The following is a 131,939-nucleotide window of genomic DNA, read 5'->3' on the forward strand; positions in this document are numbered from 1 at the left end:
AACCCCCGGAAGCTGTCACTGCTGAGCGAGTGTCAGAGTCAGAGAGCCCGGCTGTGCTCACCACAGACCACGCCCCTGCCGGCCACGCCCCTGCCGGCCACACCCCTGCCGGCCACGCCCCTGCCGGCCACACCCCTGCCAGCCACGCTGCCCTGCACCCTCAGACCGCAGCCCATGGGTACCTCTGCCCCACTGCCAGGGGCACGGAGCCCTCCCCTGGAGGGGGCAGCTAAGGAGGACATCACAGGGCAGCACCCCTCCCAGTGCCTGCACCCCCTCCCCTAGTGATCTCGCCCCGAGCTCCACAAGCCCCAGAGGAGCCAGCACCAGGATGTTCCCGGGCACCAGGACATCGGCTTCCCCCCCCCCGTGCCCCCCCAGGAACACGCGGATCCCCCACCCTGTGCCCCCCAGGGACGGGCGGATCCCCCACCCCAGTGCCCCCCAGGGACACACAGATCCCCCACCCCAGTGCCCCCCAGGGACACACAGATCCCCCACCCCAGTGCCCCCCAGGGACACACAGATCCCCCACCCCAGTGCCCCCCAGGGACACACAGATCCCCCACCCCAGTGCCCCCCAGGGACACACAGATCCCCCAACCCCAGTGCCCCCCAGGGACACACAGATCCCCCACCCCAGTGCCCCCCAGGGACACACAGATCCCCCACCCCAGTGCCCCCCAGGGACACACAGATCCCCCACCCCAGTGCCCCCCAGGGACACACAGATCCCCCACCCCAGTGCCCCCCAGGGACACACAGATCCCCCCACCCAGTGCCCCCCAGGGACACACAGCTCCCCCCACCGTCCCCACCCCAGGCCTCAGGGCAGCTGCCTGCAGGGCTCAGCTCCTCACACCCCAGCCGCCTGTAGCCGCCAGCACCACCCTTCCTGCGCCTGGACAGTGGTCAGCTCCGCTCACTGAGCTCACTGAGCACCCCCCCCACCGGGCTCTGCACAGTGGGCTGGAGGCGGGAGGACCCCAGGGCAGCTGACTGCAGGAAGCTGCTGCAGGAGCAGCCTGTGGGGTGGGGGCCAGCGGGAAGAGGGGCCCCGAGCGGCCAGGGCAGGGCTCAGAGGGGTGGATGCAGAGCCCCGTGCAGGGGCCCAGGGGCTCCCCGAAGCCCCTCCCTCACCTCTGAGGCTGGGAGGCTCCAGGCAGGTGAGCCCTGGCTGTGGGTAGCGCCATCCTGGCACCCAGCGGCCCCCACAGCCCCTGAGCCCCCCACGAACTCAGGGTTCTCTGCCTGGGGGCTGTGGCTGTGTGGCCAGGGCAGCAGCCTGGCCGTGTCTGCCAACAGGGGGCGCCGTGGAGCCGCCAGGCAGGTGTTGACGGTCTCCCGGGAGACTGGGGTCTGCCATGGGGACAGCACGGGCGGCCGTGATGGGTGGGGCGTATCAGCAGGAGCCCAGCAAGCCCGGGGGCCAGGGCAGGGGCAGCTGGGCCGGACGCCTCCCCTCAGTCCCAGGCTCTCGGGGCACAGCCAGCTCAGCCTCCCAGCTGCAGGCGAGTGTGTGTGTGTGTGTGTGTGTGCGCACGCATGTGTGTGTGTCCATGTGTGCCTTGTGCTTGGGTGTGCTTGCCGGCGGCAGCCCACAGGGCAGCTCGCACAGAAAGGGCCGTGAGTGCTTTTCAGGACAGAAGGTGGGGTGGGGGCAGGGAGGGGCAGGGCTGGCCCCCAGCCCCCTTTCAGCACTGAGTCTGCCCTGGCCAGCCCCCCCAACCGTGCGGGAGCCTGCGTGGTTCCTGCCTGTGTGGGCAGTGGCAGGGGTGCAGCCAGGTGACCTGGCCCCGGGGTCCTCCTGACCCTCAGGTCCCCAACTGCTCCCCGGGGCACTCAGGGCTCAGGTGTTCTCAGGGCACCAGAGCGGAGGCGCAGCGGGAGACCCCAGGGCCGGCCATGGAGCGGGCACTGCTAACGGCCCCCCACTGCCCCCCAGCGGAGCCTGCACTGGCCCTGGGGTCCCGGTGGGAGGGGTGGGAGGCAGCTCTGAGCACCGCCCAGCGAACTAACCTCACTGCTCCCCGCCAGGTGCCGCAAGGACCGGACATGAGCCCACCGGGGGCTGCGGCTGCGATGGCCCAGGAGCTCGGGGCTGGCCTCTGCCAGGAGGGGGACCGACACCTGGCCCTGGGGGAGCCCCCGCTGGCCACGGCTTTCTACCTGGCGGCCTTCAGCTGCCACGCCCCCTCGGCTGTGCGCAGTGTGAGGAGCGCCCTGGCCGACGCCCGGGGGGCGCCTGTGCTGGACACCCTGGAGGCCTGGTGCCGCGGGGACAGCCGGATCCCCACCGTGCACTGGGACGGCATGGCCGTGGTCTCCCTGACGGCCACCCTGGCCTCCGCCTTCCTCGGCGCCCTCTGCCCCGACCACCCGGCCGCGGTGCTGCACGGGCTGGCCGGGCTGCTGGCCCGCGGACACCACGAGGAGGTGGCTCGGCGCTGTAGCGAGCTGCTGGACTCCCGCTCCCAGCCCGCGCTGGAGCTGCGGCTGAGCCGCGCCCTGGCCTGGGTGCTGTCGGGGGCGCGGGCCGCGGACGGCGTGGCCGACTACCTGCGCGCCTTTGCCGCCAGTGCCGACCGCACCCTGGCCTTCGTCCACGCCCACCAGCGGCCCTACCTCCCCGCGCTGCTCCACGCCCTGCAGAGCCGCATCTCGGAGCCGCCAGGGACTGGGGACAGGGACTGCTGGCGGCTCCTGGCGGCCCTGGAGCCCGAGGACACCCCGCGCACCACCCTGTCACCCGAGGCGCTGCTGCGAGGCGGCAGGTACGCGGACTGCCTGGCGATGTGCAGCCAAGCCCTTCAGTCGGCCCCCGCGGGCGGCAGCCAAGGTAGGCGAGCCAGTCAGTCCCTCGGGCGGGGCTGGGACACCACCGGGACGCGGCAGACCCGTCTCTGCCCTCGCGGAGCACCCAGGAAAGAGGTTACCAAAACCGGGGCTTTGAGAACCAGCAGCGCTGCAGCTCCGGTCAGGGCGGGTTCTCGGAGCGGCTGCAGGAGCAGGACCTGCGGGGGCAGCCGAGGGGGCAGCAGCAGGGGCGGGCGGCCTCAGGGTGGGGGGTCGGGGACCCGGATCCTACACGCCACGCGGGGGGCAGCCGTCGGGGGTCTTAGCCTGTGGAGGGGGCTCTCCCTGGCCTCTGGCTGCTGTGCGGAGAACGTTCCAGGAGAGCGGAACGCAGAGACCCGGGGCCCCGTGAGAGCGTGGGGGCAGGGCAGGAGGGAGTGGACAGGAGGGCCCGAGGCTCCCCTGGGCCGGCAGCACTGCTGCATTCAGCCCTGAGGAGGGGCGTGAGTCGGCCCTGGACGCTGCGCTGGGTGGGGCGGTGGCAGGGTTCCCGGCCCCCCCAGGCTGGGACACGCTGCCCCCGGGCCTTGGCGGCTCCCGTTCCGGGGCAGGCACCGTGTGCAGGGGACGCAGCCTGTCCTACGGCTCCACGCGCCCCTGAAGCTGTGCGGCCACTCCATGCTGGCTCCCAGGTGTGCATGGGACAGCGGCTGCACCTGTCACCAATGGTTCTGTGCAGAGTCAGCAAAAATGCATCCCAGAGCCTTAGAGCCGTGTCACCGCGAAGTGCCGGAGACACTCTGAGCGGATCGAGGGACATGCGCTTAGGCGGCTGCCGTGGGAGCCTGGTCCACAGGCGGCTGAGTCCGCAGGCCGGGCAGCAGAGACAGAGACAGGTGGAGGGAGATGCAGGGCCAGAGGCCTGGAGGGGCCAGCGGCCAGCTACCTCTCACTGAGGGCTTAGCCCCAACTTAGGGGTCCCGGGGGCGTCCTCCCTGCCCCAGCCACCGCAGGAGTACAGGGCCACCAAGGGCACCCAGAGCAGTCATGGTGGGCTGGGGTGTGTCCCTTGCGGTGCCCATAACCAAACCCCCATGGTGCTGCCCAAAGGAGGAGCCAGCGAGAGACGGGGAGGGAGGAGGAGGAGAAGCTGGAGGGGAGCAGCTGGGGGGAGGAGCAGCTGGGGAGGAGCAGCTGGGGGGAGGAGCAGCTGGGGGAGGAGCAGCTGGGGGAGGAGTACCTGGGGGGAGTACCTGGGGGAGGAGGAGCAGCTGGGGGGGCAGGGACCTGCAGGGTGGGCTGCAGACAACGGGGAGCCGAGTGTGCCGGGACTGCCGGGCTGGGCCACGCCCGCCTTGGCTCTGACGTGGGCAGGACCTGGGTCCCTCGGGGGCGAGCAGCCGCCTGCAGGAGCCGCTCACCCTGAGAGGCAGCAAGCGTGGCTGCCACGGCACTTGCTCCAGGCTCCAGGTCCTGTCAGAAGCGCTGGGAACACTGAGCAAACCTGACCGGGCCAGACCAGACCAGACCGGAACCCATGCAAGGGTCTGAAGTCCCCTGGCGCGCGGTTCTGCAGTCTGGGAGGTCATAGCAGGCACCATGGGCGGCACCGGGGCGGCACCAGGGGCGATACCAGGGGCGGCACCACGGGCGGCACCGGGGCGGCACCAGGGGCGGCACCACGGGCGGCACCAGGGCGGCACCGGGGCGGCACCACGGGCGGCACCGGGGCGGCACTGGGGCGGCACCAGGGGCGATACCAGGGGCGGCACCAGGGGCGGCACCACGGGCGGCACCACGGGCGGCACCAGGGGCGGCACCAGGGGCGGCACCACGGGCGGCACTGGGGCGGCACCAGGGGCGGCACCACGGGCGGCACCACGGGCGGCACCAGGGGCGATACCAGGGGCGGCACCACGGGCGGCACCACGGGCGGCACCACGGGCGGCACCGGGGCGGCACCACGGGCGGCACCGGGGCGGCACTGGGGCGGCACCAGGGGCGATACCAGGGGCGGCACCAGGGGCGGCACCACGGGCGGCACCACGGGCGGCACCGGGGCGGCACCACGGGCGATACCAGGGGCGGCACCACGGGCGGCACCGGGGGCGGCACCACGGGCGATACCGGGGGCGGCACCACGGGCGGCACCACGGGCGACACCACGGGCGACACCAGGGGCGGCACCACGGGCGACACCACGGGCGGCACCACGGGCGGCACCACGGGCGACACCAGGGGCGGCACCAGGGGCGGCACCAGGGGCGGCACCACGGGCGGCACCAGGGGCGGCACCACGGGCGACACCAGGGGCGACACCACGGGCGATACCACGGGCGGCACCACGGGCGGCACCACGGGCGACACCACGGGCGGCACCACGGGCGGCACCGGGGCGGCACCAGGGGCGGCACCACGGGCGGCACCAGGGGCGGCACCGGGGCGGCACCGGGGGCCTGGCAGCCGTGGCCCTGGGAGGGGCTCTGAAACTTCCGTCTCACAAAGGGACAAAAGCTGGCTGGACGCACCCCCGATGGCACGGACCCCACCAGACAGGGCAGGGCCTGGGGCCTCCACGTGCCACTGCCGCGAGTGGGGTGGACGCTGGCACGCATTGTGCAGGCCACAGCAAAGGCCGCTCCCCTGCCCCTGGTGGCCTGCGGCCACGCTGGGCACGGGCCAAGGGCAGCTCTGACGCCAGTCTCCCGGTGAGCGTGCGGGCACCGCGGCTCCCGGCTCCGGCACCTGCCCGCCTTCCACTCAGGGACGTGCGGCAGGAAGTGCAGGGAAGGGGGAGCTGGGCCCCTGAAGCTGCCTGGTCCTGTGACCATGTTAGGCGCCCCACCAGTCCAGCGCAGCCGTCGTGACGTAGTGTGGCGCTGAAGCCCCTCCTAGGAGCCAGAGCAACTCCCTGTTTGAAAGGCAGAATTCCAGAGAGAGAGAGCGAGAGAGAGCGAGAGAGCGAGCTTCCACCCACTGGTCACTCCCCAGATGGTTGCAATGACGCAGGCTGGGCCAGGCCGGAGCCAGGAGCTCCATCTGGGTCTCCCACATGGGTGCGGGGGCCCACGCACTTGGGCCATTGTCCACTGCTTTACCCAGGCCACAGCAGGGAGCTGGATCGGAAGTGGAACAACGGGGACCCGAGCCAGTGCTCGTATTGGACAGCGGCATTACAGGCAGCGGCTTCACCCCCACCCCGGCACCAGGACGCCGGCCCTGAAGGGGGCCACCTTGGACTGTGGCTCAGCCCAGCCACCCGCGGGACCCAGGCTCAGCCCCAGTGGCCACAGGAGCACAGGGAACATCGGTGGTGCCTGTTGGAAGCCACCGGGCGCCCTGGTGCCTGGGGGGAGGGGGCCAGGACTGAGCTGACCCCAACTGTAACCGCGGCCAAGCCTCAGGGTCTGGCGCAAGCTTCAGTGGAAACAGCTAAAGTGATGTCAGCTGGTGATGTCATCGTTCCCTAAGAATGCAACTCGCGGGGCCCGTGCTGTGGCGCAGCAGGTTAAAGCCCCGGCCTGAAGCGCCAGCATCCCACGTGGGCACCAGTTCTAGTCCCGGTGGCTCCACTTCCAGTCCAGCTCTCTGCTAATGTGCCTGGGAAAGCAGTGGAGGACGGCCCAAGTCCTGGGGCCCTGCACCCGCGTGGGAGACCCGGAAGAAGCTCCTGGCTCCTGGCTTTGGATCAGCTCAGCTCCAGCCATTGCGGCCAACTGGGGAGTGAACCAGCGGATGGAAGATCTCTCTCTCTCTCTCTCTCTCTCCCTCCCTCTGTAACTCTTTCAAATAAATAAAATAAATCTTAAAGAAAAAGAACTTAACTTGCTACATTGTTAACAGTGAGGAAGACTCTGGCTGCCAGGGATTCAGAAAAGGCGTTTGCAACGCTTCACGCGAGGAACCCTGATCAGCCGGGAGAGCGGGCTGCGAGGACGCCCGGCTGCCGTCCTGGACAACGTAGTCGCGAAGCCGGCCAGGTCCACTTAAGAACGAGGCACCGCCCACTCGCTCATTCACCGGGCACAGAGGAGGGTGAAGAGAGAGAGGAGACGCCAGGCAGGACCACAAGGGAGGCCACGGTGACCGCCTCCCCCCCACCACACCCCCGGCACTGGGAGTGACTGGGCGAGGACCGAGAAAGCACGGGGGAGCTGCACACCGGCCAGCAGCACGCCGGAAGCCACCAACGCCCACCGACACAGCCCACAAAGACTGTGGTTTTCAAGTGTCCACCTGCCCTGGGCCACAGGGTCACACGACTTCACGAAGAGAAGCATGGGCTTTTATTAAGGGGCGATGGGGAGGGGCGGCACCGTGCACAGCGGGGGAAGCCACCAACCTGCATCCCGCATGAGCGCCGGTTCCAGTCCCGGCTGCCCCACGTCCAATCCAGCTCCCTGCTGTGGCCTGGGAGAGCAGCGGAGGGCGGCCCGGATCGTTGGGGCCCTGCACCCGTGTGGGAGACCCGGAGGAAGCTCCTGGCTCCTGGCCTCAGCCTGGCCCAGCCCTGGCTCTTGCAGCCATCTGAGGAGTGAACCGGGGGATGGAAGACCTCTTGCTCTCGCTCTAGCTCTTTTTCTCTCTCTAATTTTGCCTTTCAAATAAATAAATATTTTTTTAAAAAAAAGATACTTGGCCGGCGCCATGGCTCACTAGGCTAATGCTAATCCTCCGCCTTGCGGCGCCGGCACACCGGGTTCTAGTCCCGGTCGGGGCGCCGGATTCTGTCCCGGTTGCCCCTCTTCCAGGCCAGCTCTCTGCTGTGGCCAGGGAGTGCAGTGGAGGATGGCCCAAGTGCTTGGGCCCTGCACCCGCATGGGAGACCAGGAGAAGCACCTGGCTCCTGGCTTCAGATCAGCACGGCGGCCATTGGAGGGTGAACCAACGGCAAAAGGAAGACTTTTCTCTCTGTCTCTCTCTCTCACTGTCCACTCTGCCTGTCAAAAAAAAAAAAAAAGATACTTAAGACTGCCTAAAGGACAGCGCCCAACGCCATCTTTAGACAGATCTGCGTTAGAAAACGGGGAAGGGACAGTGAGGACGGAAGTGGGGGGTGGGGAGCCCTCAGCCAGTCGCTAACGGACGCGGGCTACGACCTGGGGCTTGGACAGAGAAGCAGGAACGCAGGCCGGAGATGCAGAAACAGGCCCACAGTGCCACGCTGACGTGGGCCTGCCGACCCCCCGCTGTGCTCCAGCCCCCGACATTCCCGGAGGAGTCTAGAACAGCTGCATGGCACCGCATTTATTCCGAAGGCGGAGATGAGACCGACGGGGAGGGATCTTCTACCTGCTGGTTCCCTGCCAACACACGGTGCCCGGGCTGGGCCAGGCAGGAGCCGGGAGCTCCCTCGGGGTCTCCCACGTGGGCGCCAGGAACCCAGCCGTCACCTGCTGCCCCCCAGGGGCCCTGTGCAGGAAGCTGGGAGGGAAGTGGAGTGGTGGGATTCAAGCCAGGCCCTCCCGCGCGCCGGGCGGCCCCAGCACCAGCTTCACCTCTGTGCCGAACGCCCGCCCTACCTCGCAGCTCCTGAAAGAAAGTTCCAGAACCCACCGAGACCTCTGGGTCAGCAGAGCTTTTCAAAGGCAAACCGGATGCATTTCATGCATTAAAAGTCTTAAACTTCTTTTTTCTACAAGTATAAACACAAAGGGGCAATCGATCTAAAAACACAGAAAAGTATTTGCAAAACACACACCGGCAAGAAGGAGCCCGGCGGGCGTCGGCAGAGCCCTGCACCTCGGCCAGGAGGCGCCCAGGGCGAGCGCTGGCGAGAGCACGTCCCGAGGGAGCGCACAGACGGTGAGCAGCCGCGGCGGCAAGGCAGCCAGCTCCGGGGACCAGGCGCACGCACACGGAGGGAATGAGAGCAGGCGCACGCACACTGACGGAATGAGAGCAGGCGCACGCACACGGAGGGAATGAGAGCAGGCGCACACACACTGAGGGAATGAGAGTCCATTCTCTCCCTCCTCGCCAGATTGGGAAAGAAATCATTTTAATAAACGAGACCCACTGGTAATCAGGAAAATGAAAATTAAAACAACAACGGGCAGCTTTTACAGCCCCTCGGATTCTCAACGTTTTTAATCTAACAAGGGAAGGACTATGTCCATGAACGGGGGGACCGCTCGGCCCGGCCACGAGACCCACAGATGACGCATGCGGGGCCTGGACAGACAGATGGCAGCGCCCTGGACGGCAGTGACCATGAGCACTGGATGGTGGGCACAGGCGCTGGACAGTGGGCATGGGCACTGGACAGTGGGCACGAGTGCTGGACGGTGGGCACGGGCACTGGACAGTGGGCACAGGCACTGCACGGTGGGCACGGGCACTGGACGGTGGGCACAGGTGCTGGACGGTGGGCACAGGCGCTGGACGGTGGGTACGGGCGCTGGACGGTGGGCACAGGCACTGGATGGTGAGCACAGTCGCTGGATGGTGGGCATGAGTGCTGGACAGTGAGCATGGGTGCTGGACGGTGGGCACGGGCACTGGACGGTGGGCACAGGCGCTGGACGGTGGGTACGGGCGCTGGACGGTGGGCACGGGCACTGGATGGTGGGCATGAGTGCTGGACGGTGAGCATGGGTGCTGGACGGTGGGTACGGGCGCTGGACGGTGGGTACGGGCGCTGGACGGTGGGCACAGGCACTGGACAGTGAGCACGGGCGCTGGACGGTGGGCACAGGCACTGGACGGTGGGCACGGGCGCTGGACGGTGGGCACAGTTGCTGGACAGTGGGCACAGGCGCTGGACAGTGGGCACGGGCGCTGGCCGGTGGCCGCGTGCAGGCAGGAGCAAAGCTGCCCTTGGCAGCCGGGGCCGTGGGAGGTGAAGCTGGTGTCCCAGCAGTGTTCTGCCCCGGGACCTGCTGACCTGTGGGCGTGGTGTGATGGAAGGCTGTCCCTTCAGTGGCTCGAGACATCACAGGACAGAGGTCAGGGCCGCGAAGTACGCTGAAGAGGAGGCGTCCCAGAACTCGAGGGCCAGGATCTGGGCGTCACGGCTGACCACGCCACGGCACGCACGGGGCGGCTCGGGGCCCGGAGACGCAGCGCCGAGACGGGCAGCTCGGAGCAGGGAGGAAGGGGCGCGTGCGGGGCGCGGGCCCAACTCAGCTCCTCGCTGGACCCCCAGCGGCCGCTCGCAGGGACACAGCTGAACACGGAGTCTACGAAGCAGGAACAGCAAACAGAAGTCCTGGGCGCGCACGGGAACGGGTGCTGAACGCTGAGCCCCAGCCAGGAGGACACGAGACGGCGGAGGCTGAGGTCATCCAGACCGGAGCTCCGCGAGCAAACGCCTCGGGGAGCGCTCTAGCACATTCCAGCACATTCCAGCACATTCCGGACCTCGGTCACCATGACGAGCTGATGCGCCCTCCGCAGACACTGCACAGAGAGCCACGGAAATTCTAGATCTGCAACCATCGGAGGCGGCAGAAGTCAGTGGACGTGAGGACGGAATGGGAATCGAGGTGCAGCCCCCGGGCCACACCAGGACGCCCCAGGTGTGTGACCTGTGACCCCGGGCCACACCAGGACGCCCCAGGTGTGTGACCTGTGACCCCGGGCCACACCAGGACGCCCCAGGTGTGTGACCTGTGACCTGTGACCCCGGGCCACACCAGGACGCCCCAGGTGTGTGACCTGTGACCTGTGACCCCTGGGGCCCCAGGAGTGTGACCTGTGACCTGTGACCCCAGGCCACACCAGGACACCCCAGGTGTGTGACCAGACTCTCAGCAGGACAGGGGTAAGGAACTCCCCACACCCCAGACCCCCGAGGCTCCCTGGGGTCCGTGTACACGTGCGGCTCGGGGCGGCCTGACCCACAAGAGGGGCTCGCGGCTGCCGCACGAGGCCGGGGCCTCTCGGCCGTGGTGGTGTCTCAGGGTGGATCTCACCTGGACTCTGGCTGCAGTGGCGCGGGGACAGCGGTAGCTGGTGCACGCGTGTGCGTGTGCCGGCCTCCTGCCCGCCACGGGGTCTGGGCGCAGAGGATTGCTGCTGCCGCTGCTGGCTTTGAAGGAAGCAGGACCGGGGAGGAACGCGGGGCCCAGCGTTGGACAGCCGCGCGGGGCCGGGAGCTCGCGTGGGCGCTGAGGGCCCCCGTGGAGCGCGGCCGGGGAGACAGAACCCTGGGCTCCTCCTGGCCCTGGGCCTGCTGCGCTGCCTTCGCCCTCACACAGCCCGTACACGCATGCGTGGCGGGGATGTTCGCGGCGCACAGGCCCGACCTGACCCACTGGGTCCTCACAGGCCCGGGTGTGCCGGCCACTGGCCCGTCTGGGCCTCTGCGGAAGAGGGCGCAGGCGAGGGGACCCAGGAAAGGCCCAGGGCCCGGCCCGGCACTGCTGCCTCCTCCTCGCCCTGGCCTGACAGGGAGATCCAGTCCAGAGAGGCACGGACGCCTGGGGTCTCCAGGGAGCCCCCCGCAGGCAGGAAACCCGAGGCCCCTCCCGGCGCAGTCAGAGCCAGGGCCGATCCCCCACCCCACAAGGAGAGACCCCAGTGTGCCAATTCCCTCAGTGGCCGCCAGGGGGCGAGGAAGTCCGGCCCCAGCTCCACTTGGGCTCTGGGGTGAGGCGGACACAGCGGTGCGGGGGCAGCGCCGCCCACCCCGAGCTGGTTATGGGGTCTGCTTCCCACCCTGCTCTGTCCCTGAGGGGCTTCAAGACCCCCGTGTCCTCGCGGCCCCAAGTCCTGGACTGCGGGGCGCCAGAGTGAAAGTAACCGCAAGGGGTCCAAAGCCCCCAGGCAGGGCGGGAGGCCTCGGGCGCCACCTCCCGCGGGGTCCCCAACGCCGGTCTATCCCCTAGGTGAGCGCCTGGCCACCCTGCTGGTCACGCGCGCCGCCGCCGCCTTCTTCCTGGACGGCCGCGCCGAGGACATGCTGCGGGATCTGCACGACGCCTTCCGCGAGAGCCCCTCCGCCGCGCGCCGGCAGTTGCAGGCCGTGCTGTCCGTCCAGGACCAGGAGCGCGTCCGGGCCCAGGCCCAGGAGGCCGCGGACCTGGGCTTCGCCCGCTTCCAGGAGGCCGTGCGGAGCCGCCCCGAGCTCCGCGAAGACGCGGATCGCGAGCTGCTGGCACCGGTGACCTGCGCGCTCCGATTCCTGCTCCGCGTGGCACCGGCCGGGGCCCAGCCTGCGCTGGGCACCCGCCTGGCCGAGTGCCTGCTGCTGGCCGGGGACGTGGCGGGCGCCCGGGCTCTGTGCGAGCGCCTGCTGAGGCCCGCTAGCCCCGCGGACACCGCCGAGGACCGCGCCGGGGAGCGCGCCCCGCTGCTGGCGCTGCGCGGCTTTTGCGCGCTGCACGCCGGGGACGCGCAGGGCGCCCGGGAGGACTTCCAGGCGGTGGTGGAGCAGGGGGCACCGCACCTTGGCGGCTGCGTGCGTGCGCTGTGCGGCCGCGGGCTGCTGCGGGTGCTGGCCGGCAGCGCCTTCCTGGGCACACTGGACTACGTCACCGCGTGCGGGCTTCTGCCGGAGGAAGCGCTGTTGGCCGCCAAAGCCTTCGTGCCCTGGAACCAGCGCGGGCTGCTGCTGATCGTGCTGCGGGAGGAGGGCCGCCGGATGCTGCAGCGCCCGCCCCCACCGGGCTGCCGAAGCCAGGCTGCAGGGCCCGACAGCGGCGCGGCCCCCCAAGGGTGAGTACCGCGCACGCGCGCCGGGGCTGCCGTTCTGGTCCTGCAAGGAGGCGGCGATGTTTCTTACTGTTCTGGGCGAGCTCCCGGGCCACAGGGGGCACCTTGGGCTCTGGGCTGGACACACCCCTCCGCCAGACACCGAGAGACAACAGCACCCGCTACCCCCGGTTCCATTTCCTTCTGGTCCTTTCTCTGCGCACCTGCCACACCGGTCACAGCCTGAGCTGGGCTGCGCCAGGTGTATCAGGCCTGCACCTGCTCCCACCCGACAGCCCCAGGTGTTTTGCTCTTAGTTCCAAGGCCTCTAGGTGGCGTCCCCCCCTCCCCTCACTATGGAGACGGCCCTGGGGGTCCTAGGTGGGGGAGCAGCTCCTGCAGGGCCCTGCCTTCGGAAGCCCCTCCCCCCATTTGATAGACTTCCGGACCCAAGGGTGAACCTCCCGCTGCTGCCATTCATTCTCCTCAGTTGGGGGGAGGTGCTTTAGCGGGTAGGGGGCAGCGGTGACATCAGCACACACACTGGTCCTGCCGTCCCCTGCTGGCTCCCCTGGGGAGGAGAAACCCTTGGGACCAGGGACTCTCCGGTCTCTCTGGGAAGTGTCACCGTCATCCGTCTGCCCCCGCCCACGCCCCTGAGCCCCCAGGGCCAAATGGCTCGCGCCGCGTCTGCAGAATGGAGAACTGAGGCAGAGTCTGCTCGGGGTCCCCCTCCTGCTGACCCTCTGCCCGCCCCCAGGCCTGCTGTCTGAAGAATGCCCACCCACGGGGTGGCGGGAGGCTGGAGCCGGAGGCTGGGTTGGCCACCAGGAAGGGCAGCCAGGGTCCTGGGGTCGGCGCGGCCCGTGAGGGTCCCTCTGGGAGCCCAGCGTCTTCGAGGCCCGACCGGAAGGGCTGCCCGGGCCAGGTGCACAGGGACGCCTGCCCCCCCACCTGCGTGGGTGAGAGGTGCGGCAGGCCCAGCCTGAGCTGCCTTCCCGCAGGGATGCCCGCGGGGTGTACCAGCTGGCCTCGCTGCTGATGGAGCTGGACGCGGAGGACGAGGCCGCGCGCCTGCTGGCCGCCGATGCCCTGTACCGCCTGGGCCGCCTGGATGACGCTCACGGGGCGCTGCGGGCGGCGCTGGCGCAGGGACCGCAGGCGGCCGCGGTGCTGGTGCGGCTGGCGCTGCTGCAGCTGCGCAGGGGCTTCGCCTTCGACGCCCACCAGGTGAGAGCCCGGGCGGGGGCTCCGCCCCCTGACCCCGCCTCACAGGCTGTCCGGAATGCAGCGGGGGCAGGTTCCCCCTGGCAGTCAAGGGAGGCTCCCGGCCCTCAGGGCCCTGCCTGCCTGGCCCTGAGACCCCTCTGCTCCCCGGTGAGACCCACCCACACCTGCGTGCGCACTCCGGGGGCCTCGCTCTTGGAACGGGGGCAGCAGGTTACGTGCGGGGTGGGGGGGGGGACTTCAGGCTGGGGAGGCCCAGGCAAGGGTCCTGTCCGCCCCTCTGTCACCCCTGCCCTCTCCGGCATCCCCCTAGCCCTGGGGGCAACCGCGTCCTGGAACAGGAGCTGCCGGCCAAGGCACTGGAGCGCGCATGCGCGGCCAGCGGGGGCGGGGCAGCAGGGGGTCTCCTTGGGGACCGCCTCGGGGGTGGGGTTCTGTCCTCCCGAGCCTTCCTGCTCCGCTCCCGGCTCTGAACTTGAGGATCCGGGAGCCTTCCCTACACTCCGTGTGTGGCAGCCTGGCAACCCTGAGACCCCCACCCCAGCCTCGCGGGGGCGTAGCGGGGCCACCCCCACCCCCTGCACTTTCTGGGCTCCAATCCAGGGGTGAGTTGGGAGCACCCCCAGAGTCTCGGGAGCACGGGGAGGACCGGGCAGCCATGCCTGAGGGGCGCCAGTGACCGGCTCCCCCTGCAGCTGGTGAAGAGGCTCGTCCAGGCCAGGGACACCGCCTGCCTCCAGCCCACCTTGGACATCTTCTGCCCCGAGGACCTGCAGCTGCTCCAGGGCCACTGCCACACTCGGGCCCTGGCCATCCTGCGGGCGCGGCCAGGCGCAGCCGACAACGGGGCCCGCACCAGGGAGGCCATCGCCTATCTCTCTCTGGCCATCTTCGCTGCAGGTAGGGGCCAGCCCCTGCCCAGGAGGCCCGTCCCGCGGCAGGTGCATGAGGGGATGGGGGAGGGGCGTCTGCCCAGCTGCAGGTCAGGGGTGTGAGGTCCAAGGACAGGGCTGGCCTCGGTGTGTGCGCCCTGGCAGCATCTTGGGTGGGGGCACCCTGCACACAAGCCCTGGCCACGCAGGTGAAACTGCAAAGCCCGAGACGCGTCTGCAGCACCGGGCACCAGCCAGGCGTCCATCCCAGGCCCTCGGCCCCACGGGCAGTCAGGCCCCTTTCCCAACTCGATCCCCACCCCCAACCAAGTCCACCTAGGGACAGTACTGAGTGGTGGGCACCGGCCTACCCCCCGGCTGAGCTCCGGGCGCAGGAGCACAGCCCTGGGGGGTGGGACCTGTCCCAGGAACCGGGGAGTGGGAAGTGTGGGCCAGGGGCCCTCCTGCCAGCGGTCCCTGGTGGGCCTTGCTGGCACCCCCTGGCCTGACAGAGACCCCTGCAGGGGTGGGAGGGGAGACAGCGAGTCCTTCCCGGCGGCACTGGTGAGGAAGGGACATGGCCGGTCGGCCCCCCCGAGCCGGGCACTTTGCTGGCCATGTCCACCACTGCACACGTGCCAGAGGGCTCCTCCCTGGCTGCCTCCCCCCGCCCCACCCCTTCCTATTGGCTGCCTTTCCCTTCCCCCGTAAGCAGCTGCAGCGCCCCCTCCTCAGAGCCCCCCAGGCTGTCCATCACTCCTCTGGGGGCCGTCCTGTGGCCAGCACCCGGCCGGCCCTGACTGTCCCTGTGTTTTGGTGCCTGGAGTCAGCGCCCTCTGCCCTGCCGGGTCGGGCGCCAGGAGGAACCACAGCCGCGTCCTGACTGCCCCCTCCCGCAGGGAGCCAAGCCAGTGAGTCCCTGCTCGCCCGAGCCCGCTGCTACGGGCTCCTGGGCCGGAAGAAGACCGCCATGTTCGACTTCAACTCCGTGCTGCGGGCCGAGCCGGGGAACGTGCAGGCTCTGTGTGGACGGGCGCTCGTGCACCTGGCCCTGGGCCAGCAGCAGGTACCGGACCCCCGTCCCCACCTGGGGCTGGGCGAGCAGGGAGGGAGGAGACCCAGAGCCACGCCTCGCTCTCCCGCTGGGATGGGGAGAGGGCCCAGCCATGCCCAGCAGTGGGGTACCCACGAGAACCCCAATATCAGTCCCACCTGCACCACCAGGCACCCAGGTCAGGGCCACTGCCCTTCCGTGCCTGCGGCCTCAGCCTGCGCTGGCACCTGTGCAAGCCCTCAGGGCACTTGGGTCCTCCCCAGCCGAGAGGAATCCCCCAGGGAGCCGCCCCCACCCCGTCCCACCACGGGGCGTGGGCCGGGGGCTCCTTTCAGCTGTCTGGGGGAGGCTGCCAGGACAGTGTGTTGAGAGGGGCTCAGGGACGTGAGCCACGGGAATAAGTGCTGGCATCGATTAGTCATGTCTGCTGGGGCACAGCCAGGTCAGGATGTGATTTGCCTGCTTTTGCCGTGAGTTTCTATGCCCCTGCAGAAACAGCGGCCGTTCAACATAAGGGGCTTGGTTCAGCCGTCAGGTGAGACGCCCTCACACCGGCTAGGCCTGTGTGCTGGAAGGGCTTTCGGGTTCGTTGGTTTCTTTATGAGCTTTCTGTGTCTGCCACTGTGCCGCACATGACACGCCCTGACCCAGGCCCACTCCCCGGACACCCACCCCGGTGCACAAGTGGGAGGGAACGCGCCGGGGTCCAACGAGGGGACTCGGCCGAGTCGCTTGTCCTCTCCACGCCGGTTTCCCCTCTATGAAAGGAGATGGGTGCTGGGCGGCCACGGAGCAGAGAGGAGGCCCTGGGGACACGGGGAAGACACGGCAGCCGGGGGCAGCACCCAGGGAACCACGGCTGTGGACCCTGATCTTCGGGAGCCCAGAAGACACGGTCACAGTGACAGCCGGAAAGAAGGCCAGCGCTGAGAGAGGGAGGGGTGGGCGCCAGGACTGACCTGCGGGAGGAGGGAATCCCACCCCGGCGGCCTGGGAGAATGGATGCAGGAGCCCCCTCCCCGGAACGCGAGACCTGCGGGAGGAAGCCACGGAGAGACCCGAGCCGACCGCCGATGGACCAGGGCCCCCGCCCAGGAAAGGCTCTGTGCCTGGCGGATCTCCCGCGAAGCACCAACGTCTAGAGAGACCCGCAGAGGAGGGAGAGACCCTGACCCCAGAGCCGGGCAGGCGCCCCCTTCAGAAAGCCAGTGGGAAACGGCGCAAAGACCAAAAAAAGCAAAGCTCACGTAGACTCCGCATAACACGCGTTTTCACGGACTGCTGAAGCCCTTGTGCAAGACCCCTTGTAAACGATGCACGCTTAGTCCTCGTGCAAGACCCCTTGTAAACGTGGATGCACGCACGCTCAGCCAAACACCCACAGACCAGATCCAGCCGGGCTGGAAGGATCACCCCGAGAGCAGGAGGCAGGGTCGGCTCCACAAGGAGAACCACTCCTCGGTGGCCCAGGCACCCTCACCCCCACCGCCCCCCGGGCTGTGCGGGGCAGGATCCTGACTCCTCGGACACAGTCCCCAGTGGCCCAGGCACAAGGACGAGCCCCAGGCCGGCAGGCTGCCCTTGCTGGGAGGGGCGGGCACGGGTGGTGGGAGGGTGTGCTCTGGGGGCCACGTCCAGCCTTGTTCAGGGGCTCTGGGCAGCTCACTCAGGGCAGAGGCCAGCGAGAGGTCCCCTCCGGTGCCCAGCAGAAACGGGGTGGGGGTTAATGGGGGTTCTTGGTCGTGGCCAGGGAGGGGCTGGCAGGGCAGCCCCTCCAGATGGAGCCCCACCCCCGCCCGCCTGCCTTCCAGGAAGCCGTGGTCGACATCGTCTCTGCCCTGAAGCTGGACACGGCCGCAGTGGTCCCTGAGCTCCGCTCTCTGAGGCGCGACGCCCAGGGCCTCCTCGCGCGGGGCCTGCACGCTCACTGCCGGGCCCTGCTGAGCCGGCCCCTCCGGGAGGACGACGCCCAGGGCCTTCTGGCCGCCGGGGAGGCCCTGGTCCAGATGGACGGCGCGCAGCCCAGTGGGCACCTGCTGCTGGCCGATGCCCTCATGGCGCTGGGTACGCCCGGCCTGCCCCGCCCTCTGACCTGATCCGCAGTGACCCTGGACGGCAGTGACTTCTGAGGCCCCAGCCATGACCGCTGACCCCCTCTGTGCCCCCCGGATGCCCGGCTCCACATCGCGCTGGTGCTGTGCCAGCAGCTTCCAGAGAGCCGGGTCCCCACTTCCGGTTCTGCTGGGGCTGGTGGGGGGACGACCCCTTGTGGTGACCATGGGGGAGAGGCAGGGGCTGGGTCAGCAGGCGAATCCGCGTGCCTCTGCCCGCAGCCCCTCGCCCCCGCCCACCCGCCGTCTCCCACCCCCACAGGCAGCTTCGAGGCAGCCGGCGCCCGTCTGCAGGGGGCCCTGCGCCCCGCTCGGGCGTCCGCGGCGGCCCGGGCCCGGCGGGGCCTGCTCCGGCTGAAGCAGGGAGACGTGCGGGCCGCGGCCCGGGACCTGCAGGGCCTGGCCGAGCCGGACGCCGCGGACCTGGGCTTCCTGCTGCGGCTGCTGGAGGCCCCCGAGCGGCAGAGCCTCGCCCAGGTGCGCCCGCGGGGTGCGCGTCGCGTGTGCGGTGGGCGCGAGCAGCATCACCGGCCGGCCTGGGTCTCCGGCCGCCGGCCGCGACGGCCACGGGCCTCTGGGCTCGCTCGCAGGGGGCGTAAGCCTCCCGGGGGCGGGGAGACCCCTCGGAGCCCGCCCTGCACCAAGCCCGCCTCAGCTTCTCCCAGGCCTACGCGTGCCGGGGCCTCCCGCGGCTCAACAGACAGCGCCCGATGGTGGGCTGGGTACCGGAGCCCGGACCCGGGGGCACGCGCGGGGTCTGGGCTCCGAGGTGGGACCGGGCGGGGCCTCTGGGGCTGGAGATGGGGTTGGGCGGAGCCTCTGAGCTCACGGAGGGGGGCTAGGCGGGGCCTCTCGACTTGGGGGATGTGCTGGGGGGCCTCTGGGCTTGGAGGCGGGGTCTCAGAATTCTGATAAGCACCTTGGCGGGGATCCCTTGGCTCTAGGAGAAACTGGGCGGGGCCTCTGGGCTCGGAGGCGGGGCGGGGTCTCTGGGCTCGGAGGCGGGGCTGGGCGGGGCCTCTGGGCCTGCGGGGGGTCTGGGCGGGGCCTCTGGGCTTGAGGCGGGGCTGGGCGGGGCCTCTGGGCCTGCGGGGGGTCTGGGCGGGGCCTCTGGGCTTGAGGCGGGGCTGGGCGGGGCCTCTGTGCTCGGAGGCGGGGGTCTGGGCGGGGCCTCTGGGCTTGAGGCGGGGCTGGGCGGGGCCTCTGGGCTCGGAGGTGGGGCTGGGCGGGGCCTCTGGGCTCGGAGGCGGGGGTCTGGGCGGGGCCTCTGGGCTTGAGGCGGGGCTGGGCGGGGCCTCTGGGCCTGCGGGGGGTCTGGGCGGGGCCTCTGGGCTTGAGGCGGGGCTGGGCGGGGCCTCTGGGCTCGGAGGCGGGGCTGAGACTGCATCTCTGAGAAGAGGCGAGCTTGCCTCTCGAGTCCCTGAGGAGGCTGAGCGACGCGAGCAGAACCGGAAGTAGCCGTCCCCCACTTCCGGGGGCTGCCGGCCGATCCCCCCAACTCGGTCCGCGCGCTCCTCCCGCTGCCCACCCAGCCCAGCTGTGTGGGGCCTGAGCGCGCCCTCCCGGCCGGGCCGCAGTCAGGGGCGGGGTCTCCGTGCAGCCCCTCCCGGGATTCAGAGCCCAGGAGGGCGACCGAGGGGGCTTCAGCTCCGGGAAAGGCAGGCGCCGGCGGCATGGCCGGAGCTGGGCACTCCCCTCAGGGTGCGGTGGGCCCGGGGCTGGCGGGCGCGCCGAGGCCTGGTCAGCAGCCTGCTTGTCCCTCGGTGGCTTCGCTGCCTTCCCGGCTTTGGGGCGCGGAGTCCTCGGGGCGGGGACAGCCCGTGGAGGGCCAGCGGGAGGGGCTGCAGGGAGCGCGGGGAGGGGGTCCCAGAGGTGGGCGGGCTGGGCTGACCCAGGTTCTCTCCCTCCCTCCCTCCCTCCTCTGTGCAGGCCGCTGCCCGGGAAGCCAGTGCCCTCCTGGACACGGGGCGGCCGCGGCAGGCGCTGGGCTTCTGCTCCCTGGCCGTGCTGGCCGGCGGTGGCGGCGCCTGCCACCTGCGCCTGCGTGCCACCTGCCTGGCCCAGCTGCGGGAATGCCACCGAGCCCTCAGGGACCTGGACCAACTGCTCCAGGAGGGTGCAGGGGACGGGGACCTCCCGCGGCGGGCGGAGGACCTCTGCTCCCGGGGCCGCCTGCTGCTGAGCCTGGGGGACGAGGAGGGGGCCGCGGCGGCCTTCGGCCAGGCCCTCGCGCTGGCGCCCGCCCCTGCCCAGAGCAGCCTGTGGGGGCAGCCGGGCCGGACCCCCACCGCCCGCCTGTTCCTGCACCACGGGCAGCGCTGCCTGGAGCAGCAGCGCCACGCGGAGGCCTGGACAGCAGCCCAGAGCGGCCTCCTGGTGGACCCCGGCCACCGCGGCCTGAAGCGGCTGAAGGCCAGAGCGCAGAGAGGGGTGGACGCGGGCTGCCGGCTGCACTGACCCAGCCTCGGGGTATGGCCCGCGCGGCGCCAGGGCTGACCAGCCTCCGTCTCTTTGGCCCCAGGAGTAAAGGGACGGCTTCCTGGGAGGGTCGTCCCACGGCTGGGGACCCTGGCGCACACTGGAGCTGGGAGGCTGCAGCAGCCCAGGTCTCCCCCTGTGCAGAGGACCAGGCCACGCCCTCCCGCTGTGCCTGGAAGCCCCTCTGTGGGCCCTGGCCTGAGTCGCAGGGCTGTTGCTGGGTGCTTTTCTGGAAGTCACTCACGGGGCTGCTCCCCGTCTCGGGCTGTGGGGGGCCAGGTGGGCCTGCAAATCCTGAGGGGCCCCTGCTTGGACTCCTGGAGCCGGAGAGAGCGGGGGACTAACCGTCCAGGCAGGCTCTTGCTTCCTGACGAGGAGCACGGAGACCCCTCCCAGGCGGGCCGGAGGGCCCCGCTGTGCCCTGTCTCTGCCCACGCTGCAGCGTGAATGAGAGGTGCTGGGAGACCGGACCCCACGCCCCCTCCCAGGCTGCCTGCCCCGTCTCTGCCTGCTCCTCCCTTGGGCGTGAGCCACAGCGCCCCCACCCCTCACCTCCTGGTAGGCACCTGTCCCACCCCCGCTCCCTGTGGGCCCTCCCGGCACCTGCTGGCTCTGACCACAAGGACAGGGGCTACAGGGTCAGTGCCTCCTCCGTGAGGATGAGGGACCAGGAGTCCATGGGGTGGGGGGAACTCCACTGCCTCCCCCCTCTCTGCCTCCCCCCTCAGAAGCTCCCAGGAGGCCTTGGCGAAGTCTCCTGGGACACTGTTGTCACCACGTTTTTCCTCCAGTGTCCACCGTGTGCTCATGGGCTCCACAAAGACGGCCTGACTATGCGAGGAGCCAGGGATGGGGCCGGGCTCCGGTCAGTGCCCAGGCAGTGAGGTGGGGGCAGGTGCCGAGGGGCCGGGCAGCAGTGCCTCTGCCCCTGCCGTCCTCCCCACCCTGGTGCCCTGCCCTGTCCATCCCTGGGAGGCCATCAGAGCTCGGCCGCTGGGGTGCAGACACCCGACCTGCCCGGCCCCTCCCACCCCAGGGGGCACAGTACCCTTGGCTCATCTCGCAGGGGAGGCACCGGGCTACCACGGAGTGTCAGGTTGAAGCCCTCACCCCCCAGGGGGTGGGACTCAGGGGGCAGAGGACACGGCTGTGCCCTCCCCGGAGTCCGCTGGAGCCTTGGCCTTGAACCCCAGCCTCCAGACTGAAGTAAACTCCTGTTGCTCTCAGCCGCCTGTTTATGGTATTTTGTTACATGGGCTTCAGCAGGTGGGGGTGCACCTGCTCCCCCTACCCATCACCTCCACTCTGCTACGGCCGCCGGCTGAGGACGAAGGGCAAACCTTAGCTTCCCGGGCTTCCTCTCCCTGCTGGGGAGCGGCCCCTGGTCGTCAGCCGGCGGGCACTTGCCCAGGAGTGCCACCTGGGCACGGGCGGGGCTGCTCCGGGCAGTGCTGGACAAGTTCCGGGCAGCCCCTGACCTTCCTCCCAGGTCGCCGGCCGCCCACGGCTCTGAGAACTCAAGTCGCCAGGCCCCCACGGAGGGGGCTCTCCTCACACACCCCCTCCCCCTCAGCTTCACTCGCCGCGAGACCACACCCCGCCCCGTGCAGGGCCAACCTCAGGGGCCACCCAAAGGTGCTGGGACGTTTCCAGTAGCACCCGGCAGCCAGGTGCCCCCCGGTCAGACCCCAACAGTGCATGCACTGGCTTTGGCCCGTCCCCGTCTGGGCCCAGGTGCCCTGACCCAGCCCCTTCCATGGGGCTCTGAACCCGAGTCAGGCCTGGAGCGGGAGGCCTGCTCCGCCCAGACCCCTGTGCCCCACAGTGGGCAGGTCTGGGGTCCCTGGAGGAAGGGGCCAAGCCCAGAGGTCCTCTTGGTGCCCAGCCGGGGCCCCTGCCCCTGAGGGTTAGGGTCTCAACCTCACAGGTCCCAGGGGCTGAGAGAAGCAGCCGTGCCCCACGCTGGGGCTCAGAGTGGGGTCCTCCCAGGCAGCCCTGCCCTGCCGCCATCATGACATGTGGGGACCACCCCCTACAGGTAGCTTCAGAGCCCGCACCCACCCAGGAGGGGGCCTCCAAAGCCCTCCCAGGCGGTGGGGAAAGAATCGCTGCCAACATCTCCCGGGTGGGCCCCTGTGGACTGAGGGTGTGAGCAACGCAAGCGAGAGGGGCCAGAGGCCATGCTCTGCCCCTCCCCCACTCCGTCCCCTGTGGAACTCCCGGACTGGACAGGAGTGACCAGCCCCTTGGAAGCCAACCTGCATCACAAAGGGTTCCAGAAGCCAGGAAGCCACCCGGCCCCACCTGACGCTGCCACCTGCTCCTCCTCCCTGGGAGCCAACCCTGGCCGGCTGGCGCGGTCCACGGCACCCCTGGCCGGCTGGCGCAGTCCGCGGCCGCCCTGCCACAGCCTCCCCAGAGCCGTGATCAGAGGCTGCGGTTTGCTTCGAGGAGCCTGTACCCCACTTGCCTGGGGGCGTCTTGAACCCCCCCAAGCACCCAGGTCGTCTGAGGGGGCCTGCGGGGCCTCTGGGTCGGGCGGCCCCTCTGCACAGCTGCACTGGGCACGCAGCCTCCTGGGCTCCCTCTCCAGCAGTGCAGCCCCGTGGCCTCACTGTGCCCTGGTCATCAAGTGCCTGGAAACAGCAGGAAGTGAACTCCCAGAATGCACCGGTGAGTTAGCTGAGCCACGCGGAGTTAGGAGCAGGGGTGAGGGTGTTAACTGAGCCCTGGTGGAGTTAGAGCAGGGGTGAGGTGAGGGTGATGGCTGGCCCAGGTGGAGTTAGGAGCAGGGGTGAGGGTGTTGGCTGCCCCAGGTGGAGTTAGGAGCAGGGTTGAGGGTGTTGGCTGGCCCAGGTGGAGGTAGAGCAGGGGTGAGGTGAGGGTGTTGGCTGACCCACACAGAGTTAGGAGCAGGGTTGAGGGTGTTGACTGACCCACACAGAGTTAGGAGCACGGGTGAGGGTGTTGACCAACCCACGCAGAGTTAGGAGCAGGGGTGAGGGTGTTAACTAAGCCCTGGTGGAGTTAAAGCAGGGGTGAGGGTGAGTTAGCTGAGCCCAAGTAGAGCTAAGAGCAAGAGTGAGGGTGTTGGCTGGCCCAGGTGGAGGTAGGAGCAGGGGTGAGGGTGTTGGCTGGCCCACACAGAGTTAGGAGCAGGGGTGAGGGTGTTGGCTGACCCACGCAGAGTAAGGAGCAGGGGTGAGGGTGTTGGCTGACCCACGCAGAGTAAGGAGCAGGGGTGAGGGTGATGGCTGGCCCAGGTGGAGTTAGGAGCCGGTGGACCTGCCCAGCGTTTCTATTTGTGCACGGCTCCCTCCCCGTTCATTTTCAGCAGATGTTGACGGATGCCTGGGCCGGGCGGGGGGGGGGGTTCCGGGGGGTGACCTCTGACGGAGCCCTCCTCCCCTGCTGGCTGGCGGTCCACGGGGATGCAGGAGTGGAGATGGAAATACATGACGGGGGCGGGACACACGGCCGGCAGGGGAGGGGCTGCGGCTTGCTGGGCTGACCCGGAGCCCAGGTCAGGGAAGGCCCCACCAGGAAGGGGCTCCAGACCAAGGGGCTCCGAGGAGGGGCCTGTGTGAGGATGGGGAAGGTGAGGCTGGAGGAGGCCCAGGGTGAAGTGGGTGGGGGCACAGAGGGTCCTGAGACCAGCCAGAGGGGCACAGGCACCACCCAGAGCAGGGGAGGGCCATCCTCTCTCTTCCAGGTCAGGGGGCCGACCCCCCCCAGGAGCGATGGGGGACAGAGCCCTTCGGAGGTGCTGGGGCAGCCCAGGGGAGCGGAGGGGCTGGAGCAGGTGTGAGAGGCAGAGAGGTCAGATCCCAGATGTACTCAGAGGCCAAGGCCCGGATGGGGCCAGGGAGTCGAGCAAGGGGTCAGGAGGGCTCCAAAGCTCAGCCTTGGCCGCCGGGCAGATGGAGTTGTCCGGGGAGATGACAGAGACCCTGGGGACTTCCGAGGGTGTGCGGAGCCCCTCTGCCCAGGTTCCCAGCAAGCCCCAGGGCGGGCGGAGCTGGGTGGGAGGCTCTGGCTCAGGGCCAGGTGGGGAGCAGGGAATGTGCCAGGCCCCGCTCAGCACGGAGCGCTCAGGGAAACGCAGGCATCCCCCCGACCGCCAGGCCGGGACCCCGCTGGCAAGTCCTTCCCACTCAAGGTGGCCGTGTGGTCGGCGACCCCCGTGAGCTGGGTCCAGAACCAGGCAGAGCCACGGGGGCATACGGTGAGACCATCCAACCTGGCCGGTGGCCCGTCAGCGGCCGGCACCACCGAGAGGGAGAGCAGGACTGGGCTTGTCTTCCTCTGGTCTCTCCCCAGTCCTCCGGCTGCTGGGTGCCGGCCAGGTGTGGGCCTGCTTCCCCAGGTGCTGGGCTGTGAGTGCGAGCAGCGGTCATCCAGGCACACACGCATGCACACGGCCCAACACAGGTGCACACTCACACACGCATGCACACGGCCCCCCACAGGTGCACACTCGCACACGCATGCACACAGGTGCACACTCGCACACGCATGCACACCGGTGCACACTTGCACACGCGTGCACACGGCGCCTGGTGCCTTCTGAGCCTGCTCTCCCGCCCCCCCAGCCCTCACTGCCACCTGTCGACCCTGCCCATAGCTGCAGTCTCTCCCTACCCTGTGGGTCCTTCAGCCCGTGGCTGGCTCACCCGTAGGGGTGAGGCAGGGGAGGAAGCCTCGAGGCTGCCCGGCCCTACCCACCCCGACTGGTCAGCGTGTGCATGGGGCACATCCACCCCTCACCAGCGCCCGGGCCGCAGGCCCAGGACCCCCGAGCAAGAGCAAGCCGGCAGCTCCCCCACTGCACAGCAGGGAGCCCGGAGTCCCTGTGCCCACCCAGCGGGGAGCGGAACACTGCTCGGCCACCCTCTGCCCGGAGGAGCATGGGGAAGCCCCACCACCACGCCACAGGACGCCCACACTCAGAGACCGCGTCCAGGGCCGACATGAGCGCCCTGACCCCAGGCGCCCAGGGCCGGGCTGTGGGCCTGGAGCCGGAGCCGGGGACAGAGCGTCCCAAAGCACAGGACGCCTGCTCCCAGCCAGGTCAGCCCCTCCAGCCCCGGCCGGCGGCTCGCTCACTGCGCTTTCCCGTGCAGAGCCTTGCTGATGGAGAAGTCGGAGAGCCCCGGGGGGACGGTGGAGAGAGCCGGCCGGCCCGCCCCCGGGCGCTGGGGCTTCCTGGAGTGGGGGCTGCTGCTGCTGCTGCTGCTGCTGGCTGGAGCCCTGGCCGCGCTGGGCGTCCTCTACGGCAGAGGTGAGTGACAGCCGGCCCTGCCGGCACCTGCGCCCGGGACGCCCAGCGTCTGCCTGGCCGCGCCACCAGCTGCGGCTGCGGAGAGGCACACGGACTGCAGGGCGCCGGCAGCCCTTCCAGAAAGCTCTGCCCCTCCTCGGGCCGGCGCCGCGGCTGCCGCGGGCTCTGCACCGCCCGCCTCTGCCTCTGCCTCTGCGGGGCTCCGGGGGTGCCGCAAACCAGCCTCCCCCGCCCCACGGCCGGCGCCCCCTCCCCGCCGCGGCGCGCCCCCAGGCAGGCGCGGCTGCAGTTCCGGGGCGGCCCGGCAGCAGGAGCCCGCGCTCCCGCACTGGGGACGGGCGGCTCACCTGGCCGCCCCCCGCGCCGCCCGCCGCCCGCCGCCTCCCGCGCCGCCCGCCGCCCGCCGCCCGCCGCCCGCCGCCCGCCGCCCGCCGCCTCCCGCGCCGCCCCGCCGCCCGCCGCCCGCCGCCCGCCGCCCGCCCCAGGAAAGGGTCCGCGGGCTCCTCCCCGCCACCTGCTGCCCCTGCTGACCTCGCCGCGGTCGCGGGGCGGGCAGTGGAGGAGGAGACCTCGAGCGGCGCCCTCTCCGGCTCCCCCAGTCCCGCGCCCCCCTGTGCTGACATCGGTCCGGGGGAGCCGAGACCGCGCCCCTCTCGGGACAAGGGCACCTGGGCGCCAGGCAGACCTGGACACCCCCAAGCTGTGCCCCGCCCCTGCCCGGGCAGCCCTGCCCCCTCTGAGCCCTGTGCTCTCAGGCGGGGGTCGCACTCCTGCAGTGGGGGGGGCCCAGGACCCGGCGGAAGCTCCAGTGGCCCCCGGGCTCTGTCTAGAACGTTCCCCACTGCGGGGAGCTGGGGGGACCGTCCTCCGCCGGCACCCACGTGGTCTCTGGCCTGGGGCCTCCTGCAAGGGCACTGTGGGCAGGGGGCGCCCACTCGCCCTGGGGAGCCCAGACCTGCGGTCTGTCCAGAGCCCACTGGGCTGGTGAGGCCTGCGGGGAGCTGGGGGGTGCGGGGGGTGGGGGCCCTCATCTGTTCTGAGCCTGGCGGGGAGCAGGAGCCCACCCTGCAGGACAGACCTCCCCAGCCTCCACCTGCCGCCATCCCTTGGGCTGTGAGGGCCAGGTCTGCCCCCAGCCCTCCTGACCCCCTGCAGGGCCAGTGCTGCCCCCCCAGCGATGACCCCCAAGCCGACCTTGGCCTCAGGGTCCGTTTCTCAGTGTTTTCTCCTCCCGTCACGATTTTTTCCTCGGCTTGTGAATTATTTATTTCTTTTTCTCAAATTTCCAGACGCAGGGCCAGAGACCACCGCAGCCCCCGGGCAGCAGTGGGCCCCCCGGGGTGGTTTTAGTCACCCGATCCCGACCTGGTGGTGCTGTCGTCAGAGAGGCGGGCTTGTGGCGGAATTCACTGTGATCTGAGTGATTTTGGACGTCCGTGGGGCTTGCTTTAGGGCTAAGGCTTGGTCAGGTTCACAAGTACCCGGGTGCCCGTGTGCTGGGCGCGCTCCTTGGAGCCTGCCCGGCTGAGTCTGCCCACGAGATGCGACGGAAGCCCCCGCGAGGTCAGCCACGGCCCCCCCCGCAAGGTCAGACACAGCGCTCCCCCCCACATCGAGGTCAGCCACGGCCCCCCCGCGAGGTCAGCCACGACGCCCCCCAGCGAGGTCAGCCACGGCCCCCCCCCGCGAGGTCAGCCACAGAGCCCCCCCCCGCGAGGTCAGCCACGGCCCCCCCGCAAGGTCAGACACAGCGCTCCCCCCCACATCGAGGTCAGCCACGGCCCCCCCCCCGTGAGGTCAGCCACGGCCCCCCCCGCAAGGTCAGACACAGCGCTCCCCCCCACATCGAGGTCTGCCACGGCGCCCCCCCAGCGAGGTCAGCCACAGAGCCCCCCCCCGCGAGGTCAGTCATGCCCCCCCCCACAGGGCTGCGCTTCGCTGATCCTTGAAGCTGTGGGTGCTGGGCCCACCCCCCTTGCTCTTGCCGCTGTCACGTGCGCGCCCCCTCTTGCGCCTGTTTGCGGCTGTGTCACATTGTGAATACAAACTCGTGCGTAAATTCTACAAGTGGTTTCTCCGCACGCATTTAATAAAATCCTGTGTCCAGGTGTCTCCCACGGCACACAGGGACGAGGGACCCCCGTGCCGTAAGCTCTGTTTTCAGCCCCGCCTCTGCCCTCATGCACGGCAGGCTCTGGGCCGGCCTCTCCGCGAGGCTCCTGTCCGGCCACGCCCTGGCGCTTACCCAGATGCACGGTTTCTGCCGTGTTGTGTTCCATCACCTCCTCTTCCTCTTCGCTCGCTCCATTTCCCTCATCCAGCCTGGACACTTTATACTCCCAACCTTCACATGGCTAGCTTAGATTCGTTTCTTGTATTTGTTATCTCTAAAGTTCATAGATATTGGGGCCTGCGCTGTGGCATAGCAGGTAAAGCCACTGCCTGCAGTGCCGGCATCCCATATGGGCGCTGGTTCGAGTCCCTGCTGCTCTACTTCCCATCCAGCTCTCTGCTGTGGCCTGGGACAGCAGAATAAGATGGCCCAGGTCCTTGGGACCCTGCCCCCATCTGGGAGACCTGGAGGAAACTCCTGGCTCCTGGCTTTGGATCGGCCCAGCTCCAGCCATTGTGGCCACTTGGGGAGTGAACCAGCAGATGGAAGACCTCTCTCTCTCTCTCTCTCTCTCTCTCTCTCTCTGTGTGTGTGTGTGTGTGTAACTCTGACTTTCAAATTAATAAGTGAATCTTTACCAAAAAATAAATAAAGTTCATAGATAAAGCTCTTTTTATAGAAAACAAAATGCCTTTGTAGAAGTCACGGTAGGGGGACTGCCCCCAGGAGCCCCTCCTCCGAGCACCCGCAGTCTGGCCACAGCCGGCCCGGGGCTCCTTGTGTAAGTCAAGTTTTATGGTCACAGCCAGGACAGCGAAGCCGAAGAGTTGAGATGGAGACCGTGGTCTCCCAAAGCCGGAGATGCCACTCTCTGGCCTGGGGGTCTCCGGGTGCCCAAGCCCCTCTGCGGAGTCGCTGCAGGGCCGGGGACCCCGCGGGTTTCCTGAGTTGTGAGAGGGAGGCGGGCGAAAGGGCTCCATCACGCTTCCCAGCCACCCCGCAGCCCCGCCGATGGAACACAGAGCGCCCGATTCCCATTCTGGTCCCTGACGGCCCCACCCGCCCACGGCTTTTGGGTGCACCCGGCCTCGTCCTTGGCAATGCAGTGGTGTCCGTGCACAGCCCAGCCAGGGGGAGGGCAGCACCTGCTCCCCGAGCCGTCCTCGGCTTCCTCGTCCGCAGCTCCCCATCGGAGGCCCGTCGGAGGCTCCGCTTTCCTGTCCAGTTGTTTTTATTTCACCTGTCCCCATCTCCGTATGGCCTGGCTCTCGGTCAGCTCCCTGCCGACGCGCCTGGGAGGCAGCGGATGAGGGCCAGGCGCTGGGAGACCAGGCGGAGCCCCCGGCCCAGCCCTGGCTGCTGTGGGCGTCTGCAGAGTGAACCAGCAGGTGGGAGAGCTCTCTCGTTTATCTATCAATCAATCAACCAATCATCTATCTGTCATCATCTGTCATCTATCCCCCATCTGTCATGTCTGTCCCTCATCTGGCTGGCTGTCTCTGTTTCTCCCCCTCTCTCTGTCACTCTACTTTTCAAAGGAATCCTTTTTTTTTTTTTTTTTTTTTTTTTGACAGGCAGAGTTAGAGAGAGAGAGAGAGAGAGAGAGAGAGAAAGGTCCTCCATCCACTGGTTCACCCCCCAAATAGCCACTACGGCCAGCGCTGTGCTGATCCGAAGCCAGGAGCCAGGTGCTTCTCCTGGTCTCCCATGGGGTGCAGGGCCCAAGCACCTGGGCCATCCTCCACTGCACTCCCGGGCCACAGCAGAGAGCTGGCCTGGAAGAGGGGCAACCGGGACAGAATCTGGCGCCCCGACCGGGACTAGAACCCGGTGTGCCGGCACTGCAGGTGGAGGATTAGCTTAGTGAGCCGCAGTGCAGGCTCAAATGAATCCTTTAAAACAATTTTAGAGGACGGGTGTGAGTGGGCTTTGGGAAGCCGCAGCCAGCGCACAGGGTGTGACTTCCACTGGCAGTAGACTCGGCGCTAAGACAACACTTCTGGGCTTTCTGTATCCAATCTTCTGGTCTTTCCTCTAAGAGAACAGTGTTGCAACTGAGCAGCCTTTGGCTGCGGTCCCTCCCCCTCTCCTGCTGCAAGTCCAGGCACAGCAGGCGGCCGGTTTACTCCCTGCTGCTGACCGCTCCCACCAGCTTTTCAAAAATATTCATTCATGTATTTGTTTGAAAGGCGGAGACAGAGGTCACACCCCGGATGGCTGCGACGGCGGGGCTGAAGCCAGGAGCCCAGAGCCCCACCCAGGTCCCCGCGTGGACGAGGGAACCCCGACTCTCAGCTGCCCCCCCGGGGGCCGCAGCGGGAGCTGGGTCAGAGCAGAGCGGCCAGGACTGGCGCTGGCTCCGCAGTGAGGGAGGTGGGCTTCCCCGGGCGGCTTAGCCCGGCACCGTGCCCACTGCAAATTCCCGCTCTGCGTGCAAACATTAGGTGATTATTAACGGTGGCGACGGCTTGAAAATGCGCAAGTACCAGGTCTGTCATCTTTCTAGAATATTCCATGAACCCCGCGTGGGGGGTTTCATCCACTGTTTATTTTTTGAAGATTTATTTATTTATTCGAAAGTCAGAGTTGCACAGAGAGGAGAGACAGGGTGGGGGGTGTCTTCCATCCGCTGGTTCTCTCCTCAGATGGCCATAACAGCTGGAGCTGGGCTGATCCGAAGCCAGGAGCCAGGAGCTTCCTCCAGGTCTCCCACGCGGGTGCAGGGGCCCAGGGACTTGGGCCGTCCTCCACTGCTTTCCCAGGCCACAGGGGACCTGAGAGCCACCGCTGCCAGCCGCAGGAGGTGGAGAGACCTTGTGAGTTCAGAACCCCCGTGTAGGGGCCCAGCCGGCCCCAGGCCGGCCTCAAGGATCCACTTCCGGCGGCAGCTGGTTCCTCCTCCCCTGGGTGTCACGCACGTCCCCCTGGGCCTGCAAAGCTGAGATCACCGCCTCGTCCGTCCTCACTCGGATTTCTGGTTTCCTCCTGCCCTGGGTCGCGGTGACCATCCGGCTTGTTCTTGTGGGGAAGGAAGGCGCGTTCTTCGGCAGCTTCTGGGTCCCGAGCAGTCCCCACGAGCGGGTTTGGCTTCTGCCTTCTCCGCCTCTGGCACAGGGGCCGCCGTCCCCGGGCGCCGCACCTGGGCAGCGCTGCGGGTGAATCACGGGTTTCATGGGAACGGGTGTCAGCCCCCGGGAGCTCGTTAGCACGTCAGAGACCCAGCGCCGGCCGCGCCAGCCTCTGTCTGAGCGAGGTCCCCAGAGACGCATGGGGACTGGGCGGCGGTAACGACACCACCTGACACCACCGGCCACAGGCTTCGAAAACCGAACTTCCCCTCCATTCTGGAGGGCGGGAACAGGGATGGAGAAGGCGGTGGGTTGGGTTCCTGGCCAGGGCTCTCCCTGGCCAGAGACGGCCCCCCTCTCAGTCCGTCCTCACATGGTGGACAGAGTGAGGGCACTGGCCGACTACTTCTCCCCCTCCTCCCTCACCCCCACCTCCTCTTCCTCCTCCTCTTCCTCCTCCCCCCTCCTTCCTCACCCCCACCTCCTCCTCCTCCCCCCCTCCCCTCCCCTCCTCCCTCATCCCCCCTTCCTCCTCTTCCTCTTTCCCCTCTCCTCCCCTCTCCTCCCCCTCCCCTTCTTTCTCCCCCTCCTCCTCCTCCCCCCTCTTCCTCCCCCTCCCCCCCCATCCTGGTTGCTGCTGGACCAGGGTAGACACGAGATTCAGTCCACGGCAGCCACGGCCCGGCCAGACCTCAGCACGGGCCCATCACAAGCACGGTGGTGGTCAGACAGGCTAGAGGTGCCTCAAGGAATCTATCGGCGCCAGCCTCGTGGTGCAGGGCGGACACCAGCTGCAGCGACGCCGGCACCCACATGGGCACGGGCTCCAGTCCCGGCTGCTCCTCTTCCCGTCCAGCTCCCTGCCAAGGGCCTGGGAGAGCAGCGGAAGACGGCCCAAGAGCTTTGGCCCCTGCACCACGTGGGAGACCCGGATGGAGCGCCAGGCTGCTGGCTTTGCCTGGACCATTCCTGGCTGTTGAAGCCATTCAGGGAGTGAACCAGCAGACTGACAAGTTCTCCCCCCACCACCTGTCACTCTGCCATTTATTTCTAAATCTTTAGAAATAAGGAAACAGCGCCCATCAGCACGGCCAGGGTTTGTGCGTGTGCACTCGGGGGGGCCGAGGGCTTGGTGGCTCCCCCGCTGCCGTCCGAGCTCTGGTGCCCGGGAGACGTCTCCCTGCTGCCCTGAGCGCGTTCCCCTGGGTGGCTCCCTCTTTGCCTTTGGGACGCTGAGACAGCTTTCGGCTCTTTCTGCTTTGGGCTCGTTGGGATTCCAGGATCTGAGCGTTGCCAGCATCTGTTTGTGTTGGGAAACGTGGCCACGGTCTTTGTGCAGACTGCGTGGTCCACGGCGCCTCCGTCCTGAGCTCGTGTGCTCTGTCTCCCACTCAGCCCTAGAGGCCCCACCGCCTCTCTGCGCGTGCCTGCCTCGGACTCCGTCTCCCGGGGTTTTCTGGGACGGCCCTCCACGTCACCAAGCCCCACTCAGCGCCATCGTGACGCCGCGTAGCCCACACACTGTTATCTCTGCAGTTCACAACAGGCTGCTTTTCAAATGGATTCTTTTTAAAGATTGGTTTATTTATTTGAAAGACAGAGTCACAGAGAGGCAGAGGGAGGGGGAGAGAGAGAGAAAGAGAGAGAGGGAGGGGGAGAGAGAATCTTCCACCCGCTGGTTCACTCCCCAAATGGCTGCAACAGCTGGGGCTGCGCCGATCTGAAGCCAGGAGCCAGGAGCTTCCTCCAGGTCTCCCACGCGGGTGCAGGGCCCAGGGACTTGGGCCGTCCTCCACTGCTGTCCCAGACCATGGCAAAGAGCTGGATGGAAGTGGAACAGCCGGGTCTCAAACCGACTGCAGTGCAGGCCCCCCCCCCCCCCAGATACTGATTCTTAAAAAAAACGGCCCCAGCGCCGAGCATCTCAGAGCGCCGCTCCCTAAGACCGGGCTCCCGCGGCGTGGCCGCTGGGCCAGCTGACCGCGGTCAGGCTGAGTGGGGAGCCCCTGGCCCACGAGAACCTCCCCCTCCCACGAGGACCAGCGAGCGAGTCTGACGCCCGGGCCCTCCAGAGAACGACGGCGACAGTCGGGGTCTGCCAGGCGGATCGGAGCAGGACCACCGCCGTCACGCCCCGTCCTGGGGCCGGGGACGGGGAAGGGCCCCGAGCCCAGTCTGGGAGAGCCAGAGTGGTGGGCAGTGTGCGGGGCTCGGGTGAGGGCCGCGGGGCGGGGAGCCCCTGCCGCTCACCACATCGGGGGCCGGAGGGCTGCTGCTTCTCCCTGGGGAATCCGCGCTGCTGGGGGGGGGGGGCTCCCACTGGAGAAGGAGTGTTTGCCACCTGAGGATGCGACTGCCTGCGACTGGTTGGAGCTGGTTTGTCAGCATGATGTCTCTGGGGCCCTCAGCCTTGGGGTAGAGTCCGCCCAACAGCGTCCTCTGTAGCACGGCCCTCTGTGTGTGGAGGGAGGGAGGGAGAGAGGGCAGTGGGAAGGGGGAGGGGAGGGGGAGGGGAGGAGGGGAGAGGGAGAGAGAGAGAGAGGGAGGAGAGGGAGAGAGAGTGAGATACAGGGAGGGGGAGGGAGAAGGGGAGAGGGGGAGGGAGGGGGAGGGAGAGGGAGAGGAGGAGGTGGAGATGGAGAGGGAGAGAGAGAGAGAGGGAGGAGAGGGAGAGGGAGCCGGGAAGGGGGAGGGGGAGGGAGAGGCCCACGTCAGGCCTTACACGACTTCAGGTTTGTTTGTCCTAAAGAAACCAAACCTTCAGAAAGACGCTGAGTGCCTTGCACGGAGTCTCAGGGTGGCCGCGTGCGGAGGTGACCCGGGGGGGTGCCGGGAGCAGGGAGGGGGCGCAGGGAGCAGGGAGGGGGAGCAGGGAGCAGGGAGGGGGCACTGGGAGCAGGGAGGGGGCGCCAGGAGCAGGGAGGGGGCACCAGGAGCAGGGAGGGGGCGCAGGGAGCAGGGAGGGGGCGCCGGGAGTAGGGAGGGGGCGCCAGGAGCAGGGAGGGGGCACCAGGAGCAGGGAGGGGGCGCCAGGAGCAGGGAGGGGGTTCCGGGAGCAGGGAGGGGGCGCCGGGAGCAGAGAGGCCGGGGCGGCCTAGCAGATAGAGCCGCCATCTGTGGTGCTGGCATCCCATATGGGCACCGGTTCGAGTCCCGGCTGCTCCACTTCTGAGCCAGCTCCCTGCTATGGCCTGAGAAAGCAGTGGAAGACGGCCCAGGTCCTTGGGTCCCTGCACTGGCTCCTGGCTCCTGCCTGCCCCAGACATGGCTGTTGCAGCCATTTGGGGAGTGAACCAGCAGATGGAAGACCTCTCCCTCTCTCTCCCTCCCTCTCTGTCTCTCTCTCTCTCTCTCACTGTGGCTTTCAAATAAATAAATAAATCTTTAAAAAAAAAAAATCAACAAGAAAAGGGAGCAGAGGGTGGCACTCCCAAGCTGCTGTGGGGCGAGGGACACGCGTGGGGAGTGCCCGGGGGGACACGCGCCCCTCGGCCAGCAGCCACCGCGGCGGGGACGCTCTTTAGAAGCTTCACTCACTGAGGCAGACGTGGCAGAGAGAGGCCGCGCACTCAGCCCCAGTCTCCCCAGCGGTTAACATTTCACGTCGGTCTGAGGTGTCGTCACAGGGACAAGCAACGTGGACGAGCACTGCTCGCTAAGCCCCACACTCACAGGGGCTTCTCGGTGTCCCCCGTGTCCCGCCCTGTCCCAGGGCTCTGCCCAGGAGACACCGTGAGTCTCTGCAGGCTCCCGGTGGCCATGCTGGATCTCAGATCCTTGGCCACGGCAGATCCTCAGATGGCTTGGTGGATCCCCAGATCTGTGGTCATGGTGGATCCCCAGATCCGTGGTCATGGTGGATCCTCAGATCCATGGTCATGGTGGATCCCCAGATCTGTGGTCGTGGTGGATCCCTAGATCTGTGGTCATGGTGGATCCCCAGATCCGTGGTCATGGTGGATCCCCAGATGGCTTGGTGGATCCCCAGATCCGTGGTCATGGTGGATTCCCCAGATCCGTGGCTTGGTGGATCCCCAGATCCATGGCTTGGTGGATCCCCAGATCCGTGGTCATGGTGGATTCCCCAGATCCATGGCGTGGTGGATCCCCAGATCCGTGGTCATGGTGGATCCCCAGATGGCTTGGTGGATCCCCAGATCCGTGGTCATGGTGGATTCCCCAGATCCGTGGCTTGGTGGATCCCCAGATCCATGGCCATGATGGATCCTCATACTTTGACGTTTCCGGGGAGCCCTGGCCAGATGCTGCCTGGTGCCCCCCAGCTGGGCTTTGCTGCTTTCCCCGCGATGAGACCGAGTGAGCTAGACGTGCCGTGGCTGGAGACCCGGGGTCGCCCGTCAGCCTGCTCCTCCCCCACCTCCGCAGGCTGCACCCTGTGCCCAGGAGCTGTGACGGTCACTGCGTTCTGTGTGAGAGATTCGCCCGTGGCCCCTCACGTAGCTGGGTGGTGACAGCGTGGGTGCACGCGTGATTGTCTCATCCTCTGGGCTATGGCCCCTTCTTGTGTTGCTGCCTGAGCTTCCCCAGCGCTGGCGAGGAGAGCTGCGTCACCTGTCACTCCATCCCTGAGTCAGCGCTGGGGGCTGCACTTTCCTACAGGGTGGGCGGGGCTCACTGTGTGCCCACCCCTGCTGTCCCAGCACTGCTGGCTCCTTGCATTAGGGGCGGGCGGAGCTCAGCACCGCCGGGGCCGGGCCACCTGCCCGTCTCTTCCTTGTGACTGTTTGGGTTTTCCTCTTGGCCACTGCCTCTCCATGGGGGAGGGGGCTCTCCTGCCCCCTGCCCCCACCCACCATGCTGTCGGCAAACAGCGGCAGGGTGCAGGTGCCGTCTGTGAGACTCCCGCCCCTTGTGCCAGCCCACAACAGCCTGGCCCGGCCGGGCGGCCAGGGCCAGGGCAGCCGCCGGGGTCCTCAGCCCAGTGCTGCCCGGAGATGGGGGTGCCCTCCTCCATTGCAACGTCCTGCAGGAAGCACCCCTCCTGTCACCCTTGGGCCGGAGTCAGGCGTCCCCTGGTGCCCCCGGCTGAGGGCGTGGCCCTCCGCAGTCCCAGGTCTGGTCTCTCGTCTCACGGCCCTCACGGCGCAGCCATGACCTCCGGGCCCGCGGCCCCTTCCTGCTGCTGCTGGCCTGAGAGCTGTGCTGGCCCCCGTGTGCCTCCGCGCGTGCGGCTCCAGCACCCCTCCTGTCGCCCCCAGACGAGCACAGTGCCCGTCCCGGGCTGGCTCACCGCAGCCGCCAGCGTAGGGTTCACGGTGCTTTCCCATCGCCAGGCCCCGAGGAGCAGCGCGGTGCCCCGGCTTCCAGCACTTTCCACGCAGCCTCATCCGCCCTGCCTGAGCCCCCGTCCCCGCCTTCCCGCCAGGGCTCTGGGTGCCTCCCTAGCGGGAGATTCAGCCAGAGCCAGGAGTGAGGGTGCAGGCCTGGCTCCGCCCCTCCCTGTCCTTGCCCCTTCCCCACCCCTTCCCCCACCAGTGCCGCCAGGCAGCCCCTCCCCACATGGGGGGGTGGAGGGAGCGCAGCTTTGTGCCCTAGGCAGTGTGGTGGGGGCTGGGGAGGGAGCGACCCTGGGAGGGGCTCCTGTGTGGTCAAGGGCAGGAGGCCCTAGGGCCTGTCAGAGTGGGGACCCTCAGGGGGGCGGAGCCAGCAAGGCAGGGGACCCAGCCTGTCATGCTCAGACCAGTGGAGACAGCCTGGGGGCCCAGTTCCCCGGTGCCAGCCTGGCCTGGGCCTGGTTCCCCGGTGCCAGCCTGGCCTGGGCCTGGTTCCCCGGTGCCGGCCTGGCCTGGGCCTGGTTCCCCGGTGCCGGCCTGGCCTGGGCGCCCACAGGTGTGCTGGGCTGAGCCCGTGTCTCTCCCCTGGGCTGGGCTGGGCTGGGCTGGGCTGGGCTGAGCCCCATGTCTCTCCCCTGGGCTGGGCTGGGCTGGGCTGGGCTGGGCTGAGCCCCACGTCTCTCTCCTGGCCTGGGCTGGGCTGGGCTGGGCTGGGTTGAGCCCCATGTCTCTCCCCTGGGCTGGGCTGGGCTGGGCTGAGCCCCATGTCTCTCCCCTGGCCTGGGCTGGGCTGGGCTGGGCTGAGCCCCGTGTCTCTCCCCAGGCCAGCAGCTGCCCTCCTTTTCTAGTGGCCGGTGCTTCTCAGAGGAAGAGAGGACCATGGTAAAACGAGAAGCCCGAGGTAGCTGCGCCCGCCCCACCCCCACCCCGTGCGTGCGCAGGGGGGGCCTGGGCAGAGCAGGGACGCCAGCCCTGAGCACCCGAGTGCCTGCAGGAGGCAGGGTGCCTGGCTGGGGGCCGGGGCAGCTGCGGGGGCAGTGAAGGGGGGCGTGGAGGGGTCCCCGGGTGAATGCGGGCTCAGGCAGGATGAAGGCCCAGGCCTGGCCACCTGGGGAGGCCCCACAGCCCTGCAGATCTGCCCACGGGGCTGCGGGTGGGAGGCCTGGCTCCACCCACCCCTGCCTAAGGCCCACGCCCCAAGAACCCTGGCGCTCACACAGCTGCTTGCCCCTTGCCCACAGCCATCACAGGACCCGAGGAGTCGGAAGTGTGCACCAGCCCTGGCTGCGTGATGGCGGGTAAGCCTCCCCAGCCCTGCCCGGGCCCTGCCCAAGGTGGGGGCCGAGGGACTCCCGTGTGCACGCAGGAGGGAAGGGTCCCCACGCCTGTCATGGAGCCATGAGCAGGCCCAGGAGACCCTCTGAATACGGCTTTGCTGCCCACGTGGGGTCCGGCCGCGCTGGCTGCAAGACCCCCAGACACTAAGAACACTTAGCCCACGACAGAGCAGGGGTCCTGGGGTGTAGGCCCAGCCCAGCCATCCCAGCTGGGAACTGGGGGCCTCCTGTTCCCTGCATGCTCAGGGTTCCCGGGGTACAGGCGTCCCCTCCAACAGAAGACAAACCCCGAGGGTGGGCAAGAAGCCCCTTGCCCAGGGACAGCCACCCATCCCCAGGAAGGAGCGGAGCCTCTGGGCCGTGTGGAGCCAGGAGGCAGGCCCAGTGCACAGCTGGGGGCTACCACTGAGCACCTGCTATGGGCTGGGCCCCCCCCACGGCCCCCAGTGGACGGCAAAGACCCCAGGCCCAGACAGGCCACGGGGGTCCAAGGCTGCATGGCCTGAGTGGCAGCCCGAGCCGACGAATCCAGGCTGGGTGATGCCAGTGATGTCCCGGCCGCCATCCTGGTGGCAGCCCCTGCCCCGGGCACACACAGGAGCTGGGCAGCCGGCCATCCGCAACGGGGCCCCTCCTCTTCCTCCTCCGCCCCTGGGCACGAGCAGCCGCCAGAATCCTGCAGAACATGGACCCGACCCGGGAGCCGTGCGACGACTTCTACCAGTATGCCTGCGGGGGCTGGCTGCGCCGCCACGTGATCCCCGAGACCAACTCCCGCTACAGCGTCTTCGACATCCTGCGGGACGAGCTGGAGGTCGTCCTCAAAGGTGCAGGAGCCGCTGCCCGCCTGGGTCCCTCAGGGCCGGGGAGGTTCTGAACAGGGGCCCAAGCTGCGGCCCACCTGGGTCCCTCTGGGCCGGGGAGGTTCTGAACAGGGGCCCAAGCCGCGGCCCGCCTGGGTCCCTCAGGGCTGGGGGGAGGCCCGGGGCAGGGGCCCAAGCCGCGGCCTGCCTGGATCCCTCAGGGCCGGGGAAGGTCCTGAACAGGGGCCCAAGCTGCAGCCCGCCTGGGTCCCTCTGGGCTGGGGAGGCCCGGGGCAGGGGCCCAAGCCGCGGCCTGCCTGGATCCCTCAGGGCCGGGGAGGCCTGGGGCAGGGGCCCAAGCCGCGGCCCGCCTGGATCCCTCAGGGCCGGGGAGGCCCGGGGCAGGGGTGCGGAGCCCCAGCAGCCGCCTCGGGCCCCCGTGCAGCCCCCTCCTCTGCCCACAGCGGTGCTGGAGAACTCCACTGCCGAGGACCGGCCAGCCGTGGCCAAGGCCAAGACGCTGTACCGCTCCTGCATGAACGAGAGTGAGTGGGGGCGCTGCCCCTCGGGCCCAGCCCAGCCCTGCACCCCACGGCACGGGGGCCCAGCCCACGGTCTGTGCGCTGCACCCCAACCCGGCCACTGGGCCAGGCTCCCTAGAGAGCTTGGGCTTTGCTGCCAGCTGCCCTGTGACCCCACAAACACCCAGACCCCAGCACAGGGGCACAGTGACAGTGGGGGCCTGGCTGGGAGCCAGGAGCCGCTCACACGCGTGTGCGTGTGCATGTGTGTGTGCTGTGTACTGTGTGTAGTGCATATGTGGACTGTGTGAGGGCACAGTGTAAGGGCACTGTGTGTACGTGTGCGTGTGGACAGTGTACGCCATGGAAGTCTCTGTGTGTGTGTGCATGTATGTGTTTAGTGTCTGTGCAGTGTGTGTGTGGCTGTGTGTGTACTGTGTGTGCATACGTGTTGTGTGTGGTGTCTGTAGTGTGTGAGTGTATGTCTATGTAGTGTCTGTGCAGTGTGTGTGTGGCTGTGTGTGTAGTGTGTGTGCCTATGCGTGTGAATAGCATGTGGCATGGATGTGTGTGCTGCCCTGTTCTGGTCCGGGAGGGTTTCCACGCCTGGGGCAGCTGAGGGTGGGTGCCGGCAGCAGGCCCGAGGGGGGCGCACCGGACCCTGGCCACAGAAACGCAGATCAGGGGCTGCAGGAGGCAGCCCTGGCCAGCTGAGGGCGCTGCTTCTGTGAGCCGGCCAACCTTGCTCCCTGGCCCAAGACGCCGGACCCTAGGGGGAGTGGCCCGCAGCCCAAGGCCTTGGCATCCCGGGAAACACCCAGAAAGGGAACCGGGACCCCGGTGGCCCCGCCCAAGCCGCCAGGACCTGATGCACCTGACGGCTTCTCTACAACCCGCTGCAGCTTAAAGGGGCCCCAGCCCCAACCCCCCCAGTGTCCCCCTGCCCCAGCCCCAACCCCCCAGTGTCCCCCTGCCCCGGCCCCAACCCCCCAGTCTCCCCCTGCCCCAGCCCCGACCCCCCCAGTCTCCCCCTGCCCCGGCCCCAACCCCCCAGTCTCCCCCTGCCCCAGCCCCGACCCCCCCAGTCTCCCCCTGCCCCGGCCCCAACCCCCCAGTCTCCCCCTGCCCCAGCCCCGACCCCCCCAGTGTCCCCCTACCCTGGCCCCGACCCCCCCAGTGTCCCCCTGCCCCGGCCCCAACCCCCCAGTGTCCCCCTGCCCCGGCCCCGACCCCCCCAGTGTCCCCCTGCCCCGGCCCCAACCCCCGCAGTGGCCCCCTGGCCTGGCCTGTAACACCCCCCCCCGCAGTCTCTCCCTGCCCCAGACCCAATCCCCCCCGTCTCCCCCTGCCCCGGCCCCACCCCCCCCAGTCTCCCCCTGCCCTGGCCTGTGGCCCCCCAGTCTCCCCCTGCCCACCCGAAGCCTGTCTGCTGTGTGGCCGTCCAGCACCCGGGTCCCCCTGGAGGGCTCCCTGCTCTGTCTCCCACCGGACCGGCGCAGGCCTGCCCACGTGACGGCCACACGGCCTCTCGCCCAGCTCCCCCCCTCCCCCGCCCAGGTGCCTCTGTGCACCCCGCCTCTTCCTGTGCTGCGGGTGCAGAGGCCGCGAGAGCAGGGGCCTGGCCGGCATGCGGCGCCCCCACAGGCCTGAGAGCCGCCGGGAGCGTGGGTGAGTGACAGCCGCTTCCCCTCCCAGGTGTCATAGAGAAGCGAGACTCCCAGCCCCTGCTGGACATCCTGGACATGGTGGGAGGCTGGCCGGTGGCCATGGACAGCTGGAACGAGACCGTAGGTAAGGCCAGGGCCTGGCAGCCTTGCAGACAGGCAGGTGGGGGGAGACCTCCCCCACCCCGGCAGCTGCCTGCTCTCAGGAGCCCCGAGGCACAGCCACAGGGCAGCCGTCTCAGAGCACCCCTCCCAGGGGGCCGTGACCCCCGACCCAGGCCCCCCAGCTGGGGCCCTCCTCCCGCTGCGGGGCAGACCCACAGAGCGCTGGGCCTGGGTGGGGGCAGCCCCGTGCCTCGGTGAGCTGGCCGTCCTGGGCCAGGCCGGGCTCCCCGATGGCTTGAGCGGCCAGGTCTGCTGCCCAGGGTGGGGCCGGGCCGTGGTCTCAGCCGGCGCCGCCCCCCCCCCCCCAGGGCCCGGGTGGGAGCTGGAGCGGCAGCTGGCGGTGCTGAGCACACAGTACAACAAGCGCGTCCTCATTGACCTCTTCATCTGGAATGACGACCAGAACTCCAGCCGCCACATCATCTACGTACGCGCCCGCCCGCCCGCCCGCCCGGGGACCGCCCGCCCGGGGGACCGCCCACCTGGGGGACGGCCTGGCCCGGGAGACCCCCCCCAGCCCAGGAGACCGCCCGCCCGGGGGACCACCCGCCCAGGAGACCCCCCACCCGGGGGACCGCCCACCTGGGGGACGGCCCGGGAGACAGCCTGGCCCGGGAGACCCCCCCCCCAGCCCAGGAGACTGCCCGCCCAGGGGACTGCCAGGCCCAGGGAGACTGCCCAGGGACCTGCCCGCCCGGGGGACCACCCAGGAGACTGCCTGGCCCGGGAGACCCCCCCCAGCCCAGGAGACCCCTCCAGCCCAGGAGACCACCCGCCCGGGGGACTGCCCACTCGGGGGACTGCCCACCCGGGAGAACCCCCCAGCCCAGGAGACCCCCCAGCCCGGGAGACAGCCTGGCCCAGGAGACCCCCCACCAGCCCTGGAGACCCCCCCAGCCCGGGAGACTGCCCGGCTCGGGAGACACACACCCCCAGCCTAGGAGACCGCCCGCCCAGGAGACCCCCCACCCGGGGGACCGCCCACCTGGGGGACGGCCCGGGAGACAGCCTGGCCCAGGAGACCCCCCACCAGCCCAGGAGACCGCCCGCCCGGGGGACCGCCCGCCCGGGAGACGGCTGGGATACCCCCCCAGCCCAGAAGACTGCCCGGGAGAGACCCCCCCCAGCCCAGGAGACCGCCCGCCCGGGAGACCGCCCGCCCGGGGGACCGCCCGCCCGGGGGACTGCCCGGGAGACAGCCTGGCCCGGGAGACCCCCCCCAGCCCAGGAGACCGCCCGCCCGGGAGACAACCTGGCCTGGGAGACCGCCCAGCCAGAGGGCGCTGCTCCCTGGGCGCCCAGCCACAGAGAACCACACGGGGCTGGGGGTGCACCGGGGGCCCACTCCCGATCCAGTCCCCCACCCCCACCCCACGTCCAGCCACGGGCTTGCCTGTCACTCAGAGCAGGTCCCAGGGGCGCAGTTGGGGGCAGGGCCTGCCTGTCACTCAGAGCAGGTCCCCGGCGTGGTCGGGGGCGGGGCCTCTGTGCCTCCCAGGCTCAGGGCCTGTGTGTCTCCAGATAGACCAACCCACCCTGGGCATGCCGTCCCGCGAGTACTACTTCAACGAAGGCAGCAACAGGAAGGTGAGGCTGGGGCCCCCTTGTCCCTCCCCCTGCCCGTGTCTACCTGGCCCGCTCCCCTCGGCAAGTCCCCTGACACCTGTGTGGGCGTGGCCCCAGGGTGAGAAGGGGCAGGGGTGGGACAGGAACTCCAGGGCCCACGGACCCACAGCCCCCACCCAGGCCTGCTCTGGGGGTGCAGCCTGGGGGGCTCACGAGCCACGCACCCACGGAGCCTGCGGCCGAGGCCGGCCACACAGGCGTACTGGGGGCTGCCCCCACCCCCACCCTCAGCCACGGCCGCCAGCCCCGCCCCGCGCCGTCTGCCCAGGTGCGGGAGGCCTACCTGCAGTTCATGACGTCGCTGGCCACCATGCTGCGGGAGGACCTCAACCTCCCGGCCGACAGCCACCTGGTGCGGGAGGACATGGCGCAGGTGCTGCAGCTGGAGACGCACCTGGCCAACGTGAGGCGGGGCCGGGGCGGGCGGAGCGGGCCCCGGGGCCCGGGCCCACGTGACCACCGGCCCCACGCAGGCCACGGCGCCCCAGGAGGAGCGGCACGACGTCACGGCCCTGTACCACCGGATGGGCCTGGAGGAGCTTCAGAACAAGTTCGGCCTGAAGGTGAGGCCCGGTGCTGCCCCCGGGAGGTGCTGGTGGCCCCGGCATCGACCCACACGCCTGCCCCCGGGAGGCGCTGGTGGCCCCCCGCCTCGACCCACACGCCTGCCCCCCGGGAGGCCACTGGTGGCCCCGGCCTCTACCCACACGCCTGCCCCCCGCTGAGGCCTCAGAAACACACCCCTCCCCGGGGAAGTGCCCGCAGACCGGCCTGATGGCCACAGGCACCGGCTAGGACTCGGCCTGCCCCCGTCCCCCCGTCCTGCCTGGCCCTGTCCGGCCCTGACCTCAGCGACTCCTCATGCAGCCCCTCAGCCCCCTCCCCAGGGGCCGGGGCAGGCACGGCCCAGTGCGTGAGGTCTGGGCACGGGGCGGCCCAGCTCAGGAGGTACCGCCCTCACCCCAACCCCGATCCCCTGCCCACTCGGCCGCCCCGTCTCGGAGCACCTGCTCCCAGCCCCGGCAGCAGCTCCGGCCAAGTAAGGCAGAGGTAGGGAGCAGAGGGCGAGGACGTGAGCGAGCCAAGTCAGAGGGAGGAGGGCGCCAGTCAGAGGGAGGAGGCATCCAGGAAGAGCTGAGCGCTGCGGCCGCGGGGGGACCTGCGCGGTCCAGACACGGAGTCCCGAGTCAGGGGCTGTCCGGCCACCGGGGCTGGAGGGGGACCACAGTGGACTTCGGGGCCACCTAGAGGCCTGGGCTCTGCGTGAGCAGGTTTGGGGCCTGATTAGACAGGAGGGTGGTGCGGAGAGGATGCGGCTGCCGAGGCCGTGGGCACAGGGGCCGGTCGGAGGCGGGCCTGGTGGGTGCGTGCAGGTGTGGGCCTCAGGGTCCACTTGGAAGGGAGGAGACGCGTGCAGGCGTGAGGAGGCCGGGGTGGCGTGGAGTTGCTGTGGAGAGGGCGTGGGGCTGGGCTCCGGGGACGCCCTGGGCTGTGTCGGCACTGCCGTACAACGGGCACCCATGGCCGTGGCCTGCGTGGCCCCCAGCAGCCTCGGGCCCCTGCCCTGGCCTCTGAGCCCACGGGCAGGGTCTCAGGTCCCATGGCCCCCGCGCCTCACTGAGCGTTTCTGTCCTGTCCTCCTGTGCTGGGGCCTCCGGGGAACCCCCGCTCTGGGCGCCCGCACGTCCCTGGGTGCTCACAGGGGCCGGGCCAACCCCAGAGACCCTCACCCCGGCAGGAGTGCGGGAGACGCCTGGCCAGAGCCCCAGGCAATGGCCTGGGGTCCCAGAGGCCGGGGAGGAGGGCCGGCCCGCTCCTTCGCGACCCCGGGGGTTCCTGGTGCTCTCTGTGAACAAAGGCCGTACCCACGCAGAAACTGCTTCTGCATCCTCGTGGAGATTTAAAAAAACAAAATTGATTGATTGATTGATTGGAAAGTTGGTGACAGAGAAGGGGGGGGGGTCCTCCATCCGCGGGGGGTCCTCCATCCGCTGGTTCATTCCCAGATGACCACAACGCCCAGGGCTGAACCAAGCTGGAGCCAGGAGCTTCTTCCAGGTCTCCCACGCGGGTGCAGGGGCCCAAGCACTCGGGCCACCTTATACTGCTTTCCCAGGCACAGCAGAGCTGGATCAGAAGAGAGCAGCCGGGACTTGAACCGGCGCCCATGTGGGATGCTGGCGTCCCAGGCAGTGGCTTTACCCGCCAGGGCACAGCACCGGCCCCCAAGGAGGTCTGGTAGTGGTCCAGTCAAGGACACAGCCATCTGCCTTGTGGTTCGTGCTCGCTGCCAAGGTGCTGAGGCCGCAGCTGGCCCGGGGTCGATTTCTGCGGCTCCTGCTGTGCAGTGAGGAGCGGGCACCCGGGATCCCGCGGCACACCCTCCCCCTAGGCACCAGTTTGCGTGCACCTTCGTGAAATCTGGTGTGTCTGTGTGTGCGTGTGCACATCTATGTGTGTGTCTGCACCTGTGTGTATCTCAGCGTGTGTGTGTCTGTGTGTATCTCAGCGTGTCTGTCTGCACCTGTGTGTATCTCAGCGTGTGTGTGTCTGTGTCTCAGCGTGTCTGTCTGCACCTGTGTGTATCTCAGCGTGTGTGTGTCTGTGTATCTCAGTGTGTGCGTCTGCACCCGTGTGTATCTACGTGTGTGTCTGTCTGTGTGTATCGCAGCGTGTCTGTGTCTGTCTGCACCTGTGTGTGTGTCTGTGTGTGTGTATGTGTGCATCCTAGTGTGTTTGTCTCGACGTGTGCCTGTGTGTGCACATCTCACTGTGTGTCTCTGTCTCTGTGTCTGTGCTGTGCCCAGGTGCCCCTGGCTCTCCCCGCCCCGCCCCGCCCCGCCCCGCTGCTCCCTCCCTCTCTCCCGGCATCACCCTCCCCCGTCCACCCGTCTCTGAGCCGCTCTTCGCCCTCACCTGGTTGACCTGTGCGTCTTCAAATAAAAGTGCCAGTCGGCTCCCAGCCGCTCGCGCACCCCTGCGGGGCTGTGGTAGGAGCCGCTGGGCTCCCCGTCGGATGGGGGGGGGCTGGCACCACCACGGCCCCGGCCCTCGCAATCTGAGGACCTGACCGTGCGTCCGTCTACTCAGGACTTCTTGTTCTAATCGTCTGTAAAGTTTCTGTTTGCTTTCTCTATGTGAAAGGCAGAGAGAGAGATAGGAAAGATGGGGGGGGGGGGGAGACAGGGAGAGGGAGAGAGCGAGAGCGACAGCCAGAGAGCGAGAGCGAGAGGGAGAGAGCGAGAGCGACAGCCAGAGAGCGAGAGTGAGAGCGAGAGAGCGAGAGAGAGCGAGAGCGAGAGCGAGAGAGCGAGAGCGAGAGAGAGCGAGAGCGAGAGAGAGCGAGAGCGAGAGCGAGAGAGCGAGAGAGAGCGAGAGCGAGAGAGAGCGAGAGCGAGAGCAAGAGAGCGAGAGCGAGAGCGAGAGTGAGAGAGCGAGAGCGAGAGCGAGAGAGCGAGAGTGAGAGCGCTCTGCCATCTGCTGGTTCACAAGCCAACTGCCACAATACCCAGGGCTGGACCAGGCCAAAGCCAGGAGCCAGGAGCTCCACCCGGGCTTCCACGTGGGTGCCCGGGGCCATCACTGCTGCCCCCCAGGGTGTGCGTTTGTAAGAGGCTGGGACGGACAGCAGAGCCAGCACCGAGTGGGCGCCCCAGGGGCCAAACGCCTGCCCGCTCTCCCTTCCGACTTCTCTCCGTGGCTTTGTGCTTCTGACTTCAAGGTCTCTGTCTCAGAGACGATCTCACGCTCACGGCCTCCTCGGTGAGCGCCTCGGGCGCTGGCTGCGCCCACCGCGCCCTCACCAGGCCCAGCAGTGCACCTGCGCTCCCGCCCTGTCCTCCTCCCGTCTTCCTGAGTCCAGCGCTGTGGCCTTGAGAGCCGGGGGGGCCGAGGGATGCTTGCGCCGTCTCCCCCAGATCCCCAGGGCAGGCAGCGGAGCCCCCGCGCCCGTGTGAGGCTGCGCAGTCTCCGTGCAGGCACTGGGATCAGCCCGACTCCCTTCCTTTCTCAGCCGTCACAGTGAACCACATTGATTTTCTTAAGATTTATTAATTTATCCAAAAGCCAGAGTTACAAAGAGACAGAGACAGTGAGAGGCCTTCCATCCGATGGGTCACTCACCCAGTGGCCGCAACAGCCGGGGCTGGGCCGGCCCAAACCAGGAGCCAGGAGCTTCTTCCAGCTCCCCACGTGCTGCAGGGGCCCAAGCACCTGGGCCGTCTTCCGGGGCTTTCGCCAGGTCGTTAGCAGGGAGCTGGAGCGGAAGCGCAGCAGCCGGGACTTGAACCGGTGCTCATCCGGGACGCCAGAATTTAAAAGAAAATTAGAACGGCCGTGGCCTGCCTTTCCTGCAATGCCCTCCTCTGGGCTCTGGGCTCAAGGTCACTGATGGCTTCGCACCCACGGCGGAGACGGGCTTTCTCTCTTGCAAAGTCTGAGCCCTCCCCAGGGCAGCCGGGGCGGGCGGCCTCTCGTGGGACTATTTCCAGCCAAAGACCCCGCACGCCTCAGCCCGGGCCCATTCTCCTCCCGGCTGATTCTCCTCTGGCCGGGCCTCACGCGGGCTCGGGGGCCCCGCTGGGCTGCCTCCTTCCCAGGAATCTCCCGGCACCGGCACCGTGGGTCCGGGGGCCCTGGGGCGAGGCCACCCGCACCGGCACCATCACCTGTGATCCTGACGGTCCCTGGGCAGCAGCCCCAGCCTCGGATGCCCAGCGACGCGTCTCCCCCGTTCTGCCAGGGATTCAACTGGACGCTCTTCATCCAAACCGTGCTGGCCTCGGTCAAGATCGAGCTGCTGCCAGACGAGCAGGTGGTGGTCTACGGCATCCCCTACCTGCAGAACCTGGAGGACATCATCGACCTCTACTCGGCCAGGTGGGGCCCCGGGGCGGAGGGGCGGAGCCGGTCTCACAGGACCCCCCTGCCCGGGGCGGCCCCCACCAACCCCGGGGCCCTGCGCCCCCCCCCCCCAGGACCATGCAGAACTACCTGGTGTGGCGGCTGGTGCTGGACCGCGTCAGCAGCCTGAGCCAGCGCTTCAAGGAAGCTCGGGTGAACTACCGCAAGGTGAGCGGACGGGCAGCGGGCTCCGCCCCCGCGCGCAGCCCAGCGCTCAGCTTAGGGCGCTAACCACGAGCCGTGGGCACCCACCGCTGCTGCCAGAGCCGTGCACAAGGCGGCCACGGCACCTGCCCTGCGGGGGCCCACGGGGTGGGGGGACGTGGGAGCTGCAGAGACGGTGGAGACCCCGAGGCTCAGAAGGGCCTGCGGAATCGTCCAGCGAGCAGGGGCAGCTCCTGCAGGCGCCCCGAGGCCGGGCTCCGCTGGCGTCGGGGAAGGCAGCCCAGGAAGGTAGAGGGTCGGCTTGAGACCCGGCAGCGGGGCAGGCACCTCCCAGGAGGCTCCAGCGATGGGGTACCTGGGCCCAGAGCAGAGTCCAGCCAGTCCCCCAGCGACCACCCCCTCACCCCGTCCCCAGCACCAAGGAGTTCATCCCGTGACCCTTCGGGCCCCTAGGCACCATGAGCCTGGGGGTGGAGCCTGCGGGAGGCGGGGCCGTGAGCGCAGGGATCCCGCGCAGGCGCTGTACGGCACCACGGTGGAGGAGGTGCGCTGGAGAGAGTGCGTGAGCTACGTCAACAGCAACATGGAGAGCGCCGTGGGCTCGCTCTACGTCAGGGAGGCCTTCCCCAGGGACAGCAAGAAGAGGGTGGGTGGCCAGCTTCCCGAGCACCCAGCCCCACGACCCGCGGGCTGGGCAGCAGGCGCACTGCCCACCCCACCCCCCCAAGGCCGGCCCTGGACTCTGCAGGTCCACCTGTCATGAGCCCCGTTGTGCAAGGCGGGAGTCCGAGGGCAGGGCCACCACCATCACCACCCCCATCCAGGAGTGCTGCGGGCCAGACCCCCCAAGCCCCGCAGTGTGGGTCACGTGCGCCCCGCAGGTCAGCGAACTCATCGATAAGGTGCGGGCCGTGTTCGTGGAGACCCTGGACGAGCTGGGCTGGATGGACGAGGAGTCCAAGCGGAAGGCCCAGGAGAAGGTGGGCCCCGGGCCAGAGAGGGGAGCTCCCGGCCACGCGCGGGGAGAGGGCCGTGGGGGCTCGCAAAGGGAGCGGGGCCCCTGCGACTCCCGGGCCAGGTCCTTGGCTGAGGGGGCTGCAGGGGAGCAGTGGGCAGCCCTGGCTCCCCCAGCCGCCCCCTCCCTCCCTAGGCCATGAGCATCCGCGAGCAGATCGGTTACCCGGACTACATCCTGGAGGCGCGGAACAAGCACCTGGACGAGGAGTACTCCAACGTGCGCCCCCCACCCTCCGCCCAGACCCCAGCCCTGCAGGCCCGGGCCTCCCATCGTGGGCGGGGGCGGGCGCCTTCACCACACCCTGGGACATCACCCCCAGTTCACAGAAGGGGAGACTGAGGGCTGGACCTGGAGCCCCATAAATGCTCGGAGCAGGGGCCCAGGCCCCTCCCCCTCCCCCGGGGACCTGGCCGCAGAGCCGGGCCCTGACCGTCCCTGTCCCGTAGCTGAACTTCTCAGAGGACCTGTACTTCGAGAACGGGCTTCAGAACCTCAGGGCCGGGGCCCACAGGAGCCTCAAGAAGCTGCGGGAAAAGGTGGACCAAAATCTGTGAGTGGTGGGGCCTGGGGGGCGGGGTCTGTGCACTCGGCGGGGGGACCAGGGCCAGCTGGGGAGGCCACTGGCCTGTCTCGGGGCCCCTCTAGCACCCTCTGCTTTGGGGGCTGATGTGGGCTGTGGTCAGCGGGCAGGGGCCCGGGGGTGGGTTCTGGCCGCAGGTGACGGGCGCATCTGTCACAGCTGGATCATCGGGGCTGCGGTGGTGAACGCCTTCTACTCTCCCAACCGAAACCAGATCGGTACGGCCGCCCCTCCCCCGCTGCTGCAGCTCCACCCTCGGGGGGCCCAAGGGGGGCGCCCCTCTCTCGCACCACCCTGTGGTCCCTTCTCGAGGCAGAGTGGGGAGGGACAGCACAGGACAGGACGGGGGGCCAAGGCTGGCCCCGGGCCCCAGGTCTGCCCGCCCAGTGGGCTCCGAGCCTCGGTGTCCTCCTCCGTGTGTTGGGGGTGGGGGTCCCAGCCTCCTCCCAGGACAGGGCGCACTCACAGGGTGCTCCCTGTCCCCCGGGCCAGTGTTCCCGGCCGGCATCCTGCAGCCCCCCTTCTTCAGCAAGGAGCAGCCGCAGGCCTTGAACTTTGGGGGCATCGGCATGGTGATCGGGCACGAGATCACCCACGGCTTCGATGACAACGGTGAGCGGGGCTGCGTCTCCAGCTCCACCAGGCCCGGGGCCACTCACGGAGGGAGCGGGGGTGGGCTGGTGCCCTGGGCCCCCCGCTGCTCCTCCCGGAGCCCTCGGAGCCTCTGGCTCCTCTCCCCTCCTCTGGACACAAGGCTTCAGGCTGTGGCACAACAGAGCCCCGAGGGGGAGCCGAGGCCGTGCCAGGGCCCCCGTGAGCACGCTGGTGCCCTCCCAGGCTCCGGCCCTGCCCGGGAGCGGGAGCACAGGTGCAGGCGAGGCGGGGCCGGGGGTGGGGGGCACGGGCAGCCCACCCACCTCCGCCCTGCCCCGCCCAGGCAGGAACTTCGACAAGAATGGCAACATGCTGGACTGGTGGAGCAACTTCTCGGCGCAGCACTTCCGGGAGCAGTCGGAGTGCATGATCTACCAGTACGGGAACTACTCCTGGGACCTCGCGGAGGAGCAGAACGTGAGCCCCCGCCCGCCCCGCGGCGACGGCCCCCGCACTGGCCCCGGGGGGAGGGGCCGGGCCCCAGCTGCCCCCCACGCTGTCTCCTGTGCACAGGTGAATGGATTCAGCACCCTGGGTGAAAACATCGCCGACAACGGAGGGGTGCGGCAGGCGTACAAGGTGGGTCCTGGCGGGGGTCCTGGAGGCGGGCACGGGGCAGCTCGGCCCACCAGGACCCTCCCTTGGCGCCGGGAGCCAACTCTGGTACCTTAGCTGGGGGTGGGGCTCCTCCTCACCCCTGCACCCGCAGCCAGGTGCCGGGTGCCAGCTCATTGGGCAGGTGCCGCGGAATAGGCCGCCTTCCCAGGGGGCCCACCCCAGCCCCCACCCGGCCCTGCCAAGGTGGGCATCCAGAGGACCACTGAGGAACCGCGGTGGCCAGTGCTTGTCGCCGGGGCAAGGGAGGGTTTGCTGGGGGCCCTGAGCTGCAGAGGCTGGGCCCCCACCGAGCCAGACCCTCATCCTGCCCGGAGCTCCGAGCCCTTGGCGCCCACAGGCCTACCTCAAGTGGATGGCGGAAGGCGGCAAGGACCAGCAGCTGCCTGGCCTGGAGCTGACCTACCAGCAGCTCTTCTTCATCAACTATGCCCAGGTAGCAGCCGCCACCCCCAGGCCGCCCGCCCCGCCCGCTGGAGGACCCCACGTGGCTGCTCCAGGCGCCAGAGGCCCCCAGACCCACAGGGGCGGCCCGCAGTTTTCCCGAGGCCACGGATGGCGGGTCGGGATCGGGAAGGGCGGGGGCCAGCAGGAGTCCAAGGCAGCTGCCTAGGGAGAGGTGGACCTGGGGGCTTGCCTCGGGCAGCCCCTCCCCCGCCGCAACCCAGGGAGCTCAGGCTCCTGAGCCCCACCTTCGTGTGCCCACAGGTGTGGTGCGGGTCGTACCGGCCCGAGTTCGCCATCCAGTCCATCAAAACTGACGTCCACAGCCCCCTGAAGTACAGGCAAGCGACCCCGCCCCCTCCCGCAGACCCCACCCCGCCCCGCGCCCCCGCGCCCCGCCTGGCCGCGTCTCAGGCAGCTCCGTCCCCCCCGCAGGGTGCTGGGCTCGCTGCAGAACCTGGCGGCCTTCGCGGACGCGTTCCACTGCGCGCGGGGCACCCGCATGCACCCCAAGGACCGGTGCCGCGTGTGGTAGCCAAGGCCGAGCCGCACTGCGGCCCACGCCCACCCGCCGCCCGGAGGTGCCGGAGCGGAGACGGCGCAGCCGGCCGGGACCCCGCGTGCGCCCACGCCCGCCCGGCGGCGGACCCGCCCGCCCGGCCTGCGCGCCCCGCCCGGAGCGCAGCCGCCCACCGACCGACGCGCGCGCTCTGTAGACGCCAACAACTGTCTTCCGCCCACACGCCAGAGCGCCTGGCTGCCAGTGCCCAGAGCTTGAGACTGAGCTAAGTAAACGCTTCAAAGAGTCCGTCCAGGCGCCGCCTCAGTCTGTCCGGGGCGGGGCCGGGGGCTGGCGCAGTCGGGGGGCCTAGGGCAGGGTCCCAGGTTCCGGCGGGGATCAGGAGGCCCCGGAGCTGAGTCTGCAGGTGGCGCGGTCCGGATGCCAAAGCAGAGGCAGGCAGGCAGGCTGACCGCTGAGAGCCCAGCGGCAGCAGGGCCAGGGAGGGCCAGGCCTGGGGTTCCACTCTGGACCTGTGGACCCCGAGGGATGGGGGGCTGGACCACACGGCCCTCCTCGCAGCCAGTGCCCCGCAGGCTGCACCCGGCACACACGATTCTCACCCCAGGAAAAGCTCTCCTGGCCAGCTGACTGGCCAGGTCACCTGGCTCTGCAGTGGGGTCCCAGCCAGCGCCTCCCTAGCCCCCCACACAAGGGCGCTGAGCCCCAGCCCCCGGCCTGGGTCCTGGGGACCCTGCTGTCCCCGTGCCCTCGCAACACGGGCCAGAGGCCTCCAGAGCGCCCACCGGGCGCATCCCTCAGCCGGACTGCCACTTTCACCAAGGGGGAGGGGACAAGGGCGCCCCCAGACCTGGGAACCCTGGGCCGGGGTGGGGGCAGTGAGGACGCAGACGTGGCAAGCGCAGTTTAATGGCTCATAGCGGCCCGCTGGCCAGGCAAGGTCCACGCGGGCGGCCCAGCCCCTGCAGGAGCCTCTTCGAGCTCCAGGGGCCCAGGGCAGCACACCCGGCCAGCTCCCGCGGGGCCGTCACCTCCCACACAACTCCTGGCACACTGCACGGGCAGAGGGGGCAGAGGGACCCGCAGGCCAGCCACACTGCCCCGGGGGCCAGAGCAGCGGGGATGCCCACGCGCTGAGCACCCTGGACACCCGAGACGCCCGACCCAGGGGTGCACCACCCTGCCCCCAAGGCCACCCTCCACCCTGTGGCCCCCTCTGCAGCCCCCACCCTGCAAGGGGCCCTGGCTGCGTGCCTGCCCAAGCCCTGGGAGCAGGGGTGGGTGTGGGGCAGGGCAGGCCCCGCTCCCCTGGGGGGGCTCGCTGGCGCAGACCTCTGCAGAGATGCCCAGAGCCTGCAGGATGCTCTCGCGGGGGACGCAGTCGCGGGGGACTTCTGGACCAAGTGCAGCAGCACTTTGTCAGCACCTGCCACCAAGGGTGGGCGTCAGGGGGCCGTGGGCGGGCTCAGGGCCATGGGCAGGGCTCAGGAGTGGGGGCGGGGCTCAGGAGATGTGGGTGGAGCTCAGGGTGGGGGCGGGGCTCAGGGCAGCCATGGGTGGGTCTCAGGGGTGGGGGCAGGGCTCAGGGCAGGGCTCAGGAGTGGGGGTGGGGCTCAGGGGGACTGTGGGTGGGACTCAGGGGATGTGGGCAGGGCTCAGGAGTGGGGGCAGGGCTCAGGGGGACTGTGGGTGAGGCTCAGGGGATGTGGGAGGGGCTCAGGGGATGTGGGGCGGGGCTCAGGGGGACTGTGGGCGGGGCTCAGGAGTGGGGGCGGGGCTCAGGGCTGCCATGGGCGGGGGTCAGGGGGGCCATGGGAGGGGCTCAGGGTACCCATGCACTGGGCTAGCCCGCTCAGCTCGGCAGCTCGGACTGGCCACGACCCCCACCTGAACGCCCACAGGAGCGCACTCCTACCCGAGCTGATGCTGAAAGCTGTGACAAGGACAAGCCCGGGGGGGGGGCAGGGCAGGGCAGGGCAGGGCAGGGCCCTCCCGCGAGGGCATGGCCGTCCCCACCCACTTTGCTGACCACCAGCAGCCCTCCGCTCTGCAGCAGGTCCCCAGACAGCTTCCCCTGGATGCCAACAGCCTTGGCCTGGGAGGAGGGAGGCAGGGCCTGGGAGGAGGGAGGCAGGGCCTGGTGAGCCCCAGGGGGCAGCCCCCGGGGCTCCCACCCCGCTGGGCCCATGCGCGTTGGCTGGCACAAACCTCGGCAGCCACGTCTCGCACCAGCTTCCCCAGGGCGGCTGGCGGGCTGCTCAGGCTGTTGCACCTGCAGAAACACCGGCGCGCCTGCCTGGGCTCCAGCTCCGCCCCGACCCCTGCCCTGGCTCCGCCCCCGCCCCCTGCCCCGGCTCCGCCCCGACCCCTGCCCCGGCTCCGCCCCCGACCCCTGCCCCGGCTCCGCCCCGACCCCGGCTCCGCCCCCGACCCCTGCCCCGGCTCCGCCCCGACCCCTGCCCCGGCTCCGCCCCCGACCCCTGCCCCGGCTCCGCCCCCGACCCCTGCCCCGGCTCCGCCCCCGCTCCCTGCCCCGGCTCCGCCCCCGACCCCTGCCCCGGCTCCGCCCCGACCCCGGCTCCGCCCCCGACCCCTGCCCCGGCTCCGCCCCGACCCCTGCCCCGGCTCCGCCCCCGACCCCTGCCCCGGCTCCGCCCCCGACCCCTGCCCCGGCTCCGCCCTGACCCCTGCCCCGGCTCCGCCCCCGCTCCCTGCCCCGGCTCCGCCCCCGACCCCTGCCCCGGCTCCGCCCCGACCCCTGCCCCGGCTCCGCCCCCGACCCCTGCCCCGGCTCCGCAAGACGCACAGAGGGGCCCGGGCAGCCCCTCCCCACCCAAGCAGCCCTCCAGGAACCTGGAGATGGCACAGGGCAGCCCCGCCCCCGCAACAGGTGCAAGGCCAGGGCACCAGCCGGGGTCCAGTTAACCTGGGGCCTGGCATCCAGAGGTGACCTGGCTCAGCCAGTAGCTGTCAGTTGGGGGAGGTGGCCTGGGGCGCTGGACTGCAAGTCCCCCTGGGGGGGGTCTGGCTTGTTGGGGGGGGGTGTCCGTGAGGACCTGGTCAGGCAGCCAACACCTAAGACCCAGCGAAAGGGCCAGCAGAGGGCTGCAGGGAGAGGAGCAGCCAGGGAGCAGAGCAGCCCCTGCCCCTCCCAGTGAGCCCCTCCCCGCGAGCCCCTCCCAGTGATCCCCTCCCCGCGAGCCCCTCCCAGAGAGCCCCACCCAGAGAGCCCCTCCCCAGAGAGCCCCTCCCAGAGAGCCCCTCCCCAGAGAGCCCCTCCCCAGTGAGCCCTCCCAGAGAGCCCCTCCCCGCGAGCCCCTCCCCACGAGCCCTCCCCGCGAGCCCCTCCCCGCGAGCCCCTCCCAGTGATCCCCTCCCCGCGAGCCCCTCCCAGAGAGCCCCACCCAGAGAGCCCCTCCCCAGAGAGCCCCTCCCAGAGAGCCCCTCCCCAGAGAGCCCCTCCCAGAGAGCCCCTCCCCAGAGAGCCCCTCCCCAGAGAGCCCCTCCCAGAGAGCCCCTCCCCAGAGAGCCCCTCCCCAGTGAGCCCTCCCAGAGAGCCCCTCCCCAGTGAGCCCTCCCAGAGAGCCCCTCCCCACGAGCCCCTCCCCACGAGCCCTCCCCGCGAGCCCCTCCCCGCGAGCCCCTCCCCAGTGAGCCCCTCGCGGGGGCCCTGCCGGAGCCGCAGCCTGGAGCCCACACCCCTGCCCACACGCTCCTCGGCCTCCCTGGGCAGCCCTGCTCTGTCCTGGGCGTCGGGGAACCTAAACAGTCCCTGGCTCCGGCCATGCCGCCCGCCCCCTGCGCCAGGCCCAGACGTCACTGTTAACAGGAAAGTCGGGGAGAAGCCCGCAGACCCAGGCGAGCGCAGCCGGGCTCCCGAGTCCCTCCCCACGCCTTTCTGAGACTGGAGCGACCCCTGGCTGGGTGCCCACTGCATCCAGCGTAGGGGCCCCTAGATACCACCAGGCACTTGGGGGCCCCTGCAATCCCCAGGGAGGGGCCCCGGCCTCACACTTCTGCGCCGAGCACAGGTCCCATCCCCCGCCCCCGGCAGGCAGAGCCACGTCCAGGGCCCGGGACTGAGGTGGTGCCCCCGCACCTGGGCCTGCCCTGGGGAGCGCAGTCCCCAGCTGCCGCCAAGGAGCAGCTGTCGCTCGGAGGGACCCTCCCGGGCTGACCCTGCAGCGCTGTCTCTCTCTCTCTGGCTCTAAGTAAGTAAAATGGTAAAAACGCACTCCTCTTGGTATCCCCATCTGCAGCCCAGGCTCGGCCAGTGCCCCCGGCAGCCCCGCCCTGCCGCTCACCAGGAGGGCGGGGCCTTCCCGGGCGGTGGGAGGGACTCAACTCCAGCTCTGCGTTCGGAGGTGGTTACCTGTCTTCCTGCAGCGGTGAGATGTTCTTACTCAAGAGGGAGAGAACGAGAGAGAGAGGGAGAGAGAGAGAGAGAGACCCTGTCTGACACCCCACAGGCGGCTGCGTGTCCAGCACTGAGCCTGGACTCCATCCTCGTCTCCCCGGGGTGGAGGGACCCAGGTCCTGGAGCCACCCCCAGTGCCTTCCGGGGTCTGCGTGGGAGGGAAGCCCGGACTTGAGCCCCAGCACCCCAACACAGGGCGTGGCGTCTTCACCAGCACCTTAACCCCTGGGCCAAACACCCACCCCCAAATTATTTTGTTACTGTGGAAGATGTAACATAAACGTTACTCCCGGGCTGGCGCTGTGGCTTAGTGGGTAAAGCTGCCGCCTGCATCCTATTTGGGTGCCAGTTCGAGTCCCGGCTGCTCCACTTCTGATCCCCCTCTCTGCTGTGGCCTGGGAGAGCAGTGGCGGATGTCCAAGTGCTTGGGCCCCTGCACCCGCGTGGGAGACCTGGATGGAGCTCCTGGCTCCTGGCTTCAGGCTGGCCCAGCCCCGGCCGTTGCAGCCGTCTGGGGAGTGAACCAGCACGTGGAAGACCTTTCTCTCTCTCCCTCTCTCTAACTCTGCCTTTCAGCTACAAAACAAATCTTTTTTTAAAAAGTGACTCTTCCTCCGGCCCCTGCACTCGCATGGGAGGCCGGGGAGAAGCTCCTGGCTCCTGGCTTCGGATCGACCCAGCTCCAGCCGTTGGGGACAATTGAGGAGTGACCCAGCAGATGGAAGACCTCTCTCTCTCTCTCTCTCTCTCTCTCTCTCTCTCTCTCTCTGCCTCTCCTCTCTCTCTCTGTAACTCTGACTTTCAAATAAATAAATAAACCTTTAAAAAAGAATACTTCTATGAAAATATGTATTTAGAGAAGTGACTCTTCTGCATTTTCCCAAATAGAAACTCTGCCCCTCCCCAGTCCCCGCCCCTCCCCCACAGCCCCCCGCCCCTGGGGGACCCTTCCTGTGACAGGTGTCACATGGCCCAGCGGCTGCCCTGGGGTCGGGTCCCCTGTTCTCTGGGGCTGAAGGACATGACGTGGCCAGTGCAGACCCCGCTGCGGACCCCGCATCCCCAGGGCTCTCTCCGTGGCGCTCGGCCACGCGGGCCCGGTCCTCGGGTGCACCGCGGGCGTCCACACGAGACGCGGGGACGGCTCCACCCACAGCCCCGCAGCAGCCGGGGCGGGGACCTACTCGGGGTGTCGGGACCCCACAGGGGGGGCTTCTCCAGGCCCCTGCGCGGGGCGCCCTTGCGCGGCGACCCCGCCCCGCACGACCCCTGTGCCCTCTCTGGCGCTCATCTGATTCGTGCGAAGTCCCGGGTGCTTCCGCCTGGGGTCCCCCAGGGCCGCTGCATGAGGCCCGGCCCGGCTGGACCCTGCCGGCGGCCGCCAGGGGGCGCCCTTCAGCCGCGTGCGGGGAGCCGTGGTCCCGTGGAAGTCACGCTGTTGTCACCACGCGGCGGCGCCCACGCGCGAATCGGTGCGAGGGGTGGGCTGGGAGCGACGGAGGCGCGGGCGGGGTCCAGGGACGGACGTGCGGACGCGGTAACGCGGCTGGAATCGCGCATGGAATCGGGGATGGAGGTGCAGCCGGGGTCCCGCGGGCGCAGGTCCGGCCGCTCTCTGATCCGCGCCGTACGGAGTCCCCGGAGGCAGCGGGGCGCTGGGGGTCGTGACCCCGCTCTGCGCTGAGCTCCCGCGGCGCGGCCGCCTTTCCGCGGGCGTCTCCGGAGCGTCTTCGCCGTCGGGCGCCAGAGCTGGCAGGGCAGCCGCGGCCCTAGGCCAGCGCAGGCGCCGTCTCCTCCGCGGCCGCCGTGGTGACGCTGGGCGGGGCCTGCAGCGCCTCCGTCTCCTCGGTCTTGGCTCCCGCGCTGGGACCTCTCCCCTGCGAGACGAGGCTGCTGAGACCCCATCCCGGGCCCCCCAGGGCCGCCGCGAGGGGCGTGCACCCTCCCCTGCGCATCCTGCAGGGAGCAGCAGGCTCCCGGGCGTTAGCAGGGCAGCTTGGGGGTGGGGGGAGCCTGGCTCACGGCTGCTGCCCCCCAGGGTCCCCCAAGTCCAGCGAGAGAGGCCGGGCCCCGGAGTCACTTCTGCTGGGAAGCCTGAGGCCCACGCAGGCCCCAGCCCAGCCGGGAGTGGCCACGTCCACCCAAGGTCCTGCCAGGAAGCCCCCAACAATGCAGCCTGACCCCCAGGCAGTGGCCAGGCAGCCGGCCCTGAGCAGCTCAGCACACGGAGGGAGGCCCAGGCGGCTCCTGCGACCCCGCGTGCTGGCCAGGCAGCCTGCCCAGAAGCCCGGCCTGCTGAGGCCCTGTCCACCCACCTCAGTCCCGGAATCGCCCAGGTCAGCCCTCAGAAGTTCTGTGAGGGCTCCCACGGGGCCCTGAGACCCCGATGGGTGCCAGTGAGGGTCCACTGCACAGCCCCCCCCAGGGTAGCCCGCAGACACTGGCAAGGCCCCCGCCCCGTGTCCTTGCACGCGATGCCACACTCACTGGGCCTGCGCAGCTGCCCAGCCCCAGAAACGTCACACCCGAGCCCCCAGGGTGCTGCCCACCTGGGACAGGTGCATCCCAGCCCGCAACCCCCACAGCCTGGCCCTGAGCCCCCCAGCTGAAGGAGCCGCTCGCCACCACCGTGCGCCCCCTGGGGCTCAGCTGCCGGGCGGCCCCAGCGCACTCCGGTGCAGAGCGGGAGAAAGCGAGCCAGCAGCGCGGGAGCCGCGGACCCACCAGGTGCACAACACCCCAGGGAGCCACGGGCCCACCAGGTGCACAACACCCCGGGGAGCCACAGACCCACCAGGTGCGCAACACCCCGAGGGAGCCACGGACCCACCAGGTGCGCAACACCCCGGGGAGCCACAGACCCACCAGGTGCACAACACCCCGAGGGAGCCGCGGACCCACCAGGTGCACAACACCCCGGGGAGCCACGGACCCACCAGGTGGGCAACACCCCGGGGAGCCACGGACCCACCAGGTGCACAACACCCCGGGGAGCCACGGACCCACCAGGTGCGCAACACCCCGAGGGAGCCACAGACCCACCAGGTGCACAACACCCCGGGGAGCCACGGACCCACCAGGTGCACAACACCCCGGGGAGCCGCGGACCCACCAGGTGCACAACACCCCGGGGAGCCTCAGACCCACCAGGTGGGCAACACCCCGAGGGAGCCACGGGCCCACCAGGTGCGCAACACCCCAGGGAGCCGCAGACCCACCAGGTGCACAACACCCCGGGGAGCGCGCCAGCTCCAGCACAGACCCGAGGACGGGAAACCAGTGAGGAGCTCCCGGTGCTGACTTTAGGGCACAGTGAGATCAGGGAGGGGACAGGCGGTGAGGAGGGAGCAGAGAGACCGACCCGCTGCTGGCTCCGAGCGCGAGACAGAGCACAGCCCAGCACTTCCGGGGCAGCCTGGTACAGCGGAACTCCAGGCACGGAGCAGCCCGTGGTGCCCCCATCAGCGCCGGCATCAGCTTCCAGTCCAGCCCCTGCTGGTGCACCTGGGGGAGCAGTGGAGGACGCCCCCGTGCTGGGCCCCTGCACCCGCGTGGGAGACCAGGAGGCAGCTCCCGGCTGCTGGCTGCAGCCTGGCCCGGCCCTGGCCGTCCAGGCCACTCGGGGAGTGAACCGTGGGTGGAAGCACTCACTCTCGCTCTCTCTCGCTCTCTCCCTGTCTTCTGCCTCTCAAATAAATAAATCTTAAAATAATTCCCAAGCTGGATGACAGGCGTTTTGAAATAACCCAGCTGAAGTTTTTAAAAATAATAAATAAAATAAAGGAAGACAATGCCAGGATGAGAGGCCCGCAGATGTGTGGGACACACGCAGAAGCCCACGTGTGCACCGCGGGTGTTGGGGGAGGGGGCCCCGGGAAGCTGTCCGGGGGAGGGGCCGACTCCTGACAGCCCTGGCCGCCCCATGGCCCCTGCAGCTGCCCAAGCACCAGCCCAGGAGCGGCTCTGGGTCCACCAGAGGACGGCAGCCCAAGTCCGGGTGAGGCGAGGGCCGCCGGCCGGGAGGTGAGCGGAGAAATTCAAATCCTGAGAAAAGAAACTGCCGCCCACAGCCGCCGCGCCCTGCAAAGCCAAGCTTCAGAAATCACAGGAAAGCCCAGCCCCAGGGGCCAGCGAGCCCGAGAGGCGTCCTCGCTGCCGGCAAGCCCAGCGGGGTCCTCGGAAAACACACGGAATGTGGGGGGGGGGGGGGGCAGGGGGGAGAACGGAGCGAATCCCCCCCCCCCAGAGCCGCACAGCGCCAGCGGCGAGCAGGGCCAGGGCGGGGGGGGGGGCACACGCAGGGGCCAGCCCGCCCCCCACACACCCCCAGCTCCTCCGGTTCCCACCCAGCTCTGGGGGGCAGCGGATGGCGGCCCAGTGCTTGGGCCCCTGCCACCCACAAAGGAGACCCAGATGAAGCTCCTGGCTCCTGGCTTCAGCCACTTAAAATACACAGACTAAGGGATTAAAAAGAAAAAATCAGTGCCCTGCTACCTGTAAGAATTCACAGCAGGGGCCGGCGCTGTGGCGCAGGCGGCTAAGCCTCTGCCTGTGGCGCCAGCTCCCCTCTGGGCGCCAGTTCAAGTCCCGGCTGCTCCACTTCGGCACAAACCAACGAGAAACGTCACAGGCACCGCCGATGGGCGTCACAGGGGCAGCGCACGCACCCGTGTCGCCAGCACCGCGTGTGAGGCCACAAAACCCCCCACGACAGCCGGGGTCGGGCTCCCAGCTGCCGGCTCCTGATCACAGCAGAGAAACCAGAGACGGGAACTCGGCAAGGCCCTCTTGCGAGGCCACTGAGTCAAAGGAGAAATCAAGAGGGAAATTGAAAACTTTCCCAGAACAGACGAAAATGAAAGCATCGCAGCCGACACAGGATTTCTGGCCGAGAGCGGGCGCGTCAGGAGCCGGGAATGGAGGGGGCAGCGAGGAGCCCAGAGCAGTGGAGAAGCGAGCGGATACAAAGTAGCCCCCCCCCTCCCCGGGCAGAGCTGGCTCGGAGAAGGTGAAGGAGATGGAGGAGGCTCCTTCCCGGAACCACGAGGGGCACGAGGGGCAGGGGGCGGAGACTCAGCACCCTGCCCGGAAGCACCACGGCTCCCGCCGGGCAGCTGGGAGCGACTTCCAGGGGCCGGGGCTGGCGTCGGGCACGGAGCAGGACGCCCGGCCGCCGTCACCAGCCCGAACCCTAACCGGAAACGGCTTCCGCCACACAGAAGCCAGGGCTGCACTGTGAAATTTACAGAACGCCCCAAAGGATGGACAGAGGGAGCTCCCGGCCTCGCTGCGGGAAGCCGGCGCTGCCCGGACACCAAACCCTGCCAGCAGCACAGCAGGAAGGACGCTGGTCACTCATCCCAGAGTGGGCTGCCCACGGCCACAGTCCCCACCGGTGGCTGGGCTGGAGCCTCGCTCGGCCGTCCCCAGCTCCCTGCTGCTGGGCTGAGAGGCAGCAGACAGAGGCCCAGGGGCCTGGGTCCCCACACACGGGGTGTCTGGGGGCCTCACCCTGGACGCGGGCCGTGGACGCCAGATCCCCGCCCACCCGGATCGATCTCCAGTGCTGCTCCCGCAAACGCAAACGCGTAAACAAGCATCCTACAGAGGCTCGGCACGGTCCCCGCACATGCAGCTCAGCCCCGCGTGGGAAGGCTCCACGCCGTGGACTGGGATTCACCCGAGGGACGCAGCCAAGGCTCAGCACGCCAGACCCAACGCCTTGGTGACGAGAGAGTGACAGCATGGGGCCACCCCAGTGACAGGACAGCACGGGGCCACCTCGGTGATGAGAGAGCGACAGTGACAGCCCAGGGCCACCCCGGTGACAGGACAGCACTGGACCACCTTGGTGACAGTGACAGCACAGCACGGGGCCACCCCGGTGACAGTGACAGCACAGCACGGGGCCACCCCAGTGACAGGACAGCAGGGGGCCACCTCGATGACAGGACAGCACGGGGCCACCTTGGTGATGAGAGAGTAACAGTGACAGCCCAGGGCCACCCCGGTGACAGGACAGCACGGGGCCACCCCGGTGACAGGACAGCACGGGGCCACCTCGGTGACAGTGACGGCACAGCCCAGGGACACCCCGGCGACAGTGACAGCCCAGGGCCACCCCGGCGACAGGACAGCACGGGGCCACCTCGGTGACAGGACAGCACGGGGCCACCCCAGTGACAGTGACAGCACAGCACGGGGCCACCCCAGTGATGAGAGAGTGACAGTGACAGCCCAGGGCCACCCCAGTGACAGGACAGCACGGGGCCACCTCAGTGATGAGAGAGTGACAGTGACAGCCCAGGGCCACCCCAGTGACAGGACAGCACGGGGCCACCTCGGTGATGAGAGAGTGACAGTGACGGCACAGGGCCACCCCAGTGACAGGACAGCACGGGCCCACCTTGGTGACAGTGACAGCACAGCGCAGGGCCACCCCAGTGACAGTGACGGCACAGCCCAGGGCCACCCCGGCGACAGTGACAGCACTGGGCCACCTTGGTGACAGGACAGCACTGGGCCACCCCGGCGACAGTGACAGCACAGCACAGGGCCACCCCAGTGACAGTGACGGCACAGCCCAGGGCCACCCCGGTGACAGGACAGCACAGCACAGGGCCGTCTCACGTCCAGGCACTCGGTGACATCCCAGATCCCGTTCGTGATCAGAACCTCAGGCCTGGCACTGAGGACCCCCGCACGCTGTCCCGCTGACCTGACCCCCCTCCCCCCGGTCAGGGAGGGGCCGGACATCGCGTTCCCCTGTGCACTGCGGGACGTCCGCGAGGGACAGGAAAGGGCCAAGCCGCCGTGGGCAAACAGCGCGATTTTATATGGAGAAAAACCTGACGGAAGCACCAGGAAACCCCAGAATTAACACGGGAGAGTGCGTAGCTTCCCGATGAGGAAACTGCTGAGAGAAATCACGAAGAATCCGCTCGGCGCAGACACACAGCCCCGAGGCGCCCTCTCAACCAAGGCGGCCAGTGCTATGAGCCCTGGAACCTGCGGAACCGCGGGAGGGACGGGTCCAGCACCAGCCCGAGGGCTCCCCGTGAGCGCCGACGGGAGCCGTGGACTCCGTTAAAACGCCCACGCTGCCCGCAACGGCCCACAGACGGCGCAGCGCCACCGAACTAGCAAGGCTGTGTTCCTGAGAGCTAGAAAAAGACACAAAATCCAGACGGAACCAGGAAGGACCCAGAGCAGCCGACCACGCCCAAGCGGGCAGCGAAGAAACCATGACCATGAGTCCAAAGCGTCCCACAAGGCCATCCTGACCGCGGGCTCCCTGGGGGTTGCAGAAGTAAGTCCAAGGCTGCAGTCAGCGGTGCCGATGGAGGCAGCCGGAGCGCGGGACAAAGTCTCTCCCGTCGCTGGTGCGGAACCCGAGCACCCGCGCAGAAGCCGGGACCCGCCCCCAGCTCGCCTCACACAAGCTCGGCTCAGTGCGGACCAAAGGCTTAGACGTGAGACGGAAACGCGCTGCGCGGTCACGCTTCCGATCGGCGGATGGCAACGGCGCGGGCAGGGCCGACACCCGGCGGGCACCAGGAGCTCAAGCAAGTCCAGGACAGAAAGAGCACGGGACCCCGGGGGGGGGGGGGGCCGGGCGCGCCGAGCAGCCCCCAGCGGAGGCCCGGGCTCCGGGCCCTGCCGCCCCACCCCAGCTTCTGGCTAACGCACGCCCTGGGAGGCAGCAGGTCTCTACGGGGAAACGCGAAGCAGAACCACCCGGCTGGACCGGCAAACGCTGGTGGGGATGCCGAGGGAGGGGGCAGTGGAGCAGCCGCTCGGACGTCGCCCAAGACGAGAAATCCACCGACGCCTGACCAGCGGCCCCTCCCTGGGCGCAGCCAAAGTCAAGAGACCCTGTTCACGGCAGCCAAGACATGGACGTGGACCAGCCGCCCATGCACCGCCCTGTGGCCAGCAGACGCCCTGCAGTGCCGTCAGCCTTGTGCAGAGGTGAAGTGGCTCCCGGCCTGGAAGGGGGCTGGGCGCGGGGCCTGAGGCCCGAGGCCCGGACAGCAGTGGCCAGCAGTTCACCGAGTGTGTCCATGTGGCCAGCAGAGGCCACTCTACACACTCCCAGGGAAGATATGGCAAAGCCTCGCGGTGACAGACATGCCAGCGTCCTGACCTGGTCGTGCTGTGCCTGCACTCAGACGTCTCGCTGTACCCACGCATGTGCAGTTCCCGCGTGTCCGCTGCCATCACACCAGGCCCCGTGCTGTACCCACGCGTGTGCACGGCTGGGCATGGGAACCCGTCCTCAGAGAAGTGGAGGCGCCATGCCCCTCCCACCGGAGCTCACCTGGCTGCAGACTCAGGACTTGGAGGACTGGGAGCCCCAGCCCAGCCCCAAGACCAGACCAGCCCCCAGCCCAGCCCCCAACCCATGCTCCCCTCCCCAGCCCCCAGCCCAGCCCCCAGCATTGGCCCAGGTTGGGTGGGGAGGAGAAAGTGGGTGCAGTACCTGGACGGAGACAGGCACCATCATCTGGTCACCTGCAATACAGACGCACCATCGGGGCGGGCCAGAGCGAGTGACGCTGGGGGCTTCTCCCTGCTGGCCTGTCCCGGGAGCTGACCCTCACCTGTGGGCGGCCCCCAGGCCAGGACCAGGGAGAGCACTGGGCCCCTGCCCACCTCCCAGCTGCCACGCCCCCATCCACAGCTGGGCCCTGCTGAAACACTCCCGTGGAAGTGGGAGGCGGCCCCAGGAGCAGGTGCCCCAGCCGGGGCCGGGCGGGGAGGACGCCTGGCGGTGCCGGCACCAGGCCCCAGCACGGGGCACCTGCCGCTCTGAACACTGCTTAGAGCTGGGCCCCCCAAGGCCTGCTCCCGGGGGTCCCCAGAGCTGGGGCCCGAGTGCCCAGGGAGAGCCACGACATGGACAAGGGAATGAGTGACACTTGGACTTCCCAATGGGGACACGGGGCGGGGCGGGGCGGCCGCTGACGCTCCCTGCAGCGGGGGGCCGCGTGCCCCGGGCACCCCCACACCACTCCCCGGCAGCCGGGAGCCGGGCCACAGCTGAGTGCACAGGGTGGCAGAGAGCAGAGGCCCCTGCCCCGTCCTCCCCCCGGGGACGCAGGGGTCTCTAAGGGGGGTGGGCTGCTGCCCCTGCCCCGCCCTGCCCCCAGGGGCTGCAGGGGTCTCCCAGGGGGGTGGGCTGCCACTCACTGATCGGCCTTTTCCGTCTTCTCCGTTTCCAGACGACGGCACCAAGAATGACTGGCACCACCAGGACGAAGGCGGCGGCCAGGCCCCCAACCAGGTGGCGCCTCCAGGGGGAGCAGGTGGCGTCGGTGCTGCTGGTCCCAGGCTCAGCTTCTGTCATGAGCCAGGGGCTGCACCTGGGAGAGGAACCTGGGAGCCCGTCATCGAGGGCATGGGCAGAGAGTCCCAGGCTCCCGTGGGACCAGCGGTCCTGGGCGCTGGCCGCCCTGGGCAGCGAGGCAGGATGGTCCCGTGGCTCTGAGTTCCCTGTGCACCCCTCGGGGAGGGGCTTGCTGGGAGCGACCCCGGGACCAGCAGGGGACGGGGGTGCAGACACAGACTTGGGCAGTTCCTGCAGGGTCCTCCAGGTGTCCCCCCAGGCAGCTGAGAGGCCACACGGAGGCAGACCCAGCGCTGTGGGGCCGAAGCCTCCCTTGTACTCAGCGCAGGGTCCCTGCTGGCCACCACGAGCCCAGTGCCCGGACCCCCAAATTCCTCGGCCGGAGGGCCCTGGAGGGTCCTCAGGGAATGCCAGCCCTGCCGGAGGGGGGCCCTCGACTCACCGCACAGTGGGGGGGGGCCCGGGGAAGGGGGAGGGGAACCCCCTGCTGCCCCTGTTTCACCTGACGGAGTCCTGGGGAGTGACCATGGCCATGCTGCCCCCCCCCAGGGACACAACTGGGGGGCTGAGATTCTGCAGAGGGAGGCAGACTCCCCCACCTGCTGCTGCCCCCCCAAACCGCCCCCAGGGCCCCCGAACATCCACAATCAGAGGTCCTCTCGTGCACGCCGCCCCGGTTCCCCCACTTCTGCAGGGGAACCACCCCCTGCCAACGAGCGTCCCCACCCCCACTGTCACCTGCCCCACCCCTGTGCAGCCCCAGGACCCTGGGGGTCGGCAGGGAGAGGGCTGCGATTGGGGACCCCCTCACCCCAGCGTTCCCTGACGGGTGGAGGTGCAGCCTGACCCCGGGCCTCTCCTCCCCGTGCCCATGTGGGCCCCTCCCCTCTCCTGTCCCACGAGGGCTCCTGCTGGGCGCCCAGCAGGCATTCCCCGTGCACCGCACCGCAGTGTAGCAGGGAGGGAGGAGGCTGAGAGACGGGCCGGGTCTCGGAGCCTGGCTCCCAGGCCAGACCTCTGCCCAGCCCGCATCGTCCCCGGCCGTCCTCTGGAGGCCCCGACGGTCCAGCCTGCGGCCCCAGCGGCCCAACAGGAAACTCCCTGATCGCGATTCCTCTTTCTGCCTGGGGGCGTGTCGGGCACCAGGGGATGGGGCAGTGGGCAGTGGGGGAGGAGAGAGAAGCAGGAGGCAGGTGCTCAGGCCTGGGTGGGCGGGGCCGGGTGCTCAGGCCGGGGTGGGCGGGGCCGGGTGCTCAGGCCTGGGGCGGGCGGGGCCGGGTGCTCAGGCCTGGGGAGGGCGGGGCCAGGTGCTCAGGCCTGGGTGGGCGGAGCCAGGTGCTCAGGCCTGGGTGGGCGGGGCCGGGTGCTCAGGCCTGGGGTTGGCGGGGCCGGGTGCTCAGGCCTGGGTGGGCGGGGCCAGGTGCTCAGGCCTGGGGTGGGCGGGGCCGGGTGCTCAGGCCTGGGGTGGGTGGGGCCGGGTGCTCAGGCCTGGGGAGGGCGGGGCCGGGTGCTCAGGCCTGGGGAGGGCGGGGCCGGGTGCTCAGGCCTGGGGAGGGCGGGGCCGGGTGCTCAGGCCTGGAGTGGGCGGGGCTGGCAGGAGGCAGGTGCTCAGGCCTGGGGTGGGCGTGGCCAGGTGCTCAGGCCTGGGGTGGGTGGGCAGGGTCCTGATGCTGTCCTTCCACTCTGCCCCCGGCCTCCCCTGCTCGGCACCAGCACAGCCAGGCAGGGGTCAGAGGCCGAGGCCCGGCCCCACGCTCCGGACGCCTGGTCCCTGGAGTCTAAAGGCAAAGGTTCCCAGTCCCATGCCATCGGCAGAGGGACAGGGCAGGGCAGGGCAGGGCGCTCTGGGGAGTGGGCGCTGCGGGCCTGGTTGAGGTCCCCCGAGCGGGGGCTCGGGGTGTGGGAGCAGCGAGGATCCCGAGGCCCCAGCTGGGGGCGGGGGGCGGGCTGGGCAGCTGACTTCCCAGAAGGCGGGCGCTGCGGGGAGGCCAGGCTGCAGCCCAGACCGTCCCCTGCGGGCCTCTGGCCAGGTTCCAGTGGCCTCAGAGGCCTGGGCCCCCAGCTCCTGACACCAAGGCAGCTTCTGCCCGGAACCCGGGAGCCCCGCCTTCCTCACACCGCGCGGCTCCAGCCCAAGATGCGCCTGCCCCCACCCCAACCTCCCGGGCGGGACCCTCACAGTAACCCCAAGTCCCACAAAGGAGCACGCAGACATAGCCCTGAGCCCACCCCGAGGAGCTGGGCACGGAGAGCTGGGAGCCGGACGAGGCCACGCGTGCAGAGGGGGCGACGGCGCACGAGACGAGAAGTGGACCCTGGCTGCGGGCTGTGGGCTCCCCCCAGGGTTTCTGGATGGACCCCGCCCTGGGGGAGGAGGCAGGGAGGAGGGGACGCACTCACCCCGGCTGCCCCCGGGAACCTGCCTGAGCTTGTGAGCAGGAACGGGGAACCAGCGCCTCCACTTCCCGCAGGCAGGAGGAACACCCGCCCCCGGCGAGAAACACCCAAGGCTGTCCTGGGAAGTTGAACAACAGGCACCCGTGGTCCACAGGAAGGGAAATGAGTCAGCCAAAGACGGCCCCGGCTTTCCCAGGCCGGCAGAGGGGGCCACAGCCACCGCGGCCAGCAGGGCACAGCGAGGAGGGAATGGCCGAAGTCCCCAGGGGTCGGCCCTGAGTGACCGGCCGTGTGTGAGGCCGGCACTGAGCCACTGGGATCAGGGTGGCGGGGACGCACTGAGATCCGCCCAGGGGCCGGCGCTGTGGCGAAGCAGGTAAAGCCGCCACCTGCAGTGCTGGCATCCCATATGGGCGCCGGTTCAAGACCCAGCTGCTCCACTTCCCATCCAGCTCCCTGCTGTGGCCTGGGAAAGCAGTGGACCAAGGTCCTTGGGCCCCTGCACCCACGTGGGAGACCCAGAGGACACTCCTGGCTCCTGGCTTCGGATCGACCCAGCTCCGGCCTTTGCGGCCATTTGGGGGGTGAACCAGCGGATGGAAACCCTCTCTCTCTCTCTCTCTCTCTCTCTCTCTCTCTCTCTCTCTGCCTCTCCTCTGCCTGTGTAACTCTGACTTTCAAATAAATATAAATCTTAAAAAGAGAGAGATATCGGCCCGGCCAGCAGGCAGAGGTGGTGCCGGCACCCAAGGCCGGCCCTCACTTGGGACGATGCCATCCCCACCGTGCATGGACAAACCTGAACCTGAGACCCAGCCACAGAAAGACCAGGGGAGAGACATACGGCGCCCCTTAAAGGGGGAGCCCCCACAAAACACAGCCTCAAGTGGTCAACACCCACCAGAAGTGGCCACTGCGCTGAGACAAGCCCAGGAACTCGGAGGGGAGTGGACATTCAAGACCAAGTGGCCCCGACTTCTCCAGGGGCGACGGGGCCATCTTCAAACACCGAGGCTGGCGGGTGCCGTCCTGCGTCCAGCCGCTGCCCACGGCCCGGGCATCCAGTGCTGGTCCCAGTCCTGGCTGCTGACTTCCAATCCAGCCGCCTGCTGCTGTGCTGGGAACAGATGGGGGTGCGAGGTGTTGGACAGGCTAGCGGGCAGCGGGGTCAGCTGAAGGGCAGCGGGGTCAGATGGAGGGCAGGGGGTCAGATGGAGGGCCACGGCCATGCTCACTCTCTGCCACGGTGGCCAACACCCCTTACCACGCGCAGGCCGGGCCTCCAGGCCCCCAGACCCCAGCAGGCAGCGGCCCCAGGCCCTGTCCCCGGGCCGCCTTGGGGCCTGCAGGGGACCCTCTGGGGTGGCCGGGTGGCCCGCGCACCTTCGGTCCTGCACGCCGACTTGCAAGAGGCAGGACAGGAGCCGTGGCTGAGAGAGGCAGCGGGAGGGACTTCCAGAAAGTTCACTGGAAAAACGTAGAACATTCACAGATTCTAAGACGGCCTCGGAGGGGTGGAAGCCGATGACAGCGTTCGAGCCCACCGGCTGGGGGGCTTTTTCTTTTTTTAATTTTTAGTTATTTGAGAGACAGAGAGACAGACCCCGTTCCCTCCCCAAAGCCTGCCGCTGCCGGGCCACACTGGGGCTGGCGCTGGGAGCCAGGAGCTCCATCCGGGTCTCCCAAGGGGCGGCAGAGACCCAAGCTCTTCAGCCATGGCCTCTGCCTCCGGGTGCGCAGTGCCGGGAGGCCAGGGTGGAACCCGCAGGGGCGGGGCACGGCGTCTGAGCTCCGGCCGGCACCCACCCGGCTGGGAACAGGGCCACGCACGGCCCCGTGCTTCCCCAGGCGTGGTCTGGCTCGGCCTTGCTGGGTTTGGTTTTTTGGAGAACACGTGCGAGGGAGGAAGTGAAATGTCTCAGCCCTGACCCTGTGCCCCCTCCCCCCCCCTGGGGAGCGGTCACTCGGTCACCCACTCACCCGGGTCCTCGAGGGGCACCGTGTCCCTCCTCCGACGGGCACAGAGCATTTCTGGGGGAGCTGGGGACGTGGGGGGTCGGTGTCCTGACCCAGTCTCGGGTGCCTCCCGCGTGCCGGCCGTTACAGCGGACCCCAAACCTGGGACCCTGCCCAGCGCCCTGGACACTGCAGTGCCAGGCCGGCCCCCCCGCCCACCCCCTGCAGAATGGGCAGTGCTGAGGTCCCCTCCGGGGGCTGGAGCGGCCAGCAGGGGCAGGGGCGGGGTGTGAGCACGTCCGGGCAGCACCCGTGAGGAGCGAGTGACCACACAGGCCCAGCCATGCCGAGCAGGGCGGGGTCTCCTGCCTGTCACTCACTCCTGGGGCCACCACTGTGTCCTCCGGCCAGGTCACCAGGACCCAGCACTCGGCTGCCCCCAAAGAAGACAGGGTGGGGGCAGGGCCCCAGCACTGCCAACTGCACAGCTGGCAGAGGGCGGACGGGCCCCTGGGATGGTCAGCTAGCCCCCCAGCTAGCCCCCCAGCTTCCCCAGAGACATGGAGAGGGACAAGCGCCCCAAGACGGGCCTGGGCAGGGGCGGGGCACCCATCCGGGGCACCGGGCAGTCACTGCTTGGCTGAGACCCTCTGTCTCCAGGGAGGGGGGGGTCCCTGAGCCAGCCCCCGGGGGGGCGGCTCTGTTGAGGCACATTTAGAAAGCACCCACTGTGTGCGGCTGGATAGCCCTTGGAGGAGAGGACAGCGGGGTGACCGCACGCTGAGTGTGGAGTCTGCTCGCTGGAGCCACACCAGCCAAAAAGGGGCAGGACCACCACCAGGCGGGCGGCCGCGGGCCATCCCCAGCCCCCCGCCCAGCCCGCGGGCCCGTCCCCAGAGCCCCGCCCAGCCCGCGGGCCTCTGGCAGGTGGTGGCCAGCGAGCGTCACGGTGACCTCCGCAGAGCCAGGGACTTCCCAGACAGGCAGCTTCCCATCTGGCCTCCTCCGCCCTAACCAGCTTTCCGGGAACCTGCAGTACAGCCCGCCCAGCGTGGGGCGGTCCCGGGCCTGTCCCCTCGCATCACCGGTCGGGTGCGGGAGTGCGACCCCTGGTGGCAGCTGGGCTGCGGGGCAGCCGACCGGGGCTGGGCAGGTCTGGACCCCCTGGCCATCCAGAGCTGCAGGTGCCCGAGGCAGCGGGCAGCGCCCCAGCCAGACCCGCAGCCACCAGGGGGCAGCAAAACCCAGACTAACGCTGCACTCACCGCCCTGACCACTGGGCAGCTGGGGAGGACACAGGTTTGGGGCCACAGCTGCTGCGTCCCCTTATGACAGCTGTCACCCCTCCAGGGTCCTGGGCTTTCTGAGGGACACGGGGCTGGCCTGGGACACTGGGAGACGGTAGTGCTTGTCCAGGGAATAAAAGGGGGGGGGGCAGAAGAGGGGACCGGGGAAGGATCGGGGAGGGGCGCAGACGCCCAGCCCTCCCTCTCCCCTGTGCCCTCTGCGGGTCCCTGATCCTGCAGGAGCCTCAATTTGCTCATCTCTGAAATGGGGCAGTGGTGCCCCCCCACAGCAGCTGCTACACCAGGTGGCCGCCAGGGGGCGCTGGGTCCAGTCCAGGGCAAGAAGGCGCTGCCCTGGCCCTGAGCGTCCCTGAGAGTGTCCTTGTTCGGGGTCTTGACCACAGCGACGGGAAAGCGCCCCCAGGCAGGGCCCCGCCCAGGCAGCCGCCCCCAATCTCGGGGCCTGGGGTCGCCTTGGCGGGGGCAGAGCCCTGGGCGGAGGCTGGACACCAGACCCTGCCTAAAGCCCGCCCACGTCCCCCACCGAGGCACGCGCGGTCCGCACCCACAAACCGCCCGCAGCGCCCCGCCACACCCGGCAGCTCCTGCGCGGGGCCCGCCGGCCGGCCAGGCGCGGGAGGGGCCCGGCCGCGGGGCCCGCGGGGATCTCCGGAGCTTGTCCCCACGTGGTGCGGAGAAGCCCAGAGGGCGCCGGGTCCGCGGACGCGCAGAGCGAGCGGGACAGGCCGGGCGGGGTGCGCTGGGGGCCGCCCGGCACCGCCCACCGCCGCCCGCGCCCCTCCCTTCCCGCCCCCCGCCCAGCCGGACCCGCGCGCAGGGCGGGGGACCTCGGGCCAGGGCGCTTTCCCACGCCCGGCAGCCAATCCGCAGACGGCTCGGCCGACAGGCGGGCGGGGGCTGTGGGCGGGGGCGGCCGTGGGGCACGTGGGCGCGGCTGCGATGCACCCGGAAGTGGCCATTCCCGCGGCCTTCCCCGTCCCCACCCCTCTGCCCACAAGGCGCCAGACGTGTCCACTCCGGCACCCTCTGGCCACACTCGGCCATTGCCGTCCCCAGCATCGGGGCGAGGGGGCTGCACCACCAATGCTCCCCAGAGCCCTGCTGCCTCCGGCACTCGTAAGCACAGGGTCCGGCTGCCACCTCCTCCAGGAAGCCCTCCTGATGCCACACCGGGCCGGTCATCATCAGAGGTGCTCTGCGGAGTTCATCGCAGCCCCACCCCCACCGCAGCTTCCCCCAGAGCCCAGGGAGTGGACGCCACTGCCTCCCCTCGCAGACGTGGAAACCAAGAACCAGCGCTCCACCCCGGGCACATGCCAAGTGGCCGGGTGGAGCGTGGGGCGCACGCAGCAGGGCGGGGCGGGCAGCCAGGACGTGTGCCGGCTGTGGCTCCCGCGGGGACACGTGGCCGCCAGGAGGGGAGAAGGCCAGCCCGACGGCGGCGGCACCGCGCCAGGCACGGCGGCGGGAGCGGGTGGGAGCCGGGAGCCGCCCCTCCCCTGCACCTGGCATGAGAGGCGGGCGCGGGAACCGTGGGGGAGGGGCGGCGGAGGGATCTCACGAGGCCCCAGCCCTGGGGACCTGCGGACCCCTCGGCCAGCAGGGAGGCGCCTGCCCGCGCAGTGGGTCCTGCTTGGGGGTGGCCAGGTAGGCCGGCGCGCGCTGGCCGCCCCGCCCGCGCGGCCGCCCTGAATGGCCCAGAGTCCTTTGTGGAGAGCAGCTGGCGGCCGGCCCTTTATGTGGGGCTGTGGGAAAGACCCGGGCCAGCCTCTCACAGCCACTGCAAAGCCGGGATTATCTCTGGGCGGCGGGACCCCCCGGCAGGGGGGCAGGGCCACCTCGCAGAGGTCCCGTCCACGGGGCTCCGGCCCCAGCGGCCCTTGGCCAGCAAGGACGCCCTGAGCCGAGAGGCCCCGAGCCCCCGAGCCCTGCCCAGGCCGGGCCACTGGCCCCCAGGGCCGGAGGAAGGGCTCCCTGGGGGCTGACCACAGCTGGACAGCCCCGGCTCAGGTCAGACACTCAGGCCTCCCGGGCACACAGGCCGCACAGGGGCCAGGACCCCACCTGCCCCACGAAGCACCCGAGCTCGGCCGACCCCACGGCGGGGGACGTGGAGCCTGGGCCTGCCTGCCGGCGGTGTCCCCCTCGCCGTCTTCAGCCTGGGCCAGCCCCGGGGCCAGCCCCGTTTCACAGCCGGGGAAACTGAGGCCCGCGCCCAGCGACTCAGCGGCCGCTCCCGGGGGGCAAGCAGCAGGGGTGGGGCGGGGGAGCGGGCGTCTGCCTCTGGCGTCCTCGTTATGCCCAGCGCGGGGCCGGGGCCCTGGTGTGCAGGGGACAGGGCCAGGGGCTGTGGGAACAGGCGACGCCGGCCTGGCCAGATGTGCCGCCGTCCGCTCGCTGCTGCGGGAGCTGCAGGCAGCCTGGGGGGGTCCCTCCCCGCCCTCCCCGCCAGCAGGGACGACTGCCCCCCAGATGGCCTCTGGGGCCCCGCGCCGGCACACAAAGCCCGCGCGGCCCGTGCCGAATGCGTCTGCCGCCTTGCACGCGCCTTTTGTGTGGCTGGCTGCCCGTGGCGGGGCGGGGTGTGGGAACCCACCCGGGGCGCCTCCTGCCCAGGCCCCCTCCCGCCGCGGGAGGGGAGGGGGCTGCGGGCGGCCAACCGAGCGAGCGGAGGCTGGGTGGGCTCCCGTGGGCGGCCCTGGGGGCACCAGGGACTGATGGGGGCGGGAAGGGCAGGGGCCACTGGGCTCCCTCCCGCCTTTCCCACCACGAGGCAGAGGCGCGGGCGGCTCCCACAGCCTCCTCCGCCTCCCCTGGGGGTGGCTCTGGGCTGGGACCAGGAGGCCAGGGGCCAGGGAGGGGCCCAGGGTGGGGGTGGGGGCGGACATCCTGGCACCTCTCCTGGGGACCCTCAGAGACACAGGGGTCTCCCACCGGCAGCCAGGCTCTCTCCCCCCTTGAGCGGGGCTGCATCTCCGCCCTGGGGACCAAGGCAGGGAGAGCGGTGTCCCGGAAGCCCCTCCACTGACCTGTCGTGTCCTTCCCCCATGCCCACAATCCCTGGCACTCCACAAAGGTGGTGACTACTGCACGGCCAGGGGGCGGCTCCCCCCTCCCTCTGTAAGCCAGGTCCCAGGTGCCCCGCAGTGGCTGTAGGGAGCGCCAGGTAGCACAGGGCCATGGGCGTGGGTCCAGCCCACTGGCCACTGGCGAGCCCCACCAGTACCCACGCTTGGCTGGATGCCCCCTGGCCCTGGCCCTAACCGAGCGGTGCCACACCCAAAGGGCAGCTTCCAGGCGAGGGGGCAGGGCAGGGGTCCCAAGGGTATAAGGGGGGCTGGGGGGCTCCTCAAAGGTGAGCCACACCCATGTGGTGCAGCGGGTAAAGCACTGCAGTGCCGGCATCCCATATGAACACCAGTTCGAGTCCCGGCTGCTCCACTTCTGATCCAGCTCCCTGCTAATGGCCTGGGAAGGCAGTGGACAATGGCCCAAGTGCTTGGATCCCTGCACCTGCGTGGGAGACCCTGGGTTTGGCCTGGCCCAGCCCAGGCCTTTGGGCCATCTGGGGAGTGAGCCAGTGGATGGAAGACCTCTCTATCTCTTTCTCTCTCTCTCTCACTCCCTCTCTCTCTCCCTCTCTCCCTCCGTCTCTCTCTGTAACCGCCTTTCAAACAAATTCATTAAATAAATCCTTTTTTAAAAAAGCAAACTGGATATATACATTTATATAGAAAGATCGGCCAGGCCAGCCCTCCTAAGCAGGTTGGGAAAGGAGGCAAAACGCCCCCAGGCTGCAGCCGGCCCTGGCAGGACACCGGCCGGCTCAGCCTGGCCCAGGACACCGGCCCGCAAGCACCAGACACGTCTGGGGTGGGGGTGGGGGGAGGAGGTCAGGGCCAGATCCTGGGACCCAAGCCCCTCCTTTCGGCTGGGATACGGCTGCCTCGCCTGCCCCAGCCCGGGGTCCAGCTGGCAGCTCGGCCTCGGGCACACTGGGCTCAGGAGGTGCAGCCACTCCTGAGAGCAAACCTGCACGGTGCCCTGCAGAGCCCCCGGCCCTGCCTTGGGAGCAGGGGTGAGAGTAGGCTGCCCCCACCCAGCGAGGCAGCAGGTGCACCTGGAGCCAGCCGCAGCGTGGGCCGTGCGTGTCTGCACACCCACAGGGGCATGGGCGTGCGCAGGCGGCACTGGGCGGCCACACGCGTGGGCCGTGCGTGTCTGGACACCCACAGGGGCATGGGCGTGCGCAGGCGGCACTGGGCGGCCACACGCGTGGGCCGTGCGTGTCTGCACACCCGCAGGGGCATGGGCGTGCGCAGGCGGCACTGGGCGGCCACACGCGTGGGCCGTGCGTGTCTGCACGCCCGCAGGGGCATGAGCGTGCGCAGGCGGGACTGGGAGGCCACACGCGTGGGCCGTGCGTGTCTGGACACCCACAGGGGCATGGGCATGCGTAGGCGGGACTGGGAGGCCACACGCGTGGGCTGTGCGTGTCTGGACACCCGCAGGGGCGTGCGCAGGCGGCACTGGGCGGCCACACGCGTGGGCCGTGCGTGTCTGCACGCCCGCAGGGGCATGGGCGTGCGGCTGGCTGCGCTCCGGTGAGGCTTGAGCAGCTTGGGCGACTCCTCGTCTCCACACCTCCGGGCGCTGCCGGTGAACGCCGGCGCCGGTGTTTGGTGTCGGTTCGTTCCCTGCCTGGGAGGCCCACTCCCCATAGCAGAGGCCTGGTTGGGAGGGCTCAGCTCCTCCACCGCCCAACCAGCTTCCTGCTCTGCACACCAGGCAGCCAGCAGGCGACAGCCAGGTCCTCAGGTCCCTGCACTCACCTAGGAGACCCAGAATGACCCAGACTCCTGGCTCCGGGCTGGGGCTGGCACTTGGGGAGTGAATCAGCACGTGGACAACCTCTCTCTCTCTCTGTCTCTCTGTCTCTGTCTCTCTCTCTGCCACCCTGGGGCGAGGGATACAAAGCCCGGGAGAGGCCCTGCCCTCACCCCTACTCCGGACACCTTACTAAGGCATCTGACCTCCCCTGCACTTCCTGGGCAGGGACCCTATCATTGCGCCCATTTGAGACACCAGGAAACTGAGGCCCAGGAGGGGTGGCCTGAGCACAGCTGGGACATCCCCAGGAGGGGCTGCCCCGCCCCCTCCCCTCGCCCGACGTCGGGGTCCACGCTGGCCGGCCGTTCCCACACTGCGGCGGGCGGGCGGGCGCGCGGGAAGCGTGCATTAGTGCCGGGGCCTGCCTCTGAATGCCGGCGGGCGGCGGCGGGGGGCGCGGGGCGCCTCCCACAGACCATCTGGCCCCGCGCTGCCATGGCGCGGTGAGGGCGCGCCCGCCCGCCGCTGTTGGGAACGCGCTGCTCTCTGACACCGCTGGGGACGGCGACCCGGAGCTGCCCGGGGCCGCGGGGGGGGGGGGGGGGCGGGGGCGGGGCGCGGCCACGTGGGCGCGGGAGCCGCCTCCGCAGCCCGGCTCTGGGAGGGGGAGCTTGGGACTGGTGCCTGGGCTGTGCGCCCTGGCCGCCCTGGGGCCCCAAGTCCTCCAGGGGCTGGACCAGCTGTGGGCCGCAGGGGGCCCTGCGGGAGGGTGCGGACCTGCAGACCCCAGCAAGGACCCCCACACACCCTGCATTCCCTCTTGGCCATGCCCCACACCCCAAGGCTGAGCCCCACCCTCACCTGATGGGAGAAGGGGCCTTGGGGACAAAAGACCCCCCAGGTTGGGGACCGTCCTTGTCACTCGCTCCCCAGCCCCAAGAGAGGGACGGCTGTCCCTGCCCTGTCCTTGGGTGAGCCAGCCCTGAGGCCGGAATCCAAGCTGAGCAGTGCCCACAGCGGCCGTCTCTCCCCGGGTCCGAGGCTCCGAGGGCCCAAGCCCCTGGACTCACAGGCCCCAGCCCGGTGCCCAAGCAGCCGCCCTTCCCTGCCCAGAGCCCCTGGCCTGCACCCACAAAGGCCTGACCGGAAGGCCCTGTGCCGGCTTCCACCTCTGCCTGGGCCACTGGCCCAGCAGCCACAGGGACTCCCTCCGGGCTGGACCCAAACGGCATCAGGGGTCATTTACTGTCAGCAGCCTGGACCCAGCCCCGCAAGACCAAGGGGCGGCTCCGTCAGGAAGCCCACCCGACGGACAGGTGAGCCGAGGCTTGGAGACCCCTCAGCCCTGGCCCAGTAGCTGGCCCGAGGGAGGTGGACAGAGCCCAGCCAGGATGCAGCCTCCCCCTGCCACCTCCCCCAAGTAAGCACAGGAGGGCCCTGGCAGGGTCCAGCTGCTCCCAGCCCCCACACCCCAGCTCTGCGCTGGGGGCTCTGCACTGGGGCCTCACTGGGGGGCTCTGACCTGGGGGCTCAGTACTGGGGGGGCACACAGCACAGGGGAGGGGCTCTGCACTGGGGCCTCACTGGGGGGCTCTGAACTGGGGGCTCAGTACTGGGGGCTCTGCGCTGGGGGCTCTGCATTGAGGGCTCTGCACTGGGGGGGCTCTGCGCTGGGGGGGCACACAGCATGGGGAAGGGGCTCTGCACACAGGCAGGCCTCAGCCCCATCTCAGCAGGTGCCACAGGGAGCTGAGCCGCCAGCCGCCTTCCAGTAGAGGAGGGGGAGGCCACATGGGGGACAGAAGGCGGCAGATCCCGCCTTAAAACGCACGCTGCAGGCCGCCTTCTCTCTGGGGCGCAGGCACCCCAAGGGGCTGGCGGGGTCGCCCCCAGCACCCTGGCTCAGCAGCTGCCTGCGGGGCTGGGGGCTCCAGCTGCCGGGCGCAGAGGCCTGGGCAGCCCCTTTGCAGGCCAGGCCCCTCCGCTGGGCATGAGGCTGGGGTAAGGGAGAGGTGGCCCTGGTTCGCTCCTGCCCCTGGCTCCCGCCCGCCTTGCCCAGGGCCTTGGTCTCCGTCTCTGTGTGCGCTTCCCTCCAGCTCTACTGGACACCAGGTCTGAGCGCACAGCCCTGGGGAGGAGGAGCCGCGTCCCCAAGGCCAGCCCCTGAGGGCCCTGCATGTGACCGACAGCGCTGTGACCCTGGCCACGGTGGTGCCAGGCAGGAGCCCGGAGCCGCTCACCTCACTCTCACCTCTGCTTCCTCACAGCACAGTCCGGCCTCTGCAGAGTCACCCTGGGCAGGGCGCTGGCACCCACATGCTGCTGGGGAGGGGACGTTGGCTAGGGTGCCCCCTGCACTCCCCCAGGGCCCAGGACGGGCGGAAGGGGGAGCAGCAGGCAGGGCAGGGCTGGGAGCCAGCCCCCCCCGCAGGAGCCTCCACGTGTGTGTCTGTGCACATGCGTGCATGTGTGTGTGCGTGTGTGTCCGCGTGCACGTGCACCCGTGTGTCCGTGTATGCACGTGTGGGTTTGTCACAAGCAGTAAACACTCACTCAGGAGAACATGGGGAGGGGGTGTTTGGGGCAGGGCTTACGATGCTGCAGAGAAACCCACGGCCGCGTGCGCAGGTTCACCTCGGCCGCCCGGACACACCCTGGGACGTGCAGCGAGGGCTCGGGCGCCTGGGAGACCCGGGAGGAGCGCTGGGCTCCTGACTCGGGTCAGGCTCGGTGCCGGCTGTGGCAAGCATTCGGGGAGAGACCAGCAGATGGAAGCTCGCTCGCTCGCTCTCTCTCTCTCTCTCTACCTTTCAAATAAAACAGACGGACACCCCCCAAAGCTGTGCTGGCGTCTGGGGTTCCGTCCGCCTCTCTCCCATCCAGGGCAGCCCCAGGTTATCTTCCGTGCATCAGGGTCTCCTGAAACCCCAACTCCACCTTCCCTCACCTTGCGCAGGGCCAGGCCTCACCCGAACCCCTGGGCCGGCTCTTGGGAGGCCGGGGATCTCCAAGCGCGGTGGGCTGGGCGGCCGTGCTCCTGGCACCTCGCCGACCACCCTGGTGCTGCCCGGCCTTCGTCCCCGTGTCCGCCGAGCTGCCCGCCCTCTGGCCTGCGCAGCCCCTGGGCCGGGGGAGCTCCCCCTGCCCTCCCCGACAGGTGCCCAGCCCCCTTGGCTCCACAGGTCTCTGGGCTCATGGCGGTGCCTGGGCTCTGATCGCCACCCACTGTCCCGACCTGGGGAAGGGCACGAAGCAAACTGAGCCCAGCTCCCAGGCTCCGGGTGCGGGGACAGCGCACAGAGCCCACCCTGCCTTACTCACGATGACGCCGGGCCACGCAGGTTGGGGGGGACTCCTGTTCCCGCCCCCACCGCAGCTCAGCCGCGAGGTCCAAGGAGGAACCCGACAGCCGCCAGGCCAGGGCCACCAGGCGCCTGGTGTCCTCTGTGCCGCTCGCTCTCTTGCTCTTGAAGTAAATGAAAATAAATAAATAAAACGTTTTTCAAAATGCAGAGTTACAGAGAGGCAGAGGCAGAGAGCTCTCCCATCCCCGGTCCACTCCCCAGGTGGCTGCCACGGCCAGGGCTGGACAGCTGCAAAGCCAGGAGCAGGAGCTCCCTCCGGGCCCCTCAGGGGTGCAGGGACCCAAGCGCCGGGGCCGTCTGCTGCTTCCCAGGGTCTGCTTAGCAGGGAGCTGGACGGGAAGTAGAGGACCAGGGCCTCCAGCCAGGCACCGGGATGTGGGTGTGATGTGGGCGCCTCAGCCGCTTCCGCCAATGCCTGCGCCTCACCCACCTCCCGGTGACCTCCAGGAGGGGTGAGCACACGCCGGCCACGCCACCGCGCCCTCCGCAGAAACCACACCCCTGCCCTGCCTCAGGGAGCTCAGGGGACTGCGCCTGCCCTCCGTACTGCGTCCCGAGATCCGGCCCCGTCCTGGCCTGGGTCAGAATTCCTTTTTTCTATTTTCATTTTCCTTTTGCGCGAAAGGCAGAGACTGAGCCAGACTGGTTCACTCCGCTCAGACTGAAGCCAGGAGCCCGGAGCACCCATGTCGGGGGCAGAGACCCGGAACTGGGGCGGCCACTGCTGCCCGACCTCGAACCCAGGCCCTCTGACGGGACCGCGCCCACCCCTCCACTCCTCCTTCTTTTCTCCTCTAAGATGTTTCTTTGAAAGGCAGAGAGACAGAGAGGGGGAAATCTCCCACCCTCTGGCTCACTCCCGAGATGGCCGCAGCAGCCAGGGCTGGGCCAGGCCGAGGCCAGGAGTGTCCCTCGCGGGTGGCAGGGGCCCGAGCACGTGGACCACGTCCGCGGCTTTCTGGGCGCATCGGCAGGGCGTGCAGCCGCCGGGACTCCGCCCATGGCTCAGGCAGAGGCCTCCTCTGTAAAGGGGTCTCCCTTGGCCTTTCCCGCCTCGGCTGCTGTGAACGGGTGCAGACCCCCGGTGCATCCTCCCGGTGGCCGCTGGGAGGCCCTCCCCTCCCCAGGAGCTCCGGGCTTTGCCGTGAGCAGGGCGGAGTGGTGGCCCCGGGGTTGGGGGGAGGAGTAACTTACTCAGAACCGCGTCCTGCCGTCCGCAGCAGGGTGCGCCCTCAGCCCCGGAAACCCCACCTGCACCCCCCAAGGAGGCCCTGGGGCTCTGGGGGTGCAGGCAGGACTCCTCCCTCCTCCAAGCCCAGTGGGGTAGGGGACCCCGCCCTACCCCGAGGCAGACCCCAGCCTCCTCTCACAGGCACGCTCACATGCATGCACACATGCGCGCACACACGCGGGCAAAGCCTGCCAGCCCGAGGCCGCCCCACCCCCCCGCGGCGCCTCACCTCCGACGGTGTAGCCGGGAGCCCAGCCCGGTTCCCACACTTTGGCCCCATTCACGGTGTTAAGCGGCCCACAAAGGCCGGGCGTGTGCCTCGGGACCGCTGGGCTGCCATCTGGCCCGTGCTGCGGGAGGGACCCAGCCTTTCATCCTGCCGGGCCCCACACCATTCATTTCATATTTCCCACAACTGGACATCGGCTCTCCGCCGCGCCAGTCCAGGGGGCGGGGCGGGGCGGGGGCCCATGGATTTCATATTTCCCACAACTGGAGACCAGACCAAAGCAGTGCCAGTGCGGGGGGAGGGGAGGAGGGGAGGGGGAGGCAGCCCCCACAGCCCACCCACCACCCTCACTCCTGCAGGCTGCAGCCCTGGCCCCGTCACGTCCCCCTGCTCGGCACGTGTCTGATTTGGGCCACGAGCTGGCTCCGGGGAGGGGACGGGGCAGGACATGAGCCCCCGCCAACTGCCCCCTCCTAAGCCTGCAGAGGGAGCGGGGCCTGGTCTGGGTGCCGCCCCCCCATCTGGACACGGCTCTGGGTCCCTGCTGCCAGCAGCCTTGGCCAGGGCATGTGTGGGCTTAGCTGCCCACTGCAGCTGGCGGAGGTGGAGGCCAGCGCCAGCCTGGGCTCAGGCTCACCTGCCCACTGCCGCACTCCCCAGCCCCCGGCTAGCCACGTCCCCAGCGCTGGGCCCCAGGCTGGCAGGCACGTGTGAAGCGCACACAGGTGACTCCCCTCAGCCGGGAGAGCCCAAAACCAAGGAGGGGTCACCAAAGCATGGCCGCCAGCGTCACCAGGCACCCCGCGGCCTCTGGAGTCACCGCCGCCAGTGCCCAGGCTGCAGAAGCTGAGGCCGACCCCTGGGTGCAGGGGCCCCTGGCTGAAGCAGAGGCCGCCCGGCCCTTGGTACCACTGCCTCCCAAGGCCAGCCTGGGCAGGGGGACACACGGCTCCCTTCATTCCCTCTCCAGAGACGTCTGAGGTGGCCGCCTCTCCCCAGGGAGTCGCCTGCTGGCACGGGGGGGGGGGCCGCCACTGGCCGGTCCCCTGCTGCAGGCCTGGCACCATCCCAGCCCCGGGTCCCGAACGGCTCCTTGTTCCGAGGGGCTCCTGAGAGCCAGGCCTGCCCAACAGGCCTCTTGCAGCTGTGGGTCACTCCGGGCCCCCTGGTGGCGGGCGGGGGTGGGGAGCTCCCGCTGGACCCCTGGTAAGGCCCTGCGTCGCCACCCCACCTGGACGTGGCTGCCACACTCCCGCCCGGCTCCGGGGGCGTGCACTTGATCCGGCTGGGTCTCTGTCCCGGGGTGGGGGGTGGGCTCCAGGGGTCCACGGCAGCTCCCCACCCTCAGCTCAGGTGGTGCCAGGGTTATCGGCTCGTCCTGTGGGCCTCTAGAGAGTCCATCTGAGCAGACGCAGCATCTGTGTGGGCTCGGGCCTGCCCGGCTCTGCCGCCTGCTGCCCCTCCCCGCCCACTGGCATCGCACAGAGCAGCAGGAAGGCAAAGCCGGCAAGTGCCACCAGGCTGTGCGCAGGGGGCGGAGACTGGGGGGAGGGGGCTCCCTGGACTCTGTGGCGGGATTCCCAGCCGGGTGGGGTGGGGAGAGGGCCCCCCAGGTTGGGGGGGGCGCCTGGTCATTCTGGGAGCAGCTGGTAAATTGTTCCTGGGGGTGGGGTAGGGGTGCCAAGGGGCCAGACCCCGGCTCCTGGAACGGCCCAAAGACTGCTGGCCCATCTCCCAGGCTCCAGTCTCAGGACAGGGGGCCGAGGCCAGCGGGGCTGGTCACAGGCGCCTGTGGACAGGGGGGCACAGGTGCCCGTCGCTCCAGGAGCCCAGAGCCCCAAGTCCCGCCAGGCAGGGTGCGCGCTGCTGGGGGCCCCGCACTTGTTAGCTCTAGAGCTTTTTATCCGCTGCCTGTCTGAGGCCTCTGCCAGCCAGCAGTGAGGAGCCGCTGGGGAAGAGGAGGGGCAGGGAGGGGAGGGGGCCGCTCCTTCCTGCCCCCTCCCCTGCCGGCGGCCTGGGAAAAGGCAGCATATTGAGGCGCGGGGCTCCCAGCACCAGGCCCGGGGATGCTAATGCGGGCGAGCGCGTTCCCACAGCCCGGACATTGTGCGGCGCGGCCCACCTGCTCCTCCGGGAGCGCCCATTGTGCCCGCGCCAATTCACAGGCAATTTAGCGTGCGCTAATGGGCCGGCGGCTTTGTGCGGCCCGCGCAGCCATTGGCCGCCGAGTGTGGGAACGGCCGCGGCGCCCGGGCCCCAGGCGCCAGGCCGCCGCCCGCGCCTATATAGGGCCTGGCCCAGGGTCCGCGCCAGCCCGGGACGCGCCTGGCCCTGCCCGCGCCGCCTCGCCCTCGCCTCCTGCGCCAGCCATGGCCCCCAGCACCGTGGCCGTGGAGCTGCTTAGCCCCAAAGAGAAAAACCGAGTAAGTGCCAGCCCCGCCCGGCACACCGGCCGCGTGCCCCGCGTGCCCCGCGTGCCCCGCGGCCCTGCCTGACGCCCCCTCCTCCCGCAGCTGCGGAAGCCGGTGGTGGAGAAGATGCGGCGAGACCGCATCAACAGCAGCATCGAACAGCTGAAGCTGCTGCTGGAGCAGGAGTTCGCGCGGCACCAGCCCAACTCCAAGCTGGAGAAGGCGGACATCCTGGAGATGGCCGTCAGCTACCTGAAGCACAGCAAAGGTGGGCGCCCGCCCCCAGACGGCCCGCGGCCCCGGCCCCGCGCCCGCCCCCAGACGGCCCGCGGCCCCGGCCCCGCGCCAGCCCCCAGACCAGCGCCGCGGCCCCGGCCCCGCGCCCGCCCCCAGACGGCCCCGCGGCCCCGGCCCCCGCGCCAGCCCCCAGACCAGCGCCGCGGCCCCGGCCCCGCGCCCGCCCCCAGACCAGCGCCGCGGCCCCGGCCCCGCGCCCGCCCCCAGACCAGCGCCGCGGCCCCGGCCCCGCGCCCGCCCCCAGACCGGCCCGCGGCCCCGGCCCCGCGCCCGCCCCCAGGACCCTGGAGCGCGGCAAAGATGAGCGCGCCCCCAGCCCCAGCCCCCGCGGCCCCGGCCCCTCGCGCGCCCAGCCCCAGCCCCGCGGCCCCGGCCCAGGGCCCTGGAGCGCGGCAAAGATGAGCGCGCCCCCCGACCCAGCCCCTGCGACCCTCACCTCGGGCCCGCCCCAGCCCCAGCCCCGCGCCCGCCCCCAAAGCAGCCCCTGAGGTCTGACCCTGCGCGCATCCTACCCCAGCCCCTGCGGCCCGGCCCCGCGCCCGCCCCCAGACCAGCCCCTGCGGCCCGGCCCCGCGCCCGCCCCCCGCCCCAGCCCCTGCGACCCGCCGCCCGCTCACGACGCCGCGTCTCCCCGCAGCCTTCGCCGCCGCCGCCGGCCCCAAGAGCCTGCACCAGGACTACAGCGAGGGCTACTCGTGGTGCCTGCAGGAGGCCGTGCAGTTCCTCACGCTGCACGCCGCCAGCGACACGCACATGAAGCTGCTGTACCACTTCCAGCGGCCCCCGGCCGCGCCCGCCGCGCCCGCCGCGGAGCCCAAGGCGCCCGGCGCGGGGCCGCCGCCCGCGCTCTGCTCCGCCAAGGCCGCCGCCGCCGCGCGCCAGCCGCCCTGCGGCCTCTGGCGGCCCTGGTGACGCGAGGCGCCGCGCCCCTCCGCACAAGGCGCCCTCCCCGGGCTGGCCGGCCCGCGGCGGGGTCGCGCTCAGAGGGCGCGCGCGCACAGTCCTCGAGGCCCGGGGACGGCCGCTGTGTGACCCCGCGGGGTCGTTCCGCCTGCGTTTCAGCAGGCGACTTCCGGGAAGTCCCGGCGCCAGTTGCCTTTCGTAAAGGCCGAACTGCAGGTGCATCCTCATAGGAGAGCAGTGGGGGCTCATAGTGGGCTGCGGGGGCGGGGTCTCCGCCGGGGTCCTTACAGGACCGGCTGGGCGGGGCGGGTGGGGGTGCGCGCGGGCACGACTTTGTACTGGGAACGCGAACTCCTGGTCCCGTGGGGGCCGCCGACTGCGCGGAAGACTTCAATAAAACCCGAGTGCCCACCTTGGTGTCCTCTCTGGTGTCCTCGCAGCCAGCGGGCAGCGGAGCAAGCGGGCGCGTGCCCGTGCTGCCCCTCGGCGCTCGCCAACAAGGGAGGCCCGGACGCGGGGCGAGCCGCCGGGCTGCAGGGGCCGCAGGGGGCTGGGGGCTTCCCTGGCTGTGTGCCCGCGCAGCCGTGCACAGCCTGGGCTTCCCGCCCCAGGCCTGCCCACTAGCTCCTTACAGATGGGGGGGGGGGGCTGGTGGCAAAATGGCAGCCCCAGGACCCCTCTGCTGACCCCTGGAAGGGAGACCAGGCCCCAGACTGCCGTGGACCTCCGGCAGCACAGGCGTCTTGGCTGGGCAAGTGGACCCGCGGTCAGCCCGCAGCCCCTGAGCCTGCTCCTCCATGGCCTGGTGGACTCCCAGGGCTGACCTCCCAGGGCCGAGTCAGGCGGGCCGTGCCTTCCTCGCTGAGGGGGCTGGGGGTGTCGGCTACAACCTGGACCCGTGGTTCAGAGCCCAGGCTCCCCAGGGGCAGAACCCAGGGCGCAGGGCGGGTGGGAGCTGGGCCCCACCCTGCAGCAAACGTCTGGGCGGGCGTCGCGTCCCGTCACGCGTGCCGAGCACAGGGCCGGGTCTCCCCTCCGCGTGTTTACTGCCAGTGCTATGGGTGCATCAGCGAGGGGTCCGCCGCCCGGCCCGCCCACCGCCCCGGTGCCGCGGCCGCCAGTACAGTCCTGCCCCGGGCACTGCAGGACACGGCGCCCTGGCCTCCGGAGCTCCGGGGGCTGCCCCACACGCCGCGTTTCCGGGAGGCCCGCCAGGCAGCTCGCGGACGGAGGCTGAGGGCCAGGGACACGCAGGAACCGGCCCGGGGCACCCGGGAGGCAGGTGCTGAATTCAGCCCGCCCGCTTCCAGCGAGAGCTCCTCCCGAGGGCCTGCCGACAGCCCCTGCACCCCCGCGCGGGCCCGGGATGCCGATCCGGTTCCCAGAATTCTCGCTTCCCCCGCACTGCACTCTATGAGGAGTCCCCAAACTGCAGGGACAAGTGCCCGTCCAGCTTAGCCCGGCCCAGAACGCGTGCCGAGCTCCAGCGAGCCCGGGAAGCGGCGGCGGCGCTCCACCTGCGGGCACCCGCGCCCGGCTTCTACCGCCAGGCCGGCGCGGGCCCGAGCCGCCGGAGGAGAGGGGCGGGCCTCATTAGCATAATCTATGCACGGGGCGTTTAACAGTCAAATATATGCGCATATATCTCCATGGCTGATGAGGCCGGCCGGGCACTTTCAAAATGGCGGAGTGTGGAGCGAGCGGCAGCGGGAGCAGCGGGGACAGCCTGGACAAGAGCATCACGCTGCCGCCCGACGAGATCTTCCGCAACTTGGAGAACGCCAAGCGCTTCGCCATCGACATAGGTAGCGGCGGGCCGGACGCCCGGGGCTGGCAGCCGGGACGCGCGGGGCGCCGGCGGCGAGCGGGGGCGGCGGGAAGGACGAAGGGCGGGGGTGCGGGCTGCCGCGCACGGACTTACGGGTCGCCGCGCGCCGCCTCACGGGACTTGTAGTCCCCCGAACGCGCTGGCGCGCCCGCTGGGGCAGCGGACGGACTACCGCTCCCAGCAGGCGCCGCGCGTGCCGGAGCGGGGCATGCCGGGACTCGTAGTCGGCGGCGGCCGCTGTGGAGGAGGCCGCGGGCGGGAGGGGGCACCGGGGGAGGGTTGGCGGCCGCCGGGGGCGGGGGGCTGACGGCCGGAGGTGGCCGGCCTGAGGCTTGGCGTCCTTGCCGGGGCCGGCACGAGGACGACCCTGGCCTGAAGCCCCCGGGGCCGGGCCCGCTGGGACCCCTGTGCCGCGTAAAGTCCGCGCCGCCCGCAGGCCTCGCCCTGGACCGTTGACAGCTGGCGTGAGTGCGCAGGACCGTGGACGGGCCTCGGGGACTCGCGCCGCCCTCGCGTCCGGGCGCCCCCGTCGTTTGCCCGAGCTCTCTGGGGCCCGGCTCCGCCGGAGACCCTGCGCCCCTTCCCCTCCCCCCCGGCCTTGCGTTGCGGGAAGGTGACCCCCTTGGCCCGCCCCGCCGCGGGCCTGGGCGCCTGCTGGTGCCTTGGCTGCGCCGGGGGCTCCCGATGCTGGGGGAGAGGTCGTGCCGCCGGCCGCTTCCCGCGGGGCAGTGTGTCCGGTGCGAGTCGGAAGGCAGCCTGCGGCGAGGGGTCCAGGCGGCGCGCTGGGGAACGGTGCCGGCCCCGACAGCGCTGGGCGCCCGGGCCTCCTGTTGCACAGCCAGCAAAGCCGCGCGTCTGCTCTCCAGTCCGAGCGGCCGGCCGCTGCCCCTCCGGCTCCGCCCCTCTCCACGCCCCATTGCGGTTCGGGTCCCCGAGCGGGGGGCCGGGGCGTGGCCTGGGTCCTGAGCGCCCCTCACCGCGGAGGGCGTCCCGAGGGTCGGGGGTCCCCGGAAGCGAGGGGGTCTGGGCCGGAGGGGAGCCTGCAGGCCGCGCGCGCCCGCGACCCCGAGGGGCGGAGCAGTCAGGGGCTTCATGGCAGAGGCCGTGTTGGAGAGACCCCCGCCCGCGCAGGCCCGGGCGGGCACAGCCCAGGAGTGCCCGTGGCCAGCGCGCTCAGCAGGGTTTAGCAAGACCCCGCCCCCGTTCCCCTTCCTCGTCCTGATCTTGGGGTCCAGGCCCCTCGCCTGCTCTGTGCTCCTCTCGCCTGGGACCCGGGTCAGCCAGTGACTCGGCTCTTTGCAAACAGCCCGGAAGCTTTGACCTGACCTTGGGCTTCTGCGGGGTGTGTGTGTGTGTGTATGCGCGCGCGTGCGTGCACGCAGGACAGGAGGGGCCCAGGGCAGTGCGTGCTGTCCTTCCCTGGGGTCGGGGTGACCCCGTGGGTCAGGGTGACCCAGAAGGTGTGGCCCAGGTGCTGAGGGACACCCAGAAGTGACTGCACCTTCCGCGAGGCGGCCGGGCCCCGGAGCACGGGCCGTGGCGGCACCTGCCGTGTGGGTGACCGGGAACCCCGTCCGGATGCCTTGGGTTCCCAGGGATCCCTGCCAGCCGCAGCCCTGCCGCTGAGCCCGGTCTGGCCCTCTTGTCCCCGCTGTTTCCTCCTGGGCTGGAAGTAGGAGGAGCCCCCAGGCCTCCGTGGCCTCTCACCCCCCCGGGGCTGGCGTTCGGCGCAGCGCTGGAGGTGCCGCCTGGGACACCGCCCCGGCAGAGTGCCGGGGTTCCAGTCCCGGCTCTCCTTTCAGACCCCGGCCTCAGCCAGCGGTGACGACCCCCTGCCGCCCACGGGAGACCGGGCTGGGTTCTGGGCCCTGGGCCGCGGCCGCGGCCGCGAATGGCAGGTCTCTGCCCGCCTCTTCTCTCCCCTCTGTCGTTCAAAAAAATTTTTAAAAGAAAGTTACACAGAGAGAGGGAGGGAGGGAGTCTTCCATCCGCTGGTTCACTCCCCAAATGGCTGCAACGGCCAGACTGAACCGGTCCGAAGCCAGGAGCTTCCTCCAGGTCTCCCACTCGGGTGCAGGGGCCCAAGCACCTGGGCCATCTTCCACTGCTGTCCCAGGCCACAGCAGGGAGCTGGATGGGAAGTGCTGCAGCCGGGACTTGAACCGGCACTGCAGGCGGCGGCTCCACCTGCTGCGCCACAGTGCCAGCCCCTCACGGAGCAGAGACTGCCCTTCGTCCCTGAAAGAGCCGGGTCCTAACCCCCTGCTGCGTCCCTGCCCACCCCACCCCCCTGCTTCCCTCGCCTGCTCCCGCTGCGCGCGCGTCCTTATCGTGCCCACCCTCGGAGCACAGCCGCGGGCCCTCCCTTAGCTGGGGTGGGGGGCACTGGGGGTCCCTGCCTCGGGGTGGGGGACTCTGGGGGTCCCTGCCTCGGGGTGGGGGGACACTGGGGGCCCCTGCCTCGGGGTGGGGGGCACTGGGGGTCCCTGCCTCGGGGTGGTGGGCTCTGGGTGCCCCTGCCTCGGGGTGGGGGGCTCTGGGGGCCCCTGCCTCGGGATGGGGGGCTCTGGGGATCCCTGCCTCGGGGTGGGGGGCTCTGGGGGCCCCTGTCTCGGGGTGGGGGGCTCTGGGGGCCCCTGCCTCGGGGTGGGGGACACTGGGGATCCCTGCCTCGTGGTGGGGGGCACTGGGGGCCCCTGTCTCGGGGTGGGGGGCTCTGGGGGCCCCTGCCTCAGGGTGGGGGGCACTGGGGGTCCCTGCCTCGGGGTGGGGGGCACTGGGGATCCCTGCCTCGTGGTGGGGGGCACTGGGGGCCCCTGTCTCGGGGTGGGGGGCCCTAGGGGCCCCTGCCTCGGGGTGGGGGGCACTGGGGGTCCCTGCCTCGGGGTGGGTTCGGGTCGGGAGGAGGGATTGGTGTTTGCTTTCTCCTCTTCCTACGTGGCACCCACGGGGCTCTCACGTTCAGGTGGCCCCAGACCCCGCGTCTTGAGGGGCCCGTCTGCCCTAGGTCGTGTGGGCGGGGCTGAGCGCCCGTGTGTCCCCGCAGGTGGATCGCTGACCAAGCTGGCCTACTACTCCACAGTGCAGCACAAAGTCGCCAGAGTGAGGTCCTTCGACCACTCGGGGAAGGTGAGGCCTGCGCACCGTGGCTGCCCTGCCCGTGGCCCGCGTGGCCCGCGGCCCCGCTCCGTCCCCTCCACGCACGGGCCAGGCGTCTGGTCCAGGTGCTGCCTCGGCACGTGGGGTTCCCGGGCTGCAGGCCGGAGCCTGGGGGCGGGGTGTGCGGGACCCGTGTGCAGCCCCGCCCTGCCTCGCAGGACACGGGGCAGGAGCATGAGCCCCCCTACGAGGTGTCGGTGCAGGAGGAGGTCACCGCACGCCTGCACTTCGTCAAGTTCGAGAACACGTACATCGAGGCCTGCCTGGACTTCATCAAAGCCCACCTGGTGAACACCGAGACCAAGGTCATCCAGGCCACAGGGGGCGGGGCCTACAAGTTCCAGGACCTCATCGAGGAGAAGCTGCAGCTGAAGTGAGGGGGGGGAAGGGCGTGGTCCCCCGCCCAGGTGGGCAGGAGGCGGGGGGTGGGGGGGCAGGGGCAGGGGTGGCTCCTGGCCGGGCGCTCAGGCGCGGGGGGAGGGGAGGGGTGGGGGCGGCTCCTGGCCCAGGTGGTCAGGCGGGCGGGGGGTGGGCGGGCGCTCAGGCGGCAGGGGAGGGCAGGGGAGGGCAGGGGAGGGCAGGGCCAGGCGCTCAGGCGGGCGGGGGGGGCGGGCGCGGGCCGGCCGGGCGCTCAGGCGGCAGGGGAGGGCAGGGGGAGGGCAGGGCCGGCGCTCAGGCGGCAGGGGAGGGGAGGGCCGGGCGCTCAGGCGCCGGGGGAGGGCAGGGGTGGGGGCGGCTCCTGGCCCAGGTGGTCAGGCGGGCGGGGGGGAGAGGGCAGGGCCGGCGCTCAGGCGGCAGGGGAGGGGAGGGCAGGGCCGGCGCTCAGGCCGCGGCTCCCTGCAGGGTGCACCGCGAGGACGTGCTGAGCTGCCTGATCAAGGGCTGCAACTTCGTGCTGAGGAACATCCCGCAGGAGGCCTTCGTGTGCCAGGGAGACGCCGACGCCGAGTTCCGCTTCCACAGTCACCCCCACGGCTTCCCCTACCTGCTCGTCAGCATCGGCTCGGGGGTCTCCATCGTGAAGGTGAGCCGGCGCGTCGGGCGAGCGGCGGGGGCGGGCGCTGGGTGGGGGCGGAGCCCGGCATCTGCGCCCCCGCTCTGCCCAGGTGGAGGCCGAGGACAGGTTCGAGTGGATCGGCGGCAGCTCCATCGGAGGCGGCACCTTCTGGGGGCTCGGGGCCCTGCTCACCAGGACGAAGGTACCCGCGGCGGCAGAGGCTCGGGGGCAAGGCCGCTGCGCGCTGGCCCGGCCGTCTCCACGCGGTGCTGTCCCTCGGGGCCGGCCCGGCCCCCTCCCTTCGGGGCAGCCTCTGGAGGCGGGCGCCTCACCCACTGGCTCTGCCCCGCCCACAGAAGTTTGACGAGCTGCTGCAGCTGGCCTCCCGGGGCCAGCACGCCAACGTGGACATGCTGGTGCGGGACGTGTACGGCGGCGCCCACCAGACCCTGGGGCTGAGCGGGGACCTCATCGCGAGCAGCTTCGGGAAGTCAGCCACGGCCGACAAAGGTGCCAGCCGGGCCCTCGTGGAGAGGCGGGGCCGTCCTGCCCGTGGGCAGCTGGCCCCACCGTGGGGCAGCGTGCTGTGTCCTCGGGACGGCCGCAGGACGCATGAATTAGCAGCAGTTTGGGGTTTGGTCTCTGGGTTTTATTGAGGCTTTTTTGGTTCCATTTCTTTAAAGTTTTATATATTGAAGGAGTCAGAGAGGGAACGAGAGAGAGAGACGTCTTCCCTCTGCTGGTTCACTCCCCAGATGGCTGCAGCGGCCAGGGCTGGGCAGGCTGGAGCCAGGAGCTTCCTCCAGGTCTCCCCCACGCGCAGGGCCCAGCACTTGGTCGTCTTCCAGTGCCTTCCCAGGCCGCGAGCAAGGAGCTGGGTGGGGTGGAGCAGCCGTGCTCCACCCCCGCAGCGCCATGCGGCCACCGCGTTTGCCCATGGAAAGCAAAGCCTGATGCATGCAGCAGTGAGGCACCTGTCACGCAGGTCACACGCAGGTCGCACGGGCCGCGTGTGCCGGGCGCTGTGGCCCCCTCCCCGTCTCCCCGCCTCCCCCCCCGTCACGCGTGCCCCGTGTGCTTGTGCTCAGAGTTCTCCAAGGAGGACGTGGCCAAGAGCCTGCTGCACATGATCAGCAACGACGTGGGGCAGCTGGCGTGTCTGCACGCCCGGCTGCACGGCCTGGACCGCGTGTACTTCGGGGGCTTCTTCATCCGGGGCCACCCCGTGACCATGCGCACCATCACCCACAGCATCAACTTCTTCTCCAAGGTGCGGCCGCCTGCACACGCGTGTTCCCACGGGCGGCCGCTGGCGTGGGCCTGTCCCGTGCTCCGCTCGCCAGGAGGTGGGGCCCTGTGTGTCCGTCCATGCTGGTGACACGCGTGTGGCCACACGTGGCCTTGGGTCTGCAGGGGGAGGTCCAGGCGCTGTTCCTGAGGCACGAAGGCTACCTGGGGGCCATCGGCGCGTTTCTGAAGGGAGCTGAGCAAGACAGTGAGCGGGGGCTGGGCTCCACTCCAGGCCGTGCAGGGCGGGGGCAGGGCGGGGGCAGGGGCGGGGCCCGGGCTCCACTTGAGGCTGTGCAGGGCAGGGGCAGGGTGGGGGCAGGGGCGGGGGTGGGGCGGGGCCTGGGCTCCACTTGAAGCCGTGCAGGGCGGGGGCAGGGTGGGGGCAGGGGCGGGGGCAGGGGCGGGGCCCGGGCTCCACTGCGGCCGTGCAGGGCGGGGGCAGGGCGGGGGTGGGGCGGGGCCCGCGCTCCACTCGAGGCTGTGCAGGGCAGGGGCAGGGTGGGGGCAGGGGCGGGGCCCGCGCTCCACTCGAGGCTGTGCAGGGCAGGGGCAGGGTGGGGGTGGGGTGCGGGGACCCGGGCTCCACTTGAAGCCGTGCAGGGCGGGGCCCGAGCTCCACTGCGGCCGTGCAGGGTGGGGGCGGTCGTGAGGCCTCCAGGGGGACGAGAACGAGGGGGCAGCTTCTGGCCCAGCCGCTGGCCTCTTGTCTCCGCAGACCCCAACCAGTACAGCTGGGGCGAGAACTACGCCGGCAGCTCCGGGCTGAGGAGCGCCTCGCCGGGGCTGGGCCCCACGCAGCGGGCCCGGAGCGGCACCGTGAGTACTGGGTCCCGGGCGGGCACCCGCGTGTCTGGAGCAGGCCCCTGCCCAGGGCCGTGTGCACACCGGCGCTCTGCCATGGGTTCCTTCAGCGACAGGGTCCGCTCTCCTGGGAAGGTTCTGAGTTCTTTCCCCAAATCCCCACTCGGGGTGAGGCCCGTGTCCTGGACGGTGGCTGGCCGTGGCCTGAGCTGGGTGGAGCAGAGTCGGGCTGCCGGGTGGGCCCCACTCCCCACGTCCCCGCGTGTGCCTGCATCAGCCGCTCGAGGGTTTCCCACGGGGGCCTGGCGCCCTCTGCAGGGGGCTGGCAGAAGTGCAGCTGGCGGAGCCGGGCGAGTGCCCGGCGTGTGGGCGGCTGTAGGGAGTGGACGCTCTCAGGCCGTACCGTCTTCCTGGTGCAGGTCCTCTGGCCCGTAGGTGGCCACGGGTGGTCGCTCAGTCCGGTTAACACGCTGAGCGCACATGTGGTTACGCCCTTCCCAGCAGGGCAAGTGGCTGTGGCTCTGATGGCCGTGGGCGCCGTGGAGTGGCCCAGCCCTGGCCGGGTGGAGCCGGGGCGCGGCGAACAGACGTCAGCCCTGCAGAGGGGCCACACAGGCCAGCGATGGGGCCACGGGGGCAGGCTGGAGGGCCAGAGCCCCGTTCACGTTGGGCGGAGGCGCAGGGCCCTTGAGCACCGGAAAAGCCCCTCGCCGTCTCCCCTGGAGACCAGAGACACTGCCTGGCTCTGGGGGTCGGGAGGGGGGCGGGGAGAGCTGGGGCTGCAATGGACACAGGCCACTGTGGGAGGTGGCTGTGAGGACCCTTGGAGACCAGAGACAGCCTGGCTCTGGGGGTCGGGAGGGGAGCGAGGAGAGCCAGTGCTGGAATGGACACAGGCCACTGTGGGAGGTGGCTGTGAGGAGGGCAGGCCGGCCCCCCCTCTCCTCCGCTGCTAACCACGGGGTCGGCCGGAGGGCGGAGCCCAGCGCGGCACGGAGGAGGTGTCGGCGGGAGGGCGGAGCCCAGCGCGGCACGGAGGAGGTGCTGGCGCTCCTGTGTTCTTGCGGGGAAGCTCAGGCTTAGGCAGTCGGGTTGGGGTCTTTCCGGGGACCACGGTGATCTCCGCCCCTGCTCTGTCCTCCAGTTCGACCTGCTGGAGATGGACCGGCTGGAGAGGCCACTGGTGGACCTGCCGCTTCTCCTGGACCCGGCCTCCTACGTGCCCGACACGGTGGACCTCACCGACGACGCCCTGGCCCGCAAGTACTGGCTCACCTGCTTCGAGGAGGCGCTGGACGGGGTGAGGCGCGGCGCGGCGGGGCCGGGGGGCGCAGCGCCCGAGTCCTGGGGCTGCTGTCCTGGCTGTCACTGCGCGTCGCTGACGGGTCACTGCTGTGCGGCTCTGAGGGCAGGGCGGGGCCGGACTCCCCACAGCTCCCTGCGCTCCAGGAAGCGCCACCTGTGCCGGGCGCCTTCCTCTCTCCCAGGCCGGGGCCCCATCCTGCGGCAGCTCAGGGCCAGGCCCTCACTACAGCACCTCAGCGGCACGGGGGAACTCCAGCTCCAGGCCCCGGGGGCGGAACGTGAGACCTGCGGGTCCAGCCGGCTCTGCCCCGAGTGAGGGGCTCCAAGGACGTGGACCTGAGCCCCAGGGCGGCCGGGGAAGCCCCGTGCCCCTGAGGTCCTCCGCGGGCAGAGCTTGCCGCGAGTGCCGTGAGCGCGGCGGGGCCCTGCTGACGGCCCGCCCTGGCAGGTGGTGAAGCGAGCCGTGGCGAGCCAGCCCGAGGCCCTGGACGCGGCCGAGAGGGCCGAGAAGTTCCGGCAGAAGTACAGGGACAAGCTGCAGGTGCTGCGGCTACAGCCCTTGTGAGTGCCCGGCCCCTGCTGTCCGCGTGCGCCCGCCGGCCTCGGGGGAGGGCAGCCCCGTGACCACCGTGGCCTCAGCGCCTCACGCCTTCTTGGGCTTCCTGGCCGCCGTGGGGCTGGCCCCGGACGGAGAGGAGCGCTGGCTTGGTCGGCCTGCTCAGCCCCTCTGCCCTGGTCTGTCCCCAGTGCCTACGGGAGCCTGACCGTGCGCAGCCTGCTGGACACCAGGGAGCACTGTCTGAATGAGTTCAACTTCCCGGACCCCTACTGCAAAGTGAGTGCCGCTGGACAGCGAGGGGTGCACGGTGTCGGGCTGTGTGGGTCTCGTGGCGGCCCTGACTTGGTGCTGGTGTGGCAGTGCACGGGAACCCATGGACAGCTGAGAGCCGGTTAGGCTGCCGGGCGTGTGTGGAGAGGGGGGCCAGTGTGCGCACGGCCCCAGCGGGTCCCCTAGGGGAGGGGCAGCTGCTGCCCTGGGCTTGCCCGTGGCCCCCCAGGAAGCTGAACCCACTAAAGGCTCCCCTGTCTCCCTGTGGCTGGGGCTGTGTGGCCTCCAGGGGTCAGCACTGGGCTCGCAGAGCCGGCCGGGCGTCCGTCTAGCTCACAGGTGGCAGAGCCTGGAGGTGCCGGCCCTGCTGTGCTTCTCCGGCCAGGAGGCCGCGGGCCTTCACCCCCTCCCCTGGGCTGGCCACTCACCACGCCCCCTGCCCCGCCCCTGTGTGCCCATGGTGGCTCCCGTGGGCGGGGCTGTGCCCCCCAGGCCCCACTCAGCCTGGCACAGCTGTGGCAGGCAGCCCTGGGCCTGAAGCCCCCGGGGGCGGGTGCTGGTCGCCGCCTGCAGCTCTCCCCCCGCCCCGCCCGCCCGCCCGCAGGTGAAGCAGCGGGAGAACGGCGTGGCGCTGCGGGGCTTCCAGAGCGTGGTGCGTGCCCTGGACGCCCTGGGCTGGGAGGAGCGGCAGCTGGCGCTGGCGAAGGGCCTCCTGGCGGGCAACGTCTTCGACTGGGGGGCCAAGGCCGTGGCCGAGTAGGTGTCCACGCGGGGTCACGCGGGCTGGCCGCCGTGCGAGGGAGGGCGGCCCCGGGGCCCAGGCGCGGACTGGAAGCGGGGTCTGACGAGATGGAGCTCGGCCCCACGCGTCCCCGCCCCCGCTCCCCCGTGGGCAGCTGTCCCTCACGGGGGGCGCCCACGGTCCTAGGGAGGAGCTGTGCGCACCCTGCCCCCCTCACTGCCCTCTGGGCCGCCCGTCCAGCAGCTCTCGGGGGGCCGTGCCGGGGTCGCTGCCCGGCACCCGTGGCTGCCCGTCTTGGAGACACCCCCGCCCCACGGGGCTGACTTTTTCTTGGGATTCTGCTGTCCTGCGGAAACGCACGGTGTCGCCCGGGGGCTCAGCGGGGGCCGGGGGTGGGGCTCGTGGCTGTGTCGTGGGTGACTGCGTCTCGTCCCCTCCCAGCGTCCTGGAGTCCGATCCACACTTCGGGTTTGAAGAGGCGAAGAGGAAGTTACAAGGTAGGAGCCGGCGCGCGTGTCTGAGGCCTGGTGGGGGAGGGCCGGGAGAGCCCGCGGCCTGGAGCCCCCCAAGGCCGCCGCGCTCTGGCCCCCGAGCGCCGGCCAATCTCGTCCCCTCTGTGTCCACGCAGAGCGGCCCTGGCTCGTGGATTCCTACGACGAGTGGCTGCAGAGACTGAAGGTGCGTGCAGGTGCCCTCGCCTCTGCCCGGGGGCAGGGAACACAGGGTCAGGGCCCAGACGGGGGACACGGAGCCAGCGGGAGTGGCCCAGGACCCAGGCCGTGCGCACAAGCCCCTCCCGGCCTCCGCGCTGCCGAGGCCAGACTCTGCCTGACCTCCTGCGGTGACCACTTGCCAGGCCAGCTGCCCCTGCACACACAGGCCTTTGGTCTGCCTCGCTGGAAGGGGTGGGTGTGGCCTCTGCAGGCTGTCCCTGTCCCCAGTGCCTGCCGTACCTCTGGGGCCGTGACGCCCGGCCCCTGCCCCGGGAGTGGGTGCAGTGGGGTCTGAAGTCTTGGACGCGCCTGTTCCCAACTGAACGCCCTGGTTTTGTCTTACAGGGGCCCCCTCATAAATGTGCCTTAATTTTCGCAGATAACAGTGGAATAGACCTCATTTTGGGAGTCTTCCCCTTTGTCAGGGAGCTACTCTTTAGAGGGACAGAGGTGAGTGAGGAGGCTGTGTGGTGGGACCTTCCCCTGGGCTTCGTGGCTCTTGGTGGGGTTGGCGGTGCTGGGGGCCTCTGGCAGCCGTGGTCGGAGCTCCTGGGGGCACAGCAGGTAGGTGCAGGTGCGCGCGAGGCTGACGGGCGACCCCGGCCTCCTGGGTCATGGGTCTCCCTGCTGGGGCTTCGGGTCCGACCCCACAGCTTCCTGGGAAGTTGTTTATGGTGGCCTGGGGTGACTGTGGCCAGGCCCTGAGTGCAGCTCCGCCCCTCTCGGGCCACAGGACCTGGCCCCTCGGCGGCCGGCAGCTGGCAGGCCCTGGTGGGCGGCTCTGCCCTCGCTGGGGCCCGCCGTTGGAGAGCCCGGCCGCGTGCAGGCCAGCGTTGTGCCGGGCAGCAGGGCCCTAAAGAGCCGGCCTCCCCCACAGGTCATCCTGGCGTGCAACTCGGGCCCCGCCCTCAACGACGTGACGCACAGCGAGTCCTTGCTGGTGGCCGAGCGCATCGCGGCCATGGACCCGCTTGTGCGGTGAGTGCGGGCGGGCGCGGGGGGTGGGGGGGCGCCCTGCGCACTGTGGGGCCCTGACCGCCTTGTGCCCCGCAGCACGGCCCTCAGAGAAGAGAAGCTACTGCTGGTGCAGACCGGCTCGAGCTCCCCCTGCCTGGACCTCAGGTACGCGCGCCGCCCGCCGCCCTCACCGGGGCCTGTGGGGGCAGGGCTGCCGCAGCCTGTGTCCCCGTGGTCACTCAGCTCTGGCAGAGGCACCCTGGGCGCCCTCCTGGCCTCCCTGCGCCATCACTGATTTCCGTGCCTGCGGATTCCAGGGGAGAGCCCGGCCTCGGCTCCAGGAGCGACAGGTCCGAGCGCGGGGTCCGCTGGGCCCTGGTTAGTGCACCCTCGCCCGACCTTTGTGTGTTTGAGAGGCAGACAGAGAAAGAACAGACGAGACGACTCCGGGGCCCTGGTGCGCTCCCAGATGTCCTGGGGCTGGGGCTGGGGCTGGGCCAGGCAGGAAGGGCACCAGGGCCCCAGGTCGGGGCAGGGACTGGAGATCTGAGCCCGCAGGTGCACGCCAGCAGGGCCCTGGACCCCGGCGCTGGGCCTCAGGCCCCTTAACGGCGCCCAGCCCCACTCCCCCAGCGGGGAAGGCCGTCTCCAAAGTTCAGACGAGGCCCCGCGTGAGGCCGGGGTCTGGGGGAGGAGGCCGCCCCGCAGGGCTGGGCACAGGAGCAAGGAGGGTGGGGGTCCACCCCGGGGAGCAGCTCGGGGTGCAGCCCCTGCCCCAGCCTCACTGCCGCCTTCCTCCCCAAAGCCGCCTGGACAAGGGGCTGGCCGCGCTGGTGCGGGAGCGTGGCGCCGACCTGGTGGTCATCGAGGGCATGGGCCGGGCCGTGCATACCAACTACCACGCGGCCCTGCGCTGCGAGAGCCTCAAGCTGGCCGTGCTCAAGAACGCCTGGCTGGCCGCGCGGCTGGGCGGCCAGCTCTTCAGCGTCATCTTCAAGTACGAGGTCCCCGCCCAGTGAGCGCCGCGCCCTCCAGTGCTGGCCCCGGGCTGCTGCCCGACGGCCGGCCTGCGCGGCACACGGCGGAGGACATGTAACTGTGAAACAGCCTTTTGTATCTGTATAAATATATAAATACACACAGACGGCTGTGGGGGCGCCGCCGCGGCACACGCGCAGTCCGGGAGCGGGCGGGGCCCTTGCTTTCCCCAGAACCTCACGGGTCTGACTCCCTCGTCCCGGACCCCTGCCCGCCCCGTGCCTCCTCCCTCTGGCAACATCACTCCGCGTCCCCGCTGCGCCTGGGGCCAGAGCGAGGCCTGAGGCCGTTGCCTGCAGAGCAAGCGAGGCGTCGGTGGCCCTGGAGGGCTCTGGGAGCCGGAGTGGCACAGACCCCGCCCGGGCAGCGCTCTCTGCTTGTCGCTGTGGCCTGTGGCCTGGGACAGCTGCAGGGCCCAGGTCCCCTCGGCTGGTGCCGGCACCCAGGGAGGGGACAGCAGGACGGGCTCCCTGGGCTCTGATGCCTGAGCCGTCCAGTGGACCCCGGGGTGGCCAAGGCCCCCACGGTGAGAGGGCTGAGCCAGGCCAGCATGGCGGCGCCTGCTGGGGACAGTGGCTGCCACCGCATGGCTGCCCCTCGCTGCCCACCAAGTCGCCCAAGCCTGGGCACTCCTGTCCTGGGCAAGGGGGCGGGGGGCCGGATGCCTCCCACAGCTCTGCTGGGCAGTGCAGGGCCTGCAGGCCAGCCGGAGCCAGGCCCATATCACCCTGCTGTGGTGATGCCGCGACCCCTGCCAGCCACACTGTGCCCCCACCCTGCCCGCCATGTCCCGGAGGCCCACGCTTCGCCACTGTCTGGGGCCTGTCACCCCCACCAGCCCCACCACAGTCCAGCCGTCCCAGGGCGGCGGCCTGATAAGGAAGCCCCAGCTGGCCTGCAGGTCCTGGTGGGCGCCCCTCACCTCTGGCCCTGGGCTGCCTGGTGCAGGACAGCTGGCCGCTCACTGGGCCCCAGCGCCAGCCGTGTAACGCACGTGCCAGTGCCCAGGCTTGAGGTCTGCAGGCTCCTCTCCAGAGCCCGACAGGGCCTTGCCGAGCTTGGAGAACGGTGATCCAGAGGCTCCGCGTGGCTGGGAGCAGGGGCCGGGCCCTACCAGCGCCCCAGTGTCCCGGCTGTGTGCCCTGGGCCCCTCCCCAAAGGGCCATGCTTGTCCTGTCGGGGTCAGCCTGGTCTTACAGACGGACCCACATCCTCCCGGGCAGAGCCCAGGTCTCTGCCTGGCTCCCCCGGGCTGAGAGGCAGGCTGGCAGCTGCCGGGGACGGGAAGGAGTGGCCCCAGGGCGGGGGTCCCGTCCCAGGGCTGGGGTCTGCGGATGCGCTGTCTCCAGGACACGTGTGTGCGGAGGCTGACAAGGGGACAGGCACCCGTGTGCACAGGCCAGCATGGGGGAGATGGGCACGCGTGTGCACAGGCCCCGTCCAGGATACGCGTGTACATGAGCCAACACGGGAACGGGCACGCGTGTGCACAGGCCGACACTGCAGCCCAGCGCACACCCACGGGGCAGAACCCAGGCGGGAAAATAGAAAAGACTCAGTCAGGTTTGTGTGTAAGTGTTGCCTCTAAAAATTTAAATATTCTGCTTGTATTTCTTAAACTGTGCAAACCATGCCTGCTGGGGCAGACGGGAGGGCCAGCAGGGCGCGCAGTCTGGGGACCTGGCCACCCCCATTTCCTGAGCATACACTGGACGCTGGCCGGAGGGCTCAGAGCCTCAGGAGGAGCAAGGCCTCGGGGCCGGGGCACAGGGCAGGGGTGTCCACGCAGCCCTCGGGGCCGGGGCACAGGGCAGGGGTGTCCACGCAGCCCTCGGGGCCGGGGCACAGGGCAGGGGTGTCCACGCAGCCCTCGGGGCCGGGGCACAGGGCAGGGGTGTCCACGCAGCCCTCGGGGGCACCCCGCTCCTCCGGGGGACCCCGCCAGTGCGGGCCTTGCTGCCGCCGCTGCCGCTCCTGCGCCTGGCGGGCCCGGCTGGCGATGGCGCGCACACGGCTCTGACTGCGAGAGGACGGGCGTCGCAGGAAGCCGGAGCCGCCCAGCACCCCCTCCGCGGCCGGGCCCAGGCTGGTGGGCGACGTGATGTCCCCCGCCCGCTGGAAGCCCGTGAGCCAGCGCAGCTGCTCCGTGAGCGCGTCCCGCCCCGGCGCCCGCCACGCCCCCCCTGGGGGGCCCAGGCCGCGGCTCAGGCTTCGGGCGCTGCCCTGGAAGCCCGGGGCGAAGTCGTCAGCCGTCAGGTCGCCCAGGCTCTTGGACTTGGCGGCCACTGGGCACTCCTGCCAGCCCTCCAGGCGGGGTAGGCCAGGCGACCGCGGGGCCAGAGGCCGGCCCACCGCCCACAGGTTGGGGTTGGACTTGCTCTTGGTCACAGGGGCCAGGTCTGGGCAGGCGGCCGAGGTGGGGCAGGGCCACGGGGCCAGGCACCTCCCTGGGCTCTCGCAGCTGCGGCCCAGACCCAGGCGGGACAGGGAGAGGTCGATGACTGTGTCACTGGACGAGACGCTGGAGGCTGAGGACACGCTGTCACGGTGGCCGCCCGGCTCCAGCCGCTGCCACAGCTGGTCCCCGCCCGTGGCATCCGAGTACACAGCAGTGGGGGAGGAAGGCACCTGCCCCTCGCTCTTTGCCCTCTTGACCGGGGGCCGCTGGCCCAGGGCCCGAGGCCGGCTTCTGCTCTCGCTCTCGCCTGCCGCGTCGGGGCTCCCGCTGGGGCACGGCTCTCTCGGGGGCTGCCCGTGGTCCCCATGGCCCCTGCTCCAGAGAGGCACAGGTGCTCCTGAGGCCGAGCCTGGGGGGCGCTGGGGCCCCTCCCAGGAGGGGGCGCTGGGGGTGGTCGCCGGTGGGGCGGGCTCCTCGGCGATGGGCTCCAGGCCGCACGGCGGGGCGGGCGGGGCGTCTGTGGAAGAGCAGAGCACCGTCCCGGGAGCAGCCCCTGCGCGCACACAGGCCCGAGGCCCCACCCTGCTGCTGCCGGGCCCGAGGGGTGGGGGAGGTGGGGGCCTCGGGCCTGTGCCCGCACACGGGGTCCTCGCGGGGCTGGGCGGTTACCTGTGCTCACTTCCTAACTGCGGAGGCAGCGTGAGTGAGGATAGAAAGCAGACGGTCAGCGGTGGACAGGACAGACGGGGCAGAGGGACGGGGACGGGGGCGGGTGCAGGGGGGGGAGAGCAGGGGCCAGGCCCAGGCACGTGCCCTTCCCGGGCTGGGGCGCAGCAGACCAGCCGGAGCCACCGCACTCCCACTGACCACGCGCTGGAGTGGCCGCCACGCCCAGCAGGCACGGGTGGGGCCACACAGAGGAGCGCCCAGGGTCTCAGGGGCGTCAGGGCCACCTTGCAGCTGCACCGCTGACCCACGCCAGACTTCGCACAACACAGAGCTGGGCACTAACCCCCCACGTCCCAGGAGGGGCGTCCGTGACCGTGCAGGCAGCCGGACCCCACCCCTCGGAAGTCCCAGGGCCTGGCCCTCGGGCCGAGCCCACAGAGCAAGGGAGCGGTGCACGCAGGACCAGGGCTCGGAGCAGGAAGCGGCGGGGATGGCGCGGAGCCTGGCGGGCTGCGCATGCGGGAGCCAGGGGGGCAGGAGGGCGCTGGCCTTACCCGTGGGGGACACGGGGGGGGCCGTCCTGATCTCCTCCAGCTTTGGAACGAACAAGGCGCCCGTCTCTGCCGGGGGGGCCCCTGGCTGCCTGCGGGCGCCCTCGGCCTGGGCGGGGGGCACCTGGGGGCCGCCCGGGCTGCCCGGGCTGCCGGAGTCGGAGGACGCGGAGCTGCTGCCACCTGGGCCCTGCCCGGGGGCCTCTCTGCTTCTTCCCGGGAGGCCACGGCCGGGAGCCCCCAGTGAGTCCGCCCGGGCCCGGGGCTGCTGGCTGACGGGCACCAGCCCACCCGGCGGCCCCGGGCTGGGCGGCCGCTCCCTCCGCAGGCCCTCGGCGTCCACACCGGTGCAGGAGCCCACCACACACTTCATGCACGTGGCGGCCATGCTGGCAGGCCCAGGGCCCTCGGGGGCGCGCGGGGGCCGCCCTGGTGTGGGGGTCCCCTCTGCCGCCGCTGCCGGTGCCTTACCTCGGGGGCTGCCGCTGCCAGACCCCTGGTGGGCAGGGGCTTCCGGAGCAGGGCCGGGGGCCTCCGCGTCGCCCACCGCCCCCTGAGCGCCCGTGTCCTGCGTGCCCAGGGCCAGCTCCGGGAAGCCCCTGTGGCCCGGTTTCTGGGTCTTGGTGGGGGCGCTGGCCGTGCGCCGCAGGAGCCGCTGGCTAACGGAGGGCCGGGGTGGGGGCCGCCCAGCAGCAGGACTGTCCAGCGAGCCGGGCTTTGGGCCGCGGAGGAAGAGGCCTTTTAGGCCCAGAGCCTGCTTGACCTGCAAGAGAAGGAGCCCACATAGCCGGGGCCGAGGCTGGCTCCACGGAGGGTGCCTCAGAGTGTGTCCGGGCGACAGGTGGTGGCTGCCTGGGGGTCTGGCGGGCCCTGGGCCGTGGTGGGCCCTGGGGAGCAGGCTCGCCGGGGACAGCGACTTGCTCCTCCCTTCGACCAAGAATCCCCCCAGCAAGGGGTGAGGGGGCTGCTGTTGCCGGGTGCTCCCAGGAGAGAGACCCTGCCCCCCCCCCCGCACCGTGCACCTGCTGCGAGGCCCCCACAGCCCACCGGACTGGAGAGGAGGTCAGAGAAGGGCCTGGGTCACCTTCGCCCCTCCCTCGGGCAGCGGGGAGGCAACTCTAGCCCGAGGTCTGCTTTGTCCCATGGCTCCTGCCATGCCCAGCGCCCTGGTGCTGCCCCTGCCCTCTGGAGGGGCCGCCTTTTCCAGGAAGCCTTCTTGGACTGCCCCTGAGGGGCGTGGCCAGGAGTCCCTGGACCAGCTGGCAGGGGCCGGGTGGCCACCGGGGAGGACCTGCACATGCGCCCCGCCGCTCCCCGTGATGGCCGTGCTGGTGCAGAGCAGCCCAGGGCCCAGCGGGCCGGTCGTCCCCCGAGGGCAGCAGTGCCGCGCGGCCAGCACTTGAATCAGCCGCCTCGTGATTCAAGGCCCACGTCCAGTGTGCTCTGCTGCGTGTGGCTGGACGGCGTTGACAAGGAGGTCCAGGATTCGGGCTTGGAGCCCTGGCCCCGGGGCGACCCCACCCAGGCACTGGGCAGGGCCCGCGCACACGGGGAGGCGCTGGGGGCTCTGCGGAATCCTGGATCTGCCTCATAAACGCCTCTGTCCGCCCGGGACGGCCCGGGACCCGGCCCCGCGTCAGGAGCCGCGGGTGCCGGCGGGGGCGCGGCCTGGCATGCAGGGGTACCTGCGAGGCTGCTAACAAGACCGTGCTCCCAAAGGTGCGCTTTGGGCAGTGGGGGGCTCACTGCAAGAGCAAAGAGACAGAGAGGCGTGAGGGCCCCGCGGGTGGAGGCCGGCAGGCGCGGCGGACGACGGACGGACAGACGGGTGCCTGCGGGGCCTCGGGGCCCGAGCGCGGCAGCTCCGTGTCCACAGACCCCACCTCGGAGGGGGCGGCAGGCTCCGCAGACGGGGTCCGGAGGCCAGCCCCGCCCTCGGGGGGGCCGTGAGCCGGGGATGGGTGAGGCCAACAGACCCAGGCGGGAGGGTGGCTCTGGGCACAGCTGGGCACATGGCCCCGAGTCTGCCCATGGCCGCCTAAAGGGGACTCGGACGCCGCCAGCTGGCCCGGGGGTCAGGCGTCCCCAGCGGCAGAGGCCCCCAGGCCCAGGGAGCTGACCACGGTCTCACACCTGGGGTCTGGAGCCGGCCCTGGGGACGCCACAGGAACAGGCTGAGGGGCCAGCGCTGGCCCTGCCCAGGCACGTGCCCGGCCAGGACACTCACCTTACCGCTGATGTCACTGACAGCCACGTGCACAAAGATGGAGGCCTCCTCCATGCCCTCCAGGTACACGTGCCGGTAGCCTGCAGCAGCCGGGGTGGCGGGGTGGCGGGGTCACTGGGTCTGCCTCCTCCCCGACCCCAGCCCGCGCCCTTCCCTGAGCCACCAGGCTCAGCAGGACCAGCGAGGCCAGGAAGCCCTCCGGTGGCGCCGGCCCACACACTGGCAGCTCGGCCCCTGCGCACCTGGCATCAGGCTGCTGAAGGCCAGCGTCCTCTGGCCGATGAAGTCGCGCCCGATGGGGTCGTGGTCCCAGACGAGGAAGCGGACCAGGGCGATCTCGGGCATGTGCACGGTGAACACCAGCGTCTCCTCCCACAGCGGGTTGAAGCCTGGAGGCCGGTGCAGGGTCACGCGGCGGGGCCGCCCCTTCCCCGCCACGCCCTCCCCGGGCCAGCCCGGCCCTCACCGTTGTCGTCCACCACGCGGGTCTGCTCCTTGCTGCAGTCCACCGGGAGCCCGATGACCTCCACCTCCACGAACGGGTCTATGATCTGGGGGCAGCGGGGGTGAGGGCGGGGCCGGGCGGGGCCGGTCCGAGCCGCCCGGGGCCGGCCGCCGCCTACCTCCCCGCGGTCCCCCAGCATGGAGGCGCGTGGCTTGGGGAGCTGCTGGCCGCTGATGATCCGAAGCACCAGCTGCTTCTTGGGCCGCCCGGGCAGGGGGTCCTCGGAGTTGGGGTTGAAGACACCTGGAGGGGGGGGCGTGAGGCTGAACTGGGGCCTCGGGAGCCCCACCCCCACAGAACAGGTGGAGTCTGGAGGGGGCAGCAATGCCACGTTGGGGGGGGCCTGGTGGCCTGGCCACTGCCCAAACTGTGGGACAGAGCCCAGCCGGGCCCCGTGTGGGTGGGGGCTGGTCCCCGCCAGGGCAGCTTCCAGGTGGCCCCGTGGGGCGCACATGGCCCGCGCTAGAAGTGCAGAGGCAGAAGGGCGTCCCCCAGACCCAAGGTCTCCGCTGCAGGGGGGGGCTCCCTGACCCACCCCCACCCGGGCGTGCTGGGGGGGCTCCCTGACCCACCCCCACCCGGGCGTGCTGGGGGCTCCCTGACCCACCCCCACCCGGGCGTGCTGGGGGGGCTCCCTGACCCACCCCCACCCGGGCGTGCTGGGGGGGCTCCCTGACCCACCCCCACCCGGGCGTGCTGGGGGGGGCTCCCTGACCCATCCCCACCCGGGCGTGCTGGGGGGGCTCCCTGACCCACCCCCACCCGGGCGTGCTGGGGGGGCTCCCTGACCCACCCCCACCCGGGCGTGCTGGGGGGGCTCCCTGACCCACCCCCACCCGGGCGTGCTGGGGGGGCTCCCTGACCCACCCCCACCTGGGCGTGCTGGGGGCTCCCTGACCCACCCCCACCCGGGCGTGCTGGGGGGGCTCCCTGACCCACCCCCACCCGGGCGTGCTGGGGGGGGCTCCCTGACCCACCCCCACCCGGGCGTGCTGGGGGCTCCCTGACCCACCCCCACCCGGGCGTGCTGGGGGGGCTCCCTGACCCACCCCCACCTGGGCGTGCTGGGGGCTCCCTGACCCACCCCCACCTGGGCGTGCTGGGGGCTCCCTGACCCACCCCCACCCAGGCGTGCTGGGGGGGCTCCCTGACCCACCCCCACCTGGGCGTGCTGGGGGGGGCTCCCTGACCCACCCCCACCTGGGCGTGCTGGGGGGGGCTCCCTGACCCACCCCCACCTGGGCGTGCTGGGGGGGGCTCCCTGACCCACCCCCACCTGGGCGTGCTGGGGGGGGCTCCCTGACCCACCCCCACCCGGGCGTGCTGGGGGCTCCCTGACCCACCCCCACCCGGGCGTGCTGGGGGCTCCCTGACCCACCCCACCTGGGCGTGCTGGGGGGGGCTCCCTGACCCACCCCCACCCGGGCGTGCTGGGGGCTCCCTGACCCACCCCCACCTGGGCGTGCTGGGGGGGCTCCCTGACCCACCCCCACCTGGGCGTGCTGGGGGCTCCCTGACCCACCCCACCTGGGCGTGCTGGGGGGGCTCCCTGACCCACCCCCACCTGGGCGTGCTGGGGGGGCTCCCTGACCCACCCCCACCTGGGCGTGCTGGGGGCTCCCTGACCCACCCCCACCCGGGCGTGCTGGGGGGGCTCCCTGACCCACCCCCACCTGGGCGTGCTGGGGGGGGCTCCCTGACCCACCCCCACCTGGGCGTGCTGGGGGCTCCCTGACCCACCCCCACCCGGGCGTGCTGGGGGCTCCCTGACCCACCCCCACCCGGGCGTGCTGGGGGCTCCCTGACCCACCCCCACCTGGGCGTGCTGGGGGGGCTCCCTGACCCACCCCCACCTGGGCGTGCTGGGGGGGCTCCCTGACCCACCCCCACCTGGGCGTGCTGGGGGGGCTCCCTGACCCACCCCCACCTGGGCGTGCTGGGGCTCACCCTGGCACATGCACGGCGGCTTGAGCACGTAGCCGCAGTTGCCGTTGGCGCTGAACTTGGCCCGGTTCAGCTGCAGCATCCGCCCCTCTGACTGATAGTTCAGGGCCACTGCGGGGAGGGGCACGCGGGCGGCCGGGTCAGCGGCCAGCGGCTGCCCCAGTCGGTCGGCTTCTGTGGGTGCTGCCGGGGCGGGGGTGTGCAGGGCCCAGCGGGGCCAGCCGGGGCCGCGGGGGCTCGGGCGCGCACCCATCTGGCAGCCGGCGTTCCAGAAGGGCTGGGGGTTGTAGTTGCTCGAGTCCACGCGGTAGGAGGAGGGGTAGACGCGGGACAGCTGGTGCTGGTTGAACCGCAGGTACTGCGCCGGCTTCTGCTGCAGGATCTGGTGGGCCTTGGTCTCGCTGAAGGACGCCACCTGCCAACTGCAGGCCACTGCGCGCGGCCCCGGCGTCAGCCTGCGGGTGGCCCCTCGGCGCCCCGCCCCCCCGGGCCCCCGCCCTCACCCTCCGTCTCCACGTCGTGGGCTCCCACGGACTTGGTGTACTTGACCAGGTCCGAGAGCGCCCGCGACAGCTTCATGGTCTTCTTCTGCCGGGCCGTCCTGTGGGGGTGAGGGGCAGTCAGGTCCCTGCGGCCAGCAGGTGTGGGGGGGTCAGGGCCCTGCGGCCAGCAGGTGTCAGGGGGTGGTCAGGGCCCTGTGGCCAGCAGGTGGGGGTGGTCAGTGTCCTGTGGCCAGCAGGTTAGGGGGTGGTCAGGGCCCTGCGACCAGCAGGTGGGGGTGGTCAGGGTCCTGCGGCCAGCAGGTGGGGGGGGTCAGGGTCCTGCGGCCAGCAGGTGGGGGTGGGGTCAGGGCCCTGTGGCCAGCAGGTGTGGGGGGGTCAGGGCCCTGTGGCCAGCAAATCGGGGGGCAGTCAGGGCCCTGCGACCAGCAGGTGGGGGTGGTCAGGGTCCTGCAGCCAGCAGGTGGGGGGGTCAGGTGTGTGGGGTGGGGGCACTCTGACAGCCCAGTGTGGGTACTGGGGAGGGACACAGATTGGGGGGGTGGCACAGGGCAGCCCAGTCAGCTTGGGGAAGGGGCTGGGGGCGCCACGCTGGCTGCACAGGGCTGAGATCCCGGGGGAGCCCCAAGGACAGCCCCCCTTCCTCCCCATCTTCTCCAGGAGGGGCGGGGGGCAAGCTCCCCACGTCTGCCCCCCAGTCCTGCCTGGGATCCAGGCTAGCCTCACCCAGAATCAGCCTTAGGGAAAGGCGGGGGGCCCCCAGGACAGTGCAGCCCCCCATCATGCAGGGCGTCCCCGCGGGCACTGACCCTCGGCTCTGGCTGCCTGGGGAGTCCAGGCCCCCGTCCCCCTCCTCCACGCTGGCCGCCTTCTTGCTGCCCCTTTTCTGTGTGGGAGGGCAGAGCTGTGACCCTTGCAGCCCCGGCTCAGGCCGGGCCACAGCGAGGCTGGGAGGCTGGGCCTGCCTGAGGCCTCCCGGTCCAGCCCTGCCCGTGGGGCCCCAGGACCTCTGCAGTGCCCGGCCCAGGACAGCCTCGGGGGCCCGGGTGCAGAGCACTGGCCGGCGCGGGCCCAGGAGAGGGGTGGCTGGGGAGCCACGAAGCCACCACCGCGGCCTGGGCTGACCCTGCCGCAGCCGGCACCTCCAGTCTCCACGTGGGCTCTGGGGCTGCAGGGGACACCCACCCTCTGGCTGGTGCGGGCGGGGCTGACCTTGGCCTTGGAGAAGCTACTCCCAAGGAGGCGGCTGTTCTGGCGGCCAGCTCTGCTGTCCTCCCCGGAGCCCGCGTCCTCCTCAGCCCCGGCCTGAGCCTGAGGGAGCCACAGAGGGGGACAGGGTGGGCCCCGCCCTGAGCCAGGCAGGGAGGAAGGCAGGGAGGGCAGGGAGAGTGGTGAGGGGCACAGTGGAATGCCCCATGGACACGCCCTCCGCCACAGCCCTGCACACACCAGGGACATGCCCCCCCCACATTGGCCACGCCCCTACACCCTCCGCCATGCCCCTGAGATGCCTTTGGCCACACCCTACACCCTCAGCCACGCCCCTAAACCCTTGGCCACACCCATGGATGCTCCCAGGTTGCCAGGAACAGTGCACGCTGGGCTCTGACAGCACTGACCCCTTGACCCTCAGCCTGGCCGTTGGTCTCTGCCTGGACACTGCCCACAGACACATTGGAAAGTGGGGCCCAGGGGTGCCACACGCATGCCGCCGGCTCCCTGTGCTCTGCCCAATCTGGGGACGCCCCAGACGCTCACCCAGACCTGTGCCTGCCCCTCCTTACAGGGAGCCAGGGTCTGCCCAGAGCGGCCCGGCCAGCTGGACAGGTCCTCGGCACAGAGGCCTCCGGACCCTCCCTGCCCCGGGCAGCCACCGGGCGCTCTTCTCCCCGCAGCCCCCATCCCCCCTTAGCTGGTGGCTAACACTGGAATGTGCCGCAAGCTGCGCTCACAGCGTGTTCAGAACACGCGTGGAGGCCCTTTAGACCCCACCTGGGATGCTGCGGGGAGCTGACTGTGAGAGACAGGGGCCAGGCCTGGCCAGATCACATCCTGGCCCAGGCACGGGGCGGGAGCTCCCACAGCTGCCCACAGCCCCCCGGCTGGCACCTCCCACCCCAGAGCACAGCGCAGGAGGCCAGGTGCCCCGGACGGAGGGGACGGTGGCGGGGGCACCGGGCAGGGCCCCCAGCTGAAGACAGCTGATCCCCAGCCCTGCAGGGGTCCCCTCTGTCCCCCAAGATCCCTGTGCTCCCTCGTAGGGACGCCCGTGGGGACAGGCGTGAGTGACTCGGGGCGGAGCGCACCCTGTGTGACCCCTGCAGCCCAGCTAAGCCCCTCCTCCCCGGCGTCTCCCTGCAGCCGCCCCGGCGGGGGCCCCAGGTCAGGCTGTGCGCCGCCCATTCGGCTCAGGACTGAAAATACGGGCGGCCGCCAGCGCCCACCATGACGGCCACCTGTGAGGCCGTGGGTGAGACACGATGCCCGCATCTACAAGTACCGGTCCCCACGGGGCACTCGGCCCCAGCAAAGGCGGAGCCACCTTCCCAGCCCTCCCAGGGACACCGCCTGGGCAGTGGGCAGGGCCCTCCAAGCCCTAGGCATCTCGGCCCCGCCCACCCAGGCCAGCAGCCCTGCCCACCATAGCATCTGCTGGGATAGCCCCTCTCTCCCATGTGGACACGGGGGCCCCCACGCCAGAGGGGGCACTGGACATGCAGGGTGGCCTTCTGCCTGCTGGTGGACGGCTCCTGAGGCCGTCGCGTCTCTGAGACCCTTGGCAAGGAGGAGCCGCGGGCCCCTGGGGGCCGCCACCCACTCTGGTCTCCAGGCCCCAAGCGGTCAGACAGTAGCCATCAGCGCCAGCTGGAGCCGGGCTGGGTAGGACGCCGGCACGCAAGCCCGAGCACCTGCACCCTGCACCCTCACGACGAAGCCCCAGGTGGACACAGGGGTGTGCCCTGCAGTGTGTGTGCTCACGTGTGTGTGCAAGGTGTATGCATTGTAGTGTGTGTGTTCACGTGTGCGTGCACAGGTGTGTGCATTGTAGTATTGTATGTTCACGTGTGCGTGCACAGGTGTGCGCATTGTAGTATGTGTGTGCTCACGTGTGCGTGCACAGGTGTGTGCATTGTAGTATGTGTTCACGTGTGTGTGTACAGGTGTGCGCATTGCAGTGTGTGTGCTCATGTGTGCGTGTAAGGTGTGTGCGTTACAGTGTGTGTTCACATGTGTGTGCACTGCAGGGTGTGTTCACAGGTGTGTGCACAGGTGTGAGCACTGCAGTGTGTGTGTTCGTGTGTGCGCATTGCAGTGTGTGCTCACGTGTGCGTGCAAGGTGTGTGCAGATGCATGTATGTGCAGACGTGCGCCAGCACGTGGGGACATGTGTGCGGGTGTGTGCAGGTGCGTGTGCCCCCAGCACGGGGGCCTCACCTTTTTGGCCCCTGCCTTGTGGCCGGCTTTCCCGGAGGGGAGCAGGGTGGACACGGCGAAGCCATTCGGGTCCTCGCAGTCCCGGATCTTGGACTCTTTGATGAGGGAGTCCAGCTTCTTCTTGGCCACGGCTTCCACGCACTTCCGGTTGGTGGACGCCTGCGGGAGCCAGAGGCGGCCGTGAGCCCGCGCCCCCGCCCCAGCGGCCCCGGCCCCTCAGGGCCTGACCAGTGCCACCGGGGGCCTGCAGCAGCTCGGGCGTCCAGCTCAGGGGGCAGAGGTCAGGACGCACGGTGGGCAGCACAGGCCCCAGGGAGACGGGCCAGGGACCAGGGACAGACTTCAGGGCAAAGCCAGGCTGGGCGAGGTGCCTCTGCTTGCTGGGTCAGCCCCAGGCCAACCCTGACCACTTGGGCTCTCCAGGGCAGCTGCACATCCCTGGTGCCCAAGCTGGAGTGGACATGAGTGGACGTCAGAGATGCCAGAGAACGCGCAGGCCTAGGGCAGGGAGAGGCTGCAGGCTTGGGGAAGGTTCCCCAGGCCTGGCGCCCACCGGGGGTCCCCCACGCCCCCTCAGCCCCAGCCCCCAGGCTGAGCCGCAGGGAGGCGGGTCAACGGCAGACTCCTCCCACGTGAGTTCTAGGTATTGGGGGACCTTGAGGTGCGGCCTGCGCTGGGCACGGGCAGCTGGGCGGGGCCACCTGCTGTGGCTGGCCGGAAGGGGGCCAGGGAGCTGCAGGCTCCAGGTGGGAATGGAGCTGAGCCTGGGTGGTCCCAGCCCCCACCACTGTCCCTGCTCCCCGAGGGAGCCGGCACTGGGCCTCGGATTCCAGGGGAGGCGGACGGCACCCCAAAGGCAGCGCAGGAATGGGGCCACCTACACTGGGGGGACAGCTGCCCTGGAGCCCGCCCCCCTGACTCGCCCGGCGGCGGTGGCGGTGGGGGCTGCCCCCGGGGGGGCTGCTCTCAGGGGCTGGTCTTGGGGCTGCTCTGGGGGGCTGCTCTGGGGGGGCTGCCCTCGGGGGGGCTGGTCTTGGGGGCTGGTCTGGGGGGCTGGTCTGGGGGCTGGTCTTGGGGGCTGCTCTGGGGGGGCTGCCCTTGGGGGGGCTGGTCTTGGGGGGCTGGTCTGGGGGCTGGTCTTGGGGGGCTGGTCTGGGGGCTGGTCTGGGGGGGCTGCTCTGGGGGCTGCTCTGGGGGCTGCTCTGGGGGGTTGCCCTCAGGGGGGCTGCTCTGGGGGCTGGTCTGGGGGGGCTGCTGCCCTTTGGGGAGCTGCTCTGGGGGCTGCTCTGGGGGGGCTGCTCTGGGGGCTGGTCTGGGGGGGCTGGTCTGGGGGGGCTGGTCTGGGGGGGCTGCTCTGGGGGCTGGTCTGGGGGGGCTGGTCTGGGGGGGCTTCTCTGGGGGCTGCTCTGGGGGCTGCTCTGGGGGCTGGTCTGGGGTGCTGGTCTGGGGGGGCTGCTCTGGGGGCTGGTCTTGGGGCTGCTCTGGGGGCTGATCTTGGGGGGGCTGGTCTGGGGGGGCTGCTCCCCCCGGGCCGTCACCTCCCCGTTGAGCAGTTTGCAGTCCTCGTCGATCTCGTCGGCGCTGTCCTCGTCCGACACCTCGCCCTCCTCCGCGTCCTCGCTGATGTCGGCCGGGAGCTTCTTCCCCTGGGGGAGGCGGTGGCGGTGGGAGGGGCTCGGGGGAGGGCTGGGGCGGCAGCCGGCTCGGACCGGACACGGCCAGCCTTGCCCCCCGCCCCCGGCCTCACCTTCACCAGAATCTTTCCCTTGAGCATCTGCGGGGACGGCAGCAGCGTGGCGTCCTCGCCGCCCACCGACGACAGGTCCAGCTTGTCCCCCAGGATGTCGGTCAGGTACTGGGCCATCTTCTTCTGCTGGGCGACACTGCAGTGGTTCTCGATGGACAGGATCACGGGGTACCTGAGGCCGGGGCAGGGGGCCGGCTGAGCCAGGGCCCACGGGGCTCGGAGAAGCGGCTGAGTGGGCGGCCGCCGGTGAGGGGCAGGCTAAGCGGCCCCCTGCGATGCCGGCTTCCCCGCGGACGCCGGGTCAGGTCCCGGCTACTTCAGTCCAGCTTCCTGCCTGGCTGGGGAAGCAGCGGAGGGCGGCCCCGCGCTTGGGCCCCTGCGCTCTGGGAGCCCAATGGAGTCCAGGCTCCTGGCCTCCGCCTGGCCCAGCCCAGCCTCTGTGGCCATTTGGGGAGTGAACCCGCGGACGGAGACTCCTTCTCCTTCCGTCTTCTCGCTCTCGCTCTCTCGCTCACTCTCTCTCTCTTTGTAACTCTGCCTTTCAAATAAATAAAATAAATCTTTTTTTAATTTTTCTTTTGACAGATTTAGACAGAGAGAGAGAGAGAGAGAGAGATCTTCCTTCTGTTGGTTCACCCCCCAAGTGGCCGCTATGGCCGCTGCGTTGGCAGCCAGCGCACCGCGCTGATCCGAAGGCAGGAGCCAGGTGCTTCTCCTGGTCTCCCATGGGGTGCAGGGCCCAAGCACTTGGGCCATCCTCCACTGCACTCCCTGGCCACAGCAGAGAGCTGGCCTGGAAGAGGGGCAACCGGGACAGAATCCGGCGCCCCGACCGGGACTAGAACCCGGTGTGCCGGCGCCGCAGGTGGAGGATTAGCCTAGTGAGCCGCGGCGCCGGCCTAAATCTTTTTTTAAAAAAGAAAAAAAGCAGCTGAGTGGGGGCAAAGGGGCCGGGAGAGAAGACGCGGGAGCTGTCTGAAGGCCGTGGTTCCGAAGCGACGTGGACTTCCCTGAGGAGCAGCGCGGAGTCACAGACAGACAGACAGACAGCCCCTCCGCCCTGGGGCACCGCCCCTCAGACGGCCCCGCCCAGCCCGGCACCCAGCACCAGCAGGACAGGCAGCCGCCCGCCCGGGCCCGTGGGGACCACAGCGGGGACTCCTCCTTCAGCTCTGTCAGCCGTGACCACACCCACGCTCCACTCAGGCCACGGACCTGTGGGAGACGGGCGGGGCACCGGGGCGGGGAACCGCCCTCGCCTCCCACTGCCCGGGCAGAACCTGGGGCTGGCACCCGGGCTCAAGCCCTCCCCCGCATGGCCCCCAGTGCCCACCGGCCACGGTCTCAGGGCCTGGCCACCCCACAGGCCGCCCCGGCCCCGCACTCTCGCGTGGCTCACGCAGCGTGGGGGCCTGTCTGAGGGCCCTGACAGCCTCGCCTGTGCAGCCCTGGCCCCCGGGCCTGGCGCAGCCCAGACTGGGAGGGGCTCCCACGGCCCCCGTGCCAGAGACTAAGCTGGATTTTCTTCAACGGCCGAGCGACCGCGAAGCTGAGCCTGGACACAGGGTGGCTTCTCGGGGCTGACGCGGGCGGGGCCGCTGCTGTGTGGGGGGCTGGCAGCGGGGTTGTCACCAAGTGTGTGCACCTGGGCTGCCGCCCCGAGGAGGGAAGCCCCGCCCCCACCCCGCCCCAGGAGGGAAGCCCCGCCCCCGTCCCCCCGCCCCGCCCCAGGAGGGAAGCCCCGCCCCCGTCCCCTGTGCCCACCCCAAGAGGGAAGCCCCGCCCCGCGCCACTCACTCGTTCTTGAGGAAGGCGTACTTGTTGATGGTCTCCACGACGTCTCTGAAGAGGATCTTGGAGGTCAAGGTGTAGCCGTGGTGCACGATGGGCTCCCCGTCCGGCCCGTCCCAGCAGTCCACTGCGGGCAGCCGCCTCGGTCACCGGGGCGCACTCAGGAGGGACCCGCCCGGCCTGGCCCCTGCCCGGCACTCACATGGCTCCCGGGGCCCGGCCCAGCCCCACCCCAGAGGCCGCAGCCCCCAGCCCGGCCCTGGGCTGTGCTCACCCTCCACGCAGCGGCAGCCGGCCTGCAGGACCCAGGCGTACATGTCCACTCGAGACTGGGACATGAGCTGGTCCCCCACGAGGTAGGTGTTGTGGGACGAGGTGATGAAGTAGTGGCTGAGTGGCCGCGACATGTCCTGGTGGACGCCATGGTGCTCGGGATTGAAGATGTCGCCGGCCGGGCTCCGGGTGTAGTTGGTGAAGCCTTGCGGGGCCGGGTGGGGGGGCTCAGCCGCTGGCCTGGACCCGCCCCGGGCCCTGCCCCTGGTCCCACCGGCGCCCCCATGCTGTCCAGGCCCACAGGCTGCCGCCCCGGGCCCCACCCCTGGTCCCACGGGCCCCCGCGCCGTCCAGGCCCGCAGGCGGCCGCCCCAGGCCCACGCCCCTGGTCCCACCAGCCCCCACGCTGTCCAGGCCCGCAGGCGGCCCCCGGGACTGCGCTCACCGTCGATGCCCAGCACCCCCTTGCTCTTGTTTTCGGGGCCCGCCACCCACCCCCCGCACCGTCAGGCTCGCAGGCGGCCACCCCAGGCCCCGCCCCTGGCCCCACCGGCCCCCCACGCTGTCCAGGCCCACAGGCAGCCGCCCCGGGCCCCACCCCTGGTCCCACTGGCCCTGCACCATCCAGGCCCGCAGGTGGCCGCCCCAGGCCCCGCCCCCCCCCCCCCCGGGGCTGCGCTCACCGTCGATGCCCAGCGCCCCCTTCCTCTTGTTTTCGGGGCAGGGCTCAAACTGCTCGATGATGTCCCGGCAGCTCTGCAGCGTCACGCCCGCCATCTAGGCCAGAGCACACCCTCCGCTCGGGCGGCCGCCGGTCCTCCCAGCGCCACCCCGCCTCCGATCCGCTCATCGCGGGGTCACGGACTTGGGACCCAGAGGCGGCTCCCAGGCCCCGGGCAGCCCTCACTGACCCACAGTGCGGACCCCCCTCCTTCCGTAAGTGGGGTGGAGGCCTGTGTGGGGAGCGGGGGCAGAGGGAGCCCCTGCGGCCCCTCCTGCCGGCTGCCCGAGGCCCTGCTCGTGACCCTGGTGGCCAAGCCGAGAGCCGCAGCCCGGCCCAGCGAGGCCCCGCGAGCTCAGGGCCTCCAGATCGCTAGGGGCCAGGAGATCCGGTCCTATGGAGGGCCCACCAGTGCCCCCATCCCCCGCCCAGGAGCATGGGGAGGGGAGAGGGTGGGAGGCGGCAGGACGGGCTCAGAGCTCAATCGTGGGCCCCAGGCGGCCAGAGCCCTGAGGCCGGGCTGTGGACCAAGTGCCCCCTGCAGGACTGGGAGGCGCTCTCACCGCCGCTGTCCACTCCCCGCATCCCTGCAACAGCCGAGCTGAGCCCCCAGGTCGGAGCTGGGGAGTCCACCCGGCTCCCCGCGGGCTGGCAGGACCCAAGTTCCTCAGAGCCCTGGCCTCCTCCCAGGGTGGACGTTAGCGAGATGCATGATGGGAGGGAGACCTGAGACTCGAACCCAGGGCCCCTGACTGGGAATGCGGGAATCCTGACCTGTGTCCCTGCCTGAGCACGGAGGACGCTGTGTGGCCCCAGATGTGGAAACAGCTCCCAGACTGGAGGGGGGAGGCCCCAGACCGGGGGGGTTCCAGGCTGTGAGGGGAGGTCCTAACTGTGGGGGAAGGACCCAGACTATGTGGGGGAGAAGCCCCAGACTGGGGGCAGGGGAGGTTCCATACTGTGGGGAGAGGTCCAGAATGGGGGGAGGCCCTAGACGGGGGTACAGGCCTCCCTGAAGCCCCCAGCCCCCCCCCCATCCCTGCTTCGCTGGGCGGCCAGGTCCGGTCACTAGAGCAGGTGGCGCCCAGTCCGTGCCCAGGCCCCTGCGCTCAGGACACCGGGTGTCTGGTCAGTGGGGCAGCATCCCCAGAGGATGGACGGGCACTGCTGGGGGGCCAGAGCATGGCAGGTTAGGGACAGTCGTCAGGCAGACCACAGAACTCTAACCCATGCGGTGCCAGGCCCAGAGCCAGTGCCGGGGCACACGTGGTGTCCCTTGCAGGCTCAGGCTGTCCACAGCTGGGGCTCCGGGCCCAGAGGCCCTCGGAGACATCCCTGAGCCCTTGGATACGGCAGCCAAAGCCGGTTGGCCGTGGCGCGCGTGGCTCGCGTGGCGCGCGTGGCCTGGGCTCTGGCACACCGCGGCACGCCGCGCAGCCCCGGGCGGGCTCTTACTTTCTGCTCCACCTCCAGGAAGCGCTGCAGGTCGGCGGCGTCCAGGTGGTCCTTGTGGTTGCTGTAGGTCAGCATGAGCAGGTAGAGGTCCCGGCGCGTGGACATCATCTTGTAGAAGGCGCAGAACTCCTCGAAGCCCAGCGTGCCCTGGTGGTCATCCGTGTCCGCCTCCTGCGAGTGACGCCTCGGTTCCACCCTTGACCACGCAAGCCGCGCAGGGCACTGCGGCCACTCCCGCCCCAGCTGAGCCCCAGACCAAGCCCAGACTCCTCCCTGCCATGGAGGGTGCCCGGCTTCAGGTCCCTACCCGGGGCTCCCAAACGGCGGCTCCTGACTCACCCTCAGACCCTCCTGCCAGGAAGACCCCAGGAAAGCAGCCGTGACGGCCCCTCCCAGTGTGACGCCTCTCCCAGTGTGACGGCCTCTCCTAGTGTGACGGCCTCTCCCAGTGTGACGGCCTCTCCCAGTGTGACGGCCTCTCCCGGTGTGACGGCCTCTCCCAGTGTGACGGCCTCTCCCAGTGTGACGGCCTCTCCCAGTGTGACGGCCTCTCCCAGTGTGACGGCCTCTCCCAGTGTGACGCCTCTCCTGGTGTGACGGCCTCTCCCAGTGTGACGGCCTCTCCTGGTGTGACGGCCTCTCCTGGTGTGACGGCCTCTCCTGGTGTGACGGCCTCTCCCGGTGTGACGGCCTCTCCCAGTGTGACGGCCTCTCCCAGTGTGACGGCCTCTCCCGGTGTGACGCCTCTCCTGGTGTGACGGCCTCTCCTGGTGTGACGGCCTCTCCCAGTGTGACGCCTCTCCCAGTGTGACGGCCTCTCCTAGTGTGACGGCCTCTCCCAGTGTGACGCCTCTCCTAGTGTGACAGCCTGTCCTAGTGTGACGGCCTCTCCCGGTGTGACGGCCTCTCCCGGTGTGACGGCCTCTCCCGGTGTGACGGCCTCTCCCAGTGTGACGGCCTCTCCCAGTGTGACGCCTCTCCTGGTGTGACGGCCTCTCCTGGTGTGACGGCCTCTCCCAGTGTGACGCCTCTCCCAGTGTGACGGCCTCTCCCAGTGTGACGCCTCTCCCAGTGTGACGGCCTCTCCTAGTGTGACGGCCTCTCCCAGTGTGACGCCTCTCCTAGTGTGACAGCCTGTCCTAGTGTGACGGCCTCTCCCGGTGTGACGGCCTCTCCCGGTGTGACAGCCTCTCCTAGTGTGACGGCCTCTCCTAGTGTGACGGCCTCTCCCTAGTGTGACGGCCTCTCCCAGTGTGACGGCCTCTCCCAGTGTGACGGCCTCTCCCAGTGTGACGGCCTCTCCCTAGTGTGACGGCCCCTCCCAGTGTGACGGCCTCTCCTAGTGTGACGGTCTCTCCCAGTGTGACGGCCTCTCCCGGTGTGACGGCCTCTCCTAGACGTGACGGCCTCTCCCAGTGTGACGGCCTCTCCCAGTGTGACGGCCTCTCCCTAGTGTGACGGCCTCTCCCAGTGTGACGGCCTCTCCCAGTGTGACGGCCTCTCCTCTGTGACGGCCTCTCCCAGTGTGACGGCCTCTCCCAGTGTGACGGCCTGTCCCAGTGTGACGGCCTCTCCCTAGTGTGACGGCCTGTCCCCAGCCAGGCCCCCCAAGGGCAAAGACCACCAGACCCGAAAGTCGGCCCACACCGGGGCCCACAGCCCACATGGGGCCCACAGCCCACACCTGGGTACACAGCCCACACCGGGGCCCACAGCCCACACCGGGGTACACAGCCCACATGGGGCCCACAGCCCACACCGGGGTACACAGCCCACATGGGGACCACAGCCCCACTCCGGGGCCCACAGCCCACTCTGGGGCCCACAGCCCACATGGGGCCCATAGCCCACACCAGGGTACACAGCCTACATGGGGTCCACACCCCCACACCGGGGCCCACAGCCCACATGGGGACCACAGCCCACACGGGGCCCACAGCCCACACTGGGGTACATAGCCCACACCGGGGTACACAGCCCACACGGGGCCCACAGCCCACACCGGGGTACACAGCCCACATGGGGACCACAGCCCACACTGGGTCCCACAGCCCACATGGGGCCCACACCCCCACACCGGGGCCCACAGCCCACACCGGGGTACACAGCCCACATGGGGACCACAGCCCACACGGGGCCCACAGCCCACACCGGGGCCCACAGCCCACACCGGGGTACACAGCCCACACCAGGGCCCACAGCCCACATGGGGCCCACACCCCCACACCAGGGCCCACAGCCCACACTGGACTCACTAACATCTCGTTGTGGAGCGAACGCCCACCGCGGGCATCAACAACCCCTTGGAATTAATTCTCGTGAACTCCCTGCCATTGACGGCCCACGAGTTAGTGACGTCCTTGACCCCAGAGGCCCAGGAGGTCACGGTCAGGTCTCCCTGGCAGGAACGCAGTTTTTGCAACCAGAGGGGCCCACAAGAGACCCCAGGGACTCACAGGAGCCGCCCCAGCGGTGCCCCGTGAGGGCAGATGGAGGACCTCCACCGAGGTGCCCGACGTGGGGGGCAGCGGCCAGGGTGCCACCCCCACGTCCAAGAACTGACTCGGAGGACAAGAGCCCTGAGCGGCTGGGGTCCTGCTACCCGAGGGCCATGGAGTCCACGGGGGCCCCTCAGGATGGGCTGGAAGGGGCAGCTCAGAAACGAGCCCACGAGGCCCAGTGCGCCCAGGGCTGGGAGCGCAGGTGAGCTCCGACTGCCTGGACGGCCCTGGTGTGGCAGGACCTGGCCTGAGGGACCCCACTCCCTGGCCCTGTGCCACGGAGAGCAGGACAGCCCACGTGCAGGGCCCACGCACAGCTGCACAGAAGGGCCACTGGGGACCCGGCCATGGAGCAGCCAGGGCCCACTGCCCACTGCCCACTGCGACCGCGTGCCCTGAGGGTAGCTCCGTCCAGGCCTGGCCTCCGAGAGCTGGCCGCAGGCTTCTGGCTGGGAGGTGTCCACAGTTCCAGATTCGGCTCTGTGAAGTGGGGGTGCCTACTGAGAGCCCCCCACTGCCACCCCACAGCCCCCCGTCACCCCGCCATTCCCCGGCCACAGGGCCCCCTCACAGGCTGAGGGGGTCTCGGCAGCCCACCCCAGGATGAGGCCGGGGAACAGGCCTCACATGGCCCATGCTTCTCGGGACAGCTCAACCCCCAGGTGCACGGAGACGGCCTGGAGCCCCCCAGGCCCTGTGGACAGACCAGTCAGCACCACGGACAGCAGCAAGGTCCGCCCCGGGGCAGCCTCTCCTCCACGGCCGCACCCATGGGGAGCTCAAGGTGGGGGTGGCAGTGCCGGGGCCCCCGAGGTCCCTGTGGACCAGGAGAACTGTCAGCAAGTGGGGGCACTGGCCACGTGCTTGTCCCCGAGGGCAGCGGTGCCCTGGGGCAGGAGGGCCCTGACCTGTGCTCCCGGAGGCTGAATGACCAGGCGTGTGGGCGGACACCCAGCAGGACCTGGCATCCACGCCGTGGGCCCACGCGGAGGCTGGGACAGAGCCATCTGGAGCAAGGAACGTGGGGCCCAGCCCCGAGATAGCGCATGAGACCCCGTGAGTCTGGCGAGGGGCAGAAGGGCAGGCCCGACACTGGACACTGGCCATCCGCACACAGGACAACCAGGGCCCCCGTGGCAGAGCCGGGGGCATGGTGGGGGCCGGGCAGAGTTCATGGAGAGGGGCCTCCCTCCACCCCCGTGCCGGGCAGCACCGCCTACGGACCCGGAGTTGGAGCTGTGACCCCTTGACCTGAGTGAAAACCCACAAGGAGGCTCACGGCAGCGCCCCGCAGCCCCCGCGGCCGAGCCCCCCGCAAGCCGAGGGTCTCTTGGGCAACGAGGCCGAGAGCCCGTGCAGCCCTGGGCCCCTCGGTGCTGTCTGAGGTTTACTGAGTCTGCACCCCAGCCAGTCTCCATCCGCTCCAGATCTCTGTGCCATTTCAGGCCAGGGAAGCAACATCGAGATTTCTCTGTAGCCAAATTGACGCTAATTATCAGGATGACCCAGGCTGGCCGGAGGCCACAGCTCCTCCCCTGGGCCTGGAGAGGGCGGCCATGCAGACGGCAGGGAGGCGAGGGGCACCAGCACCAGGCCACCTCCCGCAGGCTGACCCGCGTGGGCAAGGCCACTGCGTGCCAGGCCCCTGGGCAGCAGCCCCAGCCTGCCCCCCCCAGCTCAGGCTCTCCCCACTGCCCAGGGCATCCCAGGGGCAGCCTGGCGGCGGGCAGGCCTTGGCCAGGACACCTGGGGCCAGCAGAGCTCTGAGCCCAGGGCCCAGCGTTGCCACACCGCAGGCAGGCGTGGTGGCCCGGGCGGCCACCACCGAGCTCCTTGGAGCCGAGACCTCGAGCAGGGACCTCAGGCCCAGGAGCCTCCACGCGGCCACACGCCTGCCGCAGACCCCACGTCCGCCCAGCCTCGCCTGTGGCGGGACCTCAGCCAGGCCCCACATGGCTCGGCCCTGGGTGCTGGGCGCCCATTGCCCAGGTAGCCTGGGTCCCCACGGGGGTCCTTGGGGGCCTGAACCTCGCAGTCCTCCCTGAGCAGCCTGCCGCCTGCCCTCTCTTGGGCACAGACCCACGAGCTCCAGAGAGCACAGGCAGGACCTCCAGGGCCTGGACACGGAGGAACGGCCAGGCCAGGCTGCGCGTGGCGCGTGCGTGGCGCGTGCGTGGCGTGTGCGTGGCGTGTGCGTGGCGTGTGCTGGGTGTGGAGCCCTCTCTCCACCCACAGGGCAGCGAGGCGAGGCTCAGCCCTGCCCCACGCCCGGCTGCTGACACGGAGCTCGGCTCCCCCGCGGGAGCTCCGGAGTGCGGCCGGGCCTGCTGGGTTCGCCTTCATGGCTCCCAGCGCCAGGGGCACACGTGGGGGCAGCGAGAGCCACGCCCGCCCGCCTCTGCGCAGCTCTGCCCTCTGCAGCGGCTCCATTTCTGCCCCCGCCCAGACGCCGGGGCTGGGCGCCGTGCCCCCCCCCCCCCCGCAGGCTCCGGCCGGCGGCCCCCGCTCACCCTGAACATCTGCTTCACCCTCTGCCGCGGCAGGTTCACGTTGAGTTTGTGCAGCAGCTGCAGCACCTCGCCGATGCTCAGGCTGCCGTCGCCGTTCTTGTCGGCTTCGGCGAACGTCTGCTTCAGCCACTTCGGGGCCGAGTTAGGGGCAACACCGGTCCCGGGCCCGGCCCCTCCCCGAGGCTGCAAGGAGCAGAGGGCGGGGAACCCCCCCACCGAGGCACACGGCCCGGCCCGAGCCTGCCCAGCCCGGCACCAAAGGATATTGGTCCCTGGTGCGCTGGCGGCGGGCCAGGCTGTCCTCGTCGCTGATGCCGGCCAGGAGGTAGCGCAGGCCGGTGACCCAGACGCGGGCCTGCTCGCCGCTGGGCGACACCAGGTCCAGCGACTCGCGGTGGCTGCCGTGGTAGATGCTGAAGCAGCAGTTGGGGTCGAAGCTGCCGTCGGGGTAGCGCTGGAAGACCTCGGAGTGCCGCCCCTCGCTCACCTCCTGGATGGAGTCGATGGAGACTGCGGCGGGCGGGAGGGCGCCGGTCAGGCCCCCCGGGGCCCCCACGCCGGCCGAGCGGCCTGGAGCTGCACTCACGGTCGACAGCCCTGCGAGCTGACGCTCTCCCCGCCTGCCCCGCTCCGCCTCCCCCACCAAGAGGGGGAGGGGCGACTCCAGGGTCCTGGCTCGGACCAATGCCAGCAGCCCACCTGCCCCTCGCCGAGCCTTCAGCCTGCACCTCTGACGGCACCTGTCAGGTAGACCCACGGGAGCCCTGTGGTCACCCCGGCCACAGGGGACGGAGCTGGGGCTCAGTGAAGCCTCGGGGCCGTGGGCAACAGACCCCCCCAGCGACCCCTGCCTGGACCTCGGTTTGCCCGCCTGTGCCGTAAGGGTTGACCCCTCCCCTGGAGCCTCTGCTGAGTGTGGGCTTCCCGCCACGGCCTGGGCCGGCCTGCCCCGGTCTGGCCCCTGCCTCTCCAGCTGGTGGCCGTCCCTCGGCCCCTGGCAGTGAGGGGGATACAGGCCGCCCAGACTCGGTCCAGGGAACAGCCGCCCACTCCGCTCCTCTCGCCAAGGGACCCTCCGGGGCCAGGGAGAGCAGCCAGATGGGGCCCCAAGTGCCCGGCTGCAGGTTTCCGCCTGTCACCCCTTCCCCAGGGCCTCCCCATCCCCCTTCCCCCCCCCCCGCCATCCTGGCTTCTTCCTCTGCTCCCGGAGTGTGGTGCTGTCGGAGTTTCAGCCCCGTGTGGACCGAGTTCCCACAGGGTGCACAGGGCCCGGCACCCGGCACAAGGGCCCTCCCCGCTGTCCACGCCGGGGCCAGGAGCCGCCTCCCCCAGGACGCGCTCCCCTGGGGCTCCCATGGGCAGCCCCCTCCTGGAGCTCCTGGCACGGTACCCATGGCAACAGCTGGGCTGAGGCCCCACCCCGGCACACCTGGGGCTGCCTGTGTTGGCAAAGCCGGAGCGGGTCCTGGTCCTGGTCCTGGACTCGGGTGTCTGTCCTGACTCCCAGGACCCCTCCCCCATTCCCTGCCCACCCCTAGTCCTGCCCAGCCCAGACACCAAGAGTCTCCACCGAGACCAGGGCCCTCGACACACGCAGGGGGTCTTTGCTGAGGGCTGGGGGTCTCAGCACTTCCCACCACAACCCCAGATTTGCTGCCTGCCCTTTGACCTTAGCCCTCCTGGCACACAGCCCAGGGCTGGGCACTGTGCACCGCTGAGCCGGCCCGTCCCCCCACCCAGCCGGCCCGGCCCCCCATCCAGCCGGCCCGTCCCCCCGCCCAGCCGGCCCGGCCCGCCGCCCACTCACTCCTGGCCTTCTCATTCTTGCGCGAGGGCCGCCAGCGGATGCAGGAGCGGTGCTCGTCCAGGCGGTAGAAGCGGACCAGGCCCTTGGAGCCGCCTCGGAGCTTCACCATCTGCGTCCCCTCCTGCATGGCACGCATGCAGCGCTCCACTGCGGAGACGGCACAGGCGTCGGCACGCGGAGCTCACCACCCCTGCCGCCCGCGAGACCAAGGCCGAGGCCAGCCTGGGCCGCACGCCCAACCCACTCTGCCCACCGGGGCCCTGCCGCCCTCCCCTCGGCCCCCACCTCCTGGCCAGGCCCCGGGGGCCATCACAGATGGGGCGATGGGTGCAGGGAGGGGGTGGGGCTGGGCTGGCTCCCAGGAGCCCCTGTGCAGAGGCGGCCCCAGGCCAGGCACAGGGTGGCCAGGGAGAGCCCCGGCCTGCCTCTCCCACGCCCCAGGGGAGGGGCCGCAGACTCTGTGGCGTCCAGGCCAGGGTCAGGCCCTGCACACCGGCTTACAGGAGCCCAGGAAGCTCCGTGAGGGACCCACGTGGGCACTGAGGAGTAGTGCCGGCCTGGGGGGCTCCCAGAGTGCAGTGCAGGGAGGAGGCGGGGGCACGAGGCTCTGGAGGGGGCCACCCAGCCAGGGCTTCTGCCAGCTGGGACAGAGACCGACCAGGGGACAGCCTGACCATGGCCTCTGTGCACCGGCCTGACAGACACCCGTCCCTGCTGGGTCCCCTCCCCCACTCCAGAGTGACAGCGCGAGGGCCACCGGGGCCCCAACCCCGCACCTCCAGCCCCGCCCCTCCCAGGGCTCAGCCTCAGGCCCCTGTGGGAAGCAGAGGAGCTGCCCCCTCCCCGAGATCCACAGAGGGAGATCCTCGGACCCCCACCCCCAGAGGCACCAGGTGGCCCCGAACCGGAGCGCCGCTTGGCCACTCCCGGGCCCTCCTTACCTAGCAGGCAGAGCCGGCCCTGCGGGGACACCCCCACGCTGCCCCCCGCCCAGAGAAGCACCTCAGCCAGGCAGGCCACGGCTCCCTTGGTCTGGCCGGCAGTGGACGGCCAGGGGCTGGGCATGCTTGGTGATGGCGGGGGCGGTGCCCCACCCTGTCTGCGGCGCTGGGTCAGGCAGAGGCGGTGCTGGGTGCAGGGTCTCTGCTCTGCCTCTTCCTCTCCCCGCCCTGCCAGGGCTGCCCCCAGGCCCTGCTAGCATTGGCCCCGCTGTCCCCTGCTGCCCCCAGGCCTGCCGCCCGCCCTCCTGGGCCCCAGGGGGTCCCCAAAGAAGTCGCGTGCAGGAGGCTGGGTCAGCCGCAGAGCCTCGGCCCCACCCACCCTGGGGCCCAATCCCTGTGCTAATCCAAGCTGGCTCTGTTCCCACTGGCTGGAGGATTTAGGCCAGGGCAGTGCCCAGCTGGGGACCAGGAGGGCACCGGGGAGGCCGCAGGGTCATCCGAGGCCCCGGGCAGCCGGACCCACACCGGCACTGAGCGAGGAAGTGGGGCAGACACAGGTGCAGCGGCCAGGCCTGGGCGACCACGCGTGGGGTGTCCCCCCACCATCCTGCTCAGCTGGCGGCCCGAGGCTGCTGCCCGCCCCTCCGTGCCCTGCTCTCACATCAGACCCCAGGCGCTCCCAGGGTCCCCGCGCCCCGGGATGGGGCAGCAGCACGTGGTGGGAGGCAGCCAGGCAGAGCCGCCGGCCCAGGGGCTGGACCTCGGCAGCCAGAGCCCCTTTCCAGCCCTGACAGCCGGCACGGGCCGACTCTGCTCCAAGGCCCAGCCCCCAGCCTGACCCTTCCCCACGCCCGCCAGGACTCACCCCTGCACTCCGACCCCAGGCTGGGCAGGCTGAGCCCCTCGCTGGCCACCCACCATCAGATGACCTCTCACAGTCCAGCACAGCGGGCGGCACGGGGAGTGGGCAGCGGGGAACACAGAGGACTCGGCGCTGGCTCGCAGCCGCCCTGGCCCCTCACGCTGGCCAGGCTCCGGGTTCCGGGGCAGGCCAGCCTGGGAGCACAGCTGCCCACCTCGATGAGGGCCCAGGGTCCCCCTGCCCTCGCCGGCCCCCGTCCCAGGCTACAGGAGGAACCAGGGCCCCACTTGGCCAGATCCACCGTAACCAACTCAAAGCCAAATCCAGAGCCTAATCTGGAGCCATCGCGGCAGCCCTGGCCTGTTTATCCCAGGAAGGGTCGGCCGGTGGCCCTCACGGTCCGTGGAAGTGGATCGGGACCGTCAGCCACGCACGGAGAGGGCCGGGAGGCGGGGCCGAGTGCCTGCAGATGCTGTGGCCCCTGGGGACCCCAGGGTGGACCACACCTGGGTGCCCGGGGTCACACGGCCCCTTCATCTTGGGCCTGGGTGACCCCACTGCCCCCCTCGCCTGCTGCCCCCACGTGAGGGGCCACGGGCCACGCACTTCCCACCCAGAAGTACGGCTCCTCCCGAGCCGGGTCCCCCTCGGCCCTCGGAGACACCTGCTCTGTCCTCGCCTTGGCCCCAGTTTGGGGGTCACTCCCGCCTGCCACCCGCCCCTCCTCGGAGCACCGCAAAGCTGGGGTCCCCTGCACCTCCCTCCGGGGCCCCGCCTTCGAGCTCTCCGCGTCCAGCTGGCCTCGCTATCAGCTGGGGGTGGGGGACATCCCCTCCGCCTGCCCAGGGGTGCTGGGGCGGGGCAGAGACGGGGCAGGCCCCCTGCCCCCTCGGCAACCCCAGGCCTAATCCTCCACTGACCACACGGACGCAGGCAGCTAATCCCCGCCACTGCCTGGGGACCAAGGTGACCCCAGCCCAGCCCTGAGATGCCAGGACACAGCGGGCAGAAACGCGGCTGCCGAGCGGAGCTGGGGGTGGGCCTGGCCGCTGGACACCACAGGGAAGCAGCAGGACAGGGACGGGCAGAGGCCTCGCCCCAGCTCACCAGCCACAGGCAGCTTGAGCCCACGGAGACCCTGCCGCTCGGCCACCCCAGCACAGCGCAGGCCCCTCCCACCCCGCGGTCGGCCAGCCCTGGTCCCCAGCCCCCAGCTGCATCCAGAGAAGCTGAGGCCACCCAAGCAGCCCCGCCCCCTTCTCCCAGGAAGCCAGGAAGCCCCCGCCCAGGTGCACCCACCACGACTCCCTCCACGCCCGGGCAGGCTCCCCACGCCCCGGCCTGAGCTCACCCCCTCTGCCCAGTGCCAGGCACCGGCTGCCCCCAGGGCCGGCAGAGAGGCCCCGGAAGCTGGCTCTGCTCTGGGGTTTCTCCCAGGCTCCCGGCTGCACTCATGGCCGCACCGCAGGAGGCCCCACCCTCCCGCCCAAGGCTGAGCCAAGACACCTGCGAGGCCTGCGTCCCAGGTGCCCCGGCTGGCTCAGACGAGCAGAGCAGCCACACCTGGCCGTGGCCACATGGGCAGCGAGGCCGGCACTGGGCCCACCAAGGCTCCCCGGGCAGGCAGGGCTCAGGGGACCACGGAGCGGGGGGAGCCTGTCCTCGCCTGCCCCCCCCCAGTGGTGCTGTGCACACCGGCGGCACGGCACCTCAGTCTGGGACACACAGGGCTCCGTCAAGGCTCCTCGGTGTGGGCCCTGGGACCCCCGGGCGGGGGCTCCTCCGCAGGAACTCAGGGTCCTGCTCGCTGCCCTCCCAGGGCCGGGAGGGGGGACAGGACTGGGGAGGGGACGGGGGAGCTGCCAGCGTGGCCTGGCCTGGCCTGCAGGACTCAGCCCGCTCCAGCCCCGTCCGAGCGGAGCAGGCCACGGCCAGGCCACACCCCGCGGGAGAGGACACGAGGCGGGCCCACGGCCAGGCCACACCCCGCGGGAGAGGACACGAGGCGGGCCCACGGCCAGGCCACACCCCGCGGGAGAGGACACGAGGCGGGCCCACGGCCAGGCCCTGCCTCCCAGTGTCGGAGAGAAGCCCCGAGTGCTGGAGCCGGCGCCGCCGGAGCCGGAGCAGCGCGGCCGCAACTGTTCCCGCGGTGGAGCCGGCTCGCGTCCTGACAGCAGGGAGCCAGAAAATCAATGTGGACTTCCCACAAACCAGCAACACCCACGGCTCCCGGCACCCGCAGGGCCTGCAGCCCGGCCCTGCCCGCCCCCCGCACTTCGACAGGCGTCCGGGGCCCCTCCTGCCTGGGAGCGCATCTCCAGGCCCCCTCCGCAGCAGCCCCGGGCCCCTGTAGCCCCCTCTCTGCCCACTCCTGCCGGCCTCGTCCCAGCTCACCCCCACGGCAGCAGCGTGGGGCACTCAGGCTGGGGCTCCTCGGGGCCTTCCCCAGCCCCCGCAGATACCCGCTGCCCGCAGCTGGGGGCCCCACCCCACTGTCTCTCAGCTCTCCTTTGAGCCCTACTCCGCATGCAGGGGCGCCCAGACCATGCACTGTCAGTATACAGGGGGCGCCCAGACCATGCACTGTCAGTATACAGGGGGTGCCTAGACCATGCACTGTCAGTATACAGGGGGCGCCCAGCCCGTGCACTGTCAGTATACAGGGGGTGCCTAGACCATGCACTGTCAGTATACAGGGGGCGCCCAGCCCGTGCACTGTCAGTATACAGGGGCGCTCAGACCATGCACTGATCAGTATGCAGGGGCACCCACTCTGCACTGTCAGGATGCAGGGGTGCTCACTCTGTGCACTGTCAGGATGCAGGGGCGCTCACTCTGTGCACTGTCAGTATGCAGGGGCGCTCAGCCCATGCACTGTCAGTATGCAGGGGTGCTCACTCTGTGCACTGTCAGTATGCAGGGGCGCTCACTCTGTGCACTGTCAGTATGCAGGGGCGCTCAGCCCATGCACTGTCAGTATGCAGGGGTGCTCACTCTGTGCACTGTCAGTATGCAGGGGCGCTCACTCTGTGCACTGTCAGGATGCAGGGGTGCTCACTCTGTGCACTGTCAGGATGCAGGGGCGCCCAGCCGTGCACTGTCAGTATGCAGGGGCGCTCAGCCCATGCACTGTCAGTATACAGGGGCGCTCACTCTGTACACTGTCAGTATGCAGGGGTGCTCACTCTGTGCACTGTCAGGATGCAGGGGTGCTCACTCTGTGCACTGTCAGGATGCAGGGGCGCCCAGCCGTGCACTGTCAGGACGCAGGGCGCCCAGCCTGCGGCAGCACCGAGTGGCCTGGCCCGGGCAGCGGCTGGGCGGGCGCCGGCCCACACACAGATGGCCGGGATTCTTTCCGTCTGCAGAAGCAGGCCCCCCCCCCCGCAGTCTGGGCGCCTCCTCCCCGCTATTTTTGCTTCATCAGCCAGCGCGTCGGCCCCCTGCAGCCTCCCGCGGGAAGACCCCCGGGAGCAGGGCTTGGGCCGGGGTCCGCGCGAGGGAGGCGGAGCCCGTGGCTGCTGCCCGCGGTGTCTGACCAGGCGGGCAGGGGCGTCGGCCTGCGGCGGCCCTTCCTGTGGGTGCGGTGAGCAGGGGCCGCCCCAGCGCCTCGGGCTCAGCAGGGAGAAAGGCCAGAGGGCGCCAGCAGAGGGGGCCCGAGGGCAGCGTCTGGCCTCTGCCAGGGACGGGGAGGACCCCCAAAGGCCGGCCACGCTCCTCCCTCCCCACGACGGGTGCGTCCTGACCTGCGGGGCCGGAGGGCCCACGGCAGCCTGGGGACAGCAGCCCCCCTGGACCTGGGGGCGCGGGCCTCCCGGGCCGTCCCCAGCCGGAAGTGTGGACGGAAGCCTTGGTGGGCAGCTGCGTGGAGGGCGCCCAGCGCCGGGAACCCGCCGGCCGCACGCACTCCAGCAGCCGGGAGCGGACAGCAGGTGGACAGGATGCTCGTGGAGTCCAGCGCCCCCACCCCGAGAACCCTCTTTCCTTGAGGCCCAAACCAGGCTCCCAGGGGGCCTGCCACGCAGGGGCCCCGATGGCCGGCCCAGCCATGCCCCCGCCGCTGCCCGGTCGCCTCCCCGCCCCCCCCCCCAGTGCCGCGTGGCTCCTCGGCGCTCAGCGGAGGCGTTAACCTCAGTCGCAGTCTCGCGGGGGGAGGACTCTATTAATAGCCCATTTCGCAGCCTCCTGCTCCCGCAGGTGCCCCATGCCTGTGTCCCCGGGGGCCACTGTCCCCGGCACCAGCCACCCGCCCCCTGAGGCATCAGCTGCCCCCAGGGCGCGTCCTCCTGGCCTGGGGCTCCCCGAGCAGGTGTGGCCTGTGCAGGGGGCAGAGCCGTGCCCCCCGCCACTGCGCACACCTCAGGAGGAGCGCGAGAGGCAGCGGGCTCTGGCCGGCCGCCAGGGGGTGGGGCTTTTCCTGAAAAGTCACCAGATGGAGCCGCTGCCTGTCGGGAGGGGGGAGCTCCCGTGAGGCTGAGGGAGGGGGAGAGGGGCTGCGGCTCTGAGGGGGGCCCTCGGCAGCCTGGACTCGCGAGGGAGCCCCGGGACAGAGGCGGCTCGCGAGGGGCTGGCCTCCGCGGCTGACTCAGAAGGTGTGCTGCCATGGGGTTGTCGCCAGCCCCGTCCTGAGCCCGGCCCTGGGACCAGCCAGCTGCCCTGCCCCCCCCCGCCCTCTGGGGGCTGTCCCTGGGGCTGTCACACTCCTGCCGTCCACCACATCATCTCCCACGACACACACACCCCTCACTGACCGGGAGCGGCAGAGGGGCTGCCCCTGGGAGCTGTGTGTCCACACCTGGCCCTTGGTCAGCTCAAGCCCCGGAAGGAGCTGGCAGTGGGGCGGCCACCGAGCCAGGGCCTGACCCAAGACATCGAGATGTCCCAGGCAGCAGGACACACCCCCAGGACAGAGCAGCTCCAAGGAGCAGCCCAGGCCAGCCCCCAGCCCGCCACTTCTCTCCTGCGCCACCGGTCACAGCCCCCTGCTGGGGGCCACCGCCCGGCCGGAGCGAGGTCCTCGGGCCGGGCCGGAGCAAGCGTCCCATTTGGCGAAGGCGCGGCGCCCGCCGCCCCCACAGCCCACGCCCACCCCCTTCCCACACAGGAAGCCCGTCCAGCCGGCGGGGGCCCACGTGCTCTGTGCTGGAAGCAGAATCCCAGGAGAAACAGCTTTGTCCGTTGACTCATCCCCCTCCGAGACCCCTCCCCCAGCCAGCCAGCCCACAGTGAACACAGAGCCGCTGGCCGCCAGCCCGCCCCCCGCCCCGGGAGAGGGCACTGCCCTCCCCGAGAAGGTGCCAGGCGTGCGGAGTCTTCGTCATCAGCTCGGGCAGTGCAGATGGAGGGCGGGCCCAGGACTCCAGCCCATCTGCTCTGTCCTGGGCTGCACATCGAGGCCAGAGGGGCCAGGGCGGGGGGTCTGCTCCCTCCGGCCAGGGCGGGGGGCCTGGGGGTGGGCTCCCGGACCCCAGGCGTGTCCCAGTCAGCTCCTGCCCAGCCGGCAGGCAGGTGTCCCGACCCCAGGGGCCAGCCCGACACTGACCCTCCTCCCCAGGGAGCCCTGCCCTGCCCGAGTGACCTAAACTCAAAGCTCATCTGGTCCCATGAGGACGGTGGGGGCCTCTGCACCGCCACCCAGGCCACTCCGGCCGTTCTCCCATTCACAGAGGACAGCGGCAGAGGGGACGGGCGCGGCGTGGGTGCCTGGCAGACTCGCTCACTTTGCAGGTGCACAGCTGACGCCCGCAGGAGCCCCCACCTTGTCCGTGCCCTGCACAGGGACACACAGCTCCCCAGGGGGTCCGGCCCAGCGTCCAGTCACAGGGCCCCAGCAGGCAAACTCCAGGTCTCCCTGGAGACCCTGGTCGGGAAGTTCTTCCTGCCGCCAGGCCCTAGTTGCTCCTGCTGCAGCCACAGCCACAGGCCCTCTTCACTCTCGGTCTCGGCCGCCCGTGGCCCAGCTCCAGCAGCGCTGGGACTTGCAGGGGGCTGAAGACTCAGGACCCCCCGAGGGTCCCGGCCTCCCCGGCTGGGCTGTGCCGTCTGCCTGGCTCCCAGGTCCCCAGAGCAGGACGAACATCTGACTCCCGGGGGCTGCAGGCACGCAGCGAACTCAGGGCCCCTGGAGTGAGAGCAGAGGCTGCCCTGTCCATGGTGCTGACCGCCGCTCAGCAGGGTGGGGTGGAGCTGGGTGAGGAGAGCCTGCAGAGCCGGCTGGCCCCTGACACCCCGACCTGCCCCTGTCCACTGGGGTGCACTGCAGACCTGGGCGAGGTGGCTGGGCTGGGGGCACCTCCTCCTGCCGCCCACCAGGGTCACCTGGATTGTCCACAGGGAGCGTCCCTGAGCGGCCACCACAGGGGCAGCTGACGGGGAATGGGGTCACGGGTCCACGCTCATGGAGACCTGAGGGGAAGGCATCCAGTGCTGCCCGTGAGGAGTCAGCGGGTCCCCGCTGCCAGCCGTGGTCCCAGCGCCGCAGGGAGGCCCCCAGCCCCTTCCTGGGGCCCTGCTGCCCCCTTACCTTGGTCCCGGCTGAGCCCACCGGGGGGCCCAGGCTCTTCCATGGCCCACGGCTGCCAACCCCACTGTTACCGGCACAGCCCTGGGGAGCCAGGACCTTGCTCTGCCCCCGAGCGTCCCGGGAGCCCCAGCCTGAGCCGGGGCACCCCCTGCTCAGTGCCCATGCCGCGTCCAAACCCGCGGCTGCCACCAGCGCTGCCGCCGCCAACCGCCAAGGAAAAAAGGGGAGGGGAGGGGCGGGACGAGGCTGCCTCGGGGACCGCCCTCCCTCGGGAGCTCCGCCTGCCTTAACTCTCGGCTGCCCGGCTCCAGGGCCACCAGGGCTGCTCTGGGGGGGAGGCCTCACGTGCCAGGGCAGGGGTGGGGTGGGGTGGAGGCGGAGCCAGCCCCACTCAGAGGCGGGAAATGAAGGTGGCACCGGCCATTCAGGCCTCCCACGGGGCTCCAGACACCACACTGCGTGCCCGTCCCTCCAGGCTGGGGTTGCCCGACAGCCACAAGGGCTCTGATCCTCACACACCTAGGTCCCGTGGGGTGGGGGCCAGACAAACCACGCCCCCTCTCAGAGCCCCTTGGGGTGACCGAGGGAGCATCACTCAGCTATGCTGGTCTGGGGGTGCTGCCTTGGCGGAGGCAAGCACCCGCCCCTCCCCGCCTCCCTGGGTGCCCCCCCACAGGGCTTTGCCACCTGACTGCAGCTGTGGGGTCTGGGGGTGGCGGGCACTGCCGGGGAGCCTGCAGGGGTCCCACCAGGCACGGGGGCAGGGCCTGGTCTGTGCTAACCTGCAGGAAATACCACCTCCCACATCACCACGACCTCCAGCCATGAGCTGAGCTGACAGCTGCCGCGGCCGCCACGGCCCCGCCTGGACGGACCTCACCCTAGGGTCCCAGAGGGTGGCCCGGGGAGTTTGGTGGGGACCCTGGAGCTGGGGCAGGAGGCAGGGGGCGGCCTCTGGGCTCTGAGCCACTGCCACCTCCAGGTGTGACGCCTGCTGCCAGGCGTGGTTCTCAGGTGGGGGGGACACTGCCAGCTGCCACCACCACCTGGGTCCTGCCCGAGGAAAGCCCCTGGGCCCGGCTGCCTGGCGCCCTTAAAGGGCCAGCATCCTCCCCCCACCGCCTCTCCTGGAGCCCTGGGCTCTGGGAACCCGAGTGAGGGTCCCTGCTGAGCTGGGGGGGGGGGCTGCAGGCCACTGAAAGGGACAGCCCATGCACCGGCATCACCGCGCAAGTGCACAGGTTAGCCAGAGGCCGGGAGCAGTGGGGGCTCCCGGCAGCG

At 70.4% G+C, this 131,939-nt stretch overlaps 7 protein-coding genes across 13 annotated transcripts in view; 4 read left to right on the top strand and 3 right to left on the bottom strand.

Annotated features, from left to right (window-relative positions):
* Positions 1-1,386: 1,386 nt before the first annotated feature.
* TTC34 (tetratricopeptide repeat domain 34) lies at positions 1,387-23,440 on the top strand. The gene is made up of 9 exons (XM_070077093.2): positions 1,387-1,511; positions 2,038-2,839; positions 11,628-12,456; positions 13,437-13,662; positions 14,355-14,559; positions 15,431-15,597; positions 17,397-17,649; positions 17,959-18,173; positions 19,626-23,440. The coding sequence occupies exons 1-9, from the start codon at positions 1,389-1,391 to the stop codon at positions 20,151-20,153; spliced, it is 3,348 nt and encodes a 1,115-aa protein (XP_069933194.2). The 5' UTR covers positions 1,387-1,388; the 3' UTR covers positions 20,154-23,440.
* Positions 23,441-24,836: 1,396 nt separating this feature from the next.
* Positions 24,837-51,232, top strand: MMEL1 (membrane metalloendopeptidase like 1). 2 transcript variants are annotated; one of them, XM_089299354.1, is made up of 22 exons: positions 24,837-25,455; positions 37,172-37,228; positions 37,933-38,094; positions 38,535-38,615; positions 40,287-40,382; positions 40,729-40,847; positions 41,942-42,007; positions 42,315-42,449; positions 42,520-42,609; positions 46,788-46,924; positions 47,023-47,116; positions 47,631-47,759; positions 47,995-48,093; positions 48,264-48,347; positions 48,578-48,681; positions 48,871-48,929; positions 49,204-49,323; positions 49,649-49,782; positions 49,879-49,944; positions 50,321-50,419; positions 50,689-50,765; positions 50,860-51,232. In XM_089299354.1, the coding sequence occupies exons 1-22, from the start codon at positions 25,308-25,310 to the stop codon at positions 50,957-50,959; spliced, it is 2,256 nt and encodes a 751-aa protein (XP_089155480.1). In that variant the 5' UTR covers positions 24,837-25,307; the 3' UTR covers positions 50,960-51,232. The 2 variants fall into 2 exon arrangements, with proteins under 2 accessions (XP_089155480.1, XP_089155481.1); XM_089299355.1 differs by having other exon boundaries at positions 25,091-25,455; positions 50,321-50,416.
* A 140-nt stretch (positions 51,233-51,372) lies between these two features.
* PRXL2B (peroxiredoxin like 2B) lies at positions 51,373-54,982 on the bottom strand. Its single transcript, XM_089299408.1, is given in 5 exon segments — positions 51,373-52,329; positions 52,332-52,370; positions 52,961-53,039; positions 53,153-53,270; positions 54,957-54,982. Coding segments are annotated over 5 exon segments (741 nt in total). The 3' UTR covers positions 51,373-51,850.
* A 1,313-nt stretch (positions 54,983-56,295) lies between these two features.
* Positions 56,296-67,643, bottom strand: TNFRSF14 (TNF receptor superfamily member 14). 2 transcript variants are annotated; one of them, XM_089299356.1, is made up of 4 exons: positions 67,111-67,643; positions 64,554-64,739; positions 63,844-63,875; positions 56,296-57,238 (listed from the first exon to the last, which is right to left on the bottom strand). In XM_089299356.1, the coding sequence occupies exons 2-4, from the start codon at positions 64,708-64,710 to the stop codon at positions 57,131-57,133; spliced, it is 297 nt and encodes a 98-aa protein (XP_089155482.1). In that variant the 5' UTR covers positions 64,711-64,739; positions 67,111-67,643; the 3' UTR covers positions 56,296-57,130. The 2 variants fall into 2 exon arrangements, 1 of the variants encoding a protein (XP_089155482.1); XR_016210289.1 differs by lacking the exons at positions 63,844-63,875; positions 64,554-64,739; positions 67,111-67,643 and adding an exon at positions 59,856-63,692.
* A 14,617-nt stretch (positions 67,644-82,260) lies between these two features.
* Positions 82,261-84,003, top strand: HES5 (hes family bHLH transcription factor 5). The gene is made up of 3 exons (XM_070077101.2): positions 82,261-82,448; positions 82,539-82,704; positions 83,371-84,003. The coding sequence occupies exons 1-3, from the start codon at positions 82,395-82,397 to the stop codon at positions 83,643-83,645; spliced, it is 495 nt and encodes a 164-aa protein (XP_069933202.1). The 5' UTR covers positions 82,261-82,394; the 3' UTR covers positions 83,646-84,003.
* A 1,276-nt stretch (positions 84,004-85,279) lies between these two features.
* Positions 85,280-97,401, top strand: PANK4 (pantothenate kinase 4 (inactive)). Of its 4 annotated transcripts, none has more exons than XM_089299359.1 (20): positions 85,280-85,441; positions 88,511-88,593; positions 88,782-88,996; positions 89,467-89,647; positions 89,730-89,822; positions 89,977-90,130; positions 90,709-90,890; positions 91,034-91,115; positions 91,626-91,726; positions 92,856-93,011; positions 93,465-93,577; positions 93,764-93,851; positions 94,450-94,601; positions 95,029-95,084; positions 95,216-95,265; positions 95,646-95,750; positions 96,178-96,278; positions 96,354-96,422; positions 96,575-96,714; positions 97,063-97,401. In XM_089299359.1, exons 1-20 carry the CDS (start codon positions 85,318-85,320, stop codon positions 97,380-97,382), a joined length of 2,565 nt encoding a protein of 854 aa, XP_089155485.1. In that variant the 5' UTR covers positions 85,280-85,317; the 3' UTR covers positions 97,383-97,401. The 4 variants fall into 4 exon arrangements, 3 of the variants coding, with proteins under 3 accessions (XP_089155485.1, XP_069933199.2, XP_089155486.1); XM_089299360.1 differs by lacking the exon at positions 85,280-85,441 and adding an exon at positions 85,730-85,928; XR_016210291.1 differs by lacking the exon at positions 96,575-96,714 and having other exon boundaries at positions 85,282-85,441; positions 95,680-95,750.
* A 1,468-nt stretch (positions 97,402-98,869) lies between these two features.
* The window catches only part of PLCH2 (phospholipase C eta 2), a 44,282-nt gene continuing 11,212 nt past the window's right edge, over positions 98,870-131,939 (bottom strand). Inside the window, exons 2-22 of one of the 2 annotated variants that reach the window (XM_089299358.1) lie at positions 122,330-122,476; positions 120,779-121,032; positions 120,523-120,651; positions 115,512-115,682; positions 114,019-114,112; positions 113,337-113,540; positions 113,069-113,189; positions 111,272-111,443; positions 111,063-111,170; positions 109,525-109,683; positions 107,302-107,400; positions 106,899-106,975; positions 106,093-106,190; positions 105,839-106,021; positions 105,593-105,700; positions 103,764-103,888; positions 103,607-103,691; positions 103,383-103,529; positions 103,141-103,220; positions 100,917-101,676; positions 98,870-100,210 (exon numbers count right to left, since the gene is read on the bottom strand). In XM_089299358.1, the coding sequence (XP_089155484.1) occupies positions 99,024-100,210; positions 100,917-101,676; positions 103,141-103,220; positions 103,383-103,529; positions 103,607-103,691; positions 103,764-103,888; positions 105,593-105,700; positions 105,839-106,021; positions 106,093-106,190; positions 106,899-106,975; positions 107,302-107,400; positions 109,525-109,683; positions 111,063-111,170; positions 111,272-111,443; positions 113,069-113,189; positions 113,337-113,540; positions 114,019-114,112; positions 115,512-115,682; positions 120,523-120,651; positions 120,779-121,032; positions 122,330-122,476 (4,508 nt within the window). In that variant the 3' untranslated portion in view covers positions 98,870-99,023. Of the gene's footprint in view, positions 100,211-100,916; positions 101,677-103,140; positions 103,221-103,382; positions 103,530-103,606; positions 103,692-103,763; positions 103,889-105,592; positions 105,701-105,838; positions 106,022-106,092; positions 106,191-106,898; positions 106,976-107,301; positions 107,401-109,524; positions 109,684-111,062; positions 111,171-111,271; positions 111,444-113,068; positions 113,190-113,336; positions 113,541-114,018; positions 114,113-115,511; positions 115,683-120,522; positions 120,652-120,778; positions 121,033-122,329; positions 122,477-131,939 lie in introns of those variants that run through there. The other variant, XM_089299357.1, reaches the window with a different exon arrangement.

Source organism: Oryctolagus cuniculus, chromosome 7 (assembly GCF_051225735.1).
Source record: "Oryctolagus cuniculus isolate XC-2025 breed Fujian yellow rabbit chromosome 7, ASM5122573v1, whole genome shotgun sequence".
NCBI lineage: Eukaryota > Metazoa > Chordata > Mammalia > Lagomorpha > Leporidae > Oryctolagus > Oryctolagus cuniculus.

Excerpts from the sequence above, each read along its gene's own strand:
- TTC34 (XM_070077093.2), top strand. The coding sequence starts at position 1,389 with ATGGGTGGGGCGTATCAGCAGGAGCCCAGCAAGCCCGGGGGCCAGGGC. Across the intron at positions 13,663-14,354 it reads TCGCCTTCGACGCCCACCAG|CTGGTGAAGAGGCTCGTCCA; the intron begins GTGAGAGCCCGG and ends CTCCCCCTGCAG. Across the intron at positions 15,598-17,396 it reads TGGCCCTGGGCCAGCAGCAG|GAAGCCGTGGTCGACATCGT; the intron begins GTACCGGACCCC and ends CCTGCCTTCCAG.
- MMEL1 (XM_089299354.1), top strand. The coding sequence starts at position 25,308 with ATGGAGAAGTCGGAGAGCCCCGGGGGGACGGTGGAGAGAGCCGGCCGG. Across the intron at positions 46,925-47,022 it reads ATCGACCTCTACTCGGCCAG|GACCATGCAGAACTACCTGG; the intron begins GTGGGGCCCCGG and ends CCCCCCCCCCAG. Across the intron at positions 48,682-48,870 it reads GAAAAGGTGGACCAAAATCT|CTGGATCATCGGGGCTGCGG; the intron begins GTGAGTGGTGGG and ends CATCTGTCACAG.
- TNFRSF14 (XM_089299356.1), bottom strand. The coding sequence starts at position 64,710 with ATGACAGAAGCTGAGCCTGGGACCAGCAGCACCGACGCCACCTGCTCC. Across the intron at positions 63,876-64,553 it reads AAGACGGAAAAGGCCGATCA|GTGACCAGATGATGGTGCCT; the intron begins GTGAGTGGCAGC and ends TCTGTATTGCAG. Across the intron at positions 57,239-63,843 it reads TGGTGCCTGTCTCCGTCCAG|GGGAGAGGTCCCAGCGCGGG; the intron begins GTACTGCACCCA and ends CTCGTCTCGCAG.
- HES5 (XM_070077101.2), top strand. The coding sequence starts at position 82,395 with ATGGCCCCCAGCACCGTGGCCGTGGAGCTGCTTAGCCCCAAAGAGAAA. Across the intron at positions 82,449-82,538 it reads GCCCCAAAGAGAAAAACCGA|CTGCGGAAGCCGGTGGTGGA; the intron begins GTAAGTGCCAGC and ends CTCCTCCCGCAG. Across the intron at positions 82,705-83,370 it reads CTACCTGAAGCACAGCAAAG|CCTTCGCCGCCGCCGCCGGC; the intron begins GTGGGCGCCCGC and ends GTCTCCCCGCAG.
- PANK4 (XM_089299359.1), top strand. The coding sequence starts at position 85,318 with ATGGCGGAGTGTGGAGCGAGCGGCAGCGGGAGCAGCGGGGACAGCCTG. Across the intron at positions 93,578-93,763 it reads GTGCTGCGGCTACAGCCCTT|TGCCTACGGGAGCCTGACCG; the intron begins GTGAGTGCCCGG and ends GTCTGTCCCCAG. Across the intron at positions 96,279-96,353 it reads GCCATGGACCCGCTTGTGCG|CACGGCCCTCAGAGAAGAGA; the intron begins GTGAGTGCGGGC and ends TGTGCCCCGCAG.